At 32.5% G+C, this 105,834-nt stretch overlaps 4 protein-coding genes across 5 annotated transcripts; 1 reads left to right on the plus strand and 3 right to left on the minus strand.

Annotated features, from left to right (window-relative positions):
• Positions 1–217: 217 nt before the first annotated feature.
• On the minus strand, positions 218–8,409 carry LOC139514444 (glyoxalase domain-containing protein 5-like). The gene is made up of 4 exons (XM_071303731.1): positions 8,282–8,409; positions 2,013–2,139; positions 1,577–1,732; positions 218–423 (listed from the first exon to the last, which is right to left on the minus strand). Exons 2-4 carry the CDS (start codon positions 2,127–2,129, stop codon positions 304–306), a joined length of 393 nt encoding a protein of 130 aa, XP_071159832.1. The 5' UTR covers positions 2,130–2,139; positions 8,282–8,409; the 3' UTR covers positions 218–303.
• Positions 8,410–12,632: 4,223 nt separating this feature from the next.
• LOC139514435 (uncharacterized) lies at positions 12,633–23,837 on the minus strand. The gene is made up of 5 exons (XM_071303718.1): positions 23,250–23,837; positions 21,474–21,635; positions 19,574–19,712; positions 18,303–18,554; positions 12,633–13,118 (listed from the first exon to the last, which is right to left on the minus strand). The coding sequence occupies exons 1-5, from the start codon at positions 23,705–23,707 to the stop codon at positions 12,900–12,902; spliced, it is 1,230 nt and encodes a 409-aa protein (XP_071159819.1). The 5' UTR covers positions 23,708–23,837; the 3' UTR covers positions 12,633–12,899.
• Positions 23,838–42,402: 18,565 nt separating this feature from the next.
• LOC139485059 (uncharacterized) lies at positions 42,403–52,757 on the minus strand. Its single transcript, XM_071269179.1, has 4 exons — positions 51,736–52,757; positions 45,421–45,609; positions 43,551–43,673; positions 42,403–43,100 (listed from the first exon to the last, which is right to left on the minus strand). The coding sequence occupies exons 1-4, from the start codon at positions 52,031–52,033 to the stop codon at positions 42,928–42,930; spliced, it is 783 nt and encodes a 260-aa protein (XP_071125280.1). The 5' UTR covers positions 52,034–52,757; the 3' UTR covers positions 42,403–42,927.
• A 6,549-nt stretch (positions 52,758–59,306) lies between these two features.
• On the plus strand, positions 59,307–94,787 carry LOC139485069 (uncharacterized). Of its 2 annotated transcripts, XR_011655245.1 has the most exons (8): positions 59,307–59,423; positions 63,334–63,477; positions 70,533–70,639; positions 89,507–89,615; positions 90,084–90,246; positions 91,772–91,969; positions 92,967–93,323; positions 93,806–94,787. XR_011655245.1 is itself a non-coding variant. In XM_071269193.1 (7 exons), exons 1-7 carry the CDS (start codon positions 59,412–59,414, stop codon positions 93,197–93,199), a joined length of 966 nt encoding a protein of 321 aa, XP_071125294.1. In that variant the 5' UTR covers positions 59,310–59,411; the 3' UTR covers positions 93,200–93,332. The 2 variants fall into 2 exon arrangements, 1 of the variants encoding a protein (XP_071125294.1); XM_071269193.1 differs by lacking the exon at positions 93,806–94,787 and having other exon boundaries at positions 59,310–59,423; positions 92,967–93,332.
• The last annotated feature ends 11,047 nt before the right edge of the window (positions 94,788–105,834 follow it).

Raw genomic sequence — 105,834 nt, forward strand, 5'->3', positions numbered from 1 at the left:
ACAACTAACCAAGACTTGGTGGATTTTATTCTTCGCTAATAATTATTTTTACATGCTTACTTTTGTGTTCATAAAGATTTTTATATCGAAATGTCAAGGCATATAAGGGTAAAAAACAAGTTACGAGAAAACGGTGTGTTTAATGTTACTCGCAAAAATTTAATGATCTAATTCGGAATGATGGGTCAATAACAAGTTAACAAAACTTTATAAGTCTACAACTTTTTACTGATGGTCTTATATATACGTAGTATTTTCTTGACAATTAAACGGCTACAATCTAACTGATGTACACGTCTATTTCTACATGTAATTGGAAAGCTCAATCAAGTTGTTGTCCGGGTCTCTTATGTACACTGACTTTATTGGTCCCTGGGCACCCGTCCGTTCCACAGGTCCTTCTACAATATCCACATTACAACTCTGGAATAAGAATTAATTAATAGGGAAATTCTGTACAAAATTATACTTCGCACAAGACTATTATTTTGTAATACATGTATGTGTATGTTCCTTAGATCACTGTATGAAATCTTCTTGGACTTAAAGTAGACTTTGATGTATTTACACAAGTAGGAATATAAGGCATAATTTCTACATCTGTAAATGTACTATGAACATGCTTTCAGTAACTGTCAGCATTCTTTTGATCAAAAGAAATTATAAGTACAATGTATTTTGTTTTTTACTGTCGGTTTGTTGCTTTTTATATCAATATTACATAGGGACTGTAAATACTGATTTCTTCTGTACATCTGTTGTTATAAAACTACATATAGTAGACATTTTTCAGTCAAAAAGAATTAGCCCTAAGTGCTTAGTCCTGATAGACGTTATCGCTTGTGTTATCTCTTTGTATTTTTTTCTGCTAGATTAATACACAATTTGGTTTATTTCAGGTCAACTAATAGGTATAACGCAAACATTTATTTTATATTATTTCTTATTCAAGAATACAAAATTAAAAAATATAATGTTAGTTTACAATTAAAAGCCCTTCATTTGGTTTTAAAATGTCTTTTATATGATTTTCTTAACTTTTGGCTTCGAGTAGTTTAAAATGGATATTAAAAAAACACAGGCTATAATGCATTGAAAATTTTAAGGTTTTTTAACATTTTGGCTCTTTCATTATATCCAATCATTTGCAATGTTTTGTATTCAGGGAGTTTCGAACAAAATAAAGAAAAACAACCCAACGGACACAGTCAATCAATGGTTCATTTAATTATTTTTTTTAGATTTACCAAAATAATACAAAAAACAGGAGTGCCAGCACAAAACTCAAATAGCATCTCTCAAAGTGGGTAAAGCATTTTTTTTAAACCTAATATGAAATAGCAGTCATTTATCTTTGATTACAAACTCCAGGGAATGAATGACTAACATGCTCTTTGTTTGGGGTATTACGCTAACAAGTTGTGTCCCTCCAGAAATAAACCCTTTCCTTGTTCAACAAGGGATACCCACTTCCTATGTCAACATTTAATTCTTTTTTATCCTTAAACTCTTTTGATTATATGGTGTCGACACAAACTTTGAGTTAATTACTTGTAATTTAAATAGTAAGAATCACCTTTAAATGTTCAATAACATGGTCTAAACTTTGTTTTGTGATGAAACAAATATCTGCAGAGCCTGGAGTAGGAGCATGCGCTTTAGGTTCAAACTCTTTACCATATTCGTGAATGTTTATCTTCTGGTTGCCAAATGTTAAAGCTTTCCTATTGCCCTGAAACAAAGGATCGAGTGTATCATTATCGTGATAGATCACAATACCTCATTTTCTAAGATCACACAATGTTTTGTACCCATTATTATGACATCAAAATTACCGTTTTGTTATCGACAATATTATAGTATTATATAAAGCTAAACTGTATAAGTTCAATGCATTTTGACGGCAAAAAAATCAAATGTTGTTACTTTAAAAATTTGTTTCATTGGCTTTTTGGTCAATATTATATACTACGAAATATAGTAGTTTCTGCTATCAATTAAATTACAAGTACCTTGAATGTGTTTACTTCCATCCCAAGCACCTCGGAGTAAAATTCACATGTTTTGAAAGAATCTTTGACTGTGATAACAAAGTGGTCTATATGGTCTATCTTGAAACGTCCTGTCATTCTGGGTATACTGTGTAACAATATAAAATCGAACTTTATGTATTTCATAAAATAGCAGTAATGAAATTTGGGTGCTGATTTGCAATTTTTACAAGAATTGTATGTTCTGCATTTATCAAGACAATACGATTGAGGTCACTGAAACAGGTATTATAAAAAAAAAGTGTATTCTGAATTATGATAACAATCCCATCATATTTTTCTAACTATCCTTTACTAATATAATACAAGTCTTTGATTTCAGCATGGAAATTATTTTTATTGTCAACCTAATCATTTAAAATTAATTCCAATATCAGTTACCAGTATTAGGGTTAATTCGGGTTTTGTGAAATTTTTCGAAAGCCCTACAAGAACATCGCTTTCTAAAACCATAATGCCAAAATATTCAATGGAGGTGACTATAACCTTAATTACATCAACTTGGAGACAGGAAGAACAGACCTTGAAGGAAGAAACAAATCGCAAAGCAACATCTTTATAAACACACGGACCAACTTTAACATGGAACAAATCAACAAACTTCCCACACGAAATAAATATAAGATCTCTTGATAACGTCACATCCAACACATAGCTAAAACCACCACATGTCCACTCGTTGGGAAAAGTTACCAAGACATACTATCAGTATCAAATTAAAAAACACCGAAATTTACAAGTGTTAAAAAGGTGAGTAGATCAGCAGCATCCAACTATAAAAACAAATGGGAAGGAATCACACCAGATCTGACATCACTCAGAAACAAATTTATGTTAAAATTCGAATCAGTTAGAAATAAACACTCAGTAGAGAAAACTAGACACAGTTTAAATAGGCCATTGAAACATCACGACGTACCATGAATGACAACGGAGATCAAAAGCCACATTTGTACAAGAAAAGCAAAATATGCAAAAAAACATCACACGAAGAGGCTTCAAAGGCAACACAAGCTGGATCCGATACAAACTACACAAAAACTATTTGGACTCGCTAAATGAAACGTTAGACAATGAAAAAAAGACAACAATATGATTTGAAAATATATAAAAAAGAAACAGGACACAATGGAAATTGGTACTCAACGTAGTATCAGCTGAAAAGGCAGAGAAGGCTCGAATGCTGAATAAACAGTTAACATAGAATTATAACAACGTTAAAACAAAACATATATCAATTTGAGGAAACTCACCATATTTCATCGTATGTTTTCTATGTTGTGATGTTAAGCTATTGTTTCAGAAAAAGGGAGAAGGTTTTAAAACGTTTAATCCCGCTGCAAATGTTTGCACCTGTCCTAAGTCAGGAATCTGATGAACAGTAGTTGTCGTTTGTTTATGTAATTTATACGTGTTTCTCGTTTCTCGTTTATTTTTTATATAGATTAGACCATTGTTTTTCCCGTTTGCATGGTTTTACACTAGTAATTTTGGGGCCCTTTATAGCTTGTTTTTCGGTGTGAGCCAAGGCTCGAGCTCCGTGTTGAAGGCCGTACATTGACCTATAATGGTTTACTTTTTTTTAAATTGTTATTTGGATGGAGAGTTGTCTCATTGGCACTCACACCACATCTTCCTATATCTATTTATACCAATGACGTCGAAATATGTGAAAAAGAAGAAGAAAAGTACTTGCTTAATCGACTTAATCCGGGTAAACAACCGGACCTGATAAAATATCACTAACACTACTTATAGAAGCAGTTAAAATCATTGCACCAATGCTTACAAGAATTTATCAACAGTCACTTTCTAGTAACAAAGGCCAAATCCCACAGGACTAGAAAAATGCCAAATTTGTCAAAACCATCTTACTGCAGGTCAGTGCATGTCATTTACATCAGTGTCATCAAAAGTTTTAGAACACATACTAGTAGCACAAAATATGAATTATTTAGACAATTAAGATTATTTTTCCTCAATCAAAAAACAATATGGGTTTAGAGTAAAAAGGTAATGCGAAAGCCAACTCCGGATGACCATCGACGACATCAACAAATGGATAAACGACAGTATCCAAGTCGACATAGCAATCCTAGTCTAAGCAAAAGCCTTTGCCAAAGTTGCTCACAAAAGGCTATCAGAGAAAATACAATATTATGGAATTGGCGGAACAACCAGAATATGGATGAACACATTCCGCAGTTGCAGAACCCAAAAGGTAGTTTTAAAGTTTTAGATGGGGAATCTTCCATGTGTTCCTTTGTTAAATAAAGGCAACAGTAGTATACTGCTGTTCGAGATTCATAAATCGATTGAGAGAAAAAAACAAATCCGGGTTACAAACAAACTAATCCTGAGGGAAACACATCACATATATGAAAACTACGACACAACAGAAAAACAACACTAAAATGTAACACACACAGAAACAAACTATAATATAACAATGGCCATTTTCCTCACTTGATACAGGACATTTAAGGGGGAAAATGGTGGGTTGGACCTTTTTGTGGCTAGCCAAACCTTCTGCTTGTATGGCAATGTTACATATAGCATTAAAATGACACTATTGCATGACAGGAATACAGTACAAATAAATGCACGAACATTCAGGACAGAGAAAAATGCAAATAAACAATGCAATATAGTACATATCGGCAACGAAACAACAGAAACACTGAAGTGAACAAAAAACAAACGACAATGTAATCGGGGGTTCCCCGGGGAAACAGTACTTGAATCCGCACTATTGCTTGTGTTCACTAATAACATCAGTTACTACAAGAAGATCTTGACACACTTGTAAATTGGTCCAGTACATGGGAAATGGAATTAAACGTTTCCAATAGCACAATAATGCAACCCACACACGAAAGATCAAGACAGAACTCACTTAAAAAATGAGAGGGAAAACTCTTGAAAAAGTTAGCTATCAACCATAGCAACAATATGAAGTGCATTTGCAGATTGACCAAACTTGCAAGAAAGCATCAAAATTGAATAACTGCTTTAGAATTTAGAATCCTCATACAAACAGACAAACATCAATAATTAGAATCTGTCAAAAAGAACGCAGGAAGATCTGTTCTCAATAAACCACACAATTACAACTAGAGGCTCTCAAGAGCCTGTATCGCTCACCTGATTCTACTTGGGTTTTTGAAATCATATGAAAAAATATAAAATTTGGCTAAAAGTGACAACACAACCTCATTGATAAGGAAAGGAACATGTTTAATTTCATTCAAAAGTCCCCCACTGGCGGCCATCTTGGATGGCGGATCGGCTACAAAGTAACAACACTTGGTCAGCACCTCATAAGGAACATTCATGCCATGTTTGGTTTTATTCCATTCAGTGGTTCTCTAAAAGAAGTCATTTGTATGCATTTCCCATAGGGTCCTATGTTAAACTAAGTCCCCTGCTGGCGGCCATCTTGGATGATGGATCTGCTACAAAGTAACAACACTTGGTCAGCACCTCATAAGGAACATTCATGCAATGTTTTGTTTTATTCCATTCAGTGGTTCTCTAAAAGAAGTCATTTGTATGCATTTCCAATAGGGTCCTATGTTAAACTAAGTCCCTGCTGGCGGCCATCTTGGATAATGGATCCGCTACAAAGTAACAACACTTGGTCAGCACCACATTAGGAACATTCATGCCATGTTTGATTTCATTCCATTCAGTGGTTCTCTAAAAGAAGTCATTTGTATGCATTTCCCATAGGGTCCTATGTTAAACTAAGTCCCATGCTGGCGGCCATCTTGGATGATGGATGGGCTACAAAGAAACAACACATGGTCAGCACGGCATAAGGAACATTCATGCAATGTTTGGTTTCATTCCATTCAGTTGTTCTCTAAAAGAAGTCATTTGTATGCATTTCCCATAGGGTCCTATGTTAAACTAAGTCCCCCGCTGGCGGCCATCTTGGATAATGGATCGGCTACAAAGTAACAACACTTGGTCAGCACCACATTAGGAACATTCATGCCATGTTTGATTTCATTCCATTCAGTGGTTCTCTAAAAGAAGTCATTTGTATGCATTTCCCATAGGGTCCTATGTTAAACTAAGTCCCCCGCTGGCGGCCATCTTGGATGATGGATTGGCTACAAAGTAACAACACTTGGTCAGCACTCCATAAGGAACATTCATGCTATGTTTGGTTTCATTCCATTTAGTGGTTCTCTAAAAGAAGTCATTTGTATGCATTTCCCATAGGGTCCTATGTTAAACTAAGTCCCCCGCTGGCGGCCATCTTGGATGATGGATCGGCTACAAAGTAACAACACTTGGTCAGCACTCCATAAGGAACATTCATGCTATGTTTGGTTTCATTCCATTTAGTGGTTCTCTAGAAGAAGTCATTTGTATGCATTTCCCATAGGTCCTATGTTAAACTAAGTCCCCCGCTGGCGGCCATCTTGGATGATGGATCGGCTACAAAGTAACAACACTTGGTCAGCACCCCATAAGGAACATTCATGCTATGTTTGGTTTTATTCCATTCAGTGGTTCTCTAAAAGAAGTCATTTGTATGCATTTCCCATAGGGTCCTATGTTAAACTAAGTTCCCGGCTGGCGGCCATCTTGGATGATGGATCGGCAACAAAGTAACAACACTTGGTCAGCACCTCATAAGGAACATTCATGCCATGTTTGGTTTCATTCCATTCAGTGGTTCTCTAGAGGAAGTCATTTGTATGCATTTCCCATAGGGTCCTATGTTAAACTAAGTCCCCCGCTGGCGGCCATCTTGGATGATGGATCGGCAACAAAGTAACAACACTTGGTCAGCACCTCATAAGGAACATTCATGCCATGTATGGTTTCATTCAATTCAGTGGTTCTCTAAAAGAAGTCATTTGTATGCATTTCCCATAGGGTCCTATGTTAAACTAAGTCCCCTGCTGGCGGCCATCTTGGATGATGGATCGGCTACAAAGTAACAACACTTGGTCAGCACCCCATAAGGAACATTCATGCTATGTTTGGTTTTATTCCATTCAGTGGTTCTCTAAAAGAAGTCATTTGTATGCATTTCCCATAGGGTCCTATGTTAAACTAAGTCCCCGGCTAGCAGCCATCTTGGATGATGGATCGGCAACAAAGTAATAACACTTGGTCAGTACCTCATAAGGAACATTCATGCCATGTTTGGTTTCATTCCATTCAGTGGTTCTCTAAAAGAAGTCATTTGTATGCATTTCCCATAGGGTCCTATGTTAAACTAAGTCCCTCGCTGGCGGCCATCTTGGATGATGGATCGGCTACAAAGTAACAACACTTGGTCAGCACCTCATAAGGAACATTCATGCCATGTTTGGTTCCATTCCATTCAGTGGTTCTCTAGAAGAAGTTCAAAATGTAAATTGTTAACGACGACGACGACGGACGACGACGGACGACGACGGACGACGACGGACGACGGACGCCAAGTGGTGAGAAAAGCTCACTTGGCCCTTCGGGCCAGGTGAGCTAAAAACACAGACGGCACAACAGAAATTGTAAAAAAAAAATAATTGGAAAACGTAAGATCAGAAGTCATAAAACTTTTGCTCAGTGCTTAAAGCACTAAAATCATGCTTCAAACATGAAATACAACATTTTGCCGTGATTGGTTGATTTTAGGAGTACGAGTAAAAAAAACTGACTCGAAACATCAGACGTTATCCTCATATATAAGGCAGTCCATCACAACGATCGCCGTGCCTATTCAACATCACCCTTCTATAGCAGAAATAAAATAAACTTGTTACAGCCATGAAAGGAAATAACAGACAATTGGGACAAACGTAAATGCGTACATCTACTCGTTCTTTCAATTTATGGAACTAACTACCCCAACCTGTGATAGACATCCCTAAATTGGACGCATTTAAGGTGGCAGTCAAGGGTGTATTCTAAATTTCAAATTATTGTCTAGTGTAAATACGATTAATCTTTTATTTAAATTAAGGCTCTGGTACACTTTTGACGGACGTGTTTCAAAATCGATTTGGTGACAGTCCATGCTTGAATATTCATAGGGGAGACAACTGATAAAAGATTTCGATCCTGAATGACACCGAATGACAGCTAGCGAATGAAAATTAAATAGCCTGGCATATTTTAAACACAAACTTACATATCATTCTATACTGCATTAACGCTGTGACCTATTTTCAGTTTCTTTTTCTGTATATTTAGTTGTAATATTTCACGATAAAAGCAGAGTTTACCTGAGAAATACTTTTGTGTAGGTACATTGATGTCAGTGGTTTATATACTTATCTACGGAAACATTTAGGCGTCATTGAACAAAATTGTAGAATCTAGTTGTTTTGTTCTTGTATATCTTAAACAGCTGTTTCGTTATGTAAACGAAGAATTGGACCCCGTTCCCTAATCCTGAAAACCAGTTAAATATGTTGAGTAAATAATAATTAAGTGTATGAAAATTTTGCCGCTTATTTGCTTTAAGTATTTAAACTTCAATATTTGTTCATTTTTACAAAAACAAAAACATGTATATGCATGCAAGCTATATGAGGATTGGAAAACAAGAAACTAAGGGATTTACAATCTAATTTTATTTTATTTTATTTTTTTTTTGGGGGGGGGGGGGGGGGGGGGTAGGGGGAGGATGAAAAATTGTGTCAGCATCTTTTTTTACTTGTAATCTCTGTCCTGCCTTATAATTTTTCAGTCTATTTCAGTCCTGTCATTTTTTTTATAAGTTTATCTCGATTTTTTTTAAAAATTGTCATCCTTCCTTTTTTTTGGCAAAGTTGCTCATCCTGCCTTTTTTTACTCAAAAATCCTGTCCGGCAATTAATTTTAAATCTTCCCTCTCCCTAATAATCAAATGGTAGCTTGCGAGTTTTAAGTTATTATTTTTTATTTATTTTTTTTTAATTTTGAAACTATTTATATTGGCTGGGAAATGAGGAATGCTATTAAACACACTTTTCTATCATACTTGTATGCATAACAATTATTATAAAATTGATACCATACCTCCTGAGTTGCATCTGAACTCACAGTAATGCATTTGCTTCAAGTTGACAACTTCATTAAATATGGAGATAAAGGACAGGAAATATATGTTGTTCTGTTACTACTTTGTTTGTTGATTTGATAACTGCATGTAGTGTTTTTTTAATTACTTTTTGTACACAATTACTTTTTAGTAATGTGACTTGGCTTTTGTTGTTTCTTTCCATTAATACATACATACTGTTTTGAGCATTAAATTCATAAAAACCAAGTGACCAGTGAAAAATAATTTCATCCTAATTCTTGAACCAATGCATACAAACATCATCAACTTAGTCTTCTGTGCACGATTTAATCATTTTTTTCGCATAAATTTCGTATAATCGTCAATTTGTTTTTCAATCGGTCATTTTTGTTGTGAAAATATGGCAGGTAATTAAAGTTCGTGTTTTGAAGCCGAAGTTTAACGATTGTCACCTGATTGACAACAATCAACAAAAAAGCATGGATATTGAGAATGTGTTTAACATGTACAATCAGATAATAGTTTAATTTAAAAACATCCATGCGTATTGCGATCACCCGATTTTTACGAGATGGGTCACACAGAGGTCACTTTGAATACGGAAAATATGTCGGGGGAAATTGCTTCCTGAAAGCAATGAAAATAAAGTAAACTTCTTCTTAATATGAACAAATTAAAGAATTTTCTTCAGAAAAAAGTATATGTACATAAGTTTTATAATAAAAACTATCCATTGAGTTATAAAAAACATATGCATATTTTTTTTTAATTTGAGGTTTCTTATGACTTTAAGTAATTGCTAAAAAGTAAAATCACAAAAATACTGAACTCAGAGGAAAATCAAATCGGAAAGTCCCTACTCACATGGCAAAATCAAATGACAAAACACATCAACAACGAATGGACATCAACTGTCATATTCCTAACTTGGTACAGGCATTTTCAAATGTAGAAAATGGTGGATTAAACCTGGTTTTAAATGTTTTCTTACAAAATGTCATTATGATCTTGTCATGTGAATAATTTTTCTATAAGTCTTACTAAATAAATCTTATATCAAAGGGAGATAACTTTGCAGCCAAATCAGAGATATGCAATTGAAATACTAATCACAACAGTTTACTTAGATTATATCCCTTTCATATATCATCTAATGATCTTTTCATTTATTAGTGTTTTACAAAACATTCTCTTCTAAAAAAACACAACAGTGCACACACTGAAATGTCTCGCCTTCTTTACTAATCATTGATATTATGTTGATACTCCTAAATATAAAGCTTTATTACGACTGTCACATGAAAATGAGGTTAAGGTCAGTTAAACCATATGCCAGGCAGACATGTACAGCTAACAAAGCTTCCATACAACAAATATAGTTGACCTATTGCTTATAGTTTAAGAAAATAGACCAAAACACAAAAACTTAACACCGAGCAATGAACCGTGAAAACCAGGTCAAGGTCAATTAAAACCTGCATGACTGACATACAGATCATAAAATATTTCCATACACCAAATATAGTTGACCTATGACATATAGTATTAGATAAAAAGACCAAAACTAAAAAACTTAAATTTGACCACTGAACCATGAAAATGAGGTCAAGGTCAGATGACATCTGCCCGCTAGACATGTACACCTTACAATCATTCCATACAACAAATATAGTAAACCTATTGCATAAAGTATGAGAAAAACAGACCAAAACACAAAAACTTAACTTTGACCACTGAACCATGAAAATGAGGTCAAGGTCAGATGACATCTGCCCGCTAGACATGTACACCTTACAATCATTCCATACAACAAATATAGTAAACCTATTGCATAAAGTATGAGAAAAACAGACCAAAACACAAAAACTTAACTATAACCACTGAACCATGAAAATGAGGTCAAGGTCAGATGACACCTGCCAGTTGGACATGTACACCTTACGGTCCTTCCATGCACCGAATATACTAGACCTATTGCTTATAGTATCTGAGATATGGACTTGACCACCAAAACTTAACCTTGTTCACTGATCCATGAAATGAGGTCGAGGTCAAGTGAAAACTGTCTGACGGGCATGAGGACCTTGCAAGGTACACACATACTAAATATAGTTATCCTATTACTTACAGTAAGAGAGAATTTAACATTACAAAAAATATGAACTTTTTTTCAAGTGGTCACTGAACCATGAAAATGAGGTCAAGGACAGTGGACATGTGACTGGAGGAAACTTCGTAACATGAGGCATTTATATACAAAATATGAAGTATCCACGTCTTCCACCTTCTAAAATATATAGCTTTTAAGAAGTGAGCTAACACCGCCGCCGCCGCCAGATCACTATCCCTATGTCGAGCTTTCTGCAACAAAAGTTGCAGGCTCGACAAAAATTAAATGTCATTTACAGGACAAAATAAAGCAAGTTTAAACATTGGAAGAGGCTATGTTGACGTAATACTCATAATCTTATCATTATGGCTTGCATTATTTTTTCTTGCTTTTTGAAGTAAGCATCCCTTAATATAGTACTAGTATCTGAGATATGGACTTGACCACCAAAAAATAACCTTGTTCACTAATCCCTGTAATGAGGTCAAGGTAAAGTTGAAAACTGTATGACAGACATGAGGACCTTGCAAGGTACGCACATACCAAATATAGTTATCCTATTACTTATAATAAGAGAGAATTTAACATTACAAAAAATCTTAACTTTTTTCAAGTAGTCACTGAACCATGAAAATGAGGTCAAGGACATTGAACATGTGACTGACGGAAACTTCTTAACCTGAGGCATCTATATACAAAGTATGAAGCATCAAGGTCTTCCAACTTCTAAAATATAAAGCTTTTAAGAAGTTAGCTACATTTAACGCCGCCGCCTGATCACTAATCCTATGTCAAGCTTTCTGCCACAAAAGTTGCAGCCTCGACAAAAATTATGAACAAAATTATCATTCAAGGACAATAACTCCTATAAGTAGTCAACTCACTTTTGTCCATGTCAAATATATGCAGATCCCATCTTGCTGATTATTTTTCTATTAAAGTTTCTCTAAATAAATGATAGTTTTTTTACATCAAAATTTCAATGTGATTTACATCAAAATTTGAGGCTATTATACAATTTTTTTTAATTTTGGGTCAGGCTTTCTATGGAGGGTTCATTCATTTTAGCTTGCTAACATCCAATGGCAACAATTTTTTGCATATTTATGGCGAGAAATCAAGGTCAAAAATTATTCTAGCATATATAATGAATTCATTTTGATAAATACTCAATTCAATTCAGCATATATGCTCTATTCATTTGAACATATGCCGAATTTTAAGCATAAAGATAAAGATAAATGTTTTCACAGAATCAACTTGACGGTTATAAATATCTACAGAATATTTCCATTTTCCCTGGTCAAGAGAGGATGTGATTTGTTTAGATATACTGAATGCAAGTCAAAATGTCGAACCTTATGATATGAAATGTCTTTCCTTGATTTCAAGGGGCATAACTATTGAATGGTATATTAGACAACTTCGGGTCATGCTTTCGCATATTTAAAAAGTAAAATCAAGTTTCTTTTGTATTTTATACAGGATATTCTGTTACTGTGTTTACAGCATGAACAAGTATTGTGTAAAAAACAGTATGTACATTGCACTATGTATTGTTAGTTTCTTTCTCCACTGTCCAAAACTAAAAAGTCAATCCTGGAATCACTTACAACAAAGTATGTGTACATGTATATACATGTAATCTAAAGCCAGAAATAACAGTGAATAAAGAATATAATAGACATCCTCATAAAGAGGTCACTTAAAATATCTAAAACTTAAATTATATTTCATCTTCTTCTAAGACCGCTAATTTGTTGATTTGACAAATATTATTTAAGCGTATAAATGCTTCTATCAGGATGTCTCTGTCCACTTTCCGTAAGAAATCTTTGGGTTCTGAATAATATATGGTAGCTTCTGTTTGTTGTCTGAAAATTTTAGACTTTGTCTTCAATTCACTTAAATGGCTGCTAGTTATTTTCAACAGTGTAAATATAACCTGAAAATAGATATAAGTTTATTACAAAGAATTTAAAAGCTGGTTTGAGTAATGTATCAGCTTATTTGGGTTAAACATAACAGCACTACATTTGTGCAGTATAATTTAGTGTATGTTGTATTGAAGTATAATGGTTATCTTATCATCTGCAATCTTTGTTAAAAATAAATAAAATTCCATTTCATCAGAATATAAAAAAAAAAAATGATAATTTCATTTTTAAATATCAAAATGAACCAGATGCTCTGCAGGGCGCAGCTTTATACGACCGCAGAGGTTGAACCCTGAACGGTTGGGGCAAGTATGGACACAACATTCAAGCTGGATTCAGCTCTAAATTTGGATTGTGATTAAATAGTTGACACAGCATAGGTTTCAGACACAGAATGAATGTGGTCTAATGAACTTAAAAATTTTTTTTGCCTTTGAGCAATTCACTATGCTGTTGAATATTAATCCTCTCAAAAAAATGTTTGAAGAAATTTTCTTTTTATTTATTAAATCTGAAATGAAAAAAATTTAACCCCACCCCCTTTTTTTTCACATCCCCTTTTCCCTTTTTCCAAAACTGATCTCAATTCAAATTTCTAATGGAGTTTGCAACAATAACTACTCATTTAAATACATCATAAAATATTAAAATGTAACAAAAGGTGCTTGTTATCACTGAATGGTAAAGATTGTTTTAATTTATCAGTTGGTAGTAAAAGTGAATATACATTGTATATTGTATAAAACAATGATTTAAGTTGATTCAACTACTATTCTGGACAAAGAAAGATCAATTGAAAATTTCTTGCTATTGCACAATATTGTGCAATTAGTTATTTCTTGCTATTGCGCAATACTGTGCAATTGAAAATATTTGCTATTGCACAATACGGTGCAATTGAAAATTTCTTGCTATTGCACAATACTGTGCAATTGAAGATTTCTTGCTATTGCTGAATACTGTGCAATTGAAAATTTCTTGCTATTGCACAATACTTAATATAATTTTGGATCCTGATTTGAACCAACTTGAATACTGGGCCCATAATCAAAAATCTAAGTACATGTTTAGATTCAGCATATCAAAAAAGCCCAAGAATTCAATTTTTGTTAAAATCAATTTATTCAAACTTAGTTTAATTTTAGACCCTTTGGACCTCAATGTAGACCAATTTGAAAACGGGACCAAAAATTAAGAATCTACATACACAGTTAGATTCGGCATATCAAAGAACCCCAATTATTCAATTTTTGATGAAATCAAACAAAGTTTAATTTTGGACCCCGATTTGGACCAACTTGAGAAACTAAAGTTATTGTGGGAAAACCAAGAATAATGCTTATTTGGGCCCTTTTTTGGCCCCTAATTCCTAAACTGTTTGAACTAAAACTCCCAAAATCAATCCCAACCTTCGTTTTTTGGTCATAAACCTTGTGTCAAAATTTCATAGATTTCTATTTACTTAAACTAAAGTTATAGTGCGAAAACCAAGAAAATGCTTATTTGGGCCCTTTTTGGCCCCTTATTCCTAAATCGTTGGGACCAAAACTCCCAAAATCAATCCCAACCTCCCTTTTGTGGTCATAAACCTTGTGTTAAAATTTCATAGATTTCTATTCACATTTACTAAAGTTAGAGTGCGAAAACTAAAAGTATTCGGACGACGTAGACTACGACGCAGATGACGACGCCAACATGATAACAATATACGACCAAAAATTTTTCAATTTTTGCGGTCGTCTACAAATAAACAATTAAACACACAGTGACACTGACAGCTGTGTAGGGTAGTTGAAGTGAAACAGCTCAAGAGAATTTTTTGTATGTAACTTGAAGCAGTAAAAGGTTTCAATGAACAAGTAAAACTTAAATACTGTAATATATGTATTTAATGTTAACCATCTTATTTTCGCGGATACTTTATTTCGCATTTTGTTCTTCCTGATCCAGTTTGTAGCAATTTAATTTTGCAATTCTAAAATTGTCTCAATGAAGATAGATGAAGAAAAATCAAAGTTTTACATATTTGTGGCATTTATATTTGTGTTATTTTTCTTCTCTCAATAGTGGTGAAAATAAATCGCTTGCGAAAATTAGTTGGTTTACAGTATTCAATTTTTTTTCTCTCTAAAATTCAAATATAATCTAAATATATCACAAAAACTAATTTATAACCTTTAAATGTACAGTCAGTGGTACTACTTGTACAAGTATTTTTTATTTACTTCAGGCAGTAAAAATAAATATACACATATAAGTTAATTTGTAGGATACAAGTGAATTTTATTTCTATTTTTATAAAAAAAAAAAAAAGGGCTTTGTTATGTCCCTTAGACATTCAGATTTTTTTACTTGAACCAGTAAAAAAGTCTTCCTGTCTTCTTTTTTTGAATTCTTATGATTTCTTTGCTCTAATAGAATTTTAAATTGTCTGTCCATTGCAGATGTCTTTACTAATCATTTAAGTGTAATTTTACGGACAATAAAAATCCCATTTGTCTGCTATCTTCAGAACACTGCTCATTTACAAGCCCCAAGGAGCAATTTTTGAGGCCTTGTGCAAATACTTAAGATCTTTGTGCTTTGAATCAGTTTCTTTGTTAAATTAATGAGATGAAACATTGAACTCTAATAAAAAATTATGAGCTAACCTGGGGAAAATCATTACAGGCATGACTTTACATCTCAAAACTTGAAAATTTTTGTGGGGTTGTAAGAAAAATTTACTTATACAAGTGAATTTTTGAGAAAATTAAGGGGAGATTATTCAAACATTATAATTAACTTATATGTGTATATTTTTTTTAACTTCTTCAAGTAAATAAAAAATACTTGTACAAGTAATACCCCTCACTGATGTGCTAGACAATACCTTAAAGAAAATCAAGAAGCAAATGCATGTGAGCAACTTTAACAGTGCTTAATGAAAAATGACAATAAAATCTTTAAGGTAGGCTATTTTTAAGCTGAAAAAGTAGGGACGGTAGGGTTACTGGAACCACACATATATCTTTATTTGGCCTACTAATGGCAATCATAATGCATCTTATTGACATGCTGAGTCATATCATTATTTACAATATTTGGCTGAAGTTATGATTCACAGATTATTCATAGCTATTAAATTTGAGAGGGAGTTCCTTAGCTACAATCTTATGGAATTGCAATAGCCCTTAGATGAGATGTGGCCTGGAAACTTAACCTAGTATGAAAAATTTAACCATTGATAATCTGTTTATCACTATTTCCCCTATGCAATTTCAAAGACATAGCTCATAGACTAAGCTTATGTCGTCATACACATTCTCTTTTTAATAGACGTGTTAGGAAAGTCGATACTACTGCTGGCGCTCGTGTTGGTCGGAAGATATATACAATATGATTGGGGACCGTCTCAATGAGTACAAAAACTGAACTCTTTTGTTACCTGTTTGGGCGTGTTTGATACCTCTGAGACAAATCTTAAACAATTGTATTTAGTACGCAGGAGAAGAGCAGGAAAAGATCAAATTATTTGTTTAAGAACCAGAAAAGATTCAATAAATACATTTTTAGACAAATTAATATTAGTTTTGTGAATAATTTATCTTGTTTTAACATCTTGTAAGCCTTTGTTATTTTATTAATACTTTTAGCTTTCAGTAACTGCAAGAACTTTGATATTGGTACTTTGTGTCTATTGTCTTTATGTTATTTCTTTTAACGATTCCTGCCGATATAATGAGTCATGCCATTTTCAATCGATTTGCATAGTATGTACTTATGAATTACTGTTACAATTACACGACTGTCCGATGTTAGAAAAGGGTTTCGTCAAGAGCTCTTACGAACATATTTAACCCCGCAATATTATGTATAAACCGGTCACACACCATCAGCCTCTTATTCAGTAATTGAAGTTACATTTTGAATGCGCACACTGGTAGTATATAGTATACAGCAAATAAAAATAAGTACAACACAAAACAAATAAACACAAAAATAAATACACCCCCCCCCCCCCCACACACACACACACACACTCCTCATCTGTTATAAGACTATAAAAAGGTGTCCACGATTTTTGATTCTATATCATAAGCATACGTCTTTGGAAAGATCGTTATAAGCTTTTCTGATAATTCTGATTTTAGAGACAAAAAGTTTAAACGACATTTAAAGAACGATACAAACAAACTTTGCTTTAGTGGACATTTGACGATTTGAACCCCATTGTCTTCGTGTAAAATAACATCTGTCTGCATTTCCGATTCCAATGGGTTCAAGTTTATTCTCTCGCCTACAAAATTCGAGGGTTTCTTTACCCTCGGTCCGCCTTTCCGTCCGTAACACACTTGTTGACACTCTATATTTAACATCGTTCTAGGAATTTGACCGTACTTGATTCATTTTTAGTCCTTATGAAAATCTAGAATCCTATTAATTTTTGAAGACAAAGGTCAAGGTCACAGTTGGAATTATTTGACGCAATAAGACGTCTAGAGACAGTCAGAGTCGTTTGTGACCTTATGGGAACAGCAAAGGAACGAACTAAAACAAACAGTTGAATTGTTCGGGAGACATTAAACAATGCAAATGCTACCCAATCATACAATGCTAAAAGTTATTAGGCAAGTGAACAACAAAATCCCAAATTTGCATTATAAAATAAATCATCGAGCGTTCATATTGTGAAAAGGGGACTTGTGTTTTCCAAAATAGTTTTTTTTTTTTTTATTATTTTTTTAAATCGTACCAGAATGAAGCAAAATGATACTAGTAGTTTGCTTCCATTGAGAGATCAAGCGGGCCAAAACCCTTATCAAATTTTTTTTTGAAGGAATTTTGTTGATTCTGAGAATAAAACAAAAACATCCCCTCTTTTTCATGTGTATCCTTAATTTACAAATGTACCACGTAATTTATTTTAATTATCACATTTGAAAATTAATTTTGGTTCTTAACAATGCCCGATCGGTCATGTATTGCACACTATAAATAACGTATTTCAGTGGCCATACAGGTAATAAAAAATAGAGTATTTATAATTTTGGAGCTGACCCCCCAAATCTTATTGTATTTATCTTCCATCCAACACGAGCACCAACAGTAGTATCGACTTTCCTAACATGTCTAATAGAAAACCTAATGAACCATGTCACTGGAGAAGCAAGAGATGGACAACTATCACACAAAGCTTAACCTAGCCATACCTCTGTTCCAATGCATATAATCCCTGGAAGGTACTTTAATATTCTCCCTTTGCTTAAAATACTGCCATAACTGTGTTCATTAATTAGCAGTTCACTGCCGTGACGTCCCAGGATATTTCCATGAACTTTTTCAAATATAGTTGGTTCATGACTAACTTCAGATTGACAGTCACTTGAATGTTTTACATCTTTTGTTGGTGCTGTGTTCATCCATTTCTCTTGACTTAACTTTATCTGCTTCTCCTTTTGCACCTGTGAAAGAGAGTGCATGTTACAGTGACTTGACTGTTAGTGTTGCTATTCACCAATTGCAACTCATTCAAAATTTTGACCCAATTGCAATTTGTTTTATTAAATCAAATTGTTCAACTAGTCAAAATTTTGAACAAACTGTTCAGCCAAAATGTGAAAGTGCAAAGTGATAAAATAAATCATACTTACAATCCTATAAGTCTGTAACTCCACTGTATTGATGTAATTCCTAAATCAGTCTATCAATCTGTATAGTTATATTACAGCCATTACCATACTAAAGGTGAACTGTTTTATTTTGAATTGCTATAAAAATGTCAAAACTAAGCTTTTATAGAGTTTTTCTTTCGAAAAGTATTCTATATTTATACGAATCACACATTATGTGAATAAAAACATTTCATATTCAGTAAAATATGTATGAAATAACAATATGCTTCCTTGGGGAGATAACCTAAAATACTATTCTTTTGAATAAAGACTTTTTGAAACCAAAAAGCGATTATCTCCCCTTCCTACAAACATATTGCAATTTCAAATATTTTACTGAATATGAAAAGTTTTTATTCACATAATGTGTGATTCTTATAAATATAGAATACTTTTCGAAAGAAAAACTCTATAAAAGCTTAGTTTTGACATTTTTATAGCAATTCAAAATAAAACAGTTCACCTTTAGTATGGTAACGGCTGTAATATACCTATACAGATTGATAGACTGATTTAGGAATAACATCAATACAGTGAAGTGACAGACATATAGGATTGTAAGTATGATTTATTTTATCACTTTGCACTTTCACATTTTGGCTGAACAGTTTGTTCAAATTTTTGACCAGTTGAACAATTTGATTAAAAGAAATTGCAATTGGGTCAAAATTTTGAATGAGTTGCAATTGGTGAATAGCAACACTAACAGTCAAGTCACTGTAATAGCTTTAACTTTAGACATGATAAACTGTAATTATTTGTGTATGGAATTAGGCATTTAAATAATCAATAGCAAGATCAGCACTTACCAGTGCTACTGTGACTATACATGCTGCTTCTTCTGCAAATGGAATAAGTCTATTCTTCCATGGAATAAGAACCATATGTGGTGATGAAGTCACTGGTACATTTCGAATTATCTTTTTACTTTTAAAAGCTGATCCTGGTCTATAAAAAAAAGAAATATTCTAATACAGAAATAATTGACACAGAGGATCCAGGAGGGGCCTGGTCCCCCTTTTCGTGGAAAAAATTTGGTGGATTACACAGGGAATCACTGAAGCATAACTGGAGCTGGCTGCCCCCTTTTAAGTCAGTCAGCAGGTCTCCTCTTACGAAAAGCTCTGGATCCGCAACTGATTGAGTACAATATTTCGATTCTGAATAGAACAATTTCTTTGTCCAACGTGTATTAGTGTAGTTTGTTTGTGTATGCCCTACCATGAACCTCCCTTTTAAGCTCACCAGGCCCAATTGGAAAAGTGCATATGAAAAAAAATAAGAAAAGATTAAAAGAATTTAAACAAAATTTGAATGGAGTCTGAATTAACACCATGAATTTATAATGTTATAAGCAAAGCTTAAAAGTAGCACTGTTTCACGCCTCAATACCTACCGGGTACATGTACCATAAATGTTTATGCCTTCATGTATTTAAACACTTTTTATAAATATGTTTTGTTTAAATACCATTAAACCATTTTTAGATGTTGATGTTCACTTGTCACCATCTTACGGTGTTTATATATCTCAACTTCGCTCGTGTATGTAACAATGTTTAAGATTTTAACGAGAGAAATTTATGTATTACTGAAAAATTATTACACCAGGGTTTTCGATATCACAAACTAGTCAAAACATTTACTAAATTTTATCATCGGTATAAGGACATCATTCATAAATATAGCTCAACATGCCGACTTCTTATATGTTCAGGTTATCATATCCAATTTTTTATGGAAATATTCTTTATAAAGCACAAAGGTGTCAGTATTCACCTCAGAAACTTAAAAAACCTTTGAATAGACTTATTAAGAAGGGATATAGTTATGATACTGTTGTCAGGTCATTAAAGATTGCATATTTTGGCGTTAATATTAATTCACTTATAGGGTCTTTGCATCGGAACTAAACACATTTATTCAAAAACCAGTTGTTGGCATGACACGGGTTATGTTCTTCTCATATATGTTATGATGGTATGATACTAAACCCCTAACGGGAAGGATTGTGCCTGATGTTCATATGATGAAATCATAATCTTCAGTCAGTTTAATTGAAGTCTGGAGCTGGCATGTCAGTTAACTGCTAGTAGTCTGTTGTTATTTATGTATTATTGTCATTTTGTTTATTTTCTTTGGTTACATCTTCTGACATCAGACTCGGACTTCTCTTGAACTGAATTTTAATGTGCGTATTGTTATGCGTTTACTTTTCTACATTGGCTAGAGGTATAGGGGGAGGGTTGAGATCTCACAAACATGTTTAACCCCGCCGCATTTTTGCGCCTGTCCCAAGTCAGGAGCCTCTGGCCTTTGTTAGTCTTGTATTATTTTAATTTTAGTTTCTTGTGTACAATTTGGAAATTAGTATGGCGTTCATTATCACTGAACTAGTATATATTTGTTTCGGGGCCAGTTGAAGGACGCCTCCGGGTGCGGGAATTTCTCGCTACATTGAAGACCTGTTGGTGACCTTCTGCTGTTGTTTTTTTCTATGGTCAGGTTGTTGTCTCTTTGGCACATTCCCCATTTCCATTCTCAATTTTAGAATTCAGACTTTTTTGTGAAGCACCCAGGTAAGGACCCCAAAAAATTGCCAAAAAAAGCCATCTCTTCACCACAAAAAATTATGCAGATGATTTGCAACTTTTATATGTTGTTTTTGTTTAGGGTGTTATTGATCATGAGGCCTCTATGCATTACTTACACAGGCAAAATATGACACATGTTTGAAAATGCTTCCAAAATATTCACAAACATATCTACAGGAACTTCATTTTCTGCCAAACCATTGAGAAATGCAACCTGACAAGATATCATCAGCTGTACTTTAACAAGGAAGTCCTCAGCTCTTTGTAAGGAAGTACTGCTGCAAAATAAACAAAATGTTTCGATCACTTTGTGAAAATTTAAAGTTTACCTAGAAAAAACTTGTTGTCATTTTGTTTAGTTTCTTTTATTACCTATTCTGACATAGTACTCAGACTTCTTTTAAACCGAGTTTTACTGTGCATATTACTGTGTGTTTTTTTTCTACATTTGCTAGAGGTATAGGGGGAGGGTTGAGATCTCAATATACATGTTTAACGGCGCTGCATTTTTGTGTCTGTCCTAACTCCCAAGTCAGGAGCCTCTGGCTTTTCTAAGTCTTACAATGATTTTTAATTATAGTTCATTTATCTATTTCGGAGATTAGAATGACATCCATTATCACTGAACTAGTAAACATTTTTGTTTAGGAGCCAGCTGAATCACGTCTGTATTAAAGACCCATTGGTGGCCTTCAGCTGTTTTCTGCTCTTTGGTCATGTTATTGACTCTTTGACACAATCCCCATTTCCAGTCTCAATTTTATCCAAAACATCACTGATGTATTATTGGCTTGCAAGTCAATCATTTAATTTAACTCATTTGAATCTGTATATATAACAGCTAGGAACTTCAATTTCATCCTTAACTATGTTAATTGGGATATGTTGCACATGAGCAAAGTAACTTTAGGTATATTACATTTTACATGTCCATAAACAGAAGAAAAAAAATCAGTATTGAAAATTATTTAACAATGCAACCATTTAATTGGAAGAACCCATTCATTTACTCATTCTGCTAGTAAAAAATATTTAAATACAGACAAAACAATCATTTACATATTTTTTAAATCTATAATGACTTGAAATTAATGATGTAGAAAAATTGTCATACGTGTATGTACATTTATATGTATTTGAATGCACATGTTTTACATATAAAAATATGTGCAAGATCATTTGTCATGTTTGTATTTTTGTAAAAACACAAATAAGACAAAAACAAGTTTGATTCTTTCTATTGATAGCAAATTGGGGGGAAAGGATTAGAACAGGCCCAGTATAGCCAATGCTCATACATTTTGGTTGGGCCCCTCAAACTTAAACATGTTAAATGAAAATATCTAATTCTAATTATCTTAGCTTATCTTAATTTTCATATTGTGGCAGGTTGGTCCCCTAGTCAGAAAATGTTAGTCTTATTCCCTGCAAAAAGGCTGCAAATGATAGCAGACAATAGCAAAAAATGTTATTGTTTTGAAAGGCATCTACATATGTACATGTATCTATATCTTTCTTAACATGTATATGATTAATATTCATTGGCGGATACAGAGGGGGATTCTGTAGGATTGGAACCACTGTTAGGCACTTGTTTCTATCGATAGGAAGGTGGACTATCCATATAAATAGAAATGAAGATCTGTTGGTGACCTTCTGCTATTGTCTCTTTGGCACATTCCCCATTTCCATTCTCACTTTTATAGTGGACCTTCCTATGGATAGAAACAAGTGCCTGTGGTTGAAACCCTCCTTTATTTTTGGACGATCAATGCATTTGAATGGGGACATATAGTTGGACCCCCCTTTTTCTATCTTGGTTTGGGAACCCCCTTTTTAAAAATGGCTGGATCCGCCCCTGTAATTGTAGAAGTATATGAATAATAATAAACCTTAAATTTTCCATATCATTCTCCAGATCTGGAAAAAATATGTCTCCATCAGCATTTTGAACAATATCTGCTTCATCTTCCATAATTTCAGCAATAGAAGAATTAAATGTTAAACATTCCTGCAATCTTTCCATATCAAGCTTTTGATCATCTGTCAATGGTCCAAAAATATCAATGTCTTCATAAATCATGTTCAATATTTCCATAGGTGATGGATGGTAGACTTCATTATAATCTATGCCCAACGATTTCAAAAAATCAACATCACAATCAGAGGTGGAGGGTGGCAGTGAATGCATTGTTTCGTTCGAAGAGTCTGATTCACTCGATCTTGCTGAACGTATACGTCTTTTAGTCCTACGTATACGTTTTGATGCGCTCTCTAGTTTTGTTAGGAAGTAAGACGAGTCTGACTCACTTATTGAAACTGATATGTCTGAGCTAGCTTCAGCTTGCATGTTGAGCAGAAGATGAATCGAAGATGTAAGTAGAGAAAAATACAAATTTACAATAAAATGTCTAACGATCTAGCGAACATCGTGTTTAAAAAAAATAGTTTAAAAGAAAGAAGGGAAAATTGGGGAAGGGGAAAGGAACAATGAAAATGTTGACATATTTTATCGTTCAATACCGCGGTTAGTTACAGCAAGGATTTGTATAGTAAGATCTTTCTATACAAATCCTCGTTTACAGACTCCGTTTATTTTTCTATGTTGTGTTTTTCGACTGCTTTTTTATCTATCTTTTTTTCATTTCATCTTTTTCTGTTAAACTGTACATTAATTCAAACACAACCACAGGCACTTGTTTCTGTCAATATGGAAAATCAATATGGGGTTTACTATCCATACCCGTACGAATATGGATAGTAAACCCCATATTGACAGAAATAAGTGCCTGTGAGCACAGCGCTAAACGGACTCATGGTTGTGGAACAAGTGCTCATTTGTGCCTTAAACTGATTATTATTATATGTATATTTGTTTTTAAAAGAGGGAGTGGAGCGATCGCACCCGACACCCCCCCCCCCCTCCCCCGCCTTTACCGACGGCCTTGGACTGACAGTCAGTGACTCAAGTTGTCTCCAAAAAAATCCTATATTTGCGCCTATACCTGTCATACCAAGGATTTGTATACTTAGCGTATACTATACAAATCATTGGTCATACCTAAAATATACCACAAGGTACTTTAAGTTGAAGTTTAACGCGCATTTTTGAAGAAAAAAATCACTCGGTAGCGATAATTCCTTTAGATCATTTCGATTTCTCGATTTTTCGATTGTCAACCCCTTTAAAACTTGTTATGCCATAAATCTAAAACAAATCGGAATCCGTGATTCGTAGCAGTCCTACCCAAGTATATCCGCTTGAACCGTAATTATTTTGTCTAGCAGAAATATGTTATTTTTATTTCAATTCAGTGTAGTTTAAAATCTGTTTACCGGTTCCAGAACTTTCCGGGCTTTAAGTTCTTAAGCTTGTGGATTCTCATTACATTCTCTTTCGTCTTTGTCTCAGATTTACTTCCATAGGCTAGAATTAGAGTCGCTTTTATAAAATTCAAAGCCTTGAAAGGATAGAATGTGAAAACTGTGTCTCTTGAAAGAAAAGAAAACACTCCCGCTTTGAACGCCACGAAAAGAGATGCGATATAAACTAAATGATTGTCAAACTCATTCAATCGAAAACAACCCGACAAAGATATGACAAACAACACTAAACAAAAACGATTGAAGGACAAACAACGGTTTACAAAACACGATAAAGAAAAGACTGAACAGTTCGAATCCTAATTCTAAATAGTGTCCGTAAAATTTTCGGAGAGATATCAGTTTTACTTCACCACTTGAAACTTCTGGTTTAATAGCTTCCTTATAAACAGCAACCCTCTAACTAGAGGCTCTTAAGAACATGTGTCGCTCACCTTGGTCTATGTGCATATTAAACAAATTACACAGATGGATTCATGACAAAATTGTGTTTTGGTGATGGGGATGTGTTTGTAGATCTTTATGTGCTGAAATTCTTGCTCCTTACAGTTTTCTCTATCTTTAATAAACTTGGCCCTTTCGTTACAGAGGAAAATATTTTGTAAAAATTTACAAAAAAAACAAATTTATGAAAATTGTTAAAAAATGACTATATAGGGCAATACTTTGACTCCTTAAGGGGTCAACTGATCATTTTGGTCATGTTGACTTATTTGTAGATCTTACTTTGCTAAACATTATTGCTATTTACAGTTTATCTCTATCTATAATAGTATTCAATAAAATAACCAAAAATGGCAAAATTTCTTTAAAAATTACCAATTGGGGGACCGCAACCCAACAATCAGTTGTCCAATTCATCTGAAAATTTCAGGGCAGATAGATATTAACTTGATAAACAATTTAAATGCTTGTCAGATTTGCTTTAAATGCTTTGGTTTCAAAATTATAAGCCAAATTCTACATTTTACCCCAATGTTCTATTTTTGGGAAAGATTCGTTTGCGCCAAAAATCCTTCTTTTTGTGCCAAAACTTTTTTTAAAATTACATGTTATCACTTGCGCCAAAACTAAAACACACGATTGCACCAATTAGAAGAAAAATTACTTCCCTCCTCCTTTTTTTCTACTTGGAACCGACAGTTTACATGGCAAATGTTTCCTTTTCTGAACGATTCTTTCTTCTTACTGCTGCTGCAAAAAGACAAACATTGAAGGATGAAATGCATAAAAACAGTTCATAATAATTCATGTGGAATGCTTCTGATCCATTACTGGTACGTCTTGCGGTAAATAGAGTTTCAGTCCATACGGATGCTGGGAACAAAGCATATGTGGCTAACACATAATCAGCAAAAGATTTTATTTACTTCTATTTCTCTTTCCTGTATCAAATATTCAGGAAAGCAATACGTTTTCTTCTCTCTCTGTACATGGACGGTCTAATGCATTTCAAGTCATTTCACTCCAGATGCTCATCTTCATGGTGAAATATCTCCGAACATATGATACTTTTTAAGCAAAACATATGAATAAAAATTAATCATTTTAAATATTTATGATAGATATGTGTACAGGTAAAGCGCAAATGAGTTCCGAATATTGGCGCAATTGGTACATTTTGAAAACAAAATTTGGCGCAAATGATAGCCCTGAGAAACAGTAATTGGCGCAAAAGGACTAGTGCTGTCCTATTTTTAGACATGGCGGCCATCTTGGTTGGTTGGCCAAGTTACCGCACTTTTTTTTTAACAAGATACCCTATTAATGATTGTGGCTAAGTTTGATCAAATTTGGCCCAGTAGTTTCAGAGGAGAAGATTTTTGTAGATTACAAAAATTTACGAAAAATTGGTAAAAATGACTATAAAGGGCAATAACTCCTTAAGGGGTCAACTGACCATTTTGGTCATGTTGACTTATTTGTAGATCTTACTTTGCTTAACATTATGATGTTTACAGTTTATCTCTATCTATAATAATATTCAAAATAATAACCAAAAACTGCAAAATTTTCTTAAAATTACCAATTTAGTGGTACGCAAAGAAATTCGTAAAGGTGTAAATTTTTTGAATAACTTGACCTCAGAATACCAATGGCTAAAATTGAAGAGAGAATTTTTCAATTTAAACAAAGATATATATCTGTGCTTGATATACTATGCTCCCAAAAGCCAAACAGACCTTTTGGAGATAATAGAAAAGGATATAACTGTCAGATAGTTATGGGTCTATGGGGACATCCTGTTAGTAGGGGATCTTAATGCCAGAACTGGGTCAGAAAAAAAGACTATATTGATGGTGACAGCACCTCCCATGTTCCTTTATTTGATGAAAATTATGATAAAGACTGTTTTACAGAGGAAAAGGTCAATAAAGATTTAATAACAGATTCCAGAGGGAAAAACTTGCTAGAATTTTGTATAGGTAATCAGTTACGTATCTTGAATGGGCGTATGTGTGGTGATAGCAGGGGCGGATCCAGCCATTTTAAAAAGGAGGGTTCCTAACCCAGGACAAAGGGGGGGGTTCCAATTACATGTCCCCATTCAAATGCATTGATCGTCCAAAAAAAAGGGGGGTTCCAACCCCCGGACCCCCCCCTCTGGATCCGCGCCTGGATAGCACTACATGTTTCAAACCTAACGGATGCAGTGTAGTTGATTATGCTTTAGGTTCTCAAAGCCTACTTCAGCAAATTTTATATTTTAGAAATGTATCAGATTTTAAGGCAAATTTTTCAGATTGCCATTTCAAAATCACTTTTAAGATTTTAGCATCTTTCCAATTGGAGAAAAATAAAAGTCATATGAAAGACTTTCCTTTGAGGTAAAAATGGGACACAAAAAGTATTCAAAATTTCCAGGAATCGTTTACACATCCTGTCATTCAAAATGAGCTGAAATATTTTTTAAATAGTGAAATTATCTTAGACAAAAAGAATGTGAATGATGCCACATACAGTATTCATTCAATTTACGAAAAAGGTATCACTAAAAAAGAAGAAGAAAAGGCTAAAAACATGTAATCATAAAAAATGGTTTGCATTTGACCAAGATTTAAAAAGTATGAAAAAACATGTTAATGATAAAGCTGTATTAATGTGATAATTTCCGAAAGATCCGATATTGCGTGGCTCTTTTTTTAAACTTAATAAACAATTTGCCAAACTAAGGAGGAAAAAGAACAGAGAATTTAGAGAAAATATTTTGCCTGTTTAAGCAATCTAGAATCAGAAAATCGAAAAGATTATTGGAACCTTATCAATGAACTCCGTCATGAAAATAATCCAGAAACTAAAAACAACATAGATGATGACATTTGGTACAAATATTTCTCTGACTTGTCATCAATTCCTGAAAATGAAAAAATAAAGTCCAAGATAAAAGAGATAAAGAGTAAACTTGAACTATTAGAAAAAAAACTTTGGATTCAGTGAGATTGACTTTAAAATTAATCCTGGTGAACTCCAAAAAAGTCCTGAGGCAGTTAAAATCTGGGAAAAGTCCAGGTCTAGACACTATTACAAATAAAATGTTAAAAGTTTCACAGAGTTATATACAAGATTGCTTACTAAAACTTAATGCCATTCTTCTATCTGGCATTAATCCCAGTAAATGGTCTGAGAGCTACATTACTCCTATATTCAAATCTGATAACCCACAGAACCCATACCCGTAGCCAGGGGGGGTTCGAGGGGTTCGGACGAACCCCCCCTTGAAAACTAATAAGCACTGTTAAAGTCGATGTTCTGTTCGAATTGTGACTGTTAAAGTCGAGTTTGTGAGTCAAACGAACCCCCCTTTGGAAAATCCTGGCTACGGGCCTGGAACCCTGCCATCAATAATACTAGTCTTGGCAAACTTTTCAATATCATTCTGTATAACAGACTTGATAATTTTTTTATCTGATAATAATATCATAAATAAAACTCGAATTGGTTTTTCTAAGAAAGCTCGCACTTCGGATCACATTTTTGTACTAAAACGTCTCAGAGAAAAATATGTTTAAAAGAGGCAAAGGTAAATTATATGTATGTTTTGTAGGTTTTCGCAAGGCCTTTGACAAGGTTATTCATATTGGTATGTTATACAAATTATTACAACATACAAATAATTGTATTTTCTATAACATATTAAAATATATGTATAGTAATGACAAAGTGTGTGTTAAAGTAGAAGACAAAATAACTGATTTTTTTTTAGATATAATGTTGGTGTACGAAAAGGTGTCGTTTTGAGTCCCGCATTGTTTCAACTATATTTCAACTATTTATTAATGATTTGCCAGATATATTATCAAACAATTATGATAATGTCAATTTAAATAATGAAAATATACCATGTCTACTTTATGCTAATGATCTTGTATTAATATCTGACTCAAAAGAAGGGCTTTAGAAGAGACTTGATACTTTGTGTACATTCTGCAAAGATTGGTGTATGGAAAAAATGTGAAGAAAACAAAGAATATTATATTCAATAGGAGTGGTAGACTCCTTAATGAAGATTAGAAATGTAGGAAATAATTCTATCGAATGTGTTAAACAATACAAATATCTTGGCATAGTCATCCAACATACTGGAAACTTTAATGAAGCCAAGAAACAATTATTCCAAAAAGGTCAAAAGGCCAGTTTTAAACTTTATAAAGATTTGAAATCATCAAATCCTCCTATTAAAACTCTTTTGCATTTATTTGATCACTGTATATAGCCAATTGTAACTTATGGTTGTGAAAATTGGGGGTGTTATTAACATTACTCCTAAAAGGAAAAATGTATCCCTTTATGACATATTTAAAGATTGGGAGTTTGAGAAGCTAAATTTTAAAATTTTGTAAATATATTATTGGTGTTACAAATATGTGCACAAATGTAGCAGTTTTGTCTGAACTGGGTAGATATTCTATTTATATAAGTTAGCTAACACATATGTCCATGTATTGGCATAGACTAGAGCATTCTCCATCTGATTTATTGAAAAGTTATTATGCTGAGTTAAAAATGATTGAGAGTAAAGCTCAAACTAGCTCCAATAATTCAGGGCTCTTTAATATCATTTTCTACAAGGAAAATATGGGTATTGACCTAAATATATGTAAAAATTTGGGCAAAAATAAATTTTCAAAATAATTGGGAGAAAGTGCGAGATTTTTATTTACAGAATCAAGGCAAATTGGAAACTTATTTTTCATTCTGACAAAGGGTCATTTGACTATGAAAATTATTTAGATATAAAGCACCCACAAAAACAATTGTTAACAAAATACAGACTCAGCAATCACTGTTTTAAAAGAATAGAAACTGGCAGACATGAACGAATTACCAATGTTTGTGGTAAATATGAATTATTACCTCGACATGAGAGGATATGTTTATATTGTAATTCAAATTGTATTGAAAATGAAATGCACTTTCTTCTAGAATGCCCTCTTTACAATAACCTCAGAAGAGATATGACTGATTATATAAAAAAATACCCCAGTTTAGACAATTCAAACAGAAAAGATCTTTTTTCATGGATCATGATTAATGAAGATAGCATATTTTTATCTATTTTATGTGCATACCTCGATAAAGGCCTGCAACTTAGAAAATCAGAAAATTAGTTAACTTAAACACAGGGACTCGGTTAGCAGATCAAACTGCAGTTTACTATCCATATCCGTATACGTTTTTTTTCAGTATACTGATATGGATAGTAAACTGCACATTGCTAGAAAACAAAGAAATATCGATGTCATCGCCAAATACGTTAATAAAGTAATACACATACACAGGAAATACTAAACAAATTTATAAAAAACATTGATTAACAAAATTTTAATCTGCTATACTCTAATAGACATCAAAATTGTCTCCCCTGACCATTGATCCTTTCCTCATGCATTTGAATTATTATTTTATGTTTCTTTAATCACTCTGTAATGTTTATGTCATGTTGTAATTAATGTTATGCTCTTAATGGGCCCTTTAATTTGGAAAATAGAAATATTGTATTGTATTGTATTGTATTGTATTGTAGTGGATTGTAGGATTTTATCCTTTAACAAATCCAACATACTCCAAACAAGTAGGTTGAATGTCTTAATAACTATAATTTCATCTCGATTCATATTTCACAAGTTAGTCAATGTTTCGTGATCATTCTCATTTGGTTAGACTGAACTGTATATATATATAGAAAGTCTTCGAAAGCTTATCTTATCGTATACATGTACTGATTTCTTAGCATTGAATCCCAACGTATGCACCATCTCTATATGTATTCGGTCAAACCAATGAGGTTATATTATATAATATTATATAATATAACCTCCTTGGTCAAACCATAAAACTTATAATCTTTTATTTGTAGTAAATATGGGAAACTTTTACCACACATTTTCAGCTCGGTTCAGAAATGAAACTCGACAGCTTGCTAAGATTTTTTCCAGATGGGAGTGTCACTACTACATATTATTTTCAAAAAACTTTAAAACAAAAGGATTTCCTATCTCAGAAATAGAGTAACCTTTATTATACATTTGCGTCCTTCGACATCATAACAATTATTTTATTTTGCCTTTAATAGATTAGTCTTTTGTTGACAATACGTTCTTTTGGCGTATAAAATTCTAATCCTGATATCTATAACGAATTTAGAATTCTTCAAACAAAAATAAGTCACACATCCTATCTTATAAACTTAACGAATACAGAACGAATAAGCAACAAGTCGCGCACGGAGACGGGGAAATACGCATTAAAAGGGAAATTTCACCTCACTGATCCCATAACTAACAACAGAGACAATAAAATAAAATATAAGAAACTAAGCATGAAAAAGGTTCAACGTATATAAAAAACGAATAAGGAATTAATACATAACAGAGTATCAGTCAGGTGCGTAAACGGAGACGCATGCGTCAACAGGACAAGTTGGCCTCCTGGAACCTATGTTGATGAGCGTTTTCGTTACATGACCAAAATCGTTGTTGAATGTTTGATGAGCGTTTTCGTTTACATGACCAAAATCGTTGTTGAATGTTCGATGAGCGTTTCAGTTCGTTTATATGAACAAAATCATTGTTGAATGTTTAGTGAGCATATTCGTTTACATGAACAAAATCATTGTTGAATGTTCGATGAGTGTTTTCGTTTACATGACCAAAATTATTGTTGAATGTTCGATGAGCGTTTTCGTTTACATGAAAAAAATCATTGTTGAATGTTCGATGAGTGTTTTCGTTTTCATGACCAAAATTATTGTCGAATGTTTAATGAGAGTATTCGTTTGCATGACCAAAATCATTGTAGTGTCAAATCTTTTACCGTGTTATATAAAATACAAACGGAGACCAAATTATTTCATGTACCGGGTTGAATTTAAACGATCTATTTTAATATGTGATTGGTATGAAGCCTCGTAAATCATAATTGCCTCAATATTAGTCTGGAAAATCGTAAATATTTTTGTTTCAGTGGACTCTTCAAAAATATTATCAGCTCAGTAGTCTGTACGTTAGTGCTTATGTGATCATTTAAAACAAACCCTTCTCATGAAATTGTCTGTTTATGAATTTGAAAAGTATCAAGAAACTTACTATAAGGTTATAACTGCGGCTTCAGTTCAGGCAAAGTTGACCTTAGATTTATTTACTTATATTACCGGTCCCTTTTGTCAAATTTTTCTGACTCATCCTCTGTTTCTTATATAGAAGGCTTTACAATATTAGGCTTTGGACGAACTGATCATCTAAATCAAGAAAAGCGGTTCGGACGCATGGAATTTATATGTTTTACAACACTGGGTTGATATCGTCCACGCCGCTGTTAAACTATGATCACGCAGTCCCCGACATGATTTAGGAAGCAACCATTTTACTTCAAGGGGGATATGTTTTTTTTATTTTAGTCCGAAATGTGATTTCACGTACATATCGCAACCAGATGGGTTTTTTTTTATTTTTTCGACGCAATCAATCAAAATATGTTTTCGAAATTTGGGGAAAATCTTGATTCAGATTTTTTTTTGTCATTGCCAAATTGGGGATCAGAATGATAACCCCTTTGAAGTTAAAATGTCGTTCCCTTATAACAGGGGCGTAGCTTACATTGAGGCAACCGAGGCAACTAACCGAGGCAGTTGCCTCGGTAAAAAAAAAAAAAAATATTTTCCTTCACTGTATTTTCTTTTAAATGAATATTGCAGCAAACTGGCTACTAAACAATAATGTAGCAACTTGTTATGTCTTGTTGGCGCGGTCATACCCTTTACGAATTATTCAAGACTTATGGGAACAGTTTAAATTAATTTTCCCTCCTCTACTTGGAAATACCCTTTACGATAGTTTTCTGTAATTTAAGTTTGTCAGAGTAAAAGGAAATCGACAACAGATTTATTTTGTCTTACCCCATTGCAAGCGAAAACAGTGAGTAGAATAGATGAGGTGTATTTAAAATGGTGCTAAATTATAAAATAAAGGGAAATCAAATTATGGGCGACAATGATTAAAAAATAAATATTTGATAATCCCATTCTAATCATTCAAAGCCTCATTTATAACCCTTGCCATGTTCCCCTACGACTATGTTCGTTGACTTTGGTACTGAACAAAACAAAATATTCATTTACATATTATAGTGCACAGAAAATAATTGATATGTTGTGGTTCTCTAGTTTTATTCTCGCTATTTTAAATTCATAGTACGTTTTCACAAGCAGGGAATTTACATGTAGCATATGTTTTTTCTCCTAGTTTTTCCTGGAATTCGTTTGTTCAATTCAGCTGTCATTTTGTGGTGATAATCTATATTTCGTTAATTCGTGACCTACGACCAAATAAATGATCATCACAAAACTAATTACAAATAAACCTTAATATTTGCGTTTTTTTTCTGTATTGAACATTTTGTACAGGTTTTTTCTATCCACCGAGCAAGGTCATGATTTTTTGTGATATGACGTGTGAGGTACAGTCAGCTATATTTGAGTGTACTACGGCTTTGAAATATGTTGGGAGCCATTAGTCATTTGAGCTGGCTTTCTGCTGGGAACAGTATGTCAAAATATATATGTTCCTGCTTTCTGTAACTGCTAGCAAGTCATGAAACTGACTTTTCATTGGTTGTCTAATGTGATACCTTCACGTATTTTCAACGGTTATTTTTATACTTTGAGTATAGATAGTAAGGCATATAATTAACATTATTATGATGAAATAACATTGAACAGCAACTATTTTTAACGATTATTTCTTGTTCAAAATGTAAAAACCTCTATAGCTGTACGCGGCCCCCTTACCCCCTGCCTCGGTATAAACAGAAGGCAAGCTACGGCACTGTATAAAATTTCTTAAAGTGCACATTTCCTTTTTTCAAGAGGAGATTCAAGACAAAAATCACCATACCTTGACCAACAAGCCGTGAACAAAATGGGGCTCTATATCCAGGAGGGTCCACCAAGACCATTCTATATCTAAGGTACATTAAGACAGAAGGACTAATCAAGAAGATAAACGAAGACACAGAGTAACTCGATCAAAGGAAAAGCGTGGCCAATATTTTCCATATTGTTGAGAGAAAGAGATGGTTTTTCAGTTAGAGGTCGATATAAGATCGTATAATTGATTCTCAGAATTAGAATGTGTTACTAATTTTCGAAGAAAAACATCAAAACCATTAAGCATACAACTTCAATCATTTTATTAATATTTGTATATTAAATTCAAAAAATACAAATTGAGCTGAACATAACATAAATCAATTATACACATATATATATAAGATACACAGTTGCACACTAATTATCAATGGTTTAATGATGATAATCTTATTACACAGTTGCTTGCTATATTACGTAACAGCACTGATTTCTATTTATAAAGTTGTTTAAACATAATAATTTTAGAATTGATTATGATTATAAGATTTCAATATGTTACTGGTCTATTTAAAAAATCAGACAGACAGCAACAGATGGAGCACCATTTACTTTATTACTAACAATGTCATCATTGTAAAAAACACATATCAAGAATTTCAATTTCATGGTAAGAATTTAAGTGAAACATTACAAATGTATCACTGGTATAAGAACAAAAACAAGATATGAAAAAATATCCATTAATATGATTATTGCTGGATATACATTTCAATCTTCTTAATTCTTTCTGAAATGTATGAATAAAAATGAATCAGCTGCACAAAAAGTGCATTTAAATTTTTAAAAAAAGTTTGGAAATTGAGATAATAGATCTGATTGGTCATGCATTTTAGCTTCCTAAAGAAGCTGACTTAATCTTGGTAAAACTGTTTTAAATTCTATTTACAATAAGAAAAAAAAATAATTTGTTTTTCATATTCAAACAACGTTTTCATCTTTGAAAAAATGGCATAAGAAATGAAACTTCATTATAATAACTTGAACTTTCATTTCAGTAATATCAAATCTTGTTTTGCCACAGAAAAGTTAACAAAAATAATTCCACACACATTCAAAGCAGAGCACTATGATGCATCTCATAAACAGATGATTGGCAGTGTACACAAATATTTGACAATTTTTTTACAAGTGTACCCTGGATTTATATCATTTAATAAATATTACAACAACACTACAACATAGAAGGCACTATATCTAAATATTCTCCTATAAACGTTATTGTTGTCAAAGGATACCACTGTTGTCCTACGTTATTACATGTTTCTCTATTTACAGACAATGTAGACGCATCCATATATGTTCATGAAATTTATTTTAACACCTACATAATAAGGTTTTGTTCTAATTTGTTTTCTTTTTAATTAAGTCCAAATACACACTAAAAGTTTAAAATGTCCCTAGCTATGCATGCCCACAAGCCTGAAGGGCTGTAATTGCTGTCAGAATATACTACGTTAGGAGATATATGACTAAACTAATACACAAACATTCAAATACTTAATATGGGATTTAGTTCCCCTAGGTTACTGATAAGATGAATGATAAGTTATAATGTTAATAATTTTACAATATTATAAAATTAATATGAATTAGGATTTGAACTTCAAATTTTGAAGACAATGAAAAAATTTAATCATAAATACATTCCAGCAAAGAAAACTATAAATAAAAACTGGGCATTCAGAAAAAGAGAAATTGAAAGTTACAATAGCAAGTATTCATTGCGACTTTTGTTTTAATTAAGCTAATAAATAAATACTGCAACACAAATTGTAAAACATTATAAAAAATCACTATTTTTATTTTGGGTTGTCTCTCTTGGATCACCCTAATAAAGAATAATAACGAAAAATGCATGTACCATACACTGATCATACACTCATTCATTTACAGAAAATTAATTTTTCATACGTACATAAGACCATATGCATTAAAAACAATCATGGAAAAATTTCAATTCAGTTTGGTTTGCTTCATAGACACTGCAGTTTAAAATATCTATTTATTCTAAAATAATACTAAAAATTTACATTATTGACTATTGGGCACTATTCACAATTCAATTAAAAGAATTCCTCGCTTTCAGTGTTAAACTATGAATTATATGTCTCAGTGCCAAATTTTCAATTTAATCTAAAAATTTGATGGAACACATGCATGCCTGAAGTAAAACAGAAATTACTTTTTTGAACAAGACTTAGATATTGGAGCTTGTACTGTGACCACATTTATTTCAGACATTTATAAGCATCTTATGCCTAGATTCAGTTGGAATTACATTCATTTGTATTGTAAAGATTTTTGTCTGTGTCAAAATCAGTACCTGAAAAATTATCATGGAACAGGTTGTTTTTTCTCTTCCACTTATCTTTCATGTGGTTGTAAATGCATAAAAAACGGCAATATTACTACTTATTCCATTGTAACCAATTCCAGTGTTTAATTTGGATTCATGGTAGACCAATAAACTCATACTGAATTTTACTGAAAGCAAAGCAGTTTGTCTAGTCCTGAGTGCGCCATATATAAACTAGTTATTTACAAACTAAAATCATCATGGAATGCAAATGAAAAAGGGAATCATAAATACGAGCCCCAAATGAAAAAAGAACTTGGGGCTCGTATGGATAGTAAAAAAGTTATTGCAATCGACTAGCAATGGATTGTTGAGACTTGATATATGTTTATACATTGTAGAAAATTGAAAATAAATTTAAAAAAAAACCAAACAATTTTTTTTTTAGAGAGGTCAAAAAAAGGGGGGTCCATGCCCCAAATACCTGTGGTTTACATGACCAAAATAGTTGTTGAATGTTTGATGAGCGTTTTCGTTTACATGACCAAAATCGTTGTTGAATGTTTGATGAGCGTTTTCGTTTACATGAACACAATCATCGTTGAATGTTTGATGAACGTTTTCGTTTACATGAACATAATCATTGTTGAATGTTCGATGAGCGTTTACGATTACATGAACAAAATAATTGTTGAATGTTCGATGAGCGTTTTCGTTTACATGAACAAAATCATTGTTGACTGTTCGATGAGTGTTTTCGTTTACATGACCAAAATTATTGTTGAATGTTTAAAGAGAGTATTTGTTCGCATGACCAAATTCATTGTAGTGTCAAATCTTTTACCCTGTTATATAAAATACAAACGGTGACCAAATTATTTCATGTACCGGTTGAATTTAAACGATCTATTTTAATATGTGATTGGTATGAAGCCTCGTAAATCATAATTGCCTCAATATTAGTCTGGAAAATCGTAAATATTTTTGTTAAAATGTCGTTTCCTTATACAATTTCTTAAAGTGCGCATTTCCTTTTTTCAAGAGGAGATTCAAGACAAAAACCAACATACCTTGACCAACAAGCCGTGAACAAAATGGGGCTCTATATTCAGGAGGGTTCACCAAGACCATTCTATATCTAAGGTACATTTAGACAGAAGGACTAATCAAGAAGATTAACGAAGACACAGAGTAACTCGATCAAAGGAAAAGCGTGGCCAATATTTGCCATATTGTTGAGAGAAAGTGATGAGAAAGTCAGTTAGAGGTCGATATAAGATCGAATAATTGATTCTCAGAATTAGAATGTGTTACTAATTTTCGAAGAAAAACATCAAAACCATTAAGCATACAACTTCAATCATTTTATTAATATTTGTATATTAAATTCAAAAAATACAAATTGAGCTGAACATAACATAAATCAATTATACACATATATATATATAAGATACACAGTTGCACACTAATTATCAATGGTTTAATGATGATAATCTTATTGCACAGTTGCTTGCTATATTACGTAACAGCTCTCATTTCTATTTATAAAGTTGTTTAAACATAATAATTTTAGAATTGATTATGATTATTAGATTTCAATATGTTACTGGTCTATTTAAAAAATCAGACAGACAGCAACAGATGTTTTACAAAAAAAACCCAGCTGTTATTCAATTGACTTTTTATAAATTAAAATCTAATCTAAGCAACTTTGTACAATTGGCAGTTTCAAATTAGGTATTAATTCAATGTTCTTATAAGTACAGGATCATAATAAGGGGTTGGATAATTGGGGCCAAAACTTTTGTAGATAATAAAAGATTCTAAAAGTACCCCTTTTGTACTGTCTTGATATTTTTTGTACAATAGTGCAACAGACTATGGATGATTAAAATGTTACCCTGTTTTAATATATATTCAAAAATTGAAAAATTTACCCAATTTCACTATTTGTTTAAATCTTACAAAAATAGCCCCATGTTTTATTTGTTTTACCAAAAATACAATATAAAACAAGGAGATATAATATTTAAACCCTTTCTTTTTTACCTTTAGTTTTTTTACAACATCTTCTTGTTTCACCCTTGAGAAATCACAGAAAGTAAAACATCTCTGATAAATAGTTTTTATTTACATTCTTGTGATTATCCATGTTTTAAAACATACATCAATCAAATATAAATCTTGCTTTTTTTTAAATTACATATCAAAAGAAAGTTTCTTATAAAGAAACCACGGTAATGAGATATTTGTATTTTTATTGCTTGATGACACATTTCTTCTTATCCTAAATATCAGATTCCTACATGGAGCACCATTTACTTTATTACTAACAATGTCAATAGACATCATTGTAAAAAACACATATCAAGAATTTCAATTTCATGGTAAGAATTTAAGTGAAATATTACAAATGTATCACTGGTATAAGAACAAAAACAAGATATGAAAAAATATCCATTAATATGATTATTGCTGGATATACATTTCATTCTTCTTAATTCTTTCTGAAATGTATGAATAAAAATGAATCAGCTACACAAAAAGTGCATTTCATCTTTGAAAAAATGGCATAAGAAAGGAAACTTCATTATATCAACTTGAACTTTCATTCTAATATCAAGTCCTGTAAATCTTGTTTTGCCACGGAAAAGGTAAAAAATAATAATTCCACACACATTCAAAGCAGAGCACTTGATGCATCTCATAAACAGAAGATTGGCAGTGTACACAAATATTTGACAAATTTTTTACAAAGTGTACCCTGGATTTATATCATTTAATAAATATTACAACAACACTACAACATAGAAGGCACTATATCTAAATATTCTCCTAACGTTATTGTTGTCAAAGGATACCTGCTGTCGTCCTACATTATTACATGTTTCTCTATTTACAGATAATGTAGACGCATCCATATATTTTCATGAAATTTATTTTAACACCTACAATATAAGATTTTGTTTTAATTTGCTTTCTTTTTAATTAAGTCCAAATACACACTAAAAGTTTAAAATATCCCTAGCTATCCAAGGCCACAAGGAGGGCTGTAGTTGCTGTCAGAATATACAGGGTTAGGAGATATATGTCTAAACTAATATACAAACATTTAAATACTTAATATGGGATTTAGTTCCCCTAGGTTACCGATATCATAAGATGAATGATAAGTTATAATGTTAATAATTTTACAATATTATGAAATTAATATGAATTAGGATTGGAACTTCAAATTTTGAAGACAATGAAAAAATTTAATCATAAATACATTCAAGCAAAGAAAACTATAAATAAAAACTGGGCATTCAGAAAAAGAGAAATTGAAAGTTACAATAGCAAGTATTCATTGCGACTTTTGTTTTAATTAAGCTAATAAATAAATACTGCAACACAAATTGCAAAACATTATAAATAATCATTATTTTTATTTTGGGTTGTCTCTCTTGGATCACCCTAATAAAAAATAATAACGAACAATGCATGTACCATACACTCATTTCAATTTTACATACGTACATAAGACCATATGCATTAAAAACAATCATGGAAAAATTCCCAATCACTTTTGGTTTGCTTTATACACACTGCAGTTTAAAATAATACTACAAATTTACATTATTGGTTATTGGGCACTAGTGCTAGTCTATGATTCACAATTCAATTAAAAGAATTCCTTGCTTTCAGTGTTAAACTTATGAATTATATGTCTCAGTGCCAAATTTTCTATACTTCAATCTAAAAATTTGATGGAACACATCATCGGCATGCCTGAAGTAAAACAGAAATTACTTTTTTGAAGAAGACTTAGATATTGGAGCTTGTACTGTGACCACATTTATCTCAGACATTTATAAGCATCTTGTTGGAATTATGTTCGTTTGTATTGTAAAGATTTTTATCTGTGTCAAAATCAGGACCTGAAAAATTATCATGGAACAGGTTGTTTTTTCTCTTCCACTTATCTTTCAAATTAATATGTGGTTGTAAATGCATAAAAAATCGTCAATATTACTACTTATTCCATTGTAACCAATTCCAGTGTTTAATTTGGATTCATGGTGGACCAATAAACTCATAAATTTTACTGAAAGCAGAGCAATTTGTCTAGTCCTGAGTGTGCCATATATAAACTAGTTATTTACAAACTAAAATCATCATGGAATGCAAATGAAAAAGGGAATCATAAATGATAAAAAGGAAAAACATTCAAATAAATTATCAGCATGCAAGAACTAAGTGAATAAGATTAATTCCTTCAGATTCAAATCTATGGGGGCACACCCACCAACCCTGAAAGTCATTCCCCCCAAAAAAGAATTAAACATTAGATTTTTCCAGAAAAAGGGGGAGGGTTATAGTTTTGTATCAAACTTTCACTGTTGACAATATTCTTAGTCTAGCATTTTACCTTTTCTCACTTGAAATTCTGAATCCACCCCTGCATTTATATATTTTTCTATCTATAAACAGACGGGATGGAAGACTAATCATGCTAAAAACATCTTTTAATTACCGGTATTCATCTACTCATGATCATGTAGGATGGGGAAATCTAATTACCAGTAACCAAAATAAAATCGTCTGGTACACATACATAATAATACTTACATACTTTAAGTATACATAAATACACTTATTACCACAGAAGTTGGTTATGTATCATACTATTAAAATGAGCCAATAGATGCAAAAATACTAAGTACCTGAAGGTCATAAATAAACAAAATAGATGTTTTACATCAAGAAACAATCTTTGCTGCAAATATTAGTAAATAAGAGTATTAATAAATGTAATTAAATATTGCATACTCTTGTACAACAGAGTCATTATTTAGCTGCGCATATATATAAGATGTACATGTATATCAGAAGTATGTTAGACAACGAATATTGGCACATCATCACTGTCAAGTCTTGACTATTAACATAGATATTAGGAGTATATCATATCAAGGATACTAATAAAGTTAATTAGATTTCATAGGTTCATTAAGATACAGCAGGGGCGGATCCAGCCATTTTAAAAAGGGGGGGTTCCTAACCCAGGACAAAGGGGGGGTTCCAATTACATGTCCCCATTCAAATGCATTGATCGTCCAAAAAAAGGGGGGCTCCGGGGGTGAAACCCCCCCCTCTGGATCTGCGCCTGTACAGTCTGTATCAATTTTCACTGCATAATCTTTCTTAAAAACAACTGAGGTAGGATTTTTTAACTAATGCAGTTGATACCAAAACAAAGAGAACACTATAATATCAGTCTACAAAATATTTTCCAAAAATTCAAATATAATAAATTGGTTATTAATTTCAATACTAAATGTGATTACGAATAATGTTGACTCAATGTGGCAGTCATAAAAACTTGTTTTAAATAACATAAAAATGTATTAAAACAACTTTTTCACAATTAATATCAATGTCAAAATCTAACACTTGTAATAAGAACTTTTTAATCTTTTCTTACTTATGTTTATAATATAACATTCTGACAACAATTTGCTGTTTAAAAGTGTATGCTTAATAATGATGTTTAAATTAAAAAGAACTGAAAAATAAATTAATCCACAGTCATAGAATGCTTCATACAGACAAAATATTCACTTCAACTTTTATCTTTCAGTGATTAATTGTAGATTTTTATGCAATGTGAAAATTTCAAAAAAGGAAAATACTTCAATTTGTTCCTTATCTGCAAAATTGATTCTAGAGTAATTTTATACAATATTATCTATAAACTACAGTTTCGATTTTTCGTACAAATTGTATGATTTCAAAAACGAACTTTTTTATAAGGGAATTGATATAAGTAATAATTCAAATAAAATATATAATAAATTTACATCTTTTCCTACAGAACTACCTATAATGGAAGCTCTACGGAATGCATCAACTCATACTTTTAAGCCACATCAATTGCATTTTTAAGTTATTTGTATTTTTCAAGTGGAGGGAGATTGCTCTGTTTTGCTTTAAATTTACAAAAACAATTCAAAAATCAAGGATAAAATGGTATTGCTACACAAAATATTAAAAAAATCAAGACTTCTGCAGGTGACATGTAAAATTTTCTGAAGAATTTGAAACTAAGTCATAATCCACGGGTTTCAGACAATAAGGCTGTCATTACTTTTAGATGCCCATATAGAAAGTAAATAAATATGAACATTTCTGATCCCAGTTTCCTCATTTGCTAGCTTTTCCATGACCTGTACTTTTGTTTTGCAATATTTACATACTCTAATATATATTTATTCAACACGTTGCATAAAATTAATCCCATATATCAGAATCAATATTTCCCTGTAAAATGACATCTGCATTCTTCTACATATTAGGTCATACACTATCAAGAGAGTCGTTTCAGAATAATTACAGCTGGCACAACCAGCCCTTACAAAAATTTAAATAAATTATTTGATTATTATTTGATTAAGCCTTCAGACCATATGGAATGTTCAGTTTAAGACACACATAAAGCACTTAGTAAACCAAGAAATATACTAAACACTGTAAGTTTAGGGATAGTAGCTGTGCCATTTCGCCCTCCATCGTTTGTCTCTTGACTTTTTGTGTCCCCTTTAACAGGCTCTTTTGGCTCTGGTTCTGGTTTCGGTTTGGGTTCTGGTTTCGGTGCTGAAAAGTTCAGAATATCCTTATTTAATTCCACAGCAAAAAATGATAGATAAAAGTATCCTGTGTAGTTAATATCAAAAGAAAATGGTTTACTTCAAATTTCCTGTGTAACAGGGACTTTCTGTTAGCATGTTTAGTATAGAAAGTCCTTGGTAATAAACCACACAAATGGTATTCAGTTTATAAAAGCAAAAGAAAATAGTTTAACTTCAAATTTCTTGTGTAATAAAAAGCTCAATTGATTTCTAGTATCCACGGAGTTAATATCAAAAGTAAACGTGTACTCGAATTAATATGAAATTCATATATGGATATCCCAAAGCACCTGCAAAGGTATTTGCGAGTTGTACACATAATATGCAAAGGAATCGCATCGGAATTGAAACTCTGATATATCCTTTTCTTACATTTTTTTTTGTATTTAAAATTTCTATATTAAAAGTTCCATACCTGGTGTGGTTAGAAGCTGTGGTTTTCCCACTTCGACTGTAACAGGCTTAGGGCTTGTTGGAAATTCGTATCGTATGCAATCACTCGGAAGACTGCTAGGACAATCTTCTTTTAGTGCTCCACCTATATATAGTATCAAATAAACAAGTCTTATAAAAGAACACATATTTTATCTATCCAAGATACAAGGGAAATTTGTTTCATTGTAAATATAACGGAATTTAATGAGACTGTCATCAAAGTGAAAAGTGAGAGGTTTAACGCTAAAAAAAAAACAGGTTTAATCCACCATTGAAAATGCCTGTACCAAGTCAGGAATATGACAGTTCTTGTCCATTCGTTTTTGGTGTGTTTTGCTATTTGATTTTGCTATGTGATTAATATGGACTTTCCGATTAGATTTTCCTCTTAGTTCAGTATTTTTGTTGATTTTACTTTTTAAATATATTTTTTCTTAAAATTGTTCATAAATATCTCAGAGAAATGAATGGTTCGGGGCAAAATCCATGTAATTTCGGATATGATAAATATTTCCAAGGGCACAACTAGTTAAAAATATTTGATCAGCACTTATTTTCGAAATTGTCAAAGACGTTGCTGATATAAACCATTAATATAAGTTTCATAAAATTGTGGCAAGAATTGTTCTCATGAGAGCGCTAATGATGCAATTTTTCTATAATTAACATTTCCACGGGTCATTTCTCTTTTACAAAATCTTCACATATTTTCGAACTCATCTAAGACCTTGATTTCGTCAAAATCTGGCAAGAATTGTACACATAAGAGCACTTAAAAGCAATGATTCATATACATAATATTTCGTAGAGGCATAACTCTGATCGTCACAGATTTTCAAACTCATTCAAGACATCCCTGATATAAACATACAATAAATGTTACATAAAAATCTGGCAAGAATTGTTTTCATGAGAGCGCTTATGTGCAATTTTGTACTTCATAAATGTTTCCAAGGTGCATAACTCTTTTTAAAATAATTGATCGGCACTGATTTTCGAACTCGTTCCACACATTGTTGCCAAAAACCTGATATATAAGTTTTATAAAAACCTCCCAAGAATTGAACATGTGAGAGCCATAACAAGACCGGGTGAACAGACGGACGGGCGCCCAGTACTTATATGTCCTCTCTCGCAAAACAAATTGCGTTGCGCAGCCAGGGGATAACCATGAAATCTTATCATTAGAATTGAGAATGAAAATAGGAACGTGTCAAAGAGACAACAACCAGAACAAAGAGAAGAAAGCAGTCCAATAAGTTGACACAAGAAGGAATTTGAGAAATGATAACACTCAGATAACTATGCACAAAAGACCAAAGGACAAACATGCAAATGATTGTAAATGTCACTTAACGGTCTTCAACAATGAGCAAAGATACCGTACAACTTGCTGAACTAGATCCAGGGATGAGAATTGTAAAAAAATATATTGATAAAAGAAAGCCGAAAGCAAAAATTCGGTTTATCATTCATCATCTCCATTCGCAAAATAATTCAGACAACCCTCACCCCGGAAAAAAATATTCGAATGTATGTCCCTTTCCTATATTTGTGATACATAGGGAACATGCATGATGTGCCTGTCGACATAGACGAAATAACAATATAACTTACCACATGACATTGATGGTTCTTTTAACAGGCAATAACGGATTGCATGACATCCGTAATGGTAATTGTCAGAAAGTACTTATTATAAAGATGAGGAGATTTTAGTATATGAATGTCAATTAGACCACTATCCACCATTGACCAAATGACCTGTGTGATATCAACTATTGGTCATCATACGATCTTTAACAGTGAGCAAAAAAAGTCATGAGCTAATATAAGACAAATATACTAACCACTTGGTCCAATAGGATTCATACCACAAACAAGTGTCAATTCATATATATCTTGGTATGAGACATCTTCAGGTGCACCATAAGATGGTACTAAATGGTTTCCATCTTCCTGCAGAAAAACAACATAATCGGTGATACCTTCTTCTGCCGGTTTTACTTCAAATGAATAACAGTTTGGTCTCACGATACCTGGAAATATAGTTTTCTAGCGTGTTAAAGCAGAGACATAGTATGGTCAAAGTTAATTGATATATATCTTCATTGAGTTGGTGTATAAACTTGTACCAGTCATAAAAACCCAAATACACCGATCAGATTTCAAATTTGAAGGATAAAAACAAAAGCTTCTTGAGTGTTTTAAGTCCTTTTACATGTTTTAGTTCTTCTGTAAATTAAGAACAAATTTTTCAATTTCGGAAATTGGATATAATTGTCAGTACCAAATTCTCGAATAAACCTTTAAATGCATGTACTAATCGTCAATTGTTGCAAAAGGATAATAAAATGGGACTAAATCAAATAAAATGCTTCGCTGAACGCAGTGGGATACGACCGCAGAGGTCCAAACCTCAGCAGTTGGGGCAAAAATGAACACAATATTCGCGCTCGAAACAGGTCTGAATTTGGATTGTAATTGAATATTTGACACATAATAGGTTTCTGACACATAATAACTGTAGTCAAAGAACTTAGATTTGGTTATATGATTTGAATTTATATCATTTTTTTTTGCTTTTGTGCAATACACTTTCCTATTGCGAATTGACCCCTTCCCCTTTTACAAAAAAAAAATAAAATTTGAAGAAATTTTCTTTGTTAATTTCTGAAATCTGCAACGAGAAAAAATGCCCCTCCCCCATTTTTTTCACCTCCCTGTTTCCCCCCAAAAAAATGTTTTTCCACAAGATATGGTCATAATCTCAATTCAAATTTCCACTGACTGGAGTTTGCAACCATAATTACCAATTTATAAATATAGCATTCAAGTCTTAAAAGAGAAAATGACATATAATGTAGCTAAAATTAATAATCCTTTAATAGTTACTTCTAAAAATAAATTGACAGCTAATCACCTCAAGACAATACAACCTTTCTTTATACATAATCTAAAAGCAGTGTAAGGGAGGTAATCAAAACATACAGAGCATTGTACTTTAAACGTGTTTGGATTAACTCCCTCACCCTTAAAATTGTCCATTAACCAGGAAACTCTTGTTTTCCCCTTTTATGCTTCTAATACCTAAACAGTTTGAGCAATAACCCCCCCCCCCCCCCCAAAGTCAATCCTTACCATCCTTTTTTGGTATGGAAACTTGTTGTAATATTGCAGAGAGGTTCATACACCGTTCCACACTTTATTGTCTGGAAACTAGAAAAAATGCTTATATGGGTCCCTTTTTGGTCCCTAATTTATTTTACAGTATATATATGTCAAACATTATATATGCTCCTGGTCCAAAATATCTTATTTTTGACATTAGGTCTATTTGTATTACATAATGGAAGTTGGCACCAAGATCCAATGTTTACTAATGTAACGTGCAGGTCTGTATACCAGGGGCGGACCAAGAACCTTGAGACCAAAATTATATGTTTATTTAGAAAGTGTGCTGAAAACCCCCAGCTAAGCGAGTATCTATGTTTTAAGGGTAAAATATTTGGCCCATCAATACTATTATAACATGTATTAATCGACTTTTGACGTGTGAACTACAATACCGTAATGTAATCAATAATCAACTAGAGCAGAGTAATAGAATGTTGGTATTAATTAATCAATAATTGAATCATCACTGAATGACTTTGCATGCCATCATCAACAATATGGCGTTCATGTTTCTTTATGACAACCTATTGATTTACTATAAATAGTGTCTGATGAAAATAGGATGTTACAGGTGAGAAAGATCCAGTAACTAAATTAAAAAATTCTTCACATTTTTAGTCGATATCGACACCTTCTGATGAGGTCACCAAATATGACTGCCATAGACTACATTAAGACCAAGGAGATACTTTATCACTTGTTAGGCCTTCTACAATGAGTCAACCCAAAGTTCAACCCCATACCGAATAACAAGCCACAAACACGGGATATCAACAACTCAAAAGACAATCCTCGTGATCAGATTTAGATTTTATTTATCATTTTACAAAAACAACTACGACACTGGAACACGAGTTTTTGACTTTATACAGGCATATCATTCAAGGGGGTGGAGGGGTCCTGATCCCGAAATCCCGTGCTTAAAAACATGAAATCCCGAGGTCCCGAATTTAAGTAAATTTAAATCCCGGCATCCCGAAATTTGAAAAAAAGAATTCCTGGAACCCGAAAGAATCAACCCCGAAATCCCGAGCTTAATCACACCCGACCCCGACGTCCCGAAAAAGGTCCTTGCCCCCCCCCCCCCTGAAGAATTTCAGCAAAAGTATCATAAGTCATTTAAGTAAGGAGCCTGTAATTCAGTGGTCGTTTGTTTATGTGTTTTTCTTTCATTTTTTTGTACATAAATAGATCTAAGGCCGCTTATTTCTCGTTTGAATTGTTTTACATTGTCATTTCGGGGCCTTTTAAAGCTCATTATGCGGTATGGGCTTTGCTCGTTTTTGAAGGCCGTACGGTGACCTATAGTTGTTAATCTCTGTGTCATTTTGGTCTCTTGTGAAGAGTTGTCTCAACATGACAATCATACCACATCTTCTATTTTTTTGTAATCAATGAATTTTGTAAAAGATTTAATAACTGGAGAATTTCAGAAAAAGTATCAAAAGTTCACATGAATAATTTCAGCGCTTATCTGTATATTATGAACATTCATTACTATATAAATAAAGTATTTACTTTCAAATAATTACATTAGATGTATGTTTCATTATAATGTTTTATTCTGATTGGCTAACTGCACATCACGTGTTATTCCGTAAGCAGTTACATTGCTCAATACAACTTTTCATTCATGATAACACGTGCTCCAACAATAAAGTGCACAGGTGAATTAAATGATAAAATATATAAAATTCGTGTTTTCATGATCATAGCTAAAAAATGTAATTATAAGTATTGAATGCTTCTTTTTGTAACTTTATAGGGTTGTAAAAGCGTTGACCGTGCGTACATTTTTAGAATGAAGCGCTTCCGCGCTTCATACAAAATGTACTTCGGTCAACGCTTTTACACCCCAATAAATTTACAAAAAGAAGCATTCAATTCTTTATTCTAAGTTTACTAATCGATCCATGGTGGTCATAGATATAGTATACAGACCCTTTCTATTTAATAAACTCTGTGACCGCCGTGGATAGTAAAGTAAAACTTGAAAATGATAGCGGATAAAATTCAGAAAATGTCTTTATTCGTAGTATGTGTATGTTCATCAAAGTATACAGAAAAACGCAAACCGTAAGTCTATCTGACTTAAAATTTCATTCAATGACGGGACAATATCCGGATGCCTTTTTCTCGTTTTTATCCCAACATAACTCAATCTGAATAATCATATGAATGGATGACAAATGAACACAGAGGCGTGATGATTAATTTATTGTGGAAAGAAGAGAAGCGACACACAAAATGAGGTCTACTCGTTTAATAGTATAGAAGAAGATGACTTGAGAGATCTATAGGTTCGTATAATGGGAGATAACTCTTTAAATCAGTTAATCGTTCGAAATAGGCAGTTTCGCCCTTGCTGTTCAAACATTCTTGTGAATCATGTTAAAAGATAAAGCTACTAAGATGCTTAGAAGAGAGGCTGGAGGACCTTTTTCAAGACGTCGGGATTAGACCTTGTGGGATCCAGGATTTGTATCTATCGGATTTGGGAATTGAAGATTTACTTTAAGTCGGGATCCTGGAAAAAGAATGCATAAATATTTGCCGAAATTCAGGATAACTCCAACTCCTATATCCTGTGTTTGAATTCAACAATGAAAAAATATGTTGTTATAAAGAATCATGTACGCCATATTGTATTCAAAAACACAATTATCTTCTTTTCGAATGTTGCTTTTGTAAAATTTCACAAAGATTGTGATCTTTCTAAACATGTTAAATAAATACCAAGGGAATCAAAGCTAGTTACTCTCCTAACATGGGAAACCTTGATGGGCAGGTCTGAAAACTGACCAACTGAATGTCCCAGTAAAAAGTTCTAGAACACACCAGAATGGTAACCGTTTTTACTTTTCTCAGAGAGGTGTCTACCGAAAAAGTATATTTGAAAATAGTATGTTTGTAGAAACTGATCATGGGTCCATGCATGTGTTTGGCGAATTATGGCTTATGTACTATTGCAGTTATGTGGAAGAGACGTGTACGTTAATTAAAACCTTAATTTTCTGACAATGCATTCTGCAAATTACTATAATTTTTTGTCAGCTCCAGATGTAAAGATGATTATCTATGTATCATGAACTTCTTTTTTCTTTAAACCTTTATGCAGTTACATGATATTTGTAGAATGGAGAAGATATCATTCATGTCGTGCTTAAAGGCAAAGGAAAAACGCAGTGCACGCCAAAATGCATCTGTTTCTCATTCAAACTAATAACTATCTCTTATCATAACACAGAAAAATAGATATTATTCTGTTATCTGTGGACAATACCTGGCAGAACTGCAGTACATACGTGTTAATATTACAACACGGGCGTTGTCCTGTGTCCGTAGCAATCAAATACCACACACATGTCTGTATAGTCATATTTCACGCCTCTATGACTATTGTTTGATAGCTTGTCTGACCTTTTACGTTTAAAAATTTGTTTGTAATTGAATAATTTCAACATTCTTTGCATTCATATTTAAAACTTGTTCCCAAGCCTCAGACGTAATTAAGAGAATTGGTTTTTTTTCGAATACTCTTCGGTGCACTTTGTCACATGAGGACGAAACGTATGTTCTTATTTCGGGTCCATTCAAATGTCGCTGTTACAAGTGTATACAGATGCATAAAAATGCATTGATATAAACAGTTTTAATCTCTGTAGGGAGTCGTAAGAGTCAGTCACGATTACTTATGTAAAAAAGAGGTCTCTAGTAGTTTCTTATCTAAATCTGGCAATTAAAATACCGCTATTAAATGTCAAATTACATCAATTCTATAGAATGTATATATATTCATATATCTAAATTGATCGGCAAACTCGTTTCTTGTTTTGAGAAATTGATGAAGTTATGCTATATCGGTCGCTGAGTGACATCAGTAAATCAATGGACTGATCTTTCTTCTGAAGTAACAAAGATGATAAATAGATGCTAGAAATAATAATGTACAGTTTTGTGAACATTCCAAAAATTAGTTTCATTTTCCATCATAGTCATTATACAAGAAGATGAATATTTCGTTACTATGGAGACAAAATATTGTAATAAAGTGCAATAAGTATGCAACATCGGCATTTATAGGACGTTATTATATACGCCAACATGTTGTGAGATATCATCATGGGACAAATAGTTAACTATTGATCACGGCAAGACAAGTCATAAAGTTTTATTGATCTACAGTGAACATTATAGTTATAATAGTCATAAATGGTCATTCCTATGAAATATAATTAGCTTTATTACACATCCAACTAAATTATATCTATATGTTGTATTACTAAACTGACATTTCAATTGTCCTTTGTAATCTTACAGAAATTGACTACATCCGCCATTTAGTCTCCGAAATGTTGTATTTCATGCAAATGAACTGGGGAGATCGTCCGTTCATTATACGCAGGCGTTAAAGTCATTTTTATGCAACTGTCGATTTAGATGAATACGAATTAAAATTTCTTGCTTGAATGACGAATTTCAAGAGCACATTGCGACTTATTGATTTTCAGGGCCATCTGTCGCCCAAGCTTTATAATAAATTGTCGTTTTCTACACAAAGCAAAGATTGTTTGGTTTTTGTTATTTTCTGATACTTTTGTGTAGAAAGATATAATAAAAGAAAAGAGATAAAAATTTATCAAGTACAGTTTAAAGTTTATCAGTAACAATTTAAGTAGTGATAAGATATAAGTCAAAACTTGCATGTCACAAGGGTATTGTTGTCACCATAATTCACAAATGTCATATTTAATGTCTCTTTTACATGTATCTAATTTCATAAACGACTGGTCACAAACAAAATTAATTTCACTTTGAACATGTATAAATGGACATCATGTACATATTTATTTATGTGTGGTATCAGCACTAAGTTTTATCTCGGTGTTTAACTATTAAATATAGGGGAACGTCTTGCGTTGAACTGTAAAATCACACGTGCACTAGTACAAACACATTAATTATAATGCATAATTTTAATTTCTTACCTGCGCCGGCAATAATTACTTTTTCTTTATTTCTTAACATCGCATCTGAGTTGTTTCCTTTGTAAATACATTTAATGTTAAATTCCACACCATATGAAGTTGCAATATTTGGTGTCCTTGGGTCCGGTGTTATTTTTTTAACTACTTCTCCATATAAAACATATTTAGACCTAGCCACCATTTCCTCTGGTTTGATAGTAATTGAAGGATCTTTAGTTATACAACTTTCTGATACTTCCACTAAAATTAGTTGAATTATAAAAAGAACGAAAGTATAAAATCCAAAGTCAGCCATCATCGTGTGCGTGTGAAGCGAAACTGATGTGGAGTGTAAATTTAGACAAGTGAATGCGGCAGAGACAAGCTATTATTGTACACGGTCTGTCCCCCGGATCGATTTAACTATTATAAATAATAGTAATATGTGCCTTTTGGCAATTGTTATTGAAAAAAAATATAATTTATGACAGTATTCCTTACTGCTCTTCACTGATTGATTATAAATACCATATTTTCACACGTTACGGTTGATTGGATTCTATGCTATGCTTAATTATATTAAGAAACATCCAGTCAATGACAAAAGTACTATTTATCGATTTAGTACTTGGAATGTTACAGAACAATCTGCGCCTTACCGGAATTGATAAAAAGCATTAACTTATTTAAATATTTTTAAAAAGGTTTCCTGGATTACAATTTATTATAAGACTTTTTATACACAAAACGACTATTTCTCGTAACCGTATCTCTATCATTAAGTTTAATGTATGTTTGTTTCACATGTCAGTCTTAACAATTTTTACGGAGAGGTATTTGGTTACTGTAAAAACAGGGACCGTTCAGAATGAAAAATGAATCCGTCTCTCTAATTGTGAATATGACAGAAATATGATCCATATACGTATCAGTTTAAAGATCTGATAAGAACAGGTAGACTGTCCTTTAAAAAACAATTAAACTTTAACAGGTATATAAACTCTTTTGAGAGTATATATCACATTGACCCTGTTTGTACGTGTGTTGGCAGCGAATATGTTTACACATAAGGTGTAAGTGAATTTCAAATTTTAGACTATTTTCAGCTAAGAACTAGGGTCGAGAAAATAGTCTTTGTACTATAGGCTTTAATAAAGCCTTTCAAGCTAAACATTAGACTCATCATACGTTTAAAACGTCAGCGGAGTGATCGAGGATTTTTCTTTGTATATTTGATTCTAGACACTTCGTTACAGAGACTGGCTACCTCTTCTTTGAAGGCGGAAAATTTGACTAGAAAATTAAGATGGACGAAGCTGCGTATTACATACATCCAACACAGTCAAAGAGTCCACAAACTTTAACAAGGGTTGCCTACTAATTTGCCATCAGTATAAAAAAGGAGGTCGAAATATGTAAAAGGGACATTCAGACTCATAAGTCGAAAATAAACCCACAACGACATGGCTTAACTGAAACATAAGTCAAAGACCAAGAGACAAACAATAATACACAAAACACATTAAAGAAAATAAAGATTATAGGCAACACAAAAAAATGGGTATATCGGGTGCTCCGGAAGAGTAAATTAATAAAGCAGTTCCTGCTCCACATATGTAGTACCCGTCTTGTTGCTTATGCTAGTACACACCCGATGTATAAGTCTTTTTAGATAGGTCACATTCAGGGAAAAGGGGGCAGCATTGTAGCTACTTCACTTGGAATATATCTCCTATCATCTGTAAAACGGATATTCCATATATAATGGTTAACCAACTCGTGATAGCATCCGTAAAATTCATGACAGGATGGTTTCACCTTTCCAACTTGAAACTCTACCTTGTGAAAATTAAATTATGAATACGAATATTGACAATATTGAACTGTAATGAGGGAATAGTCTAAAATTTGTTTAGGGGCCAGTTGAAGGACGCCTCCGGGTGCGGGAATTTCTCGCTACATTGAAGACCTGTTGGTGACCTTCTGCTGTTGTTTTTTTTCTATGGTCGGGTTGTTGTCTCTTTGGCACATTCCCCATTTCCATTCTCAATTTTATTTCGTTTCTTTCTACGATTCGAGAGAAAAACAATTGAATGTCGTCATTCTTCATGTTTCTTTCTCTTCGTAAACTAGTATGAAATTCAAAACAGTGTAGCTGTGGCCATTGATTGACTCATTAAAATCATTCATTGACTGGGACAATTTAGGTGAACGTTTGTATGTAACGACCAATGCTCACTATGTACTTTTTAAAGACACTTAAACTATGGGGTCACCAAAGGTTCTCAACACCTAAATAAAGTAATTCGAAAAATTAATCAGAAATAACACGATATTTTGATTTATATCAATTATATAAATCAAAACACAAAGGTTATTCCTGATTAATTTTTCGAATTATTTTATAATTAAAGGCGTAAAGAAACCTCTGTTGACCCCACAGTTTAAATGTCTATCGTAGGTACGTCATGAACAGTGGTTGTTACAGACAAACGTTCACGTAAATTGTCCCAGTCAATGGATGATTTTGATGGGTCAATCAATGGCCACAGCTACACTGTTTTGAATTTCATACTATTTTATTCCAAACACTAAGTATATTACTTATAAGACTTATCAAAGAGCTTCCGGTTTCATTCAAAAGAAGAAAAAACACATTTTCATTTAAATAAAAGGAACACTTTAGTATACGACTATGTGTAAATCTTGATTATCTATTATATACGCAATCAGCTTGTCTTAAAATGCAAAGAAAATGAAATGTATATATTTGTATACATACTGAACTTAACACCTTACTTGCCTTCTTGTCAATCTTTCCCTGTCGGAGAAACAATCACTTGAAGGTTGGTATTGTGGGATACACTACAGTACTTCTACTACAAAAAACATTTAACAACAAAAAAGCAACGTATCAGTTTTATTAATGTGGTATGCCTTATACAAGTCGACCAGACATCATTTGCATCAAATCTGAAGGAATCGACATTCTGTCAGCAATAGATACATATTTTACTGGAATGGATTATATATGCAATCCCGGGAGCAATTTGAGTATTGCTTTTATCGTTCATTTTGATCCCATTTACATTACTTTTGCACCAACGAAAAAACAATATCTCAGAGATTGTGAATATTATAAAGTAATTAATTAATATCACTAATTCAACTGTCATGTTTTAACCATGTGATATGGTTTCATACGGGAAATTTTAATTCTCTAAAGAATTCACTCGAAAAGGGGCCACTGGCATAGAACAAATATCGACATTACCATTTTATCAAGGTTCTATATACAGTCTCTGTTGTGAATACTTCACTTTTTGAACTTTAAAATTTTAGAATTATTCAGGTTAAAATCATAGTCACACGATGCTTTCATTTGGAGTGGAAGAATCTACACTTAACCTTCGTCCTTTTTTTAAATTTTAGAATTATACAAGTTCAAATCGCACATGCCTATAGACCTCTCATTTGGGATATATATCTACAAAGTCTCTGTTGTAAATACTTATAGTTGCTTGAACTTTGAAATTTTCAATTATGCAAGGCGTTGAAACGTGGTTCGGTTTTTATTCAGTTGTACCACGTTCAAGATTGTTTCAGCAAGGCTTTGTATATACAAATATTGGTTTTAGTAAAACCAAAATAGATTGATATGAATCATTTAACAGCATGACAAACGGATGAAGGATACATTGTATATGTTAAGTGTCCGAAATATTTATTGATACGTGCAATTACTGTATTCTTCTTTGATATTGAGGTATATGATGTTGTTTGTACAATCACACTATATGAAGTCTTATATATATATGTCTGTTTTGATTTTGAAATCATGGGCGCTAAAATAAAATAAGGATTGCTGAGACAACTTTCCATCCTGTCACCAGAGACAAAATGGTCTGGATAAAAATAAATGTTTAGATTAATGAAATGTGGTATGATTGACAAGGAGACAAAGAATCTACAGAGTTAAGGGTTATTTAAATAAACTGGGCGGATTTAAACACATATAGGTAGTTGTATGACCTTCATCGACGGGCAAGACCAGTGCCACAACTAACTTGAAGTCAGCTATAAAATCCTCCAAAATGATAACATCTAAATCAATGCAATCGAAAAAGCCAACATCCTAATTTATGTACAAAATAATAAACGATAACACAGACAGCGACCAACGGCCACCACTGAATTAGAGGCTCATGACTTTTGGCAACCACATCAGACTGTGCATGACAATGATGTAATCATGAATTTTGTCAAACACTTGGTCAACCACATCAGACTGCGCATGACAATGATGTAATCATGAATTTTGTCAACCACTTGGTCAACCACATCAGACTGTGCATGACAATGATGTAATCATGAATTTTGTCAACCACATCAGACTGTGCATGACAATGATGTAATCATGAATTTTGTCAACCACTTGGTCAACCACATCAGACTGCGCATGACAATGATGTAATCATGAATTTTGTCAACCACTTGGTCAACCACATCAGACTGTGCATGACGATGATGTAATCATGAATTTTGTCAACCACATCAGACTGTGCATGACAATGATGTAATCATGAATTTTGTCAACCACTTGGTCAACCACATCAGATCGACTGCGCATGACAATGATGTAACGGCATGAATTTTGTCAACCACTTAGTCAACCACATCAGACTGTGCATGACAATGATGTAATCATGAATTTTGTCAACCACATCAGACTGTGCATGACAATGATGTAATCATGACTTTTGTCAACCACATCAGACTGCATGACAATGATGTAATCATGAATTTTGTCAACCACATCAGACTGTGCATGACAATGATGTAATTATGAATTTTGTCAACCACATCAGACTGTGCATGACAATGATGTAATCATGAATTTTGTCAACCACATCAGACTGTGCATGACAATGATGTAATCATGAATTTTGTCAACCACATCAGACTCTGCATGACAATGATGTAATCATGAATTTAATTTGTCAACCACACCAGACTGTGCATGACAATGATGTAATACAACATATGAACAAACTGTCAAAATCAGGTAAAAAACAAAAGGCTTGAACCAGTGTGTCTCAAGAAATATGCATGTACATGTAGTTGATATTTTAAGATCATTGGTGCAAATATTACCATTGTATATGGTACTTCTCACCCGAAATCCATTAAAATCGAGATAAAATGTAATTGAACTGGTATCATTTTATGATTAGCGTGTTCAGATCTGATAGAAAAAATCTATGGTTTACACATTTATTATCAAATTTATAATAACATATTGGATTTTTGATTTAATGCCATCAGTTTCCCATGTCGTATATCAGGCCATGCTTGTCTCAGTAATACAGACACAGTGATAACTATATTTTCGAATTAATTAAAGGTCATTGTGTGACAAGTTGATGATGATAGAATTGGAATGCTGATATTTTAGCTTATTTGTAATTTATTTGTCAACGGTTAATTGTTGAGTTAAGGGCGTGGTTCTGTTAAAAACATTCATATGTTTTTCTTGGTCTTCTGTTGATAGATCCTTTTTAAAGTCGTTTGGTATAATTATATAGAAAATCCTGCCAGTTGTGCTTTATTGTAGCTTATTATTTGTGCGGTAAACAGTGTTTATTGTGATACAGTCTTCACATGTGAAAGTTCATTTAGTTAAATTGATAACTATTTTGTGTTTAATTGGGAGTATATCAGAACATAAACATGTTAAATGCATGTCGCTGCCAAAATTCAGTTGTTTGTTTGCATTTATATTCAGTCGTAAAGTTTCATCTTTTGGCCGTTGAATTTGAAACAATGTAGGAACGACTCGATCACACCAAGATTGCCCGGTACGTTTTGCCAATGTTGAATCGGGTTGCTTTCAATAATTTAAGCTTGAGATGGTCTTTCCGCGATTTGACCATAAGTTTAAAAAAAAAAAAATGTGTCCCCAGTACACGGATTATTATTTTCTATGTTCAGTGGATCGTGGAATTGGAGTAAAAACTGTAATTTGGCATTAAAATTAGAAAGATCATATCATATCATAGAGATCACGTGTACTAAGTTTAAAGTTGATTGGACTTCAACTTTATCAAAAACTACCTTGACCAAAAACTTAACCTGAAGCGGGACGGACGGACGAACGAACGGACGGACAGACCAGAAAACATAATGCCCCTCTACTATCGTAGGTGGGGATTAAAAATGATAAATGTAGGATATCCGCTTTCATTTAACGACATCTTGGTCAATGTATATTGTAAAATTGAACCTTACAAGTAGGGATATATATTGTTTAAACAGGTAAAACTTTGACACTTTATCAAAGTTCCGCAGGATCTCCTGTACTTATGTGTCATCAGGCTAAGCGTTGTTTTTACGACTTTGTCATGGCCCACCTGTCTTTGGTTGGTAGTCTTCTTACATTTGATATTCATTTGTAAGGTGGCAACGGCGGAGAAAAATTTTCATAGTCGCTGGAATAAATGTGTTTAATTATTTGATCTTAGTTATTAGCTCGATATAAAGGGTTCCAAGTGGTTCAGGGAACAACCAATTGACATTTTTAGGGAAAAGGGAGGGGGTGATTGCGGATTGACTATTCCGGCATTTTCATCTGCTGCTATGTCTGCTTTATTTTTCATGCTCACTATAGTATTGTACACAACTGTTTCCTTTCATGTTATTGTCAGACACATATTGTGTATAGCGTTCTATTGTTGTTTGTCTCCAAGGTTTGGTTTACATAACTTACTTCTATGACCACAATGGTTGTCACATTTATATATTATTTGTCAAGTTAGACGTACTTGGTGTTAATCAGGTAGATCTTTTTAGTGACTTTTCGGCTCTTTTAGTGTGAATTTATAAAGTCACTGACTGAAATTTGCACTATCGGGTCTCCAAATCATTTAATTGGAGACATAAGTTGTTATTTTGGGATATTTTTTAAGGCCTATAGATCTTTAATAGTTTCCTTTTTTTTTTTGCTGAGACTCAGAACGATTAAAACCTTAAGTTGTTGTCTCATTGCTTGCAATTTTGTTTCTTAGATTAATTTCACTGTGGACTGCTTCAAACGAAAAGATATCGGGATCCCTGTTATATTTTAACGCACAGCTGTTAGTTTAAAAGCTCTAAAGCGCATTCTGTCCAGATTCTTGTGTCTGTAACTGTCAGGGACATATTACTCAGTACCCTCATAGCCGAGTAGTCAGCTTACGGCTACAATCCAGTGTGCATTTTCTTTGCGCAGGTTATTGTCTGTTTAAACCTGGGACTATAATACTGTCTATTTAAAACCTGGGACTAAACAGAGACATATATATACATGTATGTTACATGTATGTATGTCTCTCAGTGGTTTAAATTATGTTAATTTTTTTTAATCTCCCTTTTTACTCACAAATTAGGATTAAACCTCAATCTAAAATGTAGTATATTTATGAAACAAGAGACATAATATCACACATTATATTTCTCTGATAAAACGTATATAATATATCATATATAGTCATATAGCCCTTCAAATTCATTCTATGGAATCCGGAAATAAATTTTAGTTCGCATTTGCTTTGTAATTATAAGTTCAGAGCCATTTCCGATTTGAAGCTATTTCAATGAAAAACACTTTTTTTTTATGTTTATGTTGATTTATAAGGATTCTGGAACACTAAAAAATATATATGGATGCAACTGTAGGTATTTTATTATATTTTGACCTCATTTCGAGTCTTGTCAATTTTGGAGGCGCAAACAAGCAATGACAAGGCAGAATCTAAGAAGAATTTCAATTAAAAAAAAATATAGATCAATAAATCATAAACATGTTACATGATAAATAATCCTGATCGTCTGGTACCCAGTTATTCTATGTCTATAAGTAGTACATGTATCTCATCAATGGCATGTCTAGTCCAAATAATTATGACGTCTGGCAAGGCTATTTTAATTTTTTTCTGGGATGCCTTCCATGGGGTCTCACTAATTAGCGACAACAAGCGTCAAGAAGCGACAACAAGCGTCAACAAGCGACAAGAAGCGACAACAAGAATTATTTTAGCGACAACAATCAACAAGAAGACTATTTAGCGACAAGAAAACATATTTTTTTTTATTAGATATAAAGAAATTTGTATTTAATGTTTTTTTAATAATTAAACGTAATACTGGCTGTTATACATAATAGATGATAAAATATTATGTAAATAATGTTTCATTTTTTTCTATCAATTTTAACTTTCTTGTCGCTAAAATTATTTTCTTTTGCATATTATTTTAATATTTATTGCAATAATAAATTTTAATTAAAAAAAATATGTTTTCTTGTCGCTAAATAGTTTCTTGTCGCTTGTTGTCGCTAAAATAATTCTTGTTGTCGCTTCTTGTCGCTAAATAGTGAGACCGCTTCCATGATTATTTGGACTAGCGCATGTCATGGTACTTTTGTATACTATTTTTGCACACAATAGAGTTTCAGGCTTTCTAGATCAGAAAACTGCGCTGTTGTCTCTAAATATTCGTCAGCAGTAAATAAGGGTTTCCACTGATAGTCCTCATCAATGTTTGGACAAAAAGAATCATTATCATACTAGCTAAAATTTATTGTGAAAGCATAATTAGTGATAAAAAAGGTTTCATATCATCCACCTTGTTTATTTTTTCTGAGCATTTTTGATGTTTTTGTTTTTGGTCAACAATTGTTTTGACATTAAACAAGTCAAATATTCAATTTTGACAGAAAATTAGTATTCTAATATATGACATGCTTCTTTCGCAAATATGAATAAACCCATACTCTAAATCCTTTACAATATTTTTGCACCTGTGTATATTGACTACTGCAGAATAATGAATTTGATCAAATTGGCATGCATTTAATATTTTTCATATACATAAAACACTTCCAAACTCTTAAATGATGCACACTAATTCCTTTATCATGTTTATTATGACTGTAATGTGTTGCATTCCGAAATTAACATATTTGACCTACATGTAGATCCGACAACCGTTCATGCTGGCTGTTCAAAAACCTCTCCCTCCGAAAAATCACAGTGCCAGCCGTTTGTTTCTTTACAAACAAAAAAAGGGAGGTTCATGGAAGAGCCTACACAATCACTTTACCCTTATACACATCGGACATAGACATTACCTTAATTGTCCTAATCAGAATCAAAATAATTGATGCAACTATACTTTATTGTAGTTTTAACATGGGTAGGCATTCTATAGTGTTATTTTAGCCCTCACTATCACTCGGGCAAAAATAATCATGAATATAATGCCTACCCATGTTAAAACTACAATAAAGTATAGCTTGCATCAATTATTTCTTAAATCAGTTCGATTGTTAAAAGGTACATCCATTTGATAGCTATTAATATAAACTAAACAACAAAAGGTCATGAAGGTCATTGAAGGTACATTTGTACTACTTTTAATTCAGAAATTATTGCAAGGTTTTATTAAATTAATGCTATAAATGTGACTGAATGCATATGAGCATCGCAATAAATAAGAACTTGCATTAAGGAGGAAGGACAAAGATAGGAAATCTGTGGATTAACTATTATATCTATGGAACTACTTGTTTTAAACATTTATTGTTTATTCTTTTGTTAAGTACTATAACTGAGGAATGAAGGGAAGGAGGAAGGACAAAGATAGAAACTGTTATAGTACATGTATACTTAATCCTTGCTTGGTAAGAAATCTGTGGATTATTATATCTTTGTAACTACTTGTTTTAAACATTACAGAATACATGTAAGTTTAAGAAATGTGTAGTGGTGTGCATATTGAGGTCAGTAATAAAGTTCCTCCCTATGATTCAAAATATGAGCAAGTACAAAAATTAGACTACAATCTTAAATGACTATGATTGTCAGTTTTCCTACAGATGGTCAGTGCTTCTCTCTAGGTACTCTGATTTCCTCCACCAATTAAAAATGGCTGCCATGCAGTTTGCACCAAAATCTTTTCCCACTTCTATAATCAAAAGCCCAATATTCCTATATGATTATTCCCCCGCCGAATCCAAGGGGGCACTAAGGTTAACCCTCGTCTGTTCGTATTAGAGTTGGTTTCCATTCTCTACCAAATTGAATGGACTTAATATACACAATGCTTATTAGAATTTTTGTGGTATATACACAATGCTTTTTAGAATTTTTGTGGTACATGTATCACCTTAACCTTTCTAGAGTTATGCCCCCTTTACAAATTTAAATACAAAAGGAAAAATTGCTGAATTTATTGTTTCCATTCTCTAACTTAAGTTTGCCCCCACCAAATGTTAGGAAACAATACCAATTACTACAAAACTCAGATCAGTAAAAAATTTGGGTATCGTCAATCTTACCGTTCATCAGTTATGCTCCTTTTATATAACTCTATATGATATACAATGTATATGTAAGCAGGAACATCATCTGTATCCCATGGACATTATTATTATATAATTCCCCATTTATTTTATATGTACATAATTGTATACATGTCTAAAACTAGTCAAAATATATTTTTTTTCTAATTAGGGATATAAGACAATTGGCTTGAGGTGCAGCATGTGCAGACTGAGCCACTAGTGCTGAAATTGGTGTTAATCACAAATCAATCAATTAGTCAATTTTTGATGGTGCTACAACATAGAACTTATGTCAGTCAACATGGTCAATTTTTGATGGTGCTACAATATATATATAGTAATGTTTTCATACTACAATGTATATGACAATAATTCGTCAACACTGAGGTTGTGAGTTTGAGTACCACTCATGTCATGACAAGATGATTTGACTCTGATTTCAATTGACTCTGATTGTCAGTTCTCCTAATGAAGGTTGGTAATTCAGTGTTCTCCCCTGGTCTTTTTAACATCATGGTAATGTGATGCTATCTGAATTGATTTTCTTGAACATGTTGTACTGATTGTGTTATGGATGTGATGCTTTAATTTTTAGAAATAAGTAGTATTTCAAATTTCCTTATTTACCATGTTTACCAAGATGCTATTTTATTTATCTTGGGAGAACGCTGCGTTTATATTAACATTTTTCAAAAGGAATAGGGACATTACTTGTATCAACCATGGATGCCAACTATACTAAGGTACAAGATATTGATGTATACAAAAATCTGAAATGAAAATTAATTTCACTTCTGAGGTCTCATCTACCATGTCTACCAAGGCCAAATTTGTATATTTGGTAAAATTTCTTTAAAAAAAAAATACTAATTCAAATTTAAGTGTGCATTGTCGTTTGTTTGTGTTTTTTTTTTTCGTTTGAATTGTTTTGCATTATTTTACATTATCATTTCGGGCCTTTTATAGCTGACTATGTGGTGGGGGCTTTGCTCATTGTTGAAGGCTGTACAGTGACCTATAGTTGTTAATTTCTGTGTCATTTTGTTCTCTTATGGAGAGTTTTCTCACTGGCAATCATACCACATCTTCTTTTTTATATTGGTTGGGAAAGGTGTCCACAATACAAGGTACATTGTAACTTGAAAGATTTTTATATCTACCACCGAGAGGACATGATTTAAGAAAATTCAGATGTACTTTTTTTATACATTTGTACATGCATATATTTGTACTTTTAGAGTCAAGAGGCACACTTAAAGAAAAAACTACAATGTTTTCTACAAGAGCTGTTGAGGATGGGTACAGTGAAGGGTTTCAAACACTTAGCCACATACTTGAGAGGGAAAGAAGAAATGGTTATAAGCATTGTAAATGAACCTCAGGTACATAAAAAGATATACACTTATATCAAAAACTAAATTTGTCACATATATTTTATTTTAAAGGAATTTGGTGTTGATGTTAGAACATCTATGTGTATTTTTTTACAATTTGGTCATAGTCTTGCCAAATTGTTAAAACAATATAGAGTAAAAAACATGGCAAATATATAAAAGTACAACATGGGACATACTTTGATAAATGATAGCCATAAAATATATGTCCACCATGATTGTCCTCTATATATTCACCATTAAACAACCTGTAGCTTGATCAAATATTTTCCATCTAAGATAATGTCTAGAATTTTACATAATTTTTTTTCTTTTTATTCAGATCCTTTATTTTGCTCTATTTTGATGAAATAGCAGTTCATTTAGATAAATCTCTTTTTTCAATTTTATGAATTTTGCACATACATGTATAACATTATAACCAAAGCAGGATTAAGTCACAGAAAGTAACGTCACAGGAAAATTAAGTTGCAATAATAAAAAAAAGGTTATCTGTTTAATTATTATATATTTATCAAGCTATCTCTAAACCTGCTAAATTGACAAATTGTTTTTATTTATGAAGTACATGTATTTGATAAAAAAAAGAACAAATTTTGTTTACAAGTTATTTGATATATATACATGGAACATGTTTGTTTCTTTCAGTAGTACTTTTCCCCAGATCAGGTGTATTGGAGAAAATTTACTAGAATAGAATTAATTTCAGACATATTAGATTTTGTATACTCATGATAATTAATTATTTATCTTTTTTTTTGCAGTTTATCATGTTTATTTTTACCCTTTTATCAATGTTTATCTATCTTAACATATCTTTGTCTACCACCATAGTGAGATATCTTTCAATTTTATGTTATCAAAATCAAATACATGTTAAAAGTATAAGCATAGATATGAGGTAAGAGATCCATTCTCCTTGGAGCATGTAGTCAGACTTTCTCATAAAAAAGCTCTGATAAGCTTCTGATAGTCCTAAAGGTGAATGGAAAAATATATATGGTCAAATGGTCTATTTCCAACCAGCAGTGGAGAGTCAATTTCACTGTGCTGGATGTACAAGTACACAGCCACGTACAGTCAGAATGAGGACATTATATAAGATGCCTTATGTAAAGAGTACCATACTATCTGCATGTTAAGAACCCCTCTAACAACTCATTTAGTGGTTGGTAGCTGGCCTAACAATGCAAAACTACTATCCAATTTACCATATTTTATAGTGACACTGGCAGTCAAATTAAATTGACCTTCATCCCAGACAGCCTCTATTTCAGGACCTACCTTTTGTATTCATTGTAAATTTGTTCTTGTCTTGATGAACATGCATCAACTATTTGTCACTTGACTTTAATCAACCAACAATCAATTTATCAATCTTATTTTGATAATATGCCTGAAAAGATAGTTTGACAGTCTAAGTAAATTCTGGACCAAATCACTACTTTACATTAAGATTCAGCCCATATTTTGAGTTTAATAAAATAGGAAGATTTTTCTCTCATAAATTACTAAATGGATTTCAGTGTTAAAAAATTTCACAGTATATTCCTTTTATAACATATTATGCCACTCTATAGCTTCTATTTTAGTTTTGATTCTGAAAGGTTCTTGAAAAGGTTTCACATAGCATTAAACCATGTAAACAAACTTTGACCAAACAATTTCAACAAAAAAACTGGGAGGCATCATGTGATTTTAGCACCCCTTCAATTCAACCATTAATTATATCTTTTTAAAAGATAATTCAAGTATGCACCTCCTACTATCTATTGGTATATTTTGATATAAGGATATAGCTGTAAGCAATTTTAAAATAAAACTAGTTGGCAAATTTATGTGTTTCAAAATTTTATTTTTAGCATCAATCTCATATTTAATTTATTTGGTAAAATAATAATCTGATTATTTTGATGAATATTTTGATTTGCTGTGTTTAATTTAAACACTTTTTACTGTAGTGCCCCAAAAATCAAAAGTATTCCAATTTACAGTATTTAGTATTTGAATGCTGTCAGGGAGTTTTGTCATTCCTAACCACCAAAGATCATATTTAACCTGTGTAAATAGTGATTCACACACAACACCAGCTTGCAGCATGGGAGATTTTATCAATTACCGTATTTGTTTGTTACATGTATTTATACAAATCAGGCCTAGGTATCATTGATCACTGACAAGTTAAACCTATGATTCAATTATAATTACACAATCTAAGACCACTTTATTGTTACATTGGAATCCTGTTTAGGGGGGAAATATGGGTTTTTAAAATAATACAATATACACCTTCTGGTCCAAGGACACAGTCCTTTGGTTTTGTGTTGTCTGCGTATATATTAGTTCCTAGCTATATATATAGTGTAAATAGTGTATAACTTGCAAATATTTTTCACACTCTCCTAATATATTTCTTGATATATTTCATGTATGAAATATTAGGTAATGGTTGAAATGACATGATAAAAAAAAAATTTGGGTGCTGAATTGTCAGTTAACTAAGTAGTGATTTGGTCCAGTTAAAAAAGGTCAAACTGAATTTTAGACCCCCTTAAATTAGAATTGTCTATATTTAGAGTTAGAATAGGTAGACTTTTCTATAATTTTAATATTATTTGTCCAATAGTAGTACACCACACTGTAAAAATCTTTTTGAGATAGAGCAGATGTGATTTTTGTTGAGCCTGCAACTTTTGTTGCAGAAAGCTCAACATAGGGATAGTGATCTGGCGCTGCAGGGTTAGCTAACTTCTTAAAAGCTTTATATTTTAGAAGGTAGACTAAGAAGACCTGGATGCTTCATACTTTGTATATAGATGCCTCATGTTACGAACTTACTTTCCTTAAGTCACATGTCCAATGTCCTTGACCTCATTTTCATGGTTCAGCTAGTGACCACTTGAAAAAAAAGTTAAGATTTTTTCTAATGTTAAATTCTCTCTTATTATAAGTAATTGGATAACTATATTTGGTATATGCATACCTTGCAAGGTCCTCATGCCCGTCAGACAGTTTTCACTTGACCTCAACCTCATTTCATGGATCAGTGAATAAGGTTAAGTTTTGGTGGTCAAGTCCATATCTCAGATACTATAAGCAATAGGTCTAGTATATTCGGTGTATGGAAGGACTGTAAGGTGTACATATCCAACTGGCAGGTGTCATCTGACCTTGACCTTATTTTCATGGTTCAGTGGTCAAAGTTAAGTTTTTGAGTTTTGGTACATTTTTCTAATACTTTATGCATTAGGTCAACTATATTTGGTGTATGGAAATATTTTATGATCTATATGTCTGTTACGCAGGTTTCATTTGACCTTGACCTCATTTTCACGGTTCATTGCTCAGTGTTAAGTGTTTGTGTTTTGGTCTGTTTTTCTAAATTTATAAGCAATAAGTCAACTATATTTGTTGTATTGAAGAATTGTTAGCTGTACATGTCTGCCTGGCATGGTTTATCTGACCTTGACCTCATTTTCATGGTTCATTGATCAATGTTGAGTTTTCTTGGTTAATGTTGAGTTTATGTGACAGTTGTAATAAAGCTTTATATTTAGGTCTATCAACATAATATCAATGATTAGTAAAGAAGGCGAGACATTTCAGCGTGTGCAATCTTGTTTAAATTTGAATTTATTGTACGTCTTAAAAGAAATCTACACTACAAGATAACTACCTGGACTTCTAGGTAAGGGATATAAGATTTTGTGTTTTTCTCGTTTTATTTTTATTTGTTGCAGATGTACAATATATTCTATTGTCTTGTTTCATTCACATCTGTAACAGTTTTGCACTGAACAATAGTATGTCAGAATTTCTCCTACAACTGTCAGATTTCTGACCCAGTAAATGAGCAGTCTCTTGAGGCTTGAAAAATGACATTTTCACTGTTCATTATCAGATATATCAAGTTTTCCATTTTAGTAAATGAAAATGAAAACAGATTACACAAATGACTTTTTGTATTAGAAATATTTTTATAGGATTGGAAAAAAATGATAGATAAAATATTTTGAATGACATGTGTCATGTGTTTTTGTTTATATATTGTGCTGTATATACAAAAGTCATCTAAATAACAGATGAATGATTATGAAGTAAATGCATTGACCAAAGATCATAGGTATACATTTCCTCAGTTAGATTTTTTTATACCTTACGTTATCTACCCTTAAATGACCAAGTTGAAAAAAATATTTTAAAAACCCAATTATTTGGTATTTATTTAAACATTTTGAATAATGCAAGTTTTCTTTCTATAAATTAACAGTCTATCCTATAAATTGCCAATCTGTCTCCTAATTTGCAGATTTGGGCAAAGATCTAGATGGTTTGTGTACTGCGATTGTCCAATCCAAGAATGCAGTATACCATGAATCTACCTTAAGATATGTTTTTATAAATTCTTCTCATGATACAGTTATCTTGTCATTCCACTACCTCTGTACCGTCAGAGCATATAGTTTCAGCAGCAGGACTGGTTAGTTACCTAACAAAGTTGAGAAATCGTCTTGTCCAAGACAAGTTGACAAGATAAAATTTTTAATGAGTACAAATTCGTTGAACAAAAATGAAAATGATTGAAGGCATTAGTAAGCTCTAATTATGGACCCTCTACTAAATTTGATTTTTTAATTTTTTAAGGTTCCCAAATATTGCTGTTTTTGTACCGGTAATAATTTTTACCTGTTTGTTTACAGTGCGTGAGTGTAATCTATTTCTGTCTGACTATGTGGGGTCAATAAAGTTTATTAAACGATTTATTTGTTTCTAGCAGCTTAACGTTTACAAAACGATAGTCATCGATGACAAAATTTCGGGTTAGAAACAAATGCACTCTTAGTATAAGTAAATTGAAATCAATAAAATTTTAACACAATGTTAACAACCTCAAAGGAAGGTTGGGATTGATTTTGGGGGTTATGGTCCCAAAGGGTTAGGAATTAGGGGCTCAAAGGGGCCCAAAACAAGCATTTATCTCATTTCAGTACAATAAGTTGTGTATTAGTATTTCAATTGCTCTGACATTGTACCACAATGCTTAATACCATAATAAGAAGGTTGGGATTTGTTTAAAGGGTTATGGGGCAAACAGTCTAGTATTAAAGGGGCCAAAAACAAGCATTTTTATACGACCGCAAAATTTTGATATTGGTATGACGTTGGCGTCGTCGTCGTCGTTGTCGTTGTCATCGTCAAAAGACATTTGGTTTTCGCACTTTAACTTTAGTATAAATTAATAGAAATCTATGAAATTTAAACACAAGGTTTATGACAAGAAAAGGAAGGTTGGGATTGATTTTGGGAGTTTTGGTCTCAACAGTTTAGGAATTAGGGGCCAAAAAAGGGCCCAAATAAGCATTATTCTTGGTTTTTCGCACAATAACATTAGTTTAAGTAAATAGAAATCTATGAAATTTTTACACAAGGTTTATGACCACAAAAGGAAGGTTGGGATTGATTTTGGGAGTTTTGGTACCAAATGTTTAGGAATTCGGGGCTTAAAAAGGGCTCAAATAAGCATTTTTTTTGGTTTTCGCACAATAACTGTAGTATAAGTAAATAGAAATCTATAAAATTTAAACACAAGGTTTATGACCACAAAAGTAAGGTCGTGATTGATTTTGGGAGTTTTGGTTCCAACAGTTTAGGAATTAGGGGCCAAAAGGGTCCAAAATTAAACTTTGTTTGAGTTCATCGAAAAATTGAAATATGGGGGTTCTTTGATATGCCGAATCTAACCGTGTATTTAGATTCTTAATTTTAGGTCCTGTTTTTAGATTGGTCTACATTAAGGTCCAAAGGGTCCAAAATTAAACTTAGTTTGCTATATGCATCATCTGTGTCCCTTTGGACACATTCCCCATTTATTTTTTTAGAAGTTACTATTAATTAAAATTAATTTTACCATGACATTTTATATTTTAATATTTTATGATGTAGTTATTGTTGCAAACTCCATTAGAAAATTGAATTGAGATCATTTTTGGAATAAGGGAAAGAAAGGGGGAATAAAAAAAATGAGGGGGGGGGGGGGGGTTCAGTTTTTCAGATTTCAGAAATAAAAAGATAATTTCTTCAAACATTTTTTTTTGAGAGGATTAATATTCAACAGCAAAGTGAATTGCTCAAAAGCAAAAAAATAATTTTTAAGTTCATAAGACCACATTCATTCTGTGTCAGAAACCTATGCTGTGTCAACTATTTAATCACAATCCAAATTCAGAGCTGAATCCAGGTTGAATGTTGTGTTCATATTTTCCCAAACTGTTCAGGGTTCGACCTCTGTGGTCGTATAAAGCTGTGCCCTGCAGAGCATCTGGTTGTATAGATATTATGAATATTTTACCGAGCAAATACTCGAGTATTGCTCAGTAAATCCAACGAGTATAGTAACTTGATTAGTAAATCTTCACTGAGGTTGACATCCCTATTTTAAACAGTAGGTCAACTATGTTTGCCAGGTGTATGAAATGGTCTGGCCTTTGTTAGTCTTGTATTATTTTGATTTTAGTTTCTTCAATTCTTGTGTACAATTTGGAAATTAGTATGGCGTTCATTATCACTGAACTAGTATATATTTGTTTAGGGGCCAGTTGAAGGACGCCTCCGGGTGCGGGAATTTCTCGCTACATTGAAGACCTGTTGGTGACCTTCTGCTGTTGTTTTTTTCTATGGTCAGGTTGTTGTCTCTTTGGCACATTCCCCATTTCCATTCTCAATTTTATTGTACACTGATTGATTGTACTATTTTGTTGCAGTCAGTTTTATGTGTGGAGGAAGTCGGGGTGCCCCTAGTGAGAGAGAACAACTTACCTTTGATAGGAAAACTAACAATCCTAGTCAATTGAGATTGGAGTTGAGCTCACATATGCCATGTACAGGATTCAGACTCACATCCTTAGACAGGCTTGTGATACAGCAGTTTGACTAGTTAGACCACTCAGCCAAGCAGGCCCCCATTTTTAATTTCAAGTTCATAATGTAAAAGGAAATGTTAAAACCCTCTCATTGCTCACAAGTAATTTTATTTTACCTTTCAGACTCAACACCGTGTATATAACACAGATTCTCGAAGAAATAGTGTGATGGAGGAACAAGTTGCAGATCCAAGTAAAAGTTTTACATCTCAACAACTACCTTATGACAAGTAAGATTTTAATGTTACAATCAGTTTCAGATTCTAAAGGACTATGGGTAAACTCATCATTCATACCACAAAATGAAATAAAATGAAATAATAAATGTTGCCTTAATGGTTAGTTTAAATATATTTATTTATAGAGGATTAGGAAACAAGTTATGGTAACTTGTATTACTCACTTTCCACTTTACGGATGCAAGTGCTGCCTTAATTGTAACAACATTAGCCTACTCTTTTTTCGAAATCTACAAGGGTGTCTTTTAAGTGCAAGAGATGGGGCTCTCTCTGGACATGGGTCAGCCATTTTTAGTCCCTTCCAACTGACTAGTCCCTATAATCGTTTCTCAAGACCATACTCGCAAATGGTGTCAAGGGAGAGCCGAAAATTCAGTCCCTGAAATTTTTCCCCGGAGCGTGAATCAAACCAGTAACCTTTGTGTTAGTAGTCTGATGCGCTCGACTCTCCATGGTTGAATTTCTGTTGTTTTCAATGTTTTCAACCAGACTGTTTTGGTGTAAGTGAAAATATTCCCTAGAATGTATTAGATTCTGAAATGGCAAATTGTAACCCTTCTTTTTGTGACCTATGTGTGTATGTCTTGAGTTGCTGTTTACTAGAAGTATATAAAATTAGCAACCCATCATACATGATTTCTATTTTTATTTTTTTCTCACAAAAACAACTTGGTTTTGACTTTTAAACTTTGAAATAAAATACAAAATTAAGTACAGTAACAGTTAGGAAAGGACAGTAGAAAAAAATAGTATACTGACCATTGGAATATGATAGTTTGAGCAGGGCTTTGCTTCTTACTGGCACTTTTTTTACGCTCCATTTATGAGCATTATGTTTTCTGGTCTGTGCGTCTGTTTGTTAGTTCTTCAGTTCGTTCATATGTCATGTTGTTTGTCCGTCTGTCCAGCTTCAGGTTAGAGTTTTTGGTCAAGATAGTTTTTGATGAAGTTGAAGTCCAATCAATTTTAAACTAAGAACACATGTTCCCTATGATATGATCTTTATAATTCTAATGATGCCAAATTAGAGGTTTTACCCCATTTTCAAGGTCCACTGAACATAGAAAATGATAGTGCGGATAGGGCATCTGTGTCCTAGGGACGCATTCTTGTTGTCATTTAAAACTTTATCAAAAACATTGTGTTCAACCATAGTTTTGCATGATTTTGCAGAAAAAAATTAAAGTATTATTACAATTTTTGTTATAAGAGTAACATTAAGAATTTAGAATGCCAATGAGACAATAATTCGTCAAAGCTCTAAGATATGAACAGCTGCATGACACAGTGTAACCTTCAACAGTGAGCAACATTCATGCCAGAAAGATTGCGGAAAAACAAAATTTATAAAAAACATGTCATATGGCACCTTCAACCACGGTCAATTTGGGAAACATTTCAGGCACATATTTATTATTTAGACAATATATAGTGTAGGACTTTTTCACCTCTTGTCTATGATATTTAGCATCAATTTTTGATTCACGTCATCTCTGTTGGGTTTGTCTTTTGTATTATTTCATCACATTCTGACAAGGTCAAATAACTGTCTGAAGACAACAGTAACTTTTGATCCACTTGATGTATATCAATGATACTTGGCATGAGTGTTACTCATTATGAGATGTTAAGAAAACCTTTATCATTAAAATCTCATAAGGTATTTATGTAATAACAAATAAACAACTTGATGGAAGATTTTGTTCTCACTCATGTCAGTAATACTTGTATTTAGAATCTGTGGTACTTTGAACATTGTCAAAGCTGTGTGTGTGTGTGTGGAATAAATTTGTGAACTCAAAAATACTAATATACTGATTTAAATGATATAAGAGCTGTTGAAATCTGTGTACTGACTACTACTGATACAATGTTTTTTTCTCAGTTGAGTACTTTATAAAGAAATCCAAATTTACACAGGTTCCCATCAGAATAAGCTGAACCTATTGGAGCTCAAAAGGTTGAGCAATTTTCAACAGCTCCTTGTTACATCAAAAATTAGTTCCTTAATTCAATAGTTTATTAGTTTTGTTTGTATATTTTACATTGTACATGTAGATTGTTGTCTTTCAAGCAGCATTGATTTGAGGTAAAATAGCAGTGTATAATTTACTCTCTGTTAAACAGTTCTTAACTGTCAGATGCTTTTATTTGTTGGTGTTCTGCTTTGTATCATTTCTAAATAGCTTTCAAAAAGACTGTTGATGCACACATAAGGATCTTCATTTTCTGTAAAAAAAATTCAACCAAATTAAAAAATGTAGTCTGATCACTTCAGTTCTTTTTTTCAACAAGTTGTTTTTATAAGGGAGTTTAAAATAGAGTTTCAAAAGATAATACCATGGGCGGAGGGGGTATGATGTTTTCTTAAAAATATTCTGATCCCAAATTTGATTGAAAAAAATATTCTGAAACAATGCAAATTCCCCCAATACCTTGTTTTTTAATGTTAAATTTTTTTTTTTTAAATCTAAATAAATTTGTTTGTTTGAGAGAAAAAATTCTGACCAAGACAAAAAATATACCCCCCCCCCCCCTAGAAGTTGATTGGTTGCTCCCTAATATAAGGCCTGAGCTAGTTTAGTTCACAACCAAGGCTTCAAAAAGATATTATGATTTTTTTTTACTCCAAATATAGGCCCATTGTATTAGTTAGAGATTATAAGTCCCCTATGTATAGCTACTGACGAAGTCAAAGGGGACTTTAGGTTTGCACTCTGTCTGTATTTCTGTACGTCCGTCAGTCCAACAAATCAATTTTCCAGACTTTGTTTCTTCATGCTTGTTTTACTTTCATTGCTAGTTTTTAAAAAAAGAAAAGAAAAAATTACCCTATTTTCAACTGTGAAAACTTCCTTATGAGTAACTATGTGAAGATTTCTTATAATGATAATATGATATACATGTTTGTATAATAAACATAACATGTTCTAGCCAATAATCAATACCAAAAAGTTCTAACTAAGCAGTCTTCACGCTGAACTGCTAAATCTACAGGCCCGCAGCTCAATTTTTGAAAAATTTTAGTTAGATTCTGTTGGCCTGTAGGTCTGATTTTTACAGGCCCGAGAGCAATTTTACCAGCCTGGGCTGCCTGGGCTGCCACTCGGCGTGAAGACTGACTAAGTTACTATATTAATCAATGTAGCACATTAGATAAAAATTTTATGTCCAGAATTAAGCTGTTTCTTCTATGATGTCGATTTTTCAATCAGAACTATATTTCTTTAATTATTTTTTTTTGCCTCTTTATGATTTATTTCTAAATCACACTTTAAATAGATTTATTCTATTGATTTGTCATTGGCTACTGTAATCTATGTCTGCTTCTATTAAATGTTGTTTTATTGGTTTCCCCCAACAGGAAAACCACAGAGTTTATTATTTCAGAAGCAAATGAATTATTTTATTATCTAGGGTGTCTAAATAGCAGGAAGCAATAGCAAAGGGGGGATTTACTATCCAGGGTGTCTAAGCAATAGGAAGCATGCCAAAGAGGGGATTAACAAATATCATGTATCATTATATTTTAATTTCATTTTGATGTTTGACAATGAAAAAGCATCATTTGAATACAAATGTACCTAGTTTATTAATTTACTTCTATTCATTAATAATTACATTAGATGTATGTTTCATTATAATACTTTATTCTGATTGGCTAACTACACATGACGTGTTATTCCGTAAGCAGTTGCATTGCTCAATACAACTTTTCATTCATGATAACACGTGGTCCAACAATAAAGTGCACAGGTGAATTAATTAAAAAAATATAAAAAAATCGGGTTTTCATGATCATAGCTACAAAATGTAATTATAAGTATTGAATGCTTATTTTTGTAACTTTATAGGGTTGTAAAAGCGTTGACCGTGCACACATTTTTAGAGAGAAGCGCAGAAGCGCTTCATACAAAATGAACTTCGGTCAACGCTTTTACACCCCAATAAATTTTCAAAAAGAAGCATTCAATTCTTAAATAAATGGATTAGATAAATACATTGTTTGTTCCTTACCAGGCTCTGTAGGTTGAGATTCTTACCATAATTTGTGAAAGTTCTACTGCAATATAATAAAAGGAACTCGATACAGCCAAATATAAACAATTTTTTCTCCATTTGATGGTATGAAAGAATGACAGACTATTTTGAGAATGAACTATAAACTGTCATTTATTATTTAGATAGGAGGTAAATTATAGCAGATGGACATCCAGGATTTTGAAAAAGGGGGCCTTAACTTGGCAACATTTAGAGAGGGGACATGTAAAAATTCTATACATTATAACCATATAAGAAGCTCCAATTAAGGGCTGGGAATCACTGCAAATTTTTAGCTCACCTGACCCAAAGGGCCAAGTGAGCTTTTCCCATCACTTGGTGTCCGTCGTCTGTCGTCCGTCGTCGTCCGGCGTCGTTAACTTTTACAAAAATCTTCTCCTCTGAAACTACTGGGCCAAATTACACCAAACTTGGCCAAAATCATCATTGGGGTATCTAGTTTAAAAAATGTGTCCGGTGACCCGGCCAACCATCCAAGATGGCTGCCATGGCTAAAAATAGAACATAGGGGTAAAATGCAGTTTTTGGCTTATAACTCAAAAACCAAAGCATTAAGAGCAAATCTGACAAGGGGTAAACTTGTGTAACAGGTCAAGATCTATCTGCCCTGAAATTTTCAGATAAATCGGATAACCTGTTGTTGGATTGCTGCCCCTGAATTAGTAATTTTAAGGAAATTTTGCTGTTTTTGGTTATTATCTTGAATATTATTATAGATTGAGATAAACTGTAAACAGCAATAATGTTCCGCAAAGTAATATTTACAAATAAGTCAACATGACCGAAATGGTCAGTTGACCCCTTTAGGAGTTATTGCCCTTTATAGTCAATTTTTAACCATTTTTCGTAAATCTTAGTAATCTTTTACAAAAATCTTCTCCTCTGAAACTACTTGGCCAAATCAATCCAAACTTGGCCACAACCATCTTTGGGGTATGTAGTTTGAAAAATGTGTCCAGTGACCCAGCCATCCAATCAAGATGGCCGCCTTGGCTAAAAATAGAACCTTGGGTAAAATGCAGTTTTTGGCTTATAACTCAAAAACCAAAGCATTTAGAGTAAATCTGACATGAGGTAAATTTGTTTATCAGGTCAAGATCTACCTGCCCTGAAATTTTCAGATGAATTGGACAACCCTGTTTTGGGTTGCTGCCCCAGAATAAGTAATCTTAATGAAATTTTGCTGTTTTTGGTTATTATCTTGAATATTATTATAGATAGAGATAAACTGTAAACAGCAATAATGTTCAGCAAAAAAAGATTTACAAATAAGTCAACATGACCGAAATGGTCAGTTGACCCCTTTAGGAGTTATTGCCCTTAATAGTCAATTTTTAACCATTTTTCATAATTCTTAGTAATCTTTTACATCTTCTCCTCTGAAACTACTTGGCCAAATTACACCAAACTTGGCCAAAATCATCATTGGGGTATTTTGTTTAAAAAATGTGTCCGGTGACCCGGCCAACCATCCAAGATGGCCGCCATGGCTAAAAATAGAACATAGGGGTAAAATGCAGTTTTGGGCTTATAACTCAAAAACCAAAGCATTTAGAGCAAATCTGACAATGGGTAAAATTGTGTAACAGGTCAAGATCTATCTGCCTTGAAATTTTCAGATAAATCAGATAACCTGTTGTTGGGTTGCTGCCCCTAAATTAGTAATTTTAAGGAAATTTTACTGTTTTTGGTTATTATCTTGAATATTGTTATAGATAGAGATAACTTGTCAACAGCAATAATGTTCAGCTAAATAAGATCTAAAAGTAAGTCAACATGACCAAAATCGTCAGTTGACCCCTTAAGGAGTTGTTACCCATTTTATTCAATTTTTAACAATTTTCACTAATTTGGTAAATTTTTGTGAATTTTTACAAAATCTAAAGGTCCAAGTTTATTATAGATAGAGAAAATTCTAAGTACCAAGAATGTTCAGTAAAGTAAGATCTACAAACACACCACTATCAGCAAAACACAATTTTGTCATGAATCCATCTGTGTCCTTTGTTTAATGTGCACATAGACCAAGGTGAGCGACACAAAGAGCCTCTAGTTATACATTATAGTCATGATAGCCATGAAAAAAATATCAACATTTGCAGTTTATGTCCTTTTATACAGTATGAAAGTTTGGTTTTAGTGCATTATGTCCTTTTATACAGTATGAAAGTTTGGTTTTAGTGCATTATAATACGACCGCAAAATTTGAAAAATTTTTCATCGTATATTGCTATCACGTTGGCGTCGTCGTCGTCGTCGTCGTCGGCGTCGTCGTCGTCGTCCGAATACTTTTAGTTTTCGCACTCTAACTTTAGTAAAAGTGAATAGAAATCTATGAAATTTTAACACAAGGTTTATGACCACAAAAGGAAGGTTGGGATTGATTTTGGGAGTTTTAGTCCCAACATTTTAGGAATTAGGGGCCAAAAAGGGCCCAAATAAGCATTTTCTTGGTTTTCGCACTATAACTTTAGTTTAAGTAAATAGAAATCTATGAAATTTTGACATAAGGTTTATGACCACAAAAGAAAGATTGGGATTGATTTTGGGAGTTTTGGTTCCAACAGTTTAGGAATTAGGGGCCAAAAAAGGGCCCAAATAAGCATTATTCTTGGTTTTCCCACAATAACTTTAGTTTAAGTGAATAGAAATCAATGAAATTTTAACACAAGGTTTATGACCACAAAAGGAAGGTTGGGATCGATTTTTGGAGTTGAGGTCACAACAGTTTATGAACTAGGGGCCAAAAAGGGGCCCAAATAAGCATTATTTTTGGTTTTTGCACCATAACTTTAGTATAAGTAAATAGAAATCTATGAAATTTAAACACAAGGTTTATGACCATAAAAGGAAGGTTGGGTTTGATTTTGGGAGTTTTGGTCCTTACAGTTTAGGAATAAGGGGCCCAAAGGGTCCAAAATTTAACTTTGTGTGATTTCATCAAAAATTGAATAATTGGGGTTCTTTGATATGCCGAATCTAACTATGTATGTAGATTCTTAAATTTTGGTCCCGTTTTCAAATTGGTCTACATTAAGATCCAAAGGGTCCAAAATTAAACTTAGTTTGATTTTAACAAAAATTGAATCCTTGGGGTTCTTTGATATGCTGAATTTAAAAATGTACTTAGATTTTTATACGACCGCAAATTTTGAAAAAAATTTCGTCGTATATTGCTATCACGTTGGCGTCTGCGTCGTCGTCGTCGTACGGCGTCCGAATACTTTTAGTTTTCGCACTCTAACTTTAGTAAAAGTGAATGGAAATCTATGAAATTTTAACACAAGGTTTATGACCACAAAAGGAAGGTTGGTATTGATTTTGGGAGTTTTGGTCCCAATATTTTAGGAATTAGGGGCCAAAAAGGGCCCAAATAAGCATTTTCTTGGTTTTCGCACTATAACTTTAGTTTAAGTTAATAGAAATCTATGAAATTTTGACACAAGGTTTATGACCACAAAAGAACGGTTGGGATTGATTTTGGGAGTTTTGGTCTCAACAGTTTAGGAATTAGGGGCCAAAAAAGGGCCCAAATAAGCATTATTCTTGGTTTTCGCACAATAACATTAGTTTAAGTAAATAGAAATCAATGAAATTTAAACACAATGTTAATGACTACAAAAGGAAGGTTGGTATTGATTTTGGGAGTTTAGGTCCCAACAGTTTAGGAATTAGGGGCCAAAAAGGGACCCAAATAAGCATTTTTCTTGGTTTTTGCACCATAACTTTAGTATAAGTAAATAGAAATCTATGAAATTTAAACACAAGGTTTATGACCATAAAAGGAAGGTTGGGTTTGATTTTGGGAGTTTTGGTCCTTACAGTTTAGGAATAAGGGGCCCAAAGGGTCCAAAATTTAACTTTGTGTGATTTCATCAAAAATTGAATAATTGGGGTTCTTTGATATGCCGAATCTAACTATGTATGTAGATTCTTAAATTTTGGTCCCGTTTTCAAATTGGTCTACATTAAGATCCAAAGGGTCCAAAATTAAACTTAGTTTGATTTTAACAAAAATTGAATCCTTGGGGTTCTTTGATATGCTGAATTTAAAAATGTACTTAGATTTTTATACGACCGCAAATTTTGAAAAAAATTTCGTCGTATATTGCTATCACGTTGGCGTCTGCGTCGTCGTCGTCGTCGTCGTCGTACGGCGTCCGAATACTTTTAGTTTTCGCACTCTAACTTTAGTAAAAGTGAATGGAAATCTATGAAATTTTAACACAAGGTTTATGACCACAAAAGGAAGGTTGGTATTGATTTTGGGAGTTTTGGTCCCAATATTTTAGGAATTAGGGGCCAAAAAGGGCCCAAATAAGCATTTTCTTGGTTTTCGCACTATAACTTTAGTTTAAGTTAATAGAAATCTATGAAATTTTGACACAAGGTTTATGACCACAAAAGAACGGTTGGGATTGATTTTGGGAGTTTTGGTCTCAACAGTTTAGGAATTAGGGGCCAAAAAAGGGCCCAAATAAGCATTATTCTTGGTTTTCGCACAATAACATTAGTTTAAGTAAATAGAAATCAATGAAATTTAAACACAATGTTAATGACTACAAAAGGAAGGTTGGTATTGATTTTGGGAGTTTAGGTCCCAACAGTTTAGGAATTAGGGGCCAAAAAGGGACCCAAATAAGCATTTTTCTTGGTTTTCGCACCATAACGTTAGTATAAGTAAATAGAAATCTATGAAATTTAAACACAAGGTTTATGACCATAAAAGAAAGGTTGGGTTTGATTTTGGGAGTTTTGGTCCCAACATAATAAGGGGCCCAAAGGGTCCAAAATTAAACTTTTGTTTGATTTCATCAAAATTGAATAATTGGGGTTCTTTGATATGCTGAATCTAACTGTCATGACTGTGTATGTAGATTCTTAACTTTTGGTCCCGTTTTCAAATTGGTCTACATTAAGGTCCAAAGGGTCCAAAATTAAACTTAGTTTGATTTTGACAAAAAATGAATCAGTTAGGTTCTTTGATATGCTGAATCTAAAAATGTACTTAGATTCTTGATTATTGGCCCAGTTTTCAAGTTGGTCCAAATTGGGGTCCAAAATTAAAATTTGTTTGATTTCATCAAAAATTGAATAAATGGGGTTCTTTGATATACCAAATCTAACTGTGTATGTAGATTCTTCATTTTTGGTCCCGTTTTCAAATTGGTCTACACTAAAGTCCAAAGGGTCCAAAATTAAACTTAGTCTGATTTTAACAAAAATTGAAATCTTGAAGTTCTTTGATATGCTGAATCCAAAAATGTACTTAGATTTTTTATTATGGGCCCAGTTTTCAAGTTGGTCCAAATCAGGATCTAAAATTATTATATTAAGTATTGTGCAATAGCAAGTCTTTTCAATTGCACAGTATTGCGCAATGGCAAGAAATATCTAATTGCACAATATTGTGAAATATCAAATTTTTTTTTAATTAGAGTTATCTTTCTTTGTCCAGAATAGTAAGCAAGAAATATCTAATTGCAAAATATTGTGCAATAGCAAGATTTTTTTTTAATTGGAGTTATCTTTCTTTGTCCAGAATCAACTTAAATCTTTGTTATATACAATATACAATGTATATTCACTTTTTACTACCAACTGATAAATTAAAATAATCTTTACCATTCAGTGATAACAAGCAGTTTTTTTACATCTTAATATTTTATGATGTATTTAAATGAGTAGTTATTGTTGCAAACTCCATTAGAAATTTTAATTGAGATTAGTTTTGGAATAAGGGAAAGGGGGATGTGATTAAAAAAATTGGGTTCAATTTTTCTCATTTGAAATTTCATAAATAAAAAAGAAAATTTCTTCAAACATTTTTTTGAGAGGATTAATATTCAACAGCATAGTGAATTGCTCTAAGAGAAACAAAAATTTTAAGTTCATTAGAACACATTCATTCTGTGTCAGAAACCTATGCTGTGTCAACTATTTAATCACAATCCAAATTTAGAGCTGAATTCAGCTTGAATGTTGTGTCCATACTTGCCCCAACCGTTCAGGGTTCAACCTCTGCGGTCGTATAAAGCTACGCCCTGCGGAGCATCTGGTTAATTATTGGCCTAGTTTTCAAGTTGGTCCAAATGGGGGTCCAAAATTAAACTTTGTTTGATTTCATCAAAAATTGAATAAATGGGTTCTTTGATATGCCAAATCTAACTGTGTATGTAGATTCTTAATTTTTGGTCCAGTTTTCAAATTGGTCTACATTAAGGTCCAAAGGGTCCAAAATTAAACTAAGTTTGATTTTAACAAAAATTAAATTCTTGGGCTTATTTGATATGCTTTATCTAAATATGTACTTTGATTTTTGATTATGGGCCCAGTTTTCAAGTTGGTCCAAATCAGGATTCCATATCAAGTATTGTGCAATAGCAAGAAATTTTCAATTGCACAGTATTGCACTATAGCAAGTAATATCTAATTGCACAATATTGTGCAATAGCAATTAATTTTCAATTGGAGTTATCTTTCTTTGTATAGAATAGTAGTTGATAATATATGTTGGAAATTTGCCAGACATGACTATGATGTCATTTTCTATTTTTATTTGCCAATAACTTTATGTAAATAACTTCATTGGAAATTTGCCAATATAAAATGTTGCTGATGAAGCTGTTTTTCCTTATCTTATCTAAAATGTTTTTAGATAATGTATGTTGGACATTTGCCAGACATGACTATGATATTATTTTCTATTTTTATTTGCCAATAACTTTATGTAAATAACTTCATTGGAAATTTGCCAATATAAAATGTTGCTGATGAAGTTTTTTTTATTGTTTTATACAATAAACAATGTATATTCACTTTTACTACCAACCAATCTTTACCATTCAGTGATAACAAGCACTTTATTTTACATTTTAATATTTTATGATGTATTCAAAAGAGTAGTTATTGTTGCAAACTCCATTAGAAATTTGACTTGATATCAGTTTTGGAAAAAAGGGAAACGGGGATGTGAAAAAAGGGGGGGGGGGGTAAATTTTTCTCATTTCAGATTTCATAAATAAAAAGAAAATTTTACTCATACAATTTATAGTGTAAATAATCCATGGACATTGCTTCCTGACAAATATTTCAATCTTGCATGCTTATTTTTGATACAAAAAAAAAGACATCACTTATAACAGTATCATAATATTAATTGTCAACAGCAAACCTTCATCTAATTTAATTCAATTTAAATGTTCAAGTCTGTATGACTTCATTAAGGTGGTACCTAACACTTTAACTAAAATTAATTTGGCTCGTTCAATTTTCTTAAAATTTTGACAAAGTATTTACTTTGACCCTTTGACAAAAATATTGGTACCAGTACAATTAATAATGCTCTGAAAATATTTTTAAGTGCATTTTATGTGAATGTGAACCAATAGTTGTTCAGTACATCTCAAATACATTTCTGACATTTGACAAAATGTTTTTAGTTTTGTTACTTTTTTGACACTTTTCGTACTGGTACCAATAGATAAGTATATTGATATGGAGAAAGTCACACTTCAAATGTTCAATGGGCAAATTTAATTCCTACATGTAAAGTGACTGCATTGAAAATGCAAAACTAAAAACTTGCAAACAAATCCAATTTTACAGGAAGTTATATAATGAATTCTGAGAAACTTTTTTTAATACATAACAGCCTCAATGGGAAGAAAACCAGATTAGTTACTAATAATTAAGGAAAAGTATAAAAATATGAGAAACAAATTTCTTTAAGACATCCTGACTTAAAACATTTAAAGTGAATTGGACACTATCATTACAAAGGTTGGTAAAATGCTTCCTATTTGCACACTCTTTGAATTTGAAATATGTATGGTCGCACTTTAAATATCTCAGAAATTTATGAGCAGGAAACATTCCTATTTGGTCATTGAGCAGCTCAAACTTTTTAAGTTATAAAAGAGAGATGAAAAATACCAAAGTTACATTTAAACTTATAATAAGAAAAAAATAAACCAACAACTCAGGCTACATACAACAGTACACAAAACACAACATAGAAAACTAAGTACTGAGCAACAGGAACCCTATCGAAATTTGGGTGTTATATTTGGTGTTTTGGAAGGGTATTAAAGCAGATCTTGCTCCACATGTTTAACGCATCTGTTGTGATGCTCATGTTAGTAGAAACTTGGTGACAAGTCTAATCATGGAAGTATTATAATACTTCCATGGTCTAATGTTGTAGGTCACATTCAGGAAAAAGGTTTCGGAATTTGTATTAAAGAAAATTTGTATATCAGTTGACATCTGTGAAACGGATATTCCAAAACAGTTCACCAACTAGTGATGGTATCCTTCAAATTTAAAAAGGGATGATTTCAACTTCACCACTTGGAATCTTGGTTTAAAAAACTGTGTAAGAACTTTACAAATCTGTTAAACGCCATAACTTCCTATTTTCCCCTAACTTTAAATGAGGAGTTGGGATGTATACATTATACTTACTTTGTTCATTGTTGAAGACCCTACAGTGACCTATAGTGTTAATGTTTGTGTCATTTAGTCTCTTGTGGAGAGTTTTCTCATTGACAATCATACCACACCTTCTTTTTTATAATAAATATAAAAATATAAGCATTCTTGTTTCATTTTCTTTATTATGCACTTTGACATAAAATCCCCCCTGTTTTACCATCTTCATAAATGAATCTGCACAGAAAATTCATTTCATTAATGAAACTGACTCATCAAAATGTTTATGAATGCTTTTTTTCCCAACATATAATCTCTCTCTTAAAAAATGAGGTTAAATGCAAAATAATGTCAAGATTATATAAAAAAAAAACCAAACAAAACACCCAAACAAAACAAAAATATGTGTGTGTTCACTTAAGGATTAACACAGGTGAAAATGTCTTCTATATTATGCAATTCACTGCAAAAGAAATAGACAACTGCAAACAATGTTATGGAACTGATGAGGCGATAACAATTGCTTCACAGTTGGAGTGAATTGTATAAGTTTGAAATAATAAACATTTTTAAAGGTCTGTTAGAACCTTTTACTTCAATGATTCAAATGTGTTAATATTACAAAACATAAAAGACTTGATCTGACTTAATGAATATCATCGGACTGTGTTTATTAGTAAAATCAGTACGCCATCAAAGAATTGTAATTTTTGACAAGAAAAAAGGAAAGAGCTATATTATGAAATGCTCTTGTGCATATTTTTTTTTTAGCATGTTGAAAAACTTTATTTACAAAAAAGTATTTTCCTAGTTATGAAGAAAATTATAGTATGCAAGATGCCTGCCTATCTTATTTTCACAAAGAAAAGCTTTATAAAAGTAATCATTTCCCCAAATTTATCTCATCTACAATTTAAACTGACTTTCAGTACAGTGGTAGACAAGATGAATGCCAATTATATTCATTAATTTTGACAATTGTAAAAGAAATTAAATATTCTCCCAGTCTAGATGACCAATCTGATAATCCAGATCTGAAAGATTGTGACATGATTTCTGACATCAAATTTGAATGATTTCTTTTGTATAAATTTTGGAAATTCCAATTTAGATATAATTGTTATAATTCTCCTTGAAGTAACCTTGTAATATATGACTATTTTATTTTAGCCTTTTTAAGTACTTTGTTAATCAATTATGCATGGTTATTCATTGCAGTATTACAGAATATTCTAAAAATTAATCAACCAAATATTCCAAACTTCTTGGTCATTATATAACATTCTGTCATCTTTACTTATATATAGCCAATACTTTATTGATGTACTGTTCATAAGTTGGCCAGTTATCCAATAAATATATAAGCCATAAAGATTATACATCCATGGTTATCCATACCCTTAACTGTACCCATGAGGATCCTTTCTGACTGTAATTGGTGTCTATGATAACATTGTAATTCCTTTACATGATTACTGAATTCCTCAATGAGAGGCCTCAACAATAGATCAGAGCAATACTAAGTTGATAAGATCAGTAATTGACTACTGCTGGTTCAGTGATTTATTGCACAAAAACTGAATACCCCACATGAATGGTTCAAATATACACCGAAAGTGTTTGAGTCATTTAATACTCCAGCAGCGGATTCAGGTAGAATAGAGGATGTTCACCCCCTTTTATCAGAACAAATATGATTTTTGTTCATTGTATCCCAAATTTATTCCATTTGCTGAAATAACCCCCCACCCCCTTTTTTAGCCAAGTGAGCTTTTCTCATCACTTGGCGTCCGTCGTCCGTCGTTGTTGTCGTCGTTGTCGTCCGTCGTCCATCGTCGTTATCTTTTACAAAAATCTTCTACTCTGAAACTACTGGGCCAAATTTAATCAAACTTAGCCACAATCATCATTGGGGTATCTAGTTTAAGAAAATGTTTGGCGTGATCCGGCCAACCAACCAAGATGGCCGCCATGGCTAAAAATAGAACATAGGGGTAAAATGTAGATTTTGGCTTATAACTCTGAAACTGAAGCATTTAGAGCAAATTGTTTATCAAGTCAAGATCTAGCTGCCCTGAAATTTTCAGACAAATTGGACAATTGGTTGTTGGATTGCTGTCCCTGAATTGGCAATTTTAAGGAAATTTTGCAGTTTTTGGTTAATGTCTTATATATTATTATAGATAGAGATAAACTGTAAACAGCAATAATGATCAGAAAAGTAAGATCTACAAATAAGTCAACATGACCAAAATGGTCAGTTGACCTCTTAAGGAGTTATTGCCCTTTATAGTCATTTTTTACCAATTTTTCATAAATTTTTGTAATCTTTTACAAAAATCTTCTCCTCTGATACTACTGGGCCAAATTTAACCATACATGGCCACAATCATCATTGGGGTATCTTTTATAAAAAATGTGTGGCGTGACCCGGCCAACCAACTAAGATGGCCACCATGGCTAAAAATAGAACATAGGGGTAAAATGTAAGTTTTGGCTTATAACGCTGAAACTGAAGCATTTAGAGCAAATCTGACAAGACGTTCATGAAGTTAAGATCTATCTGACCTGAAATTTTTTTCAGAGGAATCAGACAACTGGTTGTTGGGTTGCTGCCCCTGAATTGGTAATTTTTAAAGAAATTTTGCCGTTTTTGGTTATTATCTTAAATATTATTGTAGATAGAGATAAACTGTAAACAGCAATAATGTTTAGCAAAGTAAGATCTACAAATAAATCAACATTACAAAAATGGTCAGTTGACCCCTTAAGGAGTTACAGCCCTTTACAGTTAATTTTTCACAATTTTCATAAATTTTGTAAATTTTTGTAAATTTTTAACAAATTATTTTCCTCTGTAACTAATGGGCCAAGTTCCTCAAAGATGAAGATAATTGTAAGTAACAAGAATGTTCAGTAAAGTAAGATCTACAAACACATCACCATCACCAAAACACAATTTTGCCATTAATCCATCTGAGTGTGTCTTTTGTTGAATATGCACATAGACCAAGGTGATCGACACAGGCTCTTAAGAGCCTCTAGTTTCTTTTTCTGGCTCTGCATCTGTACTCTCCTGTGAGATGAGTTAATCTTTATGCAACAGAATGGTCTTTATCTGTGAGAGATTTCAAAGTGCAACACCCACAATAACCAACAATTTGATTCAAAATGATTGATTGTAATTGAGAGACAAATATCCATAATGACTAAATGATGTGAATTTCACATTCTTTTCTATAATATGTGCATTCCCTTGGTAAGTAGCATTATTAAAATGACTATATGAATGTACAGGTCCTATATTTTAAATATTTTGTTTTACTCATCATGCTAATTGGGCAAAGTAACCGTCCTGGGGCAAAAATCAGGAAATGGTTAAAACCTAGTGGAATTTGAATATTTTAAAGAGTTCTATAATATATTAGACATTTTCAAACAGTTGAACATATGTCCATGAAATCAAAGAATAATAAGCACTTCTACATACATTTTGAATCTTTTTGGAACTGGGCAGTCAGGCAGATGTGCCGTTGAAATTGATCACAATTATAAAGGTCATCTACGGTCAGTTCTCTTACAGGCTACTGTTTCATTGAGAATGTTTCTTGTTATCTGGGTGTGAATGGTTTGTCTTATTATGAACTACATACTGTATTCTTTGAAGTAAGTGTGTTTCTCAATTAATATATTAGTAAAATGTCTTGATGAATTAAGGATATAATGATGAAAAGGTTTTTGATCTAAGAGAATGAACTGGGGGTTTGCCACTTTTGACATGACTTATATTAATACTGAATCCTAATGATATGATAAAGCTAAAAAAGACAATGTTCTAACAGCATTTATACAGGGTTGTTGAACCCTTATCAAAATTAACAAAATCAGTAACTTGCACATTTTTAATTTTTTTTTTCCTTTCTGAAAAAACAATTCAAAATCATAATTCTTTAAAAAAAAATATACTGGTGCATGTTGTGCTCTCTTCATGAATTTTGATAGAACATCCAAAATTCTAAAAAGTGATTCTCTTCTTAAAACTGTTACAATGTTTTAGAATCAATCTATCAAAAATGTTAACAATTTGAATTATTCTGGCATTTACATAGACCATAGATTTCATCTATGCATAGACTATTCTAGCCATATGCCTTTGCAGTCAAAAGTAATCTAGCCATATGCCTTTGCAGTCAAAGGTTGAAACTACATATTATACTAGGGAACTGAAGATAAATCAATTTTGAGATTCTCATCCTCCTTAAAAGTATATGTTTATTTGCTTATTTAATAGATTTATTGCTCAACTATTTAAGAAAGTTTGAATGATTATTTTCAAGTTAAACATAAAAATATGTTGAAAGGGAAATAACTCTTCATTGAAAAAATCATTTATGTTGAATTTCATTTATTTTATATAATAAGTTGTCTAATATCCTTGAACTGAAAGTTTGTTTGTCTCACTATACTTATCACTGGCTAAAATTAACTAAAATATTTAGTTTACATTTAATAACTTTTGAAGCTGGAAGGAATAAATAACATCTTTAAATACCTTATCCTCAGGTATAACAAACAATATATTATGAATTTCTATTTCTATCATTAGAATGCTCTGTGCGGTGCACAGCATTTACATTCAAATCAATTTTGACAGCCATGTAAAGGCTATATAAAGACTAGAATAATCTGCCTTATAAATGACTATCATGGATCTTTGTTCTGGTAGAAAAGAGACAATCTGCAGATCCTGTGTTCATGATAAACTTACAAGGTGGGCAAAATGTTGATACAATATCTGTTTATACCCCTTGCTTTGAACTAGCAGGTGTAGATAGTTTTTGAACAGTCAGTATGTCAGTCATTTTCATTTCTTGGTGTAACTCAATTTTTTTAAATCTGATATGAAATATGAAATAAAATGAAGATCTAGACAGCCTGTCACTACCACAATGGTCAAGGTCAATGTTATTCCGTTGTTAAAATCATAATTTCCATGGGGAACAGAAGGATGCTCACTAAATGACATTTAGTTCAAAAAGCATAGCATTAATCAGATTATCTCCTAAATATACCCCACTGATCAAAGTTTTGATTTGATGTTTTAGATCTGTCTGTCCCCAGTCTTTCAGTCCTGTTCTTCTTGTCATTGCTGGACGTTAAGCAACCAACAATCAATCAATTAATCAATCTTGTCATTGCAACTCGTATGAAACAACACTACAGAATTTCATGAAACTTAATGTAGATAATATATGTAGAAAGTGCATTTCCACAAGAATTGGTCATCAGTTGACTTTCATAAAAAATTTAAGTTTTTGGTGAGATTTTGTTTGCCCATGCACAATGTAGGGGCGTGGGGGTTTGTGAGCATGGTTCTTTTATTTTTATATAAACACAATATTTGTATTTCAACCAGAAAGGAAAAGAGAATAATTGTAAAAAAAAAAATCAACATTATACATGTAAGACCAATACTGGGAATTCATAATATTATTCTTGGGATACTGATTCTCATAGCATATATATATATATATGTGAACGGTCAGAACCATGAATATAATTCTTAAAAAATCAAAAAAATCATAGGGTTGTATGTAAATTTTGGCAAATCCATCGAATCTAATATCCTTGAAAATAAGATGTTTCCCCAATTCATGAAGTATGATACAATGAAATAAATGGATCCACAAGTATGCCATGAAAAACAAGATTTGAATAAAGTAAGACTAAATATGTGCAAAACTTTCCCCACTAAAAGAGCACAATATATTTAAATTCTCCCTCGCCCTGCTCGTCCGAATTTAAAGCATTTAATCTCTAAATTCAATAGGCTATAAACAAGACAAACACAGATATAGGATTAGTTGCTCGCAGTAACTTATTATTTTCTCTTGCGGTACAATATTTTATTTTACTTTATTGTACATATTTCTTCGATTGAAACAATATATAAACACATGACATATAACATTGTTCCTCTTTCGCATCGTTTCTTTTTCCCCGGCTAATACCTCCAACGCCTGTACGTACAATAAACATAGCAGCAACTGCACATATACCTATGTGACCAACTTCAATTCGACGTAACTGTGAGCACCTTCGATACTAATACATTTAAATCCCAAACTTTATATAGTACCTTTAAACCCCACTCATAAAAACCGCCAAAACTTTCCTCGTGCCTCCTGCACCTAACATCAAACTTATAAATAGTACATACTGTTACAAAACCAGTATCCGAACTAGTTATACTAGTTCCCATCTATAAATAATACTACAAATAGCAAACGGGAAAACCCTATTTCAAACGAAATAAAATACATATATATTTATATCAAGACTAAATAAAAATTATATTTTCAGACGATCCTTGTTGATATCCCTAAGATCTCAGATGAACCTGAATTTAAATGCACCAAAAGGGATTGGATTACCGCCAGCCTCACCTAGTGATAAAGAGAGTAATGTTGATGTAAGTTTATATATAGACTTGTAAGTGTAAAGATATGTGGTATAATAGGCAATGTATTGAGTGAACTATCCTACAGAGACTAAATGATTTGGATGTAAGCTATAGGTCACTGTTCAGCTAGAAGTACTTCACTATTTTGTTTTATTTTTTAAATTGCTACTTCTTTGAGCCCAAGTAATGATTTCTTTGACACATCAGATTATGAGTAGGTATATAGTGGTATTCTAAGCACCACATCCTCACTTGCATTCCTATTGAAATATGCATCAAAAATTTCAGTTGAAAGGAATGCAGATCATTTACTTTTTTCATGAAAATGATAAAATTTTGTTATTAAAGTACAAATATCAAATCTAATTTATTTATCATATTTTAGCAAAATGGAGATTAATAAATAGCTACTTTATGTTTTGAATATTTTTTTTAGTCATCTCCCATCATAAAATTAACTGCAAATTTTCATTCCAGAGTGACACAACCTTATTTCTAATAGCTGGTTATGCTAGATACAGTTGTCCATATGTTTGGGTCAGATCTAACCATCAAAGACTTATCAGATTGACCAATGATTCCACACAGGAAAAAGACAGTCCATTACGTCTCAAATCAACAAACAAATGGAATTCCCATGGTAATTTTTTTTAATTAAAATGAGTATACGTGTATATTTCATGTAAATGTATAATTGCCAGTCATTGTATTAATATCTTAAACCAGTGTGTAAATGAAAGCAAATGTTTAGCATGTCACAATTATATATATTTATGCAATATAACAGGTTAAAAAAGGGAAAATAACAATGATTGGGAAGTTTGGTTTAGCATGTTTAGATTAATATGACCACAACCCAATCACACAAAAACAACCAAAAAAAACCCAGACTTTATGTTTAGATACATGTCAATTTAAAATTTATAAAAACAAAAAAAGTTATGAAAAATTTAAATATATTTAATTAACCAGAAGAATATTTTATCAACATGAGACACATTAATAGTACTGAAGAAATTCTGCCCATCCTGTTTGTAATAGTACAATGTACTATAATACAGGATAACCAGACAGCTTCCCTATCCTCTTTTCCTTTTAAAATCATATCTTAATAATTTAATTTTGGACATAACACCTCTTCTGATTGGCTGACAGTGTTTTGTCTATCAGCTCATAAACATAATTTTGTCATGTGACAGTGACATCATGTACATTTTTTAGCTCACCTGGCCCACAGGGCCAAGTGAGCTTTTCTCATCACTTTGCGATCGTCGTCGTGAACTTTTACAAAAATCTTCTCCTCTGAAACTACTTGACCAAATTAAACCAAACTTGGCCACAATCATCATTGGGTTCAAAAATGTGTCCAGTGACCCGGCCAACCAACCAACCAAGATGGCTGCCATGGCTAAAATATCACATAGGGGTTAAATGTAGATTTTGGCTTATTTATCTCTGAAACCAAAGCATTTAAGACAATCTGACATGTGCAAAATTGTTTATTAGGTGAAGATCTATCTGCACTGAATTTTTAAGATGAAACAGACAACCCGTTGTTGGGTTGCTGCCCCTGAATTGGTAATTTTAAGGAAATTTTGCCGTTTTTGGTTGTTATCTTGTATATAGTTATAGATAGAGATAAACTGTAAGCAGCAATAATGTTCAGCTAATAATATGTTGTCAATCATACTAGTATTGTATCAATACCCAATTACCTAATAAAAATTATTTTTTTAAAACCCTGCACATCAACACACCTAAATGACATACATTCTTGAATGAACTGCTCCGATAATATACCCATTTTTTCAGTTTTTATGTGCATTATGTGCACATACATGAGAACCATAGGGAACTATATTTCAGTGTGAATACATTTAGTAACAGGAGCTAACCTGTCGTGTTGTAAGGGAGGCCGGTGCCTTAGTAAAGATTTAGAATAAGTTCTTATTTTTCCAAAAACTGTATCCCTGTCCCTATTCTCAAGACCAAACAGGCCAAGGCTCCATGTTGATGACCTTACTTTGACCTATTATGGTTTATTTTTACAAATTATGAATTGGATGGAGAGTTGTCTCATTGGCCCTCTACCACATCATATATCTATGATCATAATTCTCTTTCCTAATTTTTTGTTAACCTTTTTGCATTTCTTTCTTTTAAAGACATACATATCTGGGATATTATAGCAGAACTTGTCAAGCTGTGTACCTATCCATCACCTATGAACCCATTTGAAGTTGATTTTGACTATTTTACCACTTTGTCATTACAAGATCGTGTCATTGCTACTGGTGCCATGGTTCACTGCTTACAGAATATAGTATTACATACACAGGATGAGAAAGTATATGCTAGTAAAGGTAAGGTGTCATGGTTCACTGCTTACAGAACATAGTATTACATACACAGAATGAGAAAGTATATGCTAGTAAAGGTAAGGTGCCATTCTTCACTGCTTACAAAACATAGTATTACATACACAGGATGAGAAAGTATATGCTAGTAAAGGTAAAGAGTCACATTAACACATTGCTGTCTCTGATCTTTTATTTTTAATGCTTCAGTTGTCTTCTGGTTACTGAGCTTTTTCTTTTAGTGTGTGGAAGATTGTGTGTTCAACACAACAACTGGGCAAACCAAAAAATGTAAATGTGGTATTTGCTACTTCTTTTCTAAGCATGGGGCATTAAGGGGAAGGAGCAAATACACATGTTATGTGTATAAGATGTCTTCATGGAGACTGTTCCCTTGTTTGAAATATGACTCAGCCTGTCATTTTATGAATTATCAGACTTTCATTCTCATTTACATATTAAATTGATGTTCTGATTCCCAGACTAGTAAAATTTTATTCAGAATAGTAAATTTTGCAAAACTTTGTTTAGACACACAAGGAAAATGTCTGAATATTTGTTTTGAACTAATGCTGTAAATTCAGAAATTTATTACAGGTTTTTATTAATACAAATAATGCGACTCGTTGAGTATCGAAATTATAATAACTCTCATTCTAGTATATGATACATGTATATATATATATATATAAATGAAACTTCTTAATTTGCAATAATTAAACTCACATATTTGTTTGAATTTTCAAAAATCGCTAAAATAAATGCATTCATAATTTCTGAATTTACAGTTGCTACAAAGGTTTTGGTTCAGATTGATAAAGGTGAATCACGATACTAAATGTTGAATGACTTACAGTTTCTGTAGGATTTTATGCTTATTTTATCAAAACCACAAATACTAAATTATGAACATGCATTTTTTCCTCAAACCACAAAAAAATAGGTACCCATGAAAATAAATGAATCCACAATATGTGTGAAGAGTTTTTTATTTACTTTTCAGTTTTCGAAGAGTTGCAGATAATCACAAAGCTTCACTTTCAAGCTTTACAACAGCTGGTAAAAGATGGAGGACTACCTGTCCTACAACAACATATAGCCCAGTCTAATCCTCGACAAAGGAGTACAAATTCTGGAAGTTCAAGATATCCTAGTGCAGGTCCTGGGTACCAGACACCATCATATACCAGTCAGACATATCAGACACAGCCACAGTATGGATATGCTCAATATTGAGACATTAATAATGTGCAGCACAATGTATCAGGTTGGGGGGCATTTCATTTTTTTGAAGAAAATGTAAAAGATCTTTGAAAATCACTTAGAACAAATGGAGGGAACAAAGATCTGTCTCATTATTGTGATAATTATACCCCCGCTTTAAAAAAGGGGGGGTATACTGTTTTACCTCTGTCTGTCAGTCCGTCCATCAGTCCGTCCGTCAGTCAGTCAGTCAGTCCGTCCCATGAAACTTTCGTCACATTTTTCTCAGGAACTACACATCCACCCTTTCTGTAATTTGGTATCAACATTTATATATGTCAGCCATACCGTGTGATGCGTTTTCAGATTCATCACTTGACAACTTCCTGTTTACCGAACACTTGTCTGATTTTACACATGATAGCCAAGTTGAAAATTTTCGTCACATTTTTCTCAGGAACTACAATACAAGGATTTCTGAAATTTGGTTTCAGGATTTATATAAGTCAGCTATACCGTGTGATGCGTTTTCAGATTTATCACTCGACAACTTCCTGTTAACCGAACACTTGCATATTTTTACACTATTAATATTATCCACTTGCGGCGGGGGTATCATCAGTGAGCAGTAGCTCGCAGTTTCACTTGTTGTTTCAGGCATTGTAGTTAAGTTTTTTTTTTATTATGCTTAACTTAATTTTGTGATTTATTTAATTGACATTCTTGCAATGGTTTAGGTTTCATTCCACCTGATTTTTCAAGATACATGTACTTAATTTCTTTTCTTTTTTTCATCTTTTTTTTTAATACAACATACCTTTAATAATTCATTTTGGAATAACAAGTTTACTTTAAAGTTGAGAGCTAACGGCAAAATGAAACCAAGACAATCACAGTAGTCAAAACCACAACCTAAAGCAGTATATATCTCTAAATATTATACAATTACTGGTTTATTACATGTCTGAGAAAAATATGTATTGCATGACAATTGGTGGCTAAAATCATTTGTTCAACAAACAAATTACCATGATTATACATGTACAAGAATGTGACGATTAGCACAGTCACTGATTGTAACTTTTCTTCATGTGATAATGCTGTGTTTTTCAAAATCCAATTCATATAAAAAAAAAATATAAACCAATAAGGAATAATGCTCAATATATAAATTTGGTTCATGAAAAGAGTAACATAAAAATACAAAAATAAGTTGAGAGTACAACAGACAATATCAACTAACAAGAATCAGATCTTTTGAGAAAATAGGTGACAACAAAAACAAAACATATAGTCCAAATGGCTTGACTATTAGCTGTCTTGATAATGTCCTAGTGAACTTTGTTATACTGTGGATTCATTTATTTGCATGGGTACCAATTTTCGTGGATTAAGGAAAAACATGCATGTTCATGGATATTTAATTTCGTGGTTTTGCCGAAGTCTGCATACAAGCATATAGAGAATTTGTTTTCGTTGAACATTTAATTTTGAGGTTTATCTATACCCACAAAATCCACGAAAATTGGTATCCAACGAATAATAATGATTCCACAGTAAAACATTTCTGTTTTTTTTTACAAATGTGATGTGGTAGTACATGAATAAAAGTGCAATATTTTTTTGTTATTAATTTATTGCCTATTAAGTAGTGACAACCTCAGCTTTCTCATAGCCATAGGCTCATTTTCCATGCGGAAGGTCCTTGATTGGATCAGTGGCAGTTCAAACCAAATCTTGAAAATGGTATTTACTGCCTCTCTGTAAAGCATGTGGCATTTCATACAAGCAAAGACTGGTTTGCTCCATGTGGCATTTAGAAGAAGCAAAGACTGGTTTGCTCAAAGTCAGAATAGTTTATATGTCTTGGTAAATTGACAATTAATAATGAGAGCTTTTAAGCATGTGGTTGATTGATTTCTACACCAGAAAGTTATAATTTAGAGATATGAGTTAGAAAACAGCTGTTAAGAGTGCACTTATTCATATTAAAGATTTTTCGAACAACATAAAATTTAATTGATTAAGTCAGCTCCCAGTTCTTATAGATAATGGTAATTAAGAATTATTTTTAGGTAATCATGTCCATCTTAAATGGTTCATTTTACTTTCACCTCATTTTCATGGATTGCTAGATCATCCAAGTTTTCTTGGTAAGTCACTTTTCACAATGATATTGATTGATTGATTGTTGGTTGCTTAACGTCCTTCAGAATCATGCGCGGATCCAGAGGGGGGGTTCCGGGATTGGAACCCCCCTTTTTTTGGACGATCAATGCATTTGAATGAGGACATGTAATTGGAAACCCCCCCCCTTTTGTCCTGGGTTAGGAACCCCCCCTTTTTAAAATAGCTGGATCCGCCCCTGACAATTATAAGTAACAGACCAAGCTTATCAGTCATTTTCTCAGTTACTATGAAAAATGAGTCCTCTTTATTAGATTTGATTGATTTTTGGTGATTAAAGCTGGAAAACCAACAATCCTAGTCAATTTAGAACAGTTAGATATAGTAGTCTCAAACAGATTAAAATTGGAGTCAAAGGCACCTGTCATGTATGGGCCTCAGTTATCACAGGCCAGTGACCCAGTAGCAGTACTTAGACCACTTGGCCACAAACAGAGGCCCCCCTTTTTTGGAAAAAATTTGGTTGATTATATAGGAAATCACTGAAGCATGACGGGAGCGGGCCCCTTTTTATGAAAATTTCTGGATCCGCCACTGACCAAGGCCCCGCTACTGTATTTATCATTTACAATCATTGTTATGTGGTCCTTATTCTGTAAAGCAGGCAAGTAGTTACTGAGTGTTTACTTGTGTTTTCTTTCAGGAAAAGGGAGATAACTATGATTTCAAATGATGATTCTGTGCAATTATAGCCGACTGATCAAGAATTTGGTAAATTTGATACCAATTTGTATAGTTCATACCAGTTTTAAAATATTAATGTGTTTCATATGATATAAGATGATATAAATTAAATGGCCCATGGAGAGCAAAGTAACTTGTTGCAATTATTGTTATAATTGACACAAATGAGAATCTCATATAATAGGCGCAGTTTTTGTAAAATTGACGTTTATTTCAGAAATTAGTTGAAAATTATAAAATTACGACATGTTTTTCAAGCAAAGGAAATAAGTCGTATCTCTTCTTTAGACAGAATAATTAAGTGATTAGATTCTTAAAATAATGAAAAACAATATTTATAACTGTAACTCCGCATGCTTTTGCATGCATTCTAAATATTTGACATTTTGTACCAAAATTTTCATAATCCCGACCTTTTCGGATCTACAATTAAATTTTTATTAAATGTTTTTGCTCTCTATCCGTTTTAGAACACACCAAATTACTCGTCAGTTATCGTTTTTTCATTCAAGATCAAGACTTTATCTCAACATTTCTTAAAATCACGAATTTCTGTAATTTTATGATGTTGGGTAAAATCACTATAATTTCCGGAATCCCTTATTTATTTCGTTATCGTTTTTTACTGAATATATTAGTCGATTTCCGTGTACTTAGTAGTGCTTTTAGAGTACGATAAATCATATTCAAACGGCTCTATTTCTATCTTTAACTTCAGTGTAGCTTAAATAGATATAAAATCGTCCGAAATAAAGATCAAATCAAAGTAAAATAAAGTTTTTGAGTTCTGTAGAACTCACCCCTTTCTAAATAAGGAATCGTATCGGGAAATTGTAGAAAATCTTCTGAGTCGTGTCAATTTTTCACAGTCCAGTTCACAATGAAACCCTTCCTTTGCTAAAAAGCAAAAAAAATAAATATCCATTTATTGACACAGATACATAGTCTGTCATGTATTTACTACATATAAACTATGTAGTTAAACACTTAAATGAAGATACAGTTGTATTGCCGCAGTGGGAAAAGGAAAAGATAAAGTTTACAGAAGACTGGTCGATGAATATGAAAAAAATGAAAACATCCCATTTGAAAATACAAAATATCATAAGAGTTGCTATAAATATTTCAAAAGTAAGCACAACCTATCATCTTCTGTTTTGTCTGTACAAAGACTTTGTACTACATGTACCAGTTCTACCGACCAGTCTCTTCTCATATATCAACGAGGGCAGTAGATCTACAACTCATTCTGATTTGTCTGTTTGTATATTTTGCAAATGTATAAAGCCTATAAGCAAGTTACACAACTTCATAAGGTATCCTCTGAGGAGCAAACTCAAGCTGTTTTGAGTGTTACTACATATATCTCCTACAATGATCTGATTTACAAAATAACTCATGATAATTTTACTATTAAATCTTTATACCATCGAGCTTGCATCGCTAAATATTTGCTACAAAATTTGAAATCAGAAATTAAAGAGCTATTTAGTTCTGAACATAAAACAGCTTTTACTAACATTTCGACGATTAAAGATGACGTGCCTGTACACAAGGAAGTATTCTGGTTAACAACTTTAATTACTTGATCAGTGAACCGGGCTTAATTTCTGCCCGAGGATCGTCGCTGAGAAAACTACACAACACATGATCAGCTTCAACAAAAACTAAAAAACCATGGTCTATTTATAGTTACATGTATACAGCTTCAACAAGGCCAAGGTGCATCCAATATTGTATACAGTAGCTCTATAATTTTGTCTTATGCCGTAATGACGGAAAATTACCCGTTTAAAATGACTGATATACGGTCTGTCAAAATTAAAGATCTGAGCAGTGACTGCGAAACTGGTTGCAAGCACTTTGTGCAGTACTAGTATTTTACGGAAGCAAATATAGGGTACAGTTCTAATCCAATCACCTTATCCATTATCTAAAAACATTTCACTGGATTATTCAATTGAAATCAGTATGCCATCTGCTTTAAAAACATTTCTGTATTGTCTTAAGCTTTTAGATGATGACACATCTGCGGCAGTTAATAAAGCGTCCGATATTCCTATTGACAAAGTTCTTAGATGTATGGCTTTAGTTGAATGTATATTATCTAGAAATATTTTTTTTACTCTTTTTCATTTAGGTTTATCACTACAAATGCACCGTATTTATGGACACACCTTTGATAACTATCAACAAGTTTGACTGATCAGGAGGTTAGAAACAATAAAAATGGGGCATCCATTCTACATGGCATTATTTTTCTTCTGGGGGTTAAAATTTTATCCAAGACAATGTCAACCTAACTACAGAAACAATAACAGATCTCCGTATGACTTTGGTTGGCTAAAAGGCAACATCGGTCCGGTATGATGTCATTCAACTTTCTACAAGATTTGATCTGTTCACGCATTGGTATAGGTATAGGGATTTCTAAAAACATATTTAACCCCGCCGCAATTTTGCGCCTGTCACAAGTCAGGAGCCTCTGGCCTTTCTTAGTTTTGTATAACTTTTATTTTAACTTCTTGAGTATATTTCGAAGCTTAGTATGACGTCCATTATCATTTCAAACTAGTACATTTTTGTGTAGGGGCCAGCTGAAGAACGCCTCCAGATTTGGAAGTTTCTTGCTGCATTGACGACCCATTGGTGGTTTTTGACCGTTGCCTGCTTTTTAGCGCGTTGGTGTCTCTTTGACAAATCCCACATGTCCATTCCAAATTTTTAATTCAATCTGTATATAGTAGATCTTGTGTCCGCTTTGAGCAAAACCTCTGCTGTATTGATATATACCCATGCCAAGAAAGTTGTCTTTGTATGGATATGTTGACCGATAAGAATGATGAGATTACAAGTTAAAATGAAGCTATAATATTCCGATATCGCAATATTCCGACACCTAAATGGTCCAACATCCCATTGGTCCGACGTTTCGATCATTTAGGTTATACGCTAACGGGATTTTACCATCAGCAAGCCAAATAAAAGGTTCAATATTAGGATAGCCTTGTCCTCCGTTTGAAGCGGTGAAACAAGATTAAAAAAAAGTAATACTTAGTGCCAAAGTAGCCGAACGTCATCACTAGCGTAATTTAAAAAGAGTACAAACAACTTTGTCAAGTGTTGTTTGATTAATTATATATCTCAAGATACACGGCGGCCGACTGAAGTAAAATCAAACACAGTTTGACGTACAATGAGTGATCATATTTTTCTTGTGATGTTTTATATTAAAACTATCAATTTGTTGATATAAATATACTAGTAGCACTTTTCTCATTTTAGTTATGTTTGTTAGTACTCTTATCATATCTGATTTAGTGATGTATGAATTGATAATGTCTGTGTCATTTTGGTCTTTTGTGGATAGTTGTCTCATTGGCAATCATACCACATCTTCTTTTTTATATATCAACATGTTGCACTACAATAATAAAAGAAAATCTGCTCTTAATGATCCTTAATGGTTGTCTGATCTTGAAGCGGTTGGCAGGCTTTCAAACTAACAGGAGACCATACGCTTCCTCAATTTTAATGAACAGCTCATCATGGGACTTTTCTAAACAATTAAAAATACGTCATATGTTATATTTTCCTCTTACTTCAAATATTTTGTTTCGGATTATTTATATCAAATTTGCAGATATATGTTTGTAAATACGTGCAATCAAATGATATGGAGGTATTATAAGATTTAGATAATGCAATGGCGACTACAGATACATTTGTGTGACTTAAATGGTTGATTTTCAAAGACTCCGAGAGAAAACGTTATGTAACATGTGTGACCGTTAAAATCAACCAAAATTAATTAATAATATGATAGAAATATATTTTCCCAGCATTCCTATAAAATTGTTTTGTTTTTGCATTTGTTTTCACTCGATTTTACAACTAAAAGTATCCGTGAATTGAAATTGCACCCATGACCTTTGACCTCGATTTAAAAAAAAATGCACCATAATTTCTTTTGACGACCGGGATATTTAGAAAGTACACATTCTTAGCTTTCTAGTGATATATAATTTAGCTGTGTGTTAGGTAGGTGCATTAAAAATGTAAATTTGGCTCTCATATCACTCGCCTATAAATATTACCATAAAATAATCAATAGTCGGATCCAGGGAGTGGGGATGAGGGGGCCCCCCTTTTGTGAAAAAAATTGGTTGATTATGTAGGGGATCAATGAAGCATGACTGGAGCCTCCTCCCTCCCCCAATTTTAGGTCAGTCAGTGGACCCCTTATAAAAAGTTCTGGATCCTTTTAACAGGCAAATATTCTTAATGAGTGACATATAAACATATCTGTACTAAATTGATGGTTTTCTCATTTAATTTTTATTAATTTAAATTCTAATAATATTCAATACTTCTAACTTTTCTTGAACAAAAAGCCAATTGACTGTTGATGCAATTGTGGTTGACTGATTAAGACAAACTATAGTCATCAGGGATTTTATACTTATTATATAATTTACCTGGCTTCACAGAAACATTTAAATGTAAAGACCTTTGATATTTTAATTTAATTATAGAACCAACTACTTGGTATTTCTGTTAAGTATTCAGGTGAATTACAGAAGAATCAAGTGTTTCTAACTGTATAAACCAGTTGGCACAGTCAATGCATTCTTTATTCCTGAATACCTGTTCTTAATTAATATATGCTTGTTGGATTACTTTCAGTAACATTTCATTACTCTGAAACACGTTTCCCTTGTGTAATAAATTTATTCCTTAGTTTGTCTATTATATAACTTAATTAGCAAAGAATGTGTTTATTTACCAATATTTTCGTCTGCTTGGTAATCAGACGACCACTTTCGATCATACATTAACACCATTGGATAAAAAATGTGTAAGGGTTCCGCGTATCCAAGTGTCTCGCCTACTTTTGCTGTTAATTGCAGACTCAACAAAAATGAGGAAAAAAATCAATAACAATATTCCTCTTGCTCTTGATACTATCTTTTGATTGTAAGAAGCTTCTGTCCAAATTTGGTTAAAAATCCAATCTATTTCCATTAGTAAAATACAGAAAAACAGGTACAAAATTTTAACAAAATTTCCTTCTAGATACTATCTTTTGATCACAAACAAGCTTGTCCAAGTTTGGTACAAATCCAGGGGCATGTCAACGAAGCAGTCTTAGGACTAGGACGTGTCTTAGGATGGTATTAGTCCTAAGTCAGGTTAACGAAAGTCTCCTAAGTTAAGATATGTCCTAAATTTGGTCCTAAAGTTAGGATATACGAATAGGTGTCTTATAGTCCTAAGAGTTATGATGTCCTAAGTTGAAATAAAAACAACAAATATGACCGCTGTGTATGTTCATGCAAGACGACGAGAGAATAATATTCGACGAAACAAAATGTTTAGGGACAGAGACAATCCATTAGACTATTTGGACGATCATGCTGATATTGTACGTAAATATAGACTTTCAAGACCAATGATTCTAGAACTCTGTGGAATGTTCCAAAATCAGCTCGCTAGGTCGACTAAAATGTCCCATACATTTCCTGTCTCATTACAAATATGGTAGCCTAAGATTATACGCGACTGGGAGCTTTCAACTGGTTAATGCTGATGTTCATCGTATTTCTAGAGCTAGTGTTTCTACTATTACACGTGACGTCACCCAATGCTTAAAAAAAATGTATGCAATCAGTACATTTGGATGCCCACAGATCCAGCATATCTACAAGCGTTAAAGCAAGGTTTTTATGACATTTAGAATTTTCCAAATGTTATTGGTGCTGTTGATGGAACTCATGTGCGTATCAATGCATATGCATTGCGCAATTCAAGGCTTTATGAAATGTTTGAAGACGGAGACATAAGCGATGGATGGCTTCTTGTGGACAGTGGATATCCACTTCGGCCTTAGCTCCTAACACCAGTCATAAACCCAACACTAGACAGGCCCAACGTTACAACACTTGCCATATGAGATAGATGTGCTGTTGAAAGGAGTTTTGGTGTGTTGAAATCTCGGTTCCGATGCAACGATACAGGAACATTGTTGTACAGCCCATTCAGATGTTGTGACATTATTGTAGCTATTGTTGTTCTACACAACATGTGTATTAACAATAGAATTCCGTTGCCTCCAGGAAACGATAACCCAAGAGATCAAGGAAACATAGGTGGGGAGCAATATGTTGGTAATCAAAATGACGGTGCAGTTATTCGTACTAGATTGATTAATAACAGATCTTAGCAGACATAATTGTACATGGAAAACTAAATAAGATCACCAAAAAATGTACTAACTACAACAGCAACAAAACATGTAAAGAAGAATGTGAAGTTTGCGATATTGAAAGACATGAAGAAAAAATTATACTCGGAGATAAAACATTCAACCTCAAAAAGAACATTCATGGATGTCAACTGGTGAACCTTATTTATGGACTTCACTGTGAAAAATGTAACCACTATGTCTATGTTGGAGAAACAGAAAGATCACTCAACGAAAGAATAAAAGAGCATCTAGCAGATATCAGACATGATAGAGATACAGCTGTGGCAGAACATTTTAACCAAGAGGATCATTGTAAAGAGGACATCACAGTTCAGGTTCTGCAACAGATTTACGATAAATCCGCAAATTACAGGAGATATATTGAGGCACAATGGATGCAAAAATTAAATACAATTAGACCATTTGGAATTAACGTTAAAAAGGAATGACTTTAATTGATCAAAACTTATATAATTTAACTTTCATTCATACAAAAGTATTGTGACGTCATGTTATTATGACGTTAGAGTATTATGACGTCATGATGTTTCCAAGGACATTTATCTATAACAAATATTTTATTGTCATATAAACTTTTTTTTTTATTGTCATATAAACTTTACAGTTTGTGACCAACATATATTAATAGAATAAACACAATAAACATATATACATACATATTAAACATACAAAATATCAACAGCATTAAAATTTATAACAACAAACAAGTTGTTAAGAGTCCCCTGCCCTCAGTTCTAATGACTTTTTCAAGAAGGATCCTAACTTATTTGTTTGTAAAGGCGATGATGGATTTAGTAAATAATGAATTTTTTCTTCTTCATTTAAATTATTAAAGTTATTATTTTCTGTACATATGTGATGAAAAAAGTCATTTCTTAGAGTTTTATTATACTCACAATATAGTAAAAAATGTTTCTCATCCTCTAGTATTTTACATTTATTGCAAAGACGTTCCTCTCTTGGGATTTTAAAATATCTCCCCTTTTCAATCAAGAGGGAGTGATCACTTATTCTAAATTTAGTGATTAATCTCCTTATCTGAAAATTAGATGTATTTAGATAATATTCTAGTTTGTAATCTTTTTTAAGTTTTTTATAGAGAAAAAATTTACTTTTATCATCGATGTTTTGAAATTTATTTTGAATTAAATCTTCATATCTATTTTTCATTTTTAACTTTATATCGTTTTTTATTTTATTTACATCTTTTATGTCCTTACAAGTAGAAAGAATATTAAGGTCAAAGTTAGTCTCTTTAACAATATTTTTAGCATATGTATACCATGAGTAAGTTCCTGTCAAATCTAGAGACTGTGCTAGAGAAAAAGCTTCCTTTAACAATGGATTAATATTATTATTATATAGTCTAGCTAAATATAAAAGGGTTTGTGTTTTAATAAAACATTCTATAGGCAATCTTCCTAATTCAACTCTTGCTCCTAAATTGGATGCATTTTTTCTTATCCCTAGAGTAGATTTACAAAATTTAAGATGCATATTTTCTATGGGGGTTTTGTCTATAAAATCAAGTTGATTAATTTCTTTTCCTGAAGTTAAGGCTCTGCTTTTGGCTCGATGAAAAGAAATATATGTATCCAAATATGTTACTTCTGAATTATAGGTCATAATTGGTTTTACTAAAGAATCAAAAAGATTATTTGCTACTTTTATAGGTAGATTATTCAATGATTTAGTATATGATTTTATTGCAAAAAATACTTTTTTTGCTTTTTTTGTCAGCTCTAAAGTACTTTGTGATAAATTTCCATTACATTTTATCAACATTCCCAAAAATGAATATTCTGTTACACTCTCTATGGCTTTATTCTCATAGTAAATATGTGATGTTTCACTTTTATGTTTTGACTGACTAAAAACCATGGATTTAGTTTTGTTTGTATTCAAAGAGAGTTGCCATTTGTTACAATATAATTTAACGTTATTTAAACTGTTTTGTAGACCCTCTTTTGATTCTGACAGGATTAAAAGATCATCCGCAAAAAGAAGGCATCCTACCTTACTATTTATAAGCTTAAGGGGACTTGAATCATTTCCCTCAAAATTTTTTACAATATCATTTATAAAGACATTAAATAAAGTGGGACTTAGTGTGTCTCCCTGTTTAACCCCTCTAGCAATATTAAAATATTCTGATACATAATCTTTATATTTTAAAGATGATTTAGTATTTAAGTATTGTTGTTTTATAACTCTATAAAAAGACTTGCCAACTCCCATTTTACATAATTTATAAAGTAAAGCAGTTCTCCATACTGAATCAAAAGCCTTTTTCAGATCTATGAAGCAGGCATAAATCTTTTTTTTCTCTTTATGTAAATATTTATTAATCAAGGACTTTAATAAAAAGATGCTATCAGCTGTTCTGTGATTTTCTCTGAAACCAAACTGACAATCACTTAATTGTTTGTCAACAATCTTGATTAGCCTATTATTTAATATGGCATTACAAATTTTTGGTAGATTACTTATAAGAGAAATGCCTCTATAATTATTAGGGTCTAACTTGTCACCTTTTTTATGTAAAGGGATCATGAAAGATAATTTCCAAGAATCTGGATAATTACCTGTCTTTAAAATCAAATTAAAAACTTTTACAATAGAATTAATTATCACAGGTTGTGAGTGTTTGAGTATTTCATTCACAATTCTATCTGGACCTGCTGATTTGTTTACTTTAAGGTTTGAAATGACCAGTTTTACTTCAGCAAATGTAATTGGTGCATCAGTTTCCATATTCAATTCAATATTATCTTCTATAATGTTTAGTTCACGTTCCAGTTTATTTACAAAGGATTTATCATATGAGGCTGGTGTACCCTGATCCTGAAAATGTTTTATGATTTTATTTTCATTCATTAAAATTTCAGGAATATCTTCTTCAATATTTGGTTTCTTTTTTATTGCCTTTAGAACATTCCAGTATTCTTTTGGATTATTTCTTAAATTATCTGAAAGTGATTTATAAAGTTTTTGGTGATATTCAAATTTTTTCTGTTTAATCATTTTTTTTAGTTTTTTACATAATTCAAAATATTTAGATTTTAAACTTTTGTCATTTAAGTTATTCTTGATTTTATTTCCTAAATAGTTTATTTGTCTTTTTGTTTCATATACTACATTATCTGACCATACTTGTTTAATTTTTTTCTTTTTCTTTTTTGTTGGTTTAGATATGACTTTACATGTATTTTCTGCAATAGTTTGTAAAATTTTGGTTAGTTTTTCAGTTGCACCATCAACGCCTAGTTTATTGCTATCAAAATGTTCCATCTCTAAATCTAAAATTTCCTTTTTAACATTTTCTGTTAATAGAACATCAATTAATTTTGAAGATGACAATTCTGTCCATTTGTATGATTTTATCAAATGCCATCTCTTCTCATCTAAACATTTCTTCATACATGTATCTGATATAATAGAACAATTCATATATAAGTTTATTTGAACATGATCTGATAAATATGTAAAGTCATTTGTTTTAAAGTATTTTACCTCAGGCAGGAGACTC

The sequence above is a fragment of the Mytilus edulis genome, chromosome 1 (genome assembly GCF_963676685.1).
Source record: "Mytilus edulis chromosome 1, xbMytEdul2.2, whole genome shotgun sequence".
Lineage (NCBI taxonomy): Eukaryota > Metazoa > Mollusca > Bivalvia > Mytilida > Mytilidae > Mytilus > Mytilus edulis.

Excerpts from the sequence above, each read along its gene's own strand:
- LOC139514444 (XM_071303731.1), bottom strand. The coding sequence starts at position 2,129 with ATGACAGGACGTTTCAAGATAGACCATATAGACCACTTTGTTATCACA. Across the intron at positions 1,733-2,012 it reads TGGAAGTAAACACATTCAAG|GGCAATAGGAAAGCTTTAAC; the intron begins GTACTTGTAATT and ends CCTTTGTTTCAG. Across the intron at positions 424-1,576 it reads ATGTTATTGAACATTTAAAG|AGTTGTAATGTGGATATTGT; the intron begins GTGATTCTTACT and ends TTCTTATTCCAG.
- LOC139514435 (XM_071303718.1), bottom strand. The coding sequence starts at position 23,707 with ATGCAAGCTGAAGCTAGCTCAGACATATCAGTTTCAATAAGTGAGTCA. Across the intron at positions 21,636-23,249 it reads AATGATATGGAAAATTTAAG|CAGTACTTCCTTACAAAGAG; the intron begins GTTTATTATTAT and ends TTTATTTTGCAG. Across the intron at positions 13,119-18,302 it reads TTATATGCATTGGAACAGAG|GTTATATTTACACTGTTGAA; the intron begins GTATGGCTAGGT and ends ATCTATTTTCAG.
- LOC139485059 (XM_071269179.1), bottom strand. The coding sequence starts at position 52,033 with ATGATGGCTGACTTTGGATTTTATACTTTCGTTCTTTTTATAATTCAA. Across the intron at positions 45,610-51,735 it reads AGTAATTATTGCCGGCGCAG|GTATCGTGAGACCAAACTGT; the intron begins GTAAGAAATTAA and ends CTATATTTCCAG. Across the intron at positions 43,674-45,420 it reads GAATCCTATTGGACCAAGTG|GTGGAGCACTAAAAGAAGAT; the intron begins GTTAGTATATTT and ends TACTATATATAG.
- LOC139485069 (XM_071269193.1), top strand. Across the intron at positions 63,478-70,532 it reads GCATTGTAAATGAACCTCAG|ACTCAACACCGTGTATATAA; the intron begins GTACATAAAAAG and ends TTTACCTTTCAG. Across the intron at positions 90,247-91,771 it reads AAACAAATGGAATTCCCATG|ACATACATATCTGGGATATT; the intron begins GTAATTTTTTTT and ends TTTCTTTTAAAG.